The sequence below is a fragment of the Serinus canaria genome, chromosome 2 (assembly GCF_022539315.1).
Source record: "Serinus canaria isolate serCan28SL12 chromosome 2, serCan2020, whole genome shotgun sequence".
Classification (NCBI taxonomy): Eukaryota; Metazoa; Chordata; class Aves; order Passeriformes; family Fringillidae; genus Serinus; species Serinus canaria.
In genome coordinates, this window is record NC_066315.1 from 29,334,678 (window position 1) to 29,478,856 (window position 144,179).

Genomic DNA, 144,179 nt, shown 5'->3' on the forward strand with positions numbered 1-144,179 from the left:
CTGACTACATCAGAGGGCAGAGATTTTAGGTTGTCCTTTAGCTGGAAATCCACAACCTGAACCTTGGTCCATGCCAGGAGGCCACCCTTTCCCCTGCGCTCATACATCAACCTCATCACAGCATAAAGAGCTGAATAAGAGCTCATAAAGAGCTCATCCACCTTTATAATATCATAAAGTACTTTCCATTGGCTAAACCCACAGACCAACCTTTGTCACACAGCGCACCTAAATCCCACTGCCAGGGTTGAGCTGCCGAGGCGCTCGGAGGGCGCAGAGCCGCGCTCAGCGCGCCGGGCTCGGAGCGCCCGCGGGATCCCCGGGAGCCGCGGCCGCTCCGCCCGCTCCCATTCCCGGTGTTCGACTCCCCCTGCAGGGCGAGCTCCGCCGCTCCTCCGCTTCGGCCGGGCTGGCCCCGACCCCTGCACTCACCCAGCCCACACCGCCGCGGGGATCGTGGGGTTCCCGCTGAAAAGCTGTACTTTTGTCTCAGGAGCAACCTTGACCTCATCATCGCTTACTTTTTCTCCTCCTGCTCAGTATTTTAGGGTTTCAGCCCATTTCTTTGTGGCTCTCAGGTGCTTCCATAGAGGCTGTTTTCTCCGTCCCTCCCTATCTGGTACAGCCCCCTCCTCTTGCACTGCTGCCTCCAACACACCTCTCCATCATCTCTCTCACCACCACTCTATGGCAAATCTGAGGGGCACAGATGATTTTTTTTTTATCCCTCCATGAAGTCTGACATTTGTATATCTTCAACCTATATCAAAGCCAGGAAATGGCATTTTCTTTTTTATTTTGTTATGAGTAGTGAGAAAAAAAGGAAATTTTGAAACATCTATCTGAGTATTTTCAATCAAAGTAAACCAGTTTGGTATCCAAATGTAGCTTGTTCCAAATGCTTTTCTTTGTTTGGGTTTTTTTGTAGTAAACTTCACTTCCTTATAATAGTGTATTGCCCCATGGGAGGAATATTCTGCTATTTAATGCCACATCTTGCCAATGGAGTACTCTTCCTGTCTGAACATCTTTCACAAAGACTCCAGAGTTGTCCAACTTCCTCCCTGTGCCTGCAGCTTGCTTCAGTGAAGAAGAAGAAGAAGAAGAAGAAGAAGAAGAAGAAGAAGAAGAAGAAGAAGAAGAAGAAGAAGAAGAAGAAGAAGAAGAAGAAGAAGAAGACGAAGAAGAAAAGAAGAAGACGAAGAAGAAGACAGAAGACAGCACAGAAGAACAGAAGAAGACAGAAGAAGAAGACGAAGAAGAAGAAGAAGAAGAAGAAGATGGTTGTCAGAGGACAGCTGCAAGATCTTGATCTGCTCTCCTCTGAAGCCAGCACAGAAATACAGAAATGCTAGGCCATGGCTTTGGTGAATTGATTGAAACCTATGTGTTTTAAATGAGCTAAAACCCCTGACGTTCCAATTTGGTTCCAGAGATCACTTAAAATTAGTAGACAACATGTTTTCTTCCCAAAAATTCATTCAGGCGGAATATTCCCAAGACTTGTCTCCTCCTCCTCCTACGAAATGTCAGCCTCAGCCCTAAGCAGAGAGCAGCCAGCAGTGAGGAGGGATGTGGGGATGTGGGGATGTTTCCTGCTGACAGTCCCTGGGGGGAGCATGGTCCTGGGCTCAGGCACCATGCCCAGCCCTGTTAGCCTGGGGAGGGGCTGAGCTGGGAGCCGGATTGGGCTGAGGGTGCAGAGCACCTGCAGCAAAGTCTGCTCAAGGATCAAGAAGAAGGCTCTGCCTGGAAATGAATGGCAAAGAGCTGCTGTCCCCAGCCCTCTCCTCAGGTCCCCCAGCCAGCCCCACAGCTGTTTGTGGTGGCACAGCCTGGGCTGGCAGGGTTACGCACACCTGTGTGGCCAGTCCTGCTCCCCTAGTGTTGCACACACGAGTTCAAAGTCCAGTCCTCTATTAAATGTTTTCAAAAATTACCAGTTCTTAACAGCAGAGTGTCAAATGTCTGTCCAAGAAGGATTTCAGGTCAATTCATGTTGCTCATAAACAACATAAACAGAGATGAGCATTTGTAAATCTACTGCACAACATCAAATGAGTCAAATGAGAAACGTGGCTGACTAAATTCAATATACTGACAAATTCTGTAGTCCAAGGTCCTTCTCTATATTTCAGGTACATGAGTAATACCACCTATTACCTCTAGAGCCACTGAAAAATGAATGCAGGCGAAACAAGATTTCCATGGTTCAGCTGGTTTATCAAGGGCTCCCTAATACACAGAGTTGTTTTCGGCACTTGAGTATCATCTCAGCAGTAATAAATTCTACAAGACAGCACCTTCAAGCATTTATGGTTTTCAATTTACAAAATACTTCATAAATATGAATTCACTGTAAGAAATGCTGCTGTGAAGTAGCCATTATTCATATTGCATAGAGGGAGAGGCTGGAACATAGTGAAATGTACCCTCCTGCCAGCTCTCATTTTCCCTGAGCAGGACTAGAGCCCAGGAAACCAGATTCCTTGGTCTTTATTGAAACATGGGACCATGCGCATCATTCTCACTTTCCTCTTCAATGGGGAGAAAAGAGGGGAGCAAGACAGTGGGGGCCTAAGTGGTCTCTGTGATCTGGCATTGGCCTCACCATTGTGAGGCTTTCTCTTTCCTGAAGTAGTCCCTGGATTCTTGGTCTTCCCCAGCCTCCTTACAGCATCTGTGTCCAGCCTCACTCCTTGGATGGTTAATTTAGGCTGTGGAACTTCTTGGAGAGCAGTCACTGTTGTAAAAGTGGCTGGCACATTAATGTCTCAGTAAGATCAGGAACCCAAAGTAAAGCATTCAGTGTATAGCAATATGTTCATTTCTTCAGAGATGCTTTTGTTAGACAAGTGTCTGAGTTCAAATTTTGTTTCTACTAATGAGCACAGCAGTGACAGTGAGAGCCACAGCCCAGAGAGCTTGCAGGAGTTATCCTTTTTTCAATTACATATATAAAAGATACCTGTTTGAACCTGTTCTTGTATATAGTGGAAGCCCATTCCAGGATCAGTAACCAGCAGTCACTCTTGAAAATGTCATTTCTATGAAAAATAAGATATCTTAGATGTTTTAAATAGCAGATCACCTTGTCAGCTTTTCTGACTTTTGCATCTTTTAATTCCTTTTATTATTATTATTATTATTATTATTATTATTATTATTATTATTATTATTATTATTATTATTATTATTATTACTGTTACTGTTATTGATTCTTTCACCTAATTATATCATACTTATTCTTTCCTCCCCAAGAGTCCTGTTCCAGATACTTCAGGACTGACCTTTGGCACTGTAGAAACTGACCATTTCTTCTTTCACCCAATGAAATTTTTATGCACATTTCTCTTCAAGTATAAGTAGAAGAGCTATGGTGCACTATTTCACAATTTTGTATGTCGAAAAGTTTGAAATTAGTTGAATGTAATGGAGGTACAATCAATTGAAATAAGACACTTTTCCTCACCTGCTTTTATAACTGTTTTGGGCAGGATGAGTCACTTCAGATAATTCCATGCAAAAATATGATCAACACTTTCTGAAAGCGATGCTAAAGAAAGCCACATGTAATGATGAGACTCACAGTTGCTTTTAAGTAGTTTGTACAGTCATTTGTACATGACTTCTACCTGACAGCAAATATCCATGAAACTGCAGAGCTGAGTGGAGATGGATGCCTGCACGTAGAGAAACCAGCAAGGATCTCACATAGGAGGGCACCTCTGTTTACTTCTGTGCTCTCTGCTCTTGCTGCGTAAGAGGCACCACTGTGAAAGCACAGGATCATCTGCATTACTGTAACGCTTGTAAAATATGAGTGGATAATAAAAGTCACAACCTAGCCTACAGGCAACCCCGAAAAATTTCCAACAGTGTTTACAGTTTTACAGTTTTCTTAACCCTAGGTACTGAATTCTGCAACCAGGAAAAACAGACTTTGACTGCACAGACACAAAACAGTTTTAACTGCAGAGGGCATGAAAGAGCTACTGAAGAGAAGAGTGCTTTACTTCCAAGGCACTATTACCTGCAACAAAATTTTCTACAAGTTTATTTTTTTTCCACACTAAATATCTACAGTATGGCATTTTTGTTTCTAAAGATCCTCTGAGGATCCATCTGAATCCTTTCTTGCAGTAAGATACAAACCTAATAAAGAACATAAATTATTAGACTCATATCTCTTTATGATATTCATGGACTAGAAATAATTCTGTTATCCTCACTGAATCTAGTGGATGTCTCTTCTTACTGAGATTTCTTTCCCATTTTACTTCACACTCAAAACAGGGGGTTTTTAATTTGCATACAAGATTGGTAGTGTAGGCTGTGCTTACATTCATGTTTCCCACTTACTGCCATTATGCCCAGCCATTAATTAATGCTCATTTGAGTCATGGACCACATCTATCACAGTGCACTACAGATAATATTTTCTAGGTTTTTTCTGATGCTTCTAAGGTTTTTATCAAATTTGGCTTAAGATTCATAAATTAAAAAAAAAAAAAGGAAAATACCTGAGATTTTCACTAAAGTACAAAATAGAATAAAATTCTATTCAAATAAATTACCTGAATATTCGTAATTTGAACACAGAATTGTTCAAATGTCCATTCATTTGTAATTTAGGGTTTTCCAGAAAGCTGAAACAAATCTTTCTGAGTGTGTGTTTTGAGAAGAATGAAAAAGGTATGCAAAAACCACTACCAAAAATTCAGCCTGAGGCAGATACCTGTTGGCAGGAGCCATCCCAGACGATAACAAATGCTTTGCCATCCTCCACCCACACACCCTGATTAGCATAAATCCCCATTTTTCCATTAGCCCACATGCTAAGGGTGTTTTCCAGCCTCCTCTTGAAGGCAGTTGCATCTTTGTTTTTCACTTTGTAGCTGACACCATGCCCAGAGTTTTTTCATCCCATCTCAACACCTTAGATTATCGCTGCTGGGAGGGAATCTGAGAAGATGGACAGAAAAATATTGGCCCTTCCTCTGCCATCAGCAGTATTTGTTGATAGTTAACTTGGGGAAGATTTCAGATAAAATATTGATGGACACCAGCAGAGGGTGCATTGCTGCCACTGTAATGACCATTCTTATACTGTAAGTAACCATGGTGCAGCCAAGCTTTGGACAAATCCTGCACATTCCAGGGCTGTGGAGCTGCCTACACAAAGGTGCACAATCAGAAGCAGTATTAAAGACCAAAGTCAGTAAGCCAGTTGCTTTAAAGATTAAGTAAAAACCAGACAGCCAAGGAGAAGTAATGTGTATTTTCTGCTGTGTACTCAAGGCATTTTGCAGCTTTTCTTGAAATATCCATCATAAAAGTTTTTCTTTGATCTTCTGTAAGCAGCCCCTCCCAGAAGGGGTGAGAGACACCTCGTTTCCTTCCTTCCTTTTCTTATCCTGACCTACCAGTCTGGAATGCAGTTCACCTCTGAGCATTTTTAGATTTATCATTTTCAGAGAGGTTTGCATGTCACAACACACAACCAGGCTTACTTTCCTGCTCACAAAGAGTGCACTGACAGCCAAAGAGAGGAGCCACATCCAGCAGCGCCTGACCCTCCCGCACTTCACCCATGGATATATATACACCCTTGGCTGCTGAAGGGGCACGACAGTGGTCAAGTAACAAATTCTCATCTTGCCCTCAACATTGGCAGGAGCTGCAACTGCAAAGAAAACACTGCCCTGCAGTTGAGTTTAGGCAAATCTGTGATTCTACTTCTGCAGCCCTACATGCCTCCAGCACATCCCTTTGCAGCAGGAATCACAATGTGCCTTCTCCCCCAAAGGCATCCCACCTGGTGACTCTGGTGAGAGCTAGCCACTTTTTGCAGGGTTAGTTTTCAGCCAGTTATTCAGCTTCCTTGTCTGAATTTCTACACAGCAGCACAGCCCTAAATGCTAGCATACAGGAGAAAGGGACAGTGTCCAAAAGAGGCCAAGTCTTTTTCTAGTCCTGCACAAAATCATCCTCTTAGGCTCATTGTGCTGTCATTGGCTTCAGAGTGAGTACTCAAAGAGAGACTTTAAATTCTGAACTGCCCTTCAAAAATTTCCCTATAACCCCACGTACCACAGGCCTGTGGGTGCTTAAGCTGGAGTCACAACTAAATTCCAAAACATAGCGGGCATTAATGAAGACCATAATGTTCCTACCAAATGGCAAGGGAGTTGAGCACAGCATAAATACACACTTAGAACTGCAGCACAATAAAAATAATGATGATGATGATAATGATAAGCCCCTAGCATAACCAGCATGGTTATGTGTGAGTTAGCTGAAGATGGCTGGAGGGAGGAGATGCCGTGCATTCTTGAGTGCACTGCAAGGAAATTTCAGTCCCACTGACTTCGGTGGGGTTTCAGTGAGGCCACGTCTCTGCTGTGGAAAGGAGCTGCCTAACACAGCGTCGTGGGGTTCCTTGCTTTTTGTCTCTGAGCAACTCCTGGCAAAACCCCTGGTTACTAAGTGAAAACATACTTTTTCCAGTCACCAGGACCGAAAGCCATACCTGGATTTGGCTTTTTTTTTCTTTCTCTTCTTGTTGTTGCTGCCGTTCTGATAGATTTGTAAATCTGGCTCCTGGACTAGGTGCTGACTTTACAAACCCTAGTTTGGCTACTGAAGCAGGGGAAGGGGGGTCTGGCCTTAGAGTGGATTATCCCCCCTCCGTGGGATGGTGGCATGGCTCTGCTTACAGCTTGACTCCGGCTAATAGGCGGCTCTCAGTGTCAGCCCAGCAGCTGCCATGCAGGAGGTCTGGCCCCTGGGGCAGCTGCTGCTCATCTGCCGGCAGCTGGCAGCGGAAGTGACATCTGTTTTCAGTCCCAGCTGTGAGCAGCTCAGAGGTGCCAAAGCCCAAACGCCTCAGTTCTCGATCCAGGAGCGAGGAAGGGTTTCTGATGCCAGACCACGGCCTGGCTTGCAAGGGAAGGGAGGGGGGATCGTCCCTTTCGACGATGGTGGGCCGGGAGGAATGGAAAAACATTGACAAAAACTGAGAGAAAGAATAGGCAGTAGGGGAAAGAATGGGAAAAGAGCACAGGAGAAAACAGGAACGGCTGAAATGAAAAGGAAATATGAAAATTGAAGTGACCGGTCTGAGGCACAAAAACAAAAGGAAGGAGGCAGAATAATGAAAGAGATGTAGAAGTAACATCAAACAACGACCCAAGAGAGCCTGTTATCTAAAATGGCTGCTGAAGAGAGAAATGCCTTGTTGAGCTGCCATCTGAAGTGCTACTGAACCTGGAAAGCATTCCTGCCTGCAGCCCTTAGCCCACTGTGCCATTCAAGGGGTCGCCCCTGGAGGTTTTGCCATCTGGTGGAGCTCTGGCATATTCTCTCTTGCCTCCTTCTTCTCTATGCTATTTAAATTCACATTACTTTTTTCTTGTCCAAGTCTCTTGCTCTCTCATTTATCTTGGTAACTGTGTTATGTAATTCGGTGTTGTGGCATTTTAACTGAATTATAATTTTAGTTTCTGAGACAAGAATAGGTGCAGGATGAAGGACAAGATTCATTTAAATCTAAATATTGAAAGTATAATTTAATTAACCTTGGAATAAATATATTAAGCAATGCCACTTTGCTCCCCAGGTTGGTGTTTGCAAGAGAAGTGACTTTATCACAAAAAGTATCTTCACAGTTGGGACTGTTTCCTCAGCACAGGTGCTGAAATTTTGTTTTTTAGATCTCTAAACTAATTGAGTATTCCTGGAAGAAATAATGAAGGAAAATGAATATTTAACAAGTGCTTTACAGCCCTGTCAATCAAAATCAAAGTACACTGGGAAAAAATGCAGTGTCAGTGACTGCTTCTTTTTCTTGGTGCTTGCCAGAAGCACAAGAAAAACTGAATTCTGGTAAACAATTGGGCTGGGAAATGGGCTGATGGAGACAGATGTCATAAAAAATTACCAGTCTGAAGTTGAAAATGCAGGCACTGGGGCACAAAGATTTGAACCCATTTTTACCCTGCCTTTGGTATCTCAGCATAGGCACCCAGAGCAGGGCATTAGTCATCAAACTGTGTGCCTTTACAAATTATTCAGAATCAGGTGCAAAATTGGATTGAGTTGGGCAGGAATAATCTTGCTGCAAATTCTGGCCTACAGGAACACTGTTAACATCAGCTTATTCTTGAACTCCCAAACCTCTTTTGATAGCAATGAAGGGATTGTCTGCACATTGGTGGATGGTTGATAAGATAAACTAGAATTTTTCAGATCAAAGTTATGGATAAAGAGGAAGGAGCTACAAAATAAAAAAACTTTTGCAGGTCTCAAAGTGAATGTGCTCGTCTTCAGAAATAAAAGCCAAACAAAAAGCAGTGAGAAGTTCAAGTGTCTGAGGCAGGGAGAGCAGAGCAACTAAAGTATGACCCTTCTCTGGTGGAATGACCTACAGAAAGGAAAAGTTGCTGTATCTTCAGAAATAGCCAAGTAATTGGAAAAATTATGCCTTTATGGAGATGATGAGATTTTGGTGTCACATAGAAATACAAATTTGAATACACCAAAGGCTCCATGGGATCCAAAACAATTTTTTTTGGAAGCCTACATTAATTATTAAGATGAGCTCAATCAAAGTTGACTCTATTATGCCACTTATTACAAAAGTATCATCTCACTTTCTTTCTCTTTGCTTTTTGGTATAGTTTTGGGGTGTTCAGGCTTTTTGTTTATAATGCCACCATCTTCTATCCTTTTCATTTCTTTCTTCTTCAGAGGACCATCAAGCCTTTTTTTTTTTCAAGCTAGGTTGTCTGAAAAGCTAAACAAAAAAAAAAAGACTGAATAGAAATTCTTATACCTAACTGATTGAAGACAAAGTAATACAAATTTCAGATTTTGCATGAAGGGAGTTATTTTCAGTAAATAAATCTAATTCACTCAACTTTGCATTTTTGAAAAGCAAAAACTTTGCATTTTTGAAAAGCATTTCTTGGGCCACATTCTGCATTCTCTTTTCTGAGGAACACTACCCAAGGAATACTAATTAGAGTGCTTAAGGAGTAAGGTAAGCAAGGCTGGCAGGGTCTGAGCTTCTATTTACTTTCTGTTATCTCTGTCCAAATGTTCAAAGCAATATGGGTGGTGACTGATTCACTAGTTAAATTCAAAACAGCATGTGTGTACAAAAGGCTGCCAAGTTTCTCATGTATACTGCTATTTGTGAGAAGCTATGCACAGACAAATAACAATCAGCCAGTTTCTTAATTTCATTTTATATCTTTATTCCCATTGTAAGCACTAACAATCACCCAAAACGCATTTAAATTTGGTTTGGATACACAATAGCATTAATCACAGTCTAGTTTCTTTTCTTTTTTTTTTTTTTTACTGTTTCAGTATTTTGTGATCTGTTTTAGTACTTCTGTTGTTGGTGTATTTGCTTCCAGCAAAATGGACTTTTCAGTGTTTGTAGATTATTTTAAAAGATTGCTAAAGATTAAAAAGCCATAATGCAATGATTAACAGTACATTAATAAAGCTTATTATCTTCCATTTAGGATTAGTACTAAGTATATTGGATAACCCAAAACTTACTTTTTCTTGTGCATTGTCTGTTCTCTTTTCAAAATAAATCCATAAACAACCATAATTTTTTTTTTATTACAGCACTTCATTGCGGTATCATTTTTAATTGGATTGAAATTCTCCTAGGAGAATGAGGTAAGTAAAACAACCCTAAAAAATAAAAGCTCTGTTTAAGCAAACGATGTTGCACACAAACCAATGTTAATGCACTATCACAGTGTATAAATTAGAGTGGATAGAAAACATGAAGGGTTTTCTAAATTCACCTTATTTTTTGTGGAAAACATATCACAGATTGCATTTTTGTCTTCAAGCAAACAAGAATAACAAAATACAGTCAAAGAGACATCTTTCATCATGTCTTTTAAAAGCCTGTGGGACAAATTTCTTCATCAAATTTATTAATGCAAAAGCACATTCAGAAAACTTATTTGTGAGAGCTGTCCTGTTAAATTATGAATACCAGTAATAAATTCTTTAGTTCTTCATTTATTTGTGTGCTCTGCATATGAACAGACATGAATATATGTATGAATAAAATATGCCTATTGTATAGCCATGCACAGAGCTAATATGAATGCTTATGTTGTACAATGTCAGAAAAGGACAAATTATTAATCAAAGCAGAGAGAAGAAAGAAGCAAAGAAGAAAGCAGATGATGCACAAGAACTTTGTTAGTTATCTTTGCATGACTTGTGTGGGGAAGAAAATGTATGCCTTGGATATAGAACCATCAGCTGACAACTCTTTATTTTATTTTGCAATAAAGGAAGTTTGGGACCAAGATCAGCTTCTAGAAGGGATTTAAATCAAAGATATAAATAGTCATGTGAAGGGAAAGGGATCAAGCAGGGAGCTTGTTATCCTAAGTTTAGTCTGAGCACCAGAGGGAGTGGAACATGGTGGGAGTAAGGGGAGGGATGCTGTTTTTAAAGGGAAACTTGCTGAACTGACAGTGCTAGACTGAATCAGGGACTCTGGACACTTCTGGTGGGGATACTTCTCCAAGACTTTATTCCAGCCATATCAAATATGTAAGACACTAACCTAGCCCCTTCACAAATGCAGGAGTGATAAAATCCTGGGTCTGATGCATAGGGAAAGACACACATTTTCAGGGACGCTGCTTGTATTGCTCTTAGTGGTTGTGATACCTGGAGACACTCCACATAATAACCATTCACCATTTCATCTTCCTGTCCCAATGGTCTGCACTTGATCATCAATGCAGAGTATCTTTGAGTTCATAATGCTTGCCCTCCTTGCTGCTATTTACTACATATATCTGCTAACCAGCAAGAGATGAGATATTCTTATGCAGACTCTTCCTATTTCAGCGGAGCTACAGGAGCTCTGAATGATGGCACATGGGCACTGCAAGAAGTGTAGCACCATGGAGGCTACAGTCAGAGCACACTGCATCTGGAAAACCGGGGCTTAGCACCTCCTTGTACCCATGTGTATCTTTTCTTTGATTTGAGGTGTTACCTTCATTCCACAGAGAACAGGTCCCTGACCTTTCCAATACTTCCTGCAATATGCATTTCTCTTTATGGCAGGAAAGCTACACTCTGTAAGGAACTCTACATTCACTAACACGTATTACAGCAGCAATTTTAAAATAATTTCACATAAAGTTGAACTGTGCTTTAGGATTGATTTATCTGAAATAAAAATTAATTCATGCAGCCCTGGAGTACAACACACACACATAGGTAAAGACAATTCTGCATGAATGCTTTGGTGTCCTCTGTACACCTTTAAAATGATCAGTACCTTGAAAAAACATTTCAGTAGCATTCCTTACAGTATATACCCAGTGTATCTCAGAATTATTTGTATTTCCTTTTACACTTTATACATAATATTAGACTTGTATTTTAAATATCAAAAATATGCTTTTAAATGATCTTAATAATAAATGGCATAAATCCAGGGTTTTCAACAAAGAATAAAATGACTTAAGACCTTTGGTGAACAGATGATGAAAACTAACATTTCCAAAAGCTACACATGATTTATGGTCTTATGCTACCAACAGCTGGCCAATAAGCTCTGGGTTTCTGTCCTTTATCAATGCCATGATAAGAGCAGCAGCAGAATTTACTGTCTCCTGAAGCAGCAAAGGGTCCTGGAACAAAAAGAAAAGGAAAAATGAGGGAATAGGGAAAACAATGTATTTACGAAAGTGGAAAAAGGAAATATTTAAAATCAATTTTCAATTATGCCAAATTACCATATGATTGCTGAAGAAACAAAGCTCTTTATTAGAAGAAGAACTTTTAAAACTTTTATTTTAAGTAAACGCAACTTCATGGTAATAACCATTTTCTCCAATCTCCTTGAAGCAAAACTGCTTGAGTTCCATCTACTCAGAGACCACCAAAACACTTGATTCTGTCACTGCCTTCCTAATTGAATTTTAAAATCTAAAAGGCAGTAAAAATTTTGGGGTTGAAAGCATGGAACAAAATACAGGATTTAATCAACTTGCATAATTAAGCCCTGCAACTTTAAGCACCTACTGAGTCCCATCTGTAGTCTACCAACTACTTGAATTGACAAAGGCATTTAAGCACTGGGATTTCAATGGTTTAGGCTGATTTTTGTATCAAATAACTTCAAAAGTCTGGTTTTGATAGGCAAGTATAGAAACCAACACAGGAAGCAGCAATAAAATAAGACATTGATTCTATTTTGCTAATTGAGCACTCCAGCTCATATTTGAAAGATTCTTGTGTCTAACTACCAAGCTTTCTTAATTGTATGAACTACAAAAGGTTGGCCTCTTGCTACCAGTAAGACTTCCATTTGTGGACTGGGAAAATAGCAATAGGTGTAGTCAGGCATGGAGACATCCCTGGAGCAAGAAAAAGGAGAGAACAATTTCTGTGAAGCAACAGAGAAAAAGAAAGGTCTACAAAACTCTAGGGTAGAGGGAATCTACAAAGAGAAATCAAGAGCTGTTCTCCACAGCCATGATGGATAGAACAATAGGTTTTATCCATCCATTTATTCCATGATGGAAGCAATAGGTCAGAACTAGTATACAATGGAAGAGATTATTTGACACATCAAGGAGACTCATCATGAGGGTCCTATAACATAAGGCTCACATCCATGTAAAATGTGATACAATGTGATAGAGCTTCTGCCTAAGGTAGGAAGACGGAGCAGTTTGATTCCACATCTTTTCACTTCTTTTTCTAAGATGCTGCACAAAGAAAGAATTTGTATAGAACATTTAAGAAATCTGGACTAATGGACAAAGAAGAAACCATTTCCACAACTTATACAAAAACACAATATCAAAACTTGCTCTTCAATAAATAAGGCAACTGCTGAAGGGATCTGCCTATTCAGCTAGCACAGAGGGGAAATGGAGACTAAGAAGTTGCAGTTGAAGAAGAAAAAACTGAATGGGAAAAGGTGTCCCTGGAACAATCTCAGTCTGGAAAGAGGTCCAGAGGAGAGCCACAAAAAATGATGAGAGGGCTGGAGCACCTCTCCTATGAAGAAGGGCTAAAAGGGTTGGGGTTCTGCTTGGAAAAGGGAAGGCCCTGGGGTAACCTTATTTCAGCACTTAAAGGGGGCCTATAAGAAAGACAGGGTGAGACCTTTTAGTAGAGTCTGTAGTGACATGACAGGGGCATGGTTTAAACTGAAATAGAGTCAATTCAGACTAGATATAGAGAACAAAGTTTTTATGATGGGCAGGCAAAACAACAGAACAGCTTTCTTAGGGAGGTGGTGGATGCCCCATCCCTTGAGACATTCAAGGTCAGGTTGGTCAGGGCTCTGAGCCACCTGATCTAGTTGAAGATGTCCCTGCTTACTCCAGGGGGGTTTCAATAGGCAAATAACCTTTCAAGGACCCTTCCAAACCAAACTATTCTATGATTCTATGATAATGCTCTTATTATCGTTTTTACTTATGTAAATGAAATCAAACATGCCAGAGAGGTAAATGGAGCGAATTAGAAATTGCTAATAAAATTATAATTGATTTTATCATTCTTGAAAAAATTATTTTTGTATTTGCCCAGCATTTTGTCATAAATATCATAAAATAATTACAATTTGTAACCTCACAAAAGATTACGCTCCTCACAAATTCAGGTTATAAATTCCAGCATGCAGTAAAATTATTTATTAGAGTTCTAAAAGACTGTGGTAGAATAAAAACGTTCATGACGTGTGCCTTGCTGGAGTGACGCCTTTTCAGTTAAACAAGGAGTGCAGAAGTCTGCTGAGGTCCTGCTCCTTCAGAACCTTTTGTCATGGACCAAGGGTGCAAAGGCAAACTGGGAATTCACTGTTGTGGTTAGCAGGAAGCTCACTCCCTCATTCCCCATATGGCTGTAAAGTGCTGGACAAAGCACAAGGGGAGCGGAAGTCGCGCGCACACCCGCTCAGATGGCAAACGCTGCAGCTGCTTTCAAAATCGAGCAACGTAGCGCTTGCTATTCAGCAATGCCAAATCTCCTTGCGCCCTTCATCACTTTTTGTTCGGTTTATCTCAAGAAGCACTTCACAATTACAGGCACTGTCTTCCAAATGGGCTTCCAGCCATATCTGAAGTTGGCTGGAGGTGTATAGTATTTTTTTTTTTCATTTCACAAAAAGAAATAAAATACACCTGGCTCAAAATGCTCTTAATGTTTCTCCCAATAAATCTTTCCACATCCTCTGTTGGTTACTGGATTCAGTACACATTCCTTTGCAGTAATAAATTATTCAAGTTTCTGAACATAAAAGGAAGCAAGAGAAAGAAATTTAACTTTCACAGGAGAGATTGAAAGTGACACCATAAGATTCCTTTAGACTGAAAAAAGCCTTTCTTAAAAGCTATATCTAAGGCTTTAGTGCTAATTTCCATGTTCTGAAGGAAAGACATGCAAAGAATTATGAGTAATATTTGGAAGGCAGGCAATGTGGCAGAATAATGTGTACAGAAACCTGTATGCTGAAGTGGTCCAAAAACCACTGAAACTGACTGCTGAATTGAAATTGGTTCAAAACCAGAAACATAGTAAGCAAGCAGCACAAATTAGAACTACAAGCTTTACAGTTATTGCACTTCTAATAATCCGATTATTAATACCATCATTGTAACTCTTCAGGAAACCTACTGGCCCCTGTGTAGGATTGGTCACTCTAAGTCTGTTTTTTGAAAATAACCAGAAGTGGTTTTCTTTAAGGGAATGTATATCATCTCACTTAGGATAAAAAATGTAATAGAAAATATATTCCTATTCTAAATACAGTTCCAGTTCATGGTTTAACTACCTCATGAAGTACATACTGGGGATTTCAATAAGGCAGTCCTCTAAAGTATTTATCATCGGGGTTATTAATTTTAGATCTGTGCTAATGGTCCTTCCCAGTAACGTTATCCCATTCTGATCTCAGGGTCACCCATTCACTGAAGAGGGTCCAGCACCTGGCCCAGGAGCCAGCCTCTGAGTGCAGGAGAAATCAGTGCCACAGAAATCAAGTACGTGCTGACTTTAATCTGCTTTACTCTCACAGCCAGAGCCTCACTGGAAGCAGGTAGTAAATAACACGATGAACTGGACTTCCCCAGGAATTTCAATTTGTCTATCTTGTATCTTTCTAAGAATCAAGACTCACTCTTATGATAAGAATCATTATCATAGTATCTGATGGTCACTATCTGGGCATAACTTAAAATTTTTGTTGATCATTTCTAGTCATTATCACAACCACCTACCCCTAACCAAAAAAAAAATCCAGAAAAAATCTTTTTAGCAAAAATTTTAGGTACTGAAAGGTAACACCTTGTTCAATGACTGATGAAACAGCTAAACTATATTTTAGGTATTCTTTCCCATTTCAAAATCTTGCTAGGACTTTATTTTATTTTAGGCCCTCACTCTGCCTGTAAGCAGTTATTTTCAATATAATTTGAATGCCAGAAGCTGTTCTAAAGAAAGTTAAAAAGAAATAAAATGACAGGACTCAACAACAACCCAGGAAAGGAAAAAATCCTGTGGTTCTTTATTAATTTAAAGTTAAACAAACAAGTGAACATTTCAAGTCCCCTGACTATACCCTTAAAACACTTTGGTTTTGACACTGCAATGTTATTTCTGGCAACGATGCTGATTACAGCTGATAGTGCCTACAGGGGAGCTTCAATAAGGATGCCAGGACAAACTTAAACTACCACACCTAACTCCATTGCACATACAGGCCTCCAAACTTCTTTTATATTGAATGGCATAGCACTAAATCTTTCAAAAATCTCCTTATTAGTTGCAGGAAGTCAAATAATCAAGCAGAACCACGTCTTCACATGTTTAATTGCCTGACGTGTTTGCCTATATTGTAGCCAGGATAAAAGCCAGGATGTCAGAGCAGGAGGATCAATACAAATCCTCCTCTCCTGCAGCCCCAAGAGCTCTCGCCCATTCCTGCCCACCCACTGCTCAGCACTGCAAGTCCCAGGCACGGAACACCCTTTGGCACGCCAGGCAGCGAGTGCACAGCCCTGCACACACTGCACTGAGCAAACAGGAATAGCTCTTTCCCTCATTAAAGAAATCCCTAAAAAAGACTGTGACCTTTGAAGACTTGGAGGCAGTAATGACTTCAATGGATTAATAACTGAAGTTTCACATGATCAACTGGTGTGCCATGAACTCCCCTCAAACCATTGTGATATTCACTGTCTCTTCATTTCATCCAGTTGATTTAAATGATTCTCCTGTAAAAAGGAAAACCACCCCCCCAAACATTTCTTGGCCATTAAGAAATTTTTATTGTTTGAACAGATTATTAACTACATTCATAAACTAAAACCAAAACTTTTACCACTTTATATTTATGTACATTGGAAAAGAAAGTATTCAGAAACACTGCCAATGTTATAAACCATAAATCCACATAACAGCACTTTGATTCCAAAATAAAATATCTACTTTGTCTGTTAATAAATAGTAAAAATATGCCAATATAACCATATTGTGTGACGGCTGTAACTCATACTCAGAATTTTTTGATGTAGAGTTTCTAACTGTAGGGGTTCTCTGGTCTGCAGATTAAGACTGGGAATGGCTACAGGGACCGAGTTAAAGTTGTGTTTGGAATATGTAATCTGATATTTTACAAATGTGCATTTATTTAAGAAACTGTGAGGATATCTGAATACTTACTGACATTTCCCTTACAATTAATTTCCTTGCTTCAATCTGTTTAGCATTTACTTTTTTCCCCCAACTGAAACTTCACATAAAAATTTACATTACTTTGAAAAACACACCTATCCTTTTCAGCTCAAAAAAAGAAAGCCTCTGCAGGTATCACCTCTGTCTTGCACTGCTGAAAGAATAAAACTGCTGTGTTCCATTATTTGCACTCTGTCTCTAATATTATTTGACTTAATAAAGTTTTTTAAAATTAACAAAATTGTATAGTCCTGATTATATGGCAGGCAGAAAGCCTGAAAACAGGATTTAAAGACACTGCTAAACTTAGGCAATATCGTACCAGGAACAAAAAGAGGGCCGGAGCATGTGCTGGCATGCAGGCATGCTCCTGCCCTTGCTGTTCCATTGTAAGCCTGCTCCCTGGCACAGTTTTGGCTCCTGACAGCTAACATGTTTCCAGACAATGGCTGGGCACGGTTCAGGGGACAGTACAGGCCAAGGAATGCTCCCAAGGGACAGGCTGAATGAGGCCACCCTCTTTTGGGAAGCGAGAATGTAGCCATATGGAGATGAAGCATGCTGTGCCTTTTAGCCCTAGGACAAGAGAACCATCCCTGGCCTGTTTTACTTACCAGTATGGATACAGCCTACATACCACTGGGAAGTGACACTTGAGCCTTTCAGTCCCTACCAGATACATCAAGAATACATAGAGCCACAGTCAAATAGTGCCCCCCAGACTGAGGCACAAATTCCATGTTGCTACCACATAAGCACAGTAAAAAACTAACTACTCTGTAGACACCTTTCCCACTAAAACAGAGAAGGAGAGAAGGATGAACCTCAAGACAAGACAGTAACTGTGCTGTACTGCCCATTCTTGCTACCTTAGGGAAAAAGGCTGGAGCCAACAGAAGGAACTCGTGCCCCCTGCTCCTTTTCACAGTGTGGATATGGGTGTACACCAGGAAACATGGGCAGAAGAGAAAAGCGCTGAAACAGTCTCTGTTCTGGGAAGCATCTTGCAAAGGACTATGATGGCTGTACAAGAGGAGCTACTGCTAATTTAAAACTCCACAGAATGCTGCAATTTATACTTAAACTATACCAGATCCCTCCAAAACTCACCTATCACATACTCAGTGTCTCATTTGCTCTAAGAGAAACTGAGAGGAGAATCTAACCTCCAAAACCTCAACACTTGAAATTTTCTTCTTCAATTAATACTTTCAATTGAAACAGCTGTTCTGAAGAGGGACTGAGGTTCTTCCACTACCAGAAATCAATGATCTAACATGGTTTGCTGTTTAATCACACCATGAGGAATTCATCCATAGATTCACAAAGAAGCATTTTTTCCCCCTCAAGATATGTACTGGCATGCATCTACACATTAAAGCAACCTCCATTTCTGTAATAGTACAAATTAATCTGAGGTCTCCTTTCTTCTTAAAATGCTTCCACATCACATTTTTAATCCATGTGCCAAAGGATCTATTGATAAGTGTCTTCTCATACACAATATCAATGCAACAATTTATCTCAATAAAAAGATAGCTATGCAGATTGTTCTAAAAGATAAGGAAAGTATTTTTCTGAATATTTTTAGATTTTCTTTCAAGTAATACATAAGTAATTAAGGTAGCACATGAGTTCAGCTAGGTAGCTGGGTTCAAAATTATTAGAGCAGGTTCATAATTGAACCTCTGTACACACAGCCTTCCTTTCTGAACTAAGAAAATGAAATCAATTTTTCATTAGTGGATACTCCTCAAAATAGAAATAATTTTGAAATCTAGATACTGAGGATGCAATGAAGATTGAAAAAAAGTGAGTGGCACTGGAAGAACCAAGCTGTAACTGTGCTTATGTAGTTTAGCAGGCCACTTAATTAGTGAACTCCAACAGATCTGAGATAATTCCCTGCAGATAAATGGGCATACATTTATGATAATCAAGTCAAATCTGGATAAATTGTGCATAAATACATGAAATTGTACTGTAACTCTCTCTCATACTTTTGATCAGCCATGCTTCTTATAGTTTATACAAAAAAAATGGAGAGCCATCAAAATTTAAAATGACTGTGTGAATCTACTGAGAACAAACAACTATTTTTAAATCTTCTGGAGTCTGTAAGGATCAAGTCTCTAGTACTTTTTCTTATTTCTTTTAATGTAAGATTCACAGATTTAAACCTGAAGGTAAACTCTACTCTTTTGTTTAAAAAAGTCCAACAAACCAGCACAAACAAATAAACAAACAAACAAAAACTCAAATAGGATTCCTTTCTCTAGCATGATAAGAATAGACAGATTCACCCTAGATCAGCATGTTTAAAACAGCTCCATTATTTACATGTTCTACAGCATGTAGATGACCAGGGTTCAGTCCCCTCCTTCAGTTCTCCAAATCTTTTTTCCACCCTGTAAAAAACACTGTTTGCGTGATCAGGCCAAATGATCAATAAAAGTTCCTGGACCAAAAAAATTCTGTGAAGAGCTTGTTATGAAGAACACTTTCAGTACATTCAATCATTGCAGCTTAGGCAAGAGTTTTCATTCAGCACTTAGCCACTATCTGATTGAAGCTCTTTACAAGAGTGAGTGTGCCAGCAGTGACAGCACAATGCCTGTGAATCATCTTGCCCTCTAAGTTGCTCCAAAAGCTACCGAATGCTTGAGCTAGCAACAGGTCTGCCACCTGTGTGGGACTGGTACAAAAGTACTGGCAGAAATAGGCCATTAAACAGATGTGGTTGTCTGCAAAACTATATCAGGTGTTTGAGGTTTCCTAAAGGTGGTCTCTTAATACAGTATGTTACCAAATATGAAATATTAATATTAACATGAAATGTATTCATGGTAATATATGTTACTGTGCTACCTACAGGGTTTATGAGCTGTGTCTCTGGTAACCTTGCAAAAAACCAACACCATCAGGGTTCTTAAGGGAAAGAAAAAAGTTATTCTTTTCATCAGTACAGGAAAGCTGAAATGCTCCAGAGGCACAGGAACCTTGCTTTCTGCTTGACAAACCTGCACTCTGCAACCTGCTGAAAACCTAAGACTTGTCTGAAGTCGACTGAAGCTGTAACAAGTAATTCCTCCGTTTTCAGAAAGCTGTGGATGAATTTGATAGCACTAACAAATTCAAGTGGAAGTGGGATTTCAGCCTTCCATACAGCAGCAGCATATAGAATCACAGAATATCCTCAGCTGAAAGGGACCCAAAAGGATCACTGAAGTCCCAACTCCTGGGCCTGCATTGGACAGTCCCGAAAATCACTCCATGGGCCTGAGAACATTTTCCAAACACTTCTTGAACTCTGCCAGGCTTGATGCTGTGACCACTTCCCTGAGTAGCCTGTTCCAAGTTCCCAACCACCCTCCAGGTGAAGAATCTTCTCCTGATATCCAACCTAAACCTCCCCTGACAGAGGTTCATGCCATTACCTTGGGTCCTGTCACTGGTCACCAGAGAGAAGAGATCAGTGCCTGCCCCTGCACTTCTCCTTGTGCAGAAGTTATAACAGCATTCCCCTCAGAGTCTTTGTGTTGTGGGTTCTCTGCTGTCTCGTCCACTGTGAGAGGCCATCAATACTTCGATGGGCTGCAGCATTAAGTTTTGCAGCTAGCAGGAATACAGACCCACCACAGAAAAAATGAGCTAACAGGTGCTGGCCTCCTGCAAAACATAACACCCTGATCACACAAATCATTTACAGACCACTGCACTTCTCCAGGCACCAAGCAAAGATGGAGCAGCTAGGGGTCCGTATGACTGCATTTGACATGTGGGGCTAGCAGCAGAGCAAAAGCAGTTCAGCACAGTTTAGCTGGTTTTCTCCTATTTCAAAAAGAGAAATGCAGCTCTTTCAAGCTCTGTTTCACTTGGTGTCTGTTGTTTTAGCCCTAGCTGGCAATAAGAAGGAAGGCAAAAATGAGATTATAGAGAAGACAGAGAGAAGTGGTAGGGGAACAAGTCAGGAGGGGGAGAAAAGGAAAAATCATAGAGTTAAAAGTTTTAATAGACAACTATCTCAACCCTGAAAATATTTTAAAAAACCCACTGCTAAAGATCAGGTGAGATTATGTCAATGTCAGAGGCTCTAACAGGTAACTGTGTCATATACTGCAGGTGAAATCAATAATTTTTAAAAAATCTTCAAAGAAGCACAGAGGGCATTTCTACTCAATGAGATCTGGGGTCATCAGTGTAACTGTATTAAAAAGAAAAAAATAAATTACAAAAAAATTCCAAAACCTACCTAATGGGAACAGAGGAAACAATGCAGCACTTCTTCAATAAACTTATAGCACAAGTAAAAGTACATATTTAGGGTATATTCAACACAGTATAATTCACTATTAGAGGTTTTCCCCTTCTATACCATATTGCATTGACAACATAGATTGGTTTTGTCACTTTTCAAGAAAAAATGAACACAGTAGTTCACAAACATTGAAGTTGATAGCACTGTACAAGACATGAAATGCTTTTGCTATCACAGATTACAGAACTTGGCATACAAATGTGCTGCAAGAGTTTCATATACTTTGTGACATACAATTTGTGATTGTGACAAGCAGTATTATATAAAAAGACTGGAAAACTTTTAATTAGTGACTAACAAAATTGTAAGGTTTTTGGAAAGAATGAGTGATGCATTTGAATCTCCTGGGAGGATGCTAAAAATCGGTGCAGAGGAAATGTGAGCATTTTTTTTTCCTTTCTTCCAGTCTAAAGCACATTTTTCTTCCCTTCTATAAGTGCTAACTTTATATATAATATTAGCATAATGGACATCCAGATCTCCAAAATAAGAAGAGGCATGTGTCCATTCAGTCTTTAAAATCTTCATTATACAACTCCTAGATACTGTGAATAATTTGAAATACAAGCACACGGCTGCAGTGACTAATTGATTGGAAACATTCCTTTTGATTACAGATATTTTATTTGAGATGGCTCAGAGGAAAAACCATATGGCCTTCTAAAAAACAGCAACAACAAAAATTCTTCTTAGGGGAAAGAAGTAAACAAAACCCAAGAGATACTGAGGGACAAAGTATGCGTAGACATGTGCTGGGCTATTGTTCACATCCAGCCCTGTGGCTTCCAAACTTTTAGGACGATAAAATCAGTTCATTGGGGGAAGGCCACATTCCAATCTTGGTTACAGAAATACAAACCAAAAGTAATGACAGTATTACAAGCCTGGTTACTTTGCAGTTGAAGAGACTGAATTTCAACTTTAAACTCCGTATTTTGCTACAGGAGATCTAATATGCAATTGGTTTTAAACTGTTCTCTCAAAATTTCAAAAGCAGCTTCAAAATGACTCAGATGTCAGGGTTTTGGGCAGCAAGACACAGTGAGAGGGAGTGACTGCTCAGAAGCTCGTTGTCAATCGTTTGATATCACAGATTTCCCTAATTTGATTCTCTTAATTGAATCTAGCTAGTTGCAAACAAAGTGGCTCTCAAGTTGCATCATCTCATCATTCTGTGAGGAGGGATTAATTGCAGAACAAATCATAAAAACTTTATGTATAAGTTACACTGAAATATGAAAACATCTTTGAATCACACCTGAATATCCATCCTACAGCTTTCATCTTATCACTCAGATTCTACTTCTCTGACCAAATGTCTGTGATGTTAAGGCATAGTTTATGTCCATCTCTGTCTTTTCCTCTCAGTAACTGAGGCTCTACACCCTGCTGGAATGCAAAAATATAAATTCCTTGCAATTCAAGACTTTCATGTAAGGCCAAGCTAGTTTATGTTTAACAGAAGAACACAGAAGAAACTAAATGAAAAAACCTCTAACAAAAAAACCCCAACAACAACGGAAAAAAACCAACACAGGCTGATGAAAAAGCATCCAGAAAAGAGACAAAAGGTTACAGGGACATGAGGTGACATCTCTCCTTGGAGAGTAAAAGGAGAGGAGTCAGCAGGGGTAAAACAAGTTACAACAGAATTTAGTAATAAGATTTATTCCCTTTGTCTCTCACACCAATATTAGGTTTTAACACATCAATTTTGCAGTAATTCTGATTGTTCTCAACATTCTTTTGCACAAAACAGAAACTTGTTCCAGCTCCAAAGCAGTCTAAACACAGTGAATGCAATAAGCCGAAAAGGAACTTAAATTTCTTGCAAGCATGAATAATTCCATGAGTAAAGTCCCTCTAAGCACAGGTATGCTCAAACACACTCAAAACTCCTGTGAATGAAGAAAGTGCATTTGCACTCTATTGTTTTCCTTGAGGCATTTTACCTACACAATGTTTACCTACTCACTTAAGATAGGACAGTTTATCTGACCAGCACTCTAGGACATGAACTGAATGAATCCCTACTCAGAAGGCACAAGGAAATAATAATAACTTCTGAAAATGTTGATCCAAACTCTCAGTTTCTCTATTTATTTCTTTGTCGTCCTTCGTCCATATTCTAAAGTCAGTGCAAATACAGCATCTGTCCTTTAGGTAAAGTTTTCAGCTAAGCAATGGTGGGAGCATATGAATTTTGAATGATTAATCCTAGAGAAAGGATGGGTCTTAAAATCTGGTGTGAGCAGAGGTTCAGAAAGCAGCAGTAAATAGTCTGCACCTAACCCAACAGACAGGGCAGGAAAGTATAAAAACTCACTAGGAAACCACAGTGGTGAAGTGCTCTGTTTTCACCAGGAAGCCAAGAGGAATGGCAAACACCCAACACTGTCTCTTCCAATGGAAGTGTGGAGGGAAGTAAAGCCATTTGCTCTCTACAACTCCCTGAGAGGAGGATGTAGCCAAGTTGGGTCAGAATCTTTTCCCAGGCAACCAGTAATAGGAGAAAGAGAAAATGGTCTCAAGTTGCATGAGGGGAGATTCAGGTCAGAAATTACAAAAAAAATGTTAACAATAGTTGAGCATTGGAACAGGCTACCCAGGGAAGCGGTAGAGTCACCATCCTTGGAAGTGTTCAAAAAATTAGTAGACATGGCACTTTGCAATATGATTTAGTGGGCACTGTAGTATTCTTTCAAAGGTGGAACTTAATGATCTTGGAAGTCTTCTCCAACCTTAATGCTCCTGCTGTGATGGCTGCTCTGTGTCTCACCCCCACCTGATCATCCCTCCACTGTTAAATCAAATGGAGGACTCTCTCCTGCCACTAGCTACTGATTAAACCATGGCATAGCTGGAGGGTAAATAACCAGTTTCCATAAAAACCCCTTGAGTGAAGCCCAGTGATAGCAAGGAAGAAAAGGGCACATAACTTGCCTTTGCAGCAAAACCATGGCAAACATGGTTTTAGTAGCATTCCTCAGGGTTCACCAGTAAATCCTTATCCTTCAACTCACAATGTATAATCCTTAGAGCTGTAAGGGGACAGATGTGCTCACTTTTAGATTCTAGTTTTCTCATAGGCTATGAGGGTCCAGCTACACCACAAAGATAGAGCTCACAGATGTTCTTCTACATAAAAATCAGTTTGCCAAGACAGACTTCTCTCTCTTTCTGCCAACAAGTATCAGCCCAAATCACATAACACAATAGCCTGTCTATATCCAAACAAAAGCACTTGAAAATATATCCAAGTGATAAAACTCGTAAAATAACAAAAAAAAAAAAAAAGTGCTTTTAGAAGAAAGGCTACTTTAAAGTTTTAAAAAGAAACAGAAAGAAATAGAATTTGAAAAGGATAAAAAATGGATGAGTCCTGTTTTAGCAGATGGATTAATTTTACCCCATAATTAGGATATTCTATTAAAAATAAGGCATATTAAATATTATATTAGCTATGAACACATCTGTTTTTATGAGATTAGCACTCAGTGTTAATCCTGTTCTTCAGGTATGTTGTATCTTGAGTTGCATAACAGAAGAGACTAAGAGACCTTTAACACTTTCAATTAAACTGTTACCAAAGTTTCCTTTCAAAAATTCTAAACAATCTTGTGCCTACTTGCAACTTAAAATATGTCTGTGACTGGCTGCACAGGCAAGTACCTTCTGTACTAGGCATCTAAGAAACTACCTATAGAAGTTTCAAGGGCATGACTAAACATGATATGTAAGAGTTTATCATGTCACTCAGTCCTCACTTTAATATGTGGATCATCCAAAGCTAATTGAAATCCACAGCCTGAACAAGTGACCAATGTTATTTTCACAGTGATGGATGGCAGTAGTATTTTTCATAAGAACATGGACTGCCATTTTTCCAAAATAGTAAGGTAGAAGAGGTGATATTGTAGACTCTCTTGTAGACTGCCTGCATGTGAAATGGTTTTGATTTTTACCTTTCCCTATAAAAATTGAATATTCTGAATACTAAATTACTGCTGCCAGTATTTAGAAGTGATGCAAGAATCATGATAATCATGAGACTTGTATAATTAACTTGTAAAATGTCTTAAGTATTTTAAAATATGCTAATTTTGAACCATATTTAAAACAAACTTCAGAATAATTTAGAGAGTTTAACAAAATTGTTACATTATTCTCTGAATATAACAGTCAAAAAGGAAAGCAAACAGAACACTAAGTAGCCTCCACTCTCATAAAAAAAATCTTGATAGCATCTCACCATTACAAATCCTGGATGTAATACTGCTGAGGAATTTTAAACTGATTTTAAAAAGTCAATACTTTTTTTTTTTATGAGAAACTGTATAACAATAACAACATTTATGTTTAAGGGAAATGTAGTGGCTTAATTTTGTGGAGTTCTAGTCTTGGTACCCACAGTTACCAAGGAAATAATACTCATGAAAAGGTCAGTTAGTCAAGTGGGAACACTGGATGGCACAGATATGAATCCCAGCACTCACCATGTGACCTCAGTTATGAGAGCCTGCAGAGTTATTATGTCATAGATTTGTTTGGGGAAAAAAGGGAGTGCAGCTTTATTTAAGCCTTATCCAAATTAAAAACCAGTTCTGCTGTTCAAATAATTTAGGTGTTAGTTCCAACTAGGAAGCACAACTTTTACTTTTTCTCTTACTTTGACTCACTTTTTTTTTTTTTTCCTTCCTGCTTCAGTATTTGCTTCCAAATTCACAGCTGCATTTAGAAGTGCATGTATCCTTTTACATGGGCACTGATTTCACATTGTTCATCTCCTCAGCCTGTATTGATTAGATAAATGTGTGGTTTGGCTTTTCATGGACATGCTTTAAAAGTTTCCTCTGGACAAAAGAAGTAATCTCTGACTCCATTTCCACTAAATCCTCTCTTGATTCAATATCTCTTTTGTCTTCAACAAACTGTATTCCCTTGTGCCTGCTCTTGGCCTCAGCTTTTACCCTGAGTGTTCTGTTTCCATAAATCTGCTGCCTATTCAGTCAACAGAATTATGTCTGCAGCAGCACAGACATGCCACAGCCTCTTCTCTTGACACTCCAACTTGTCCTTAGTCACAATGTCCCCTTCACAATAACTGCTGAGATTATCTTTCCATTACTTACTTGAAGCTTACCTGGTAAGAACTTTGACTTTTGCTGCTTAACGCCTTTTATAGGCTCAAAATGAGATTTCATTCTCCCAGTCAAACAAATCTAACAGCAACATGTTCCCTTCAAGGTCCATTAGGAAAGCACAGGCTGCCTTTTGCTCGAGGTTGTTTGTGGACTTGTTCCAGTCCAAAGATGAGACTTCAAAATCCTTTCTAAGTAACTGCATTTTGATTATTTCCCACTGGTTTCTCTCTATTCTTTCCTATAACCAGATCAGACACTAGCAGAAAGGATTTCCTGAACTGTTTAGGCTGATCTTCACCTAAAAAATATTCTTGTGTCCATGCCTCGGTGATTTACTCTTCTTATAACATCGATGGTGCAGCACACACTTTTACAGTATATAAACCAGACAATATTATAGAAACATGTGGTAGAAAAAACTTCCTGTCTTCCACTTCCCTGCAATTTTTGATTTTTTTTTTCAAATATTTGTTCTCTTGTCCATCCTGGACAGTATGAGCAATGAGTTCCATAATCTACACTTTCAAGACATAGGTCTTGCTTTTATAGAGGGAATCATTAAGTCCAAACTCACTACTGAAATATTTTAAAGTTGCAATTCATATATATGCCAAAGGTATTATTCTTATTGAGAGTAAAGTATCTGACTTATTCTTCCTTTTATTTTTTCAGTGTACTTTTATAGGATTCTAATACTTGGATGGAAATTTGAAGTGTCAATTTTAATTTTTGTGTATTTCTTCATGATCAATCTCAAAGCTTTATGAATATACACTAGAATTAATTTGTTCAAACAAACTTAAAATTAAAAAATGGTGTTGTACAAAATGACAATAAATAGCAGTTAGGGGCATTATAATTTTGCAGTGACATTTAAAATGATTAATCAGGAAATCTCTAAACATCAACCTAAATATCAGAAAAAACCTATTTTAAAATTCAGAGCTATTTATAAATAGTAAATATGCCTAGATTCATTCCACCTCATTAGGATACATTTAGAGAAGTAATAAATTTTAAAAGCATTATATATGAATCCTTGTTTCTGCAACTTCCATCATATTAAGTAAATAAATCAGAGAATCATCAAGGTTGGAAGAGACCTTCAAGACCAGCAAGTCCAACCATCAGCCCAGCACCAGCAGAATCATCCCTAAGCCATATCCTCAAGTGACACATCCAGACACCTCTTGAACACTTCCAGAGAGTGTGACTCCACCATCTCCCTGGGCAACTTATTCCAATGTTTGACCACTCTTTCAGTGAAATATTTTCTTTTCTAATATTTAAATATGTGGCAATCAAATTCATATTCTGCAGGAGCTCTAAAGCCAAATCAGTAAGTAGAAGCAATCGTTTATTATGCTTAATTGATAATGTTCTGAGAAAGCTGCCATGGACCCCAGACAATTCTCTGTGTCCTTGTGTTGGCCACTGTGATGGTATATTCTGCTTTGACTTTGGTATGTGCTTAAAGGAACCAAAACTGTATTTACACAATAGATAATACATAAACTGTAATAAGTTATGACAAGCATTGTATTTCAAGACAATTATAATTTGCCTCTAGTAGATTTATAAGGCATGGAACTAAATACCTATTGAGTTCTACCACCCAAGAAGTACTGTTTTGGACTGAAATGCCTGGATTATATTACTGATATAAAATGGAAAATAAACATCAAAATAAGGAAAGAAGAAATAGACTGATTTGTGAATGATGTCATTGCACACCAGCTCCAGGATATTAATTTTATCAAGAAGACTGAAGCTATTTATAACAGCAATTGATATCAGTTACTTTTCAATTTCTTAAAAGTGTTAGGCAAAGAGAAATACAGTTCAGATGAAAAGAACTAGAAAACTCTGATAAGCAGCATTACAAAGCAGAAGTATTGCACGATTGTGAGATTCTGCCTGCACCCACTGTTTACAGTTCATGCACTAATATGATCTGATTTGATAACTTAGAATCTGAAAATATTAGTTTTTAAAGTTCAGATATACAGAATAGCACTCATTCATGACCAAACAATCAAAATTCAAGAAGCTTAATTGCATGCATTCATTAAAAAGACAGTCCATGAATTTAAGTCAGTGTATTTAAGTCCATGCATTTAAGTCAAGTAATTTAGACTGCTGTGTCACTTGCAACTGTACTTAAGGTTTGTAACTCGTGGAATCTTCTAAAGTTTATTTTGCAATCAGTTCCTTCTCTTGAAAGAACTGCAAAAACATAAAAAGCATCACAAATCACCAGAAAAGATTAGCCCAGGTTGCCAGTCCCACCTCATGTAGAGAGACACATCCAAGATTCAACATCAACAGATCACCAAGACTTGGTTTCATTTATTCACTGGATGAAACCAAGTCCCAGCAGAGGCTGTTGGCAGTAACAAACTCCCTCAGCCTTTAAGTGGGTAGATGTGCACTTTCTGATATCACACATAACAAACACCATGTACTTCAGGTGCAATAACTGAGGACGGCTTCTGGCCAGTGCATTGCAAGGTTCTGATGGCATCCCAAGAACAGCATCTTTCTTGGAAAGGTGTGAAAATTTCTGATATGAATTGCTCATTTGTCACAAATATACCTACAATATACTTAATCTGGGATTCTAAATCTTATTGGCTTTAAGACAAAGCATTATTGACAATTATCTGTACCTCAGATACAGTTTAAATTATTCTTGATTAAACATGTAAAATGCATACCTTTGTTTCTACTATAAAAATTTCAACTACATCTTCAAATGCCAGCCTTCAGAAGTAGAAATCAGCATGAACAATGCGTTCACCCAAAGTACATTTAGTTCACCACTTCTGCTACCTGTCTATTGTTTTCTCTCTTTGGTGAATTCTGCTTTTCAGCTGTGGCTTCAGACATCACATGAAAAGTAAAGAATGAAAACCCGAAGCTGAAGCTTATTGTGAAGCTTATTGTGAAGCTTAAATGAGCAAACTATAGAATTCCATTACATAAATAAAAGTAAAAGCAGGAATCAGATTCCAAAGGCAATGTAAAAAAGGTGAGAAATCTGGCTTGTATATGGGTCGGAGTGTTTTTAAAATGTCCTTCTGTATAACAAACAGTTCTGAATGCTTATAGGGATGAAAAAGGGATGTCGGTACAAAAACTTCTATTGAATTCGGACAACCAGATTGACACAATCCACAAGAAAGTCAGAATTACAAAACTAGGCAATGGGAGAACAGCTTCTAATAAAATTCACTGCTACATCTGATGAGAGAATCCAAAAATACACCAGAATTAGATGCAGATTCACAGAAAAACTACATGATTTTCAATAGATCTTGGAGAGAAAAAGGGTGTGTGTGATTTCAGAAGTATAACTTTCAAAATCCAAGGAGACCTGCAAGTCAAGTAGTTGACGTGTTTGACACTATGCTCCTCATAGACTGCTTTTGGAAGAACCAAACTGCTAAAACACGGAATCACTAAACCTAAAATCTACTAAAACTCTCTCTATTAACTTGTCTGACTTACTCTACTCTAACATTACCTGCAATAAATTCGATGGCTAAATCAGGAAGCTTCTTCCCCTCACGCCCCTTCAGAGATATAAATGAACCTCTCCTTTCCTACACAGTGATTCAGATCAGAAGCCTAACACCTACCATTTATTTAGATATCATAGCTGGAGGTACTAATCAAATAATCCATAATACAAAAAGAAATTACTTTCTCTTTTTAAGATTCCATAGAGAACTTCATATTTGTTAGAAAATCTCATCTAGCAGAGAAAAATTCTTGTGTGGAAGAGGGGCACTTAAAAAAATCTATTCTAAAGGCAAATATACCCTGATATATATAAGCAGCAAAACACCAACTAAGTCCCACAGATTCTTATTTTTCATAAATGCTGCATTTTGTCTTTTGTGATAACTTATGGAATTATTACTTGAATAGTGACTGAAAATAAAAGCTATATATTGTAAAAAGTGTTTATCATAGAAATATATGTAATTCTGTGCCTGCATTAGCTATCATTCATTAACTGAAAATTACATAGAACTTGATAGAATTAAATTCCTATAAATGATACCTAAGAGGAGGTTGGAGTTTGTTCAAATTTTACTTCAAAGCAGTTGCTAGAGCTGCTCATTCAAACAGCCTTGTATTTTCTGCCTGCCTTTCTCTTGCAGGTTTATTTTCAATTTCCCATTTACTGAGTGTCTGTGTAAAGGTTCTACAGATTAAGTAACAGATATGTTCTTAAAGACCTGTGATTGTCTGCCTTCAATTTAATTAATTTGCTCAGAATCTTTGTATATAATGTGAAAATAAGGAAATTCAATTCCAGGCATCTTGGTTCCATAGTTCAATGCAGCAAAGAAGGTTCTACAATGCAAAACATTAAGTTAAAATATACAGTGGTTTAGTTTACATTAAAAAATGAGAATTCTTAAAAGAATTTATTTTTACAATTATATTGTGTTGTGATTTTTTTTTTATAATGTACATAGAAGATTTTGAAACTGAAAACACTGATCTAGATACTTATATCTAGTAAGAACTAGGCAGAATTTGAAATATCCCAATATATGGATGGAGACAAAAAAGAATTAAAAATCTTTAAAATAGAAAAAGTTTCCATTCTTCCTTGTGGTCAGTAAAAAGAGCAGCTCTGCACATTAGAAGTCTCCATTTGCAGTATTTACTACAACTATTCCCCAAGGTAAGGCAAACCAATTAAACAAGAACATTTAAGAGTCCTAACACCAAACTGAGCATTGTCAAGTTGAGACATTCCACAAGCTTCAGTGACGGCCAACCTAATATTAATCTCATTTGCATTTGCTAAATGCCTAGATTTATTAAACAAATGACAGAGCATATCAGAAAAATGAAATATGCCTGCCAGATACTGTTGCTTAATTCATGGAAGGTATAGAGTGAAGCAACATATAAATGACACATTCTCACAGATGTATGTAACTCACAGATATTGCCAGTTCACCTAAAAGTTCATTTTAACAAATGAACAAAGGAGCTCTAAAAATGCACGCTGCATTATCTGTAACTGCATGAGTTTATTGAGTCTATTCCCAAGCCATACCTATCACACCCACTCAGTTAGGCAAAGACAATTGTTAATGAAAGAATATTTTCTAGTTCAATCTGCTCAACCCCTGCTACCAATCAGTATTCAACAGTGCACTTCCAAGTTGCCTGAAGTCAAGTTTTCAAATTGGAAGCAAACACACAGGAGGAAAGAAACTCAACTCTTCCTGTGCCACACTGTGTTTCCCCATGCTTCCAATTTTAAATCATTTCTCAGGAAGTATTTTTCACATCCCTGGTCAAGTACAGTTCAATCTGTGCCTTAGCTTTCCTGATCCCATCCTTACACATCCAAACTGCATTCCTCTACACTGCCAAGGTTACTTGTCCTTGCTTCCACTGGCTATGCATTTCTTTCCTACTCCTTAGTTTAAAATCCTTGCTCAGATCTCAAGACATCCCTTCCAACCTGAAAAACATTCCTGACAGTGCTGTAACAGGCATCAGCCTGTAGGTATAACTGTCAACATTTACCAGCATATGAAGCAAAAGTGGGGGAAAACACCAAAACAAAAGCACAATGTACCTAATTATCGTACTTCCTAAGCAGAGCTGATCTCAGCTATACAACACCAGTGAAATCACTGCACATGTATATCCTCACTGCTCTCTTAACATACCTCTTGGAATTACCTACTTCTCTTATAATGTCCAGAATGTTATTTTGCATAGAGGTGTTTACTCTTACATGTCACATCAAACACAGTCCTCCTGGCTTAAGCTGGAGCGTGTGTGTTTCAGCAAAACTTTAAATCAACAGCAACACAGTTTAAATGGCATTTATGTAGAAAGTGTTTAACAAACACCTGACAGAACACATTATCTGCTTGTTACAAGGTTGTTATTGATGCTGGCCTGTGTCAGCAAGAGAATGGCCAGCAGGACCAGGGCAGGATCAATCCACCTGTACTGGTGAGACACTGGTGAGGCCAGCGGTGAGGTTCTGGGCACCTCACTACAAGAAAGACATTGAGGTGCTGAATTGTGTCCAGAGAATGGAGCTGGTGAAGGGTCTGGAGCACAAATTCTATGAGGAGCAGCTGAGGCAGATGGGGATGCTCAGCCTGGAGAAAAAGAGGCTCAGGAGGGGCTTTATCACTCTCCACAACTTCCTGAAAGGAGGTTATAGCCAGGTGGAGGTCAGCCTCTTCTCTCAGACAACCAGTGACAGGATAAGAGGAAATGCTGTGCTGAGGGAGATTCAGGCTGGACATCAGAAAGAATTTCTTCACAGGAAGGGTTGTCAGGCATTGGAAAAGGTTGCCCAGGAAGGTGGTGGAGTCACTATCCCTGAAAGTCTTCAAAAAACTGCTGATTGAGGCACCTAGTCCCATGATCTAGTTGACAAGGTGGCGTTGGATCACAGGCTGGATTCAATGATCTTGGAGGTCTTTTAACAACCTGAATGATTCTGTGACTGTTCACAGACAAGCCCTACAATTGTTCATCAAACCAGCAAGTCACCAGCTGCCTTGTATACATTTGTAGCTAGATGTTTACACTTAAGAGAAACATGCATTCTGAACTCTGAGCATTAGAGTTGACAAGCAGACTGTGTAAAACTGTACAAAGTTGCTATGTTAATACCAGCTGGCTTTAAACGTCCCTGCACACTGTGACAAAATGCTTTTTTGGTAACTGCATTCCCACCACTTCACATTTTAAAACATTCTCTAGTTAATGACCAAAATACTACTGAGCAATAACAATGCTTATTGTTTTCACACTTTTTTCATCTTTGGTCTATCAAAATAAATTGCCATGAATAAAGCAGATGATCAAGACTGTTCCTACCAAGACAAGATCCTTATGTACATAATTTTTTTGTAAATTATGAATTGAACTTCATGAAGTATTTCCCATCGGTTTGCTTTGCACCCAATTTTAGGCACACAGTACCTTCACTATCTGCACTGTCTTCCTCATAACCAAGCACAATCCTGATTATCTATGAGGCCTGGGTAGTCTGCTCATCTCACTGTAAAAGCATATGAACAGCACTGAAAGGGAACCACCAGCTCCACTTAGGATGATGCTGCTCTTGCAGAATGATTCAGATACCGAGTGGAGAGTGTTTGAGATATGTCAGGAAGAATTTCTGATTATCAGTATTTGAGAAATGCTACCTGCTTGGGGCAGCCCACTCAGAATATTTTCATCTGATGAGGGACATGAACAAAATAACATCTGGAAGTCTTTTATATCACCCACCCCTGTTTAAAAAAAAAAAGCTATTGTCTGAGTTGATGATTCACAGTTATAACTTTCCTAGTAAATGTCAACTTTCTGATGCCAATTATTTAAATATCAAAATTATATATTTGCCTGAGGCAATAAAAAGCAATAAAATAAGAGTTGGCAGTTTTACTTACATTACAAAAATCTTGATTCAAAGAGTTCATCCAATTAGTAAAAGAATAAATTGCATCGTGTACCTTTTAGCTAAAGTGTTTAATGCTGTTTTCATTTAGATTGTATTTGTGCTTGAGTCCAATAACAGTGAGTGAGAGTGACAGGGATCCATTTTGTGGATCCTGCCGTCTGGCAGAGGATTCCCTGGAAGAGTCACAGAACATCTGTTTGAGCACCAGATGTTCTTGAGGCAGACAGACAACTTGTGTGAGGGGCACAGAGGGTAGAAGGTCAGTCAGATGGGTGTCTCACTGGGCTGGAGGAGGTCTCCTCCCAAACACAGCCTCTATACTAGCTGCATCCAGGCTTTTTTGGGTTTGACTTGAGTCAAACACCCAGTCCAGCCCACTTCTGCTCCATACTGGTAATCAAAAACATAGGAGCTGAGTGGAAACTTCTGGACAGGGCTGGGAAAGTAGGGGAAATGAAAATAATTTAGAGTAAATAATAAAAGTAACAGGTAATTCTGTTGCTGAAGGGAGTAAGGGACGGGGGCTATTTGATTATAAAAAGGATGCTGCTGCAGGTGAAAGGAGAGAGAATTTCCTGTACCAAAAAGATGAAAGAAGGGACTATTGCCTGGCAAGACAGAAAGGCAAGCAGCTGCTGTAGGGAGAGGAGAGTTGCTGCTACTTTCCAGAGCAGGAGGGACAGGAAACTGAATCTCAGGGCAATATTTTAACCCCAAGAACCCAGGAAAAGTTATCTTCTGGAGTTTCCTAAATTCAGCTGTCTTCACCAGGTAGACCAGCACAGTAAGAGCAGACCAATGCAATGATGCTGCTGAGGACCTTGTAATTAAGCAATACACATTTTGCAGATTTTTACTTCAGTCTAGTTCAAATCTGAGACCTAGATCTTGTGTTTTCACTCCAGCAATTCCAAGGAGAGTTATCCACAAATCTTTGGTTTCCAAAGAGCAGGTATATCAGGTGAACACTCAGTGAAGCACTTCATCATCCTTTTGTCTGTCAGACATGATAACACCAGGTGGCAGAAGCAATGACATGAATCTCCTTTATAAGCCTCATATATGACTCAAAGTCAGTCCTTTCTGTTCATCTTTGCTTCTACCTTGAGTCTTCCTGACAGGAAGCCACCATAAAGCCATCAGGAGTTCCCTCCCTCTCCTACTCTTCCATCTATAGTAGATACTCCATGACAATACCCCAGATGAACAGACTTCATGGAGCCACTCAAGTCTGAGGAGAGAATGTTTTCTAGGAGTCTTTAGCACCACTGCTGCTTTGACTCTAGTCTGGTACCAGCTGGAGGCACCAGAATCTCTGGATGAGACTGCATCATCCTGGGACATGGATAAAGCATACAGCACATGCAGAACTTCAAGATGCAGAGGCTTACAGTCAAAGCCTTCAGCTATGAATATTGTGATTTCACCATGCTCATAACAAATTTCAGGAGCCTATAATTTTTTCAGTTACAGTTGGCAAAGATATAATCAAGACTGCCGGGAGCGTTTTTCAAACCGTACTTTTTGAAAGTGTTTACATAACTCTGTATGCAGAACATCTTTCCTCACTTGAAGCAGCATGATATGATCAAGTCTTGAATCTAGAGATGGTCACATTACTCATGAAAACTCCAGTGGAACTGGTACTGGAGGGATAGTGACCACTGACAGTGATGTCAGCAGCAAAGACTATGAGGTTTTATTAGTCCATAACATGAGCAGGATATTTCAGTAGTATACTCCACATGGAGCAATACAATCTAGTATGACTCCATAGAGGTTCCCTTTGTTATACTAGTGTTAAAACTTAACAAAAAACAAACAAAAAAATGAGTCAAAACACTATAAACATACTTAATATTAGTCAGCTATGATAAGATAGTACAACACTAGTACCAGAGGGTTACTTTGGGAAGATCCACCTGGGGCTCTTCCTTCTACAGTGCTCAAGTATTGACACAGCCTGAAAACATTTCTCGTCTGACAACCTAAAGCAGCAATGAATAACTAAAAGGTTTCTCCAAAGCTTGTTCTGATGAATCACAGTATAAAACCAGAATTTTACAGTTAAAATGTCCAGAAAATATCTACAAGTTTTATGGGAGAAGTTTCTTATTTTTGCAAGTCATAGCAAATATGTGTATTTATTTTGTGGGTTAAATTTTGCAGTGCCAAAGAAATAAAGGACCCTACCATTGCTTTAAGTCACTTTTATAATCTTACTTTAAAATGCTATCATCACTAATAATAAACTTTCCATTGTCTTTCAAAGTGAAAGTTTTACTTTGCTAATGTTAATTTTTATACAATTATCAAACAGTCTTCAATAACAGTGGGGTTTTGTTTTTGTTTTTCAATATTATATACCAGCATCACTGCAGAACTCAGTTGATTGACACTGAAATTATTTTTCCCTCAGCATCTCAGACAATAATTGGGTCTCTACTGAACATCTTCATCAGTCATTAAGGAAAGCTTTTTAACATGCATATGCAGGGAAATATGATGAGTAGTCTGGCACAATTATTTTCATAACTGAGTAGCTGTTATGAATTCCATTTTTGTAAATAGAAGCATAAAATGAGGAAATCTCCACAACTTTCCTATCCAAACTCTTGCTCCTGAGCTACCCACAATCATGATATTGAAAAACTGAAATACCATTATTATGTCAACATGGACCATAACACTAACAAAATCCTGCTTCTCACAACCAGACATGCAGACAAACTCTCCATTCTCCTAGAACTCACAGGTTTCAGGCTTCTACCCAGCCTACTTTAAATTCAGCTTCCTTGAATATAATTAACCAAACCCCACATTGTTTATAAACATATAAAAATACTAGAATGAGGTATCAAAATAAATTCTGAAATACTGCATAATTAATTTGCATGCCACTTATTTTAAAATAAGTGTTTTTCCTAAACACCGTAATTGTGGAATTTCAAAGCAACGGAATAAATCAAAACCTTACAAGGTAAAAACTGGCAAAACAAAACAAAACAGAAACCAAAACCCCACTATTCAGCCTTAAAGCTCAGAGTGAGGTAGAATCCTTTCTCTGTTCCAAGCTTATGATGGAGAATTCCTCACCACTTTTTCTTTCTCTCAAATCTGATCCTGTATGTTCATTCCTCCCAGTTCTTCTTACAAAAGATGACAGAGAGACCAAGATCTGTATCTCCAGATCTGGCCAGACACAGCATTCCCTAGAATGTGTTCCCCCACACAGAGCATAGCATCCATGGTTGTGTCATCAATCACAGAAGCAGAGAAATGAATATAAATGTGCTTATTTCTAAACCTGATAGCTTGTTCATACTTGAAAAGAGATAAATCACTCCACAAGTATCTCATAAATAATGTTCACTCACAATGAAAGCATTAATAATTGCAATAGTATGTATGAAGATCTACACAGAAGGCTATTCACCTATCACAGGGTGTGGAAAGAAAAAACTAATAGTATGAACAGTTCAAAAACTCTGAGACACAATAGACTTAAAAGACATAAAATGCTGTGGGGAGGAAAATGTGGAGTCACACAAGAAACTTGTGAAGTAAAGCTGTGAATCCGTACGCATTCCACTCCTCCGCAGATACTGGCCTGGGGCTACTATACGTCTGGAAGAGGGTGTCTGTGTGGAGATTTACGAATTAACTGCACTTCATTTTCAAAAACTGCTATTCATCATCACATGGTGTTTTCAACAAGGGCAGTTGAGCTAAAATGCTTCAGCTGAAGCCACTAAGTATTTGCTAACTTGATACTGATGTCAATTCCAGGGTGGAGAAAAGCACAGAAATTAAGGATCGTGGTAGGCCACTTTCACAGGAATTTTGCAGAGAACCCTATTTTCTGACTTTTACAACTCCTTTCTGCTACTTGAATTTTTACTACAGCTCACTCTTCCTCTTAGCTTACACTAAAAACATTGCATCCAAGTTCCTTCTCTACTGGAAGATGCTGATAATCTCTGCCAAGTGAGAAAGATGGAATAGCAAGAACGTGATCTGCCTCACTGGTGCTTTTATTTATATCTGACTGATCGAGCAAAAAAGAACAGTTTTGTAGTTGCTCCCACTTTAGCACTTTAGGCTTCTCTATGCCATGATGAACAGATACTGTTCATCAATACAACAGCATGCCGTGATTCAATGTAGGGTGCATTTGTAACTCCTGGTAGGCCTTGAGTGTTCCTGCATGGATAAGCATGTTTAGGAATGTCTTGGTTTAAAATAAACATTAGAAACTTGAGTAATAAATATATAATCATCATCTGGATAAAGATGCCTAAAATCCTACTGCGACTGACTATAATTATAGTAATAAAAGTATTGCTGACTGATGAAGAAATGTACTATTTATGCTGCAGGGATTGCAAATCAACACTCTTTTATACTGAGTTAAAAATCCAGTCTACATTATAAAACTTCATTGGTATACAAAATAATTACTCATTGGTACATAAAATAACTCACCTCTGGACTGCAGTGATTAATCCTTCTGGCATTCTCCTCCTGTATTATCTTTTTACTATGATCTATATTATTGCTATGATAATAAACTCATCAATTCAAGACAATACTTGGTCTTTACTGGATAAAACATGTTTATGTAAAATGTATGCTCATTGTCCTAAATCACATCTTCAAGATATCTTTCATATGTAGTAAAATATTGTCTCAGTAGATTAGAGCAAATATTTCCAAACATGCCTACAAAGCACAACCCTCAGAAACCTCTTATCTTATTTTAATATCATATCTTTAATCTTATTTTGCTCACTATATCCCTGGAGTGAATATTAAAAAGAAGACCTATTTTACAGTTGCCAAGTGGGGATACATCATCTGAACTGCAAATTTAAATTTAAATGCTTTAGATCTTCTAGAAAGATTAAAAATGTGAGTGGTATTTTCATCTATATTTATGAAGTACGTATTGATAGAGTTTCCAAATTCTGTCAGTAGGGGTGGAAGAGTTTTCCCTCATTCAGAGATGATGTGGTTATTGCAGTGTTTTTCCTGTTCTCAATGGAAGAGTTGTAGACTGTCTACTTTCAACTGAGCCAGCTTATAATTAATTTTACATTAGATGCATTTTTGAGAAAATAGAGAGGAAATAAACTGTTCACTGTATCAGTTTTCAATTTTAAAATACAAAAGTCAACACAAGTGTCAAAACTCAAATAATTAAGGAGTTTCTGTGCAGACTATTTCAGGATATTTTTGCATAAAGCATTTTAATAGCATATGATTATTCACTTTTCAGTCCACAAGACCTATTGGGAACAGCACTAACAAGTGTGGCAAACTACCAAGACTGGTAAAATGATCATGGACTTCACTGTCTACTCCACTCATGCCACAAAAAGCCAAGTTCATTGCTGCTGCCCTGCTCCCAGTCTTATTTATTTCTCTCCTGCCATGTTCCTTCCGTCTTGCCTTTTTTCTCCCCCCTGCAAAAAGAGGGGGTCTCTTTACCCTTTATTCTCTCTTCTTGACACCAGGTGTCCAAGCTGAGGGTGGTTATGAACACATGAAAACCCTATTGCAACTAAAACACATAGTATACCACCATCAAATAGGAGCAATGAGCTGCAGTGTGTTCCCTGGGAAAAAAAAAATGGGGAAAAAATGCCAAAGCCTCTGTGGGGTCTGTTCAAAGTCTTTGTGGAAAGAGCAGCCATAAAGAATGCTGAAATCCATGGACAATAATCCATGATGAATACAGAGGAATGTCTGCAAATTTCACAGCTGTAGCTTTCACTAGCATCAACAGTGTATGCACAAGAGAGAAGGGTTATAGAGATGAATCACTTGGCTACATCTGGATTAATCATCAAATCATATAATATCCTCAGCTGGAAGAGTCCAGCAAGGTTCATTGAGTCCAAATCACAAGACAACCCCCAAAATTACATCATGTGCCTGAAAGCATTGTCTCACAAGAAAGCAGTAAAAATTGTTCCTAATATTATGTTGGTTCTCAGTACCAGGATGCAGCTTACCTTCCTAAGCAAAGTGAGAAATAAAAATTTAAAATTAAATTTAATTAATTTACTGTAGCTTCCAATCCCACCTTGGCTCATTGCTCAGGCTGGACATAGTCTCCAATTGCAGGAACTCTGTCAAGAATCCCAGTGAATGGACAGAAGCTGGGACACTATAGTGGCTGCACAGAAGGAGGAGTTCATCAGATACATAAGAAAGGATGCCTAATGCATATACAGCCAAGATATTGCTCACTTTTCACAAAGCACAGTGTTAGGACAGGCTACAAGTATTTTTAAGTAAACAAATCACATAGCTCAAAACACACGGCACAGAGAAATCCACCTTCATCTGCTAACAAAACTATACAAAAAAGAACATTTCTTTCTCAATTTGAGAACAACCTCTATGCACAGCCAAGTTTTTCCTAATGTTACCAAAAAAGCATTCTATTTTAAGTGGAAAGCCTTTCTCAAATTTTACATTCATCTTGTACTTACCTCGATTACCAAATCAAGTCAAATCCTACAGATAACATGAATTTAGAGTAAACACAATTTATAAGGATATCAAGTTACAGCGCTTACTAAAGCTTGCAGAAATAATAATCATGCTGCTACAAATGATAAAATCACAGGAACAAAAAGAGCCATTGGACTAGTACCATTGAAGTGTACTAGCTTAACCCAATACCAAAGTACACAATCATAGGATCACAGCATGGTTTGGGTGGGAGGCACCTCTTAAAGGTCATCTAATCCAACCCCCCTGCAATGAGTCAGGACATCTTCAACTAGATCAGATTGCTCAGAGCCCTGTCCAACCTGACTGTGAATGATTCTAGGTTCTGGGCAACCTGTGCCAGTGTTTTACCACCCTCAGTGAAAAAAACTTTTTAATTTAATCTAAAAAATTCTCCTTCAGTTAAAAACCATTAAAGTTTCTACTGCTTCTCTGCAGTAACATCACTTTTGCCTGTACAATGAATGTCTGTATTCTCTGGCTGAAAAACATCAACAAGGAGACACAGTTGCTATATTATCAGGATACAGAGGGCTTTTTCTGCAAAACACTTGCCCTAGGATTAAAATTAAACTTGTTGCTGCACTTCAGTATGGAAACAACGTCAAGAGCCATGTGCAAATGTTCCATTTCATACTAAACTCATGCTGCCTCAAATGATTTAGCAATGTTTTAGGGTGGACACTGAATATGATTCCCATTTTGGCACAATTTGGTGCAAGCTTATGCTGTAAATTAGCACTCAAAGGTCCTCTGACCAATGTTCCCATCCCAAGTGAATCTGATCCTTCACATCCTCAATTATACTGGCAAGTACTCTCTTAAACACAGCTGTACTGCTTCTAGCAAAATGGAATATTGATACAAAATATTTGGGGAAAAAAAAACAAAGCCAACGTTTGATAGTTTCCCCAAGTGCTTCACAGTTTTTAAGAAAAACTTTGACTTTTAAAAAAATTTCCCACTCTCTTTTTCTGTAAATAAAAAGTTATCTTAGCTCTGTCCCATTGTAGCACTTTAGTTCGTGGTGGTCTTTGATTTTGAGGCTAGAGTGAACATTATTTTCAAAAGGCAACATGAAGAAAGATCCTGACTTATTAACATCCTGAAGTATGTTACTCTGATTTGAGCAGTTGCTTTTCAATAATAACCCTGAACATTTCTATAAGTCTCTGTGTTCAAAAGGATGTTGCTCATGTACCCCTTAACCAAGAATATGGAGGTGGTAATTAGGCATGGAGCCAGTGAGTCTCCAAGCAGCTTGTCTTAATGCTGTAATATCAATTAGTACAAAATATGCCCTTTTCAAACAGAATGAGAGAATGGCCTAATTCATACCATAAAGAATTAGAAAAGGAAAAATATACAGAGTTAATTACATAACAATGTTTGCCAAGCAATGAATAGCTGAAATAGATGGGTATACAGGACAAACACACGTTTCAGATGAGCTTTATCAAGTCACAAAGGCAAGATTGATAAAGTTACTAAAACCAATACAGAAAGAAGGCAAAGAAAACAATGTGTAGTTAGAGGAATAATCTTGTATGTAGAATGAAGGAGTTGGATGATTATTTTTCTCTGTCACTTAATTCCTATTTTTTGATCCATGAAGAAAAAGCAATATTATTAGCCACTCATTTTGTTCAGCACTGACATTGAAATCCATCTCTTTTAGAAACATACCAGTTTCAAGCTCTTATAGTTGCTGGCACATGAAACCATGGTGGCCCTTCCACTAGAAATGCTTTTGAAAAAACAAAAGCAGCAGTACAGCTGACAGAACTGCCAACCTCCCTTTGCTACTGCTATGACTGACACACAACCTGTCTATGAAAACTTTCAGCGGCTGTTTTCTTACACCACTAAATTTCATCCCCAATCTCGCTCTTGGGATGAACTATTTCAGCAAAGAGAATATATTGTTTAGAATAGAAAGAGGTTTTTCCCAATTCATGCCTGAAAAAAGTGGAGTGGCAAGGCACCTTGTAGCAAAACTTTGATCAGTCAGATAAGGAATTAAGGAAAATGAGGAAATCATCTGAGTTCACTAGGCCAATCATTCAAAAGCTCTCAAAAGATCATAATTAGCATTTGTTGGATTATTCTAGGCAGGAAAATGCATTTTTCTCTATCATGAGGGAAAAAAACCTAAACAAACTGCAAACAAGCTTTAGTAGAATGTTAAAAAGCTAAGAGCCTGCACTTACAGATAACTGCTACCTTGTCCAAAATTTCTATTTATTGCAAAATTTATGTAAAATCTGAAAAAGTGACATGCCAGTAACAGTTACTAGTAAGCTCATCAACAAAATCTTACATCAACCGGATGTAGATGCATGGTTAGCCCTTATTTAGTAACATCTAACTACTTAAAATTGAGTTTGGAGTAAACTTCAGGAAGTGGAATTTTGACATACAAACAAACATGTTTAATGGAACTTCAGAATGCAGTAAATCACCTCAAAACATCTTGAAGCTCTATAAACAAAGCAGATTCATCTTCTCTCCAAAAGACTTAGAAACAGTACATGCAGAGAATATATACTTCCATAAAAAAAATAACTCTTCACTTCAGAGGAAAAGGCACATGCTCTCCCTTTTGGCAGCATCAATATTTTGGTTTATGAACTCCATGAGCTTGTAAACATAGTTATGCCATAATTCCACGGAAAAATCTCTGTGACTTGTACATGGCAAGTACAGAGCACACTTGGGACAAAAATCAAAAGCTGAACTATGGAACTGGTATCTGACCCAGCAGAAGGAAAGTTCTGACCCCATCTTACTTCATTTTGAATAAGGAAAGACCTTGCAGGAAAAACATCTAAAATGGCACAGTTCTGGGAGCAAGTGACCATAAAAGTTGGTGTGTAGGGTGCTTTACAAAGCATACTTCATTATACTGCTGCTGTTTAAGTAGAAATCACACATTATCTCCATCTTTCATATCATTTGCTACAATTTTGCCTACAAAATTCAACACCTGGTTGGCTCAATTTAAGCACAGAACACTGGAATTAAATAAACAAGGGAAAAACGCTTGAGCTCATGGCTCATAAGAATGGAAAGACTGAGTCAAGGAAAAAGTTGAAGGCAGAGGTTCTGCCAAAGATGTGCACTCATGCTGCTGCCAGTACCACACAGGTTGAATAAAACTCAAATGTAAACAATCCCCTTTTTTAAAAGATTCTGCTGGGTAGAAACTTCAAAGAGCGAAACAGTTATAAATCAAGACGATTTATATAAGTACATTGCAAAGTAATGGGCCATGATGTTCAATAGAAAACATGACCTCTGACCTGGTGAGAAAGTACACTGTAAGGCTTGGAATATGGTTAAAATATTAGTTAGCAGGATGAATAAAAATTGGCTTAGGAAAGCAGCTCCTAAAAGAATGCTTTAAAATCAAATTTAATGACTTTTGACTGAAAATGCTGGGAAATCTATAATAGTGACATTTTCCATTTTTATTCAATCCAAGTATTCGGTTGGAAAATAATTTCAAGGATGTACTTCACAACAAAATTCAGATGAAAATCACTACCCAGTGGAGGTTTTCTATGATCTTTTTCTGACTTCTGTTAAGCCTCAATCCATGCATTTCCACGTCTTAAGAGAACAGTTTAATCTAACTTCAAACGCTCTGCGTCTTATAGTCTTGAGATATGAACATATTTTCATATTCAGATGTTCCAAAACATATTTAGATGAAAGCCAGCTGAAATGTTTAGAAACTTAACATTGGTGAGATGAAGTTGCCACGAGATTTGCTCCTGTTATCTTTGAATGTTAAAGAATAAATAGCCCTCAGCAACCACAAGCCAGCACCAGAATGCACTGTGATTGTTCTGGCCTTTTCACTAATGAAGAGAAGCACCAGGTTGCTAGTGGTGTGCATCATCTCTAGTTTAAAAATCGCCTTAGCAGATACAACAGCCTAGTAATAATTTCCAATTTAAAACAAGTAAATTCTGAAAAGATACAGGACTACAGAATAGAAAGCTGTAACTCTGTACCAGAAAATTTAACAAACTATTAAATACTCAATAGTAATAGCAGGGAGCAAGTTAAGATGACGAGAAAGTCAACATGTCTTTGTTTTTAAGTTTGAATGCGCATTCTCACTGTATTTCTTCAAAGGAATGGGTGACAGCTGATTAAATTTACTGGGATTTCCAAAACTTTCAACAAAATTCCTCCCCAAAGGTTTTGAAGAAAACTAAGGTTCCAGGACATAAGATAGAAGACTTGCCAGGGATAAGTCCTCGCTCAAAAGATTGAGTAGAGTGGGTAGGAGAAAATGCTTAGTCCTCAGAACAGAACCTACATAGTTCAGGCGGGATTTGTTATAGGATCTATGTTGTTCAACACATTCATAAAATAATTGGAAAAAATATCAAGTAATAATATGAATTTGTTATGATATGAAGATCATTAGGGTAGTGGCTGACTGGCATGGAATGCCAGAAGTTCACTATCAACTGAGTAACTAGACAATAAAATGATAAATGAAGTTGAATGTAAGTGAATGTAAAACAATTAATCTGTAGTTCAAATTCTAAATGATGAGATCTCAGCATACCAGTAGCAAGCCCCTGTGCTTAGGACACTACTTTGCAAAGAACCACCTCTCTTTCTTTGTTTTCCAGTCTGTGTGGTTGCTCACTAGGGGACACACTGAAGGCTAAAAGTTTACACAGATCTCAGAAGACAAGAGCACGGAACAGTAACCCATCAGTGCCACTAGTTCCACAGGCTCAGGAAATACTTAAATTAACAATTCTAAGTGTAAGGAGAAAAAATGCCCCAGCATACACAGCCATCAGATCCCAGTGATACCCTGCCTATCTTAGTAGCTGCTTTGTGCCCTTGGACCTTTTCTAGATTTGTCACCCATCTCCTCTGAAGTATCTGTCCTGATACATTCCAGGTTTGAGTTTCACTGCAGTGTCATATATGCTTGTCCTGACCTGATTCTCTCCTAGGGATTTCCTTTACAGCTACTGTTGTACACAAGACAATGACTTAGACAGACTTCCGATCTGGTCCATTATGGCCATCTTTGAGGCTGACATACTGCAGCATAATAAATCCCACTGCAGCGAAACCCAAACCTGGGATGTATCAGGACAGATACTTCCAGAGGTTATGGGTGACAGATCTGAAAAAGGTCCAAGGGCACAAAGCAGCTACTAGGACAGGCAGGGTATCACTGGGATCTGATGGCTGTGCACGATGGGGCATTTTTCATTATTGACATTATTGGGCCTTTGCCATGTGAAATATCACATTTTTAAATACTTCAGCACTGGGTGTGATCCATAATGGATGATTTTCACTGAACAAACGGACACAAACAACAAATAAGACTTGGGGCTTAGTGTCTCAAATACATACAGAACCCCCAGCCACAGGTCTTCCAGCCCTTCTGAAGAAATATCCCAAAGTTAGCCTGAGGCTGGATTACTTGACTCCTGCTAATATATAGCAGGACAGGATGAAAGAGGAAATTAATTATCCCAATATAGATTTGATGGTTACTGTCTCTGCTGCACAAATTTTAGGAATTACCACACTCTAAGAGCCTGCAGAACTGTTACAGTCACTACAATGTACAGCCTAAAGGGAATTTTTGTGTTTAAATGGCTGAAGAACTTCCTAAGTTTTCCTGGTCCAATATAGTGATGAAAATTGCTACAACCTTTACATACTTTCACTATAAAACTAAACTTTTCTTTGAAACTGGAAAAATTTATCTGAAGAATTTCAGCCATATTTTTAATTGAAAAAATGCACTCAAAATACAAAACTCATTAGGAAACCAACACAACAGCAAGCTGTTAACTTTTTCAAAATGCCTCTTAAGCACACAGAACAATTTTAGAAAGCTTCTTTGTTACTGTTGTTTCATGTAATCAGAGCTAGAAAAAAACAGAAGTATTCTGTACTATAGGTATTTTAGTTGCCTGCTAAATGATGCCTCTGGGGGACAGCATGGAAGCCAAGTGAGAAGATTAATTTTTGATGTCCAACTGAGAAAGTAAAAGAGTACAAACATCACTTTAAGAGGAGAATTGCAGCTCTAACAACTCAAAAGTGCAACTGCCCTTAAACAGATGCAATGGACTTCAGAGGTTTCTCTCAGGCAGGCTAGCAATGGAAAGAAAAGTTAAAAGCCATTTGTTTGCAAACAAAATTTTGTGTCAAAGTGCTTTCATCTTAAATGTTTATGTTTCCATTAAGAGATAAGGGGTCAACATCAAAGCTTTAACAAGAAATAAGAATCAGAATAACTCATACTATCAGATTTGAAGATGAAACTCACATTTGATGCTCATAGTATTTGTTTTTGCAAATGGTTCCAATTCAATGTTTATTTCCTATTACAATAATGTATCCAGAATAATTAAAACTAACATACTTTTCTAAGTTCCTATATTGTATATCACATATTTTCCTTTTCACTTGAGAGTCTGGTAGTTCACCTCAGATCCACTTGTTCCCCAAAATTCCTCACACTATGAAACTATTTTTAGAGGAATATGTATTATACAATGAAAACATCCACAAAAGAAACAACTGGCAACCTTTATTGAATATCACTGTCAAAATGGCTGAACTGAGGCAAAAGAGCAAGGATGTTTAAAGGCCATTTTATGAAGTCATGACTTTTAGGATATGTCTACATGCCTTAATCACTTTGGCTGACAAGTTGATGGAAGAACTCTGATTTCTCCAATTATAAGTTCAATAGCTGAAACAAGTCTAAAAAGGTCATGTGTAAAAAGCATAAAATATAAACCTCATAGTTTTCTGTGCAGCTTGTTAAACTCACAGAACTTGTAATAGCAGAGACAAATTGAGCAACTTTCTGACCTTTTTGTGATAAAAACGTACAGTTATTTAATGAAAGCCCTAAAGGTTACCAATTATTTTTCTTAAAAGCCCATCTTCCTCAGACTGGGAATTTGGTACTGCACTGAGAAATTAGTTTGTGGGAATCTTCATTTGAGTGCTTTTAGAAGAGCTGCAAATCTGGAGAAAATCCACTGGTTTGTTACCTGTTTTGGCTAGCAGAGGAGGAGGACTTGAGGGGAAACAAAAGAACAACAGAGAAAGGTGTCAAGAGAAAAAAAAGTAAGAAAATAAAAGAGCATGAATGCATGCATTCAAGGTAGACACACCAAAACTTTGAAATAAAAGAATAGCAATCTCAATTTTTTGACCAATATTATCCAGTATCAAGCTTCAGGATATCTACTAAAATGAGCAAACAAGCAGCTGTTCTTCCCACAATGTCATGCACCAGAGTGTTGCAAGAAAAAGTGAGGTTGCAAAGTTCTATGTTTATGACCTTTCCTGACTCAAAGCCCAAAACTTCCCCAACATTTTGGTAAAATTTGAACTACTACATTTCTTAATTGACTAATGTTCCAGAGACATGTTCTTTTTTATTTTCTTGACATTCTCAAATGCAAAAGGTTAGTTTGATCAAATAGATTTCCATTCAAAATACAAAGCCATGTTTGTAAATCTTTCTCATCATGTCAGTTCTACTTACTGCAAAATATGCATTCATGACTGACTGCAGGTAGTACTAATAATTAAGAATAAAAATGTGTAAAGCCTCCATAAATATCAATTTCTGGATTTACTGGTGAATGACTGGCTATGGGTTGCATCAAGAAAGCTACAAATTCTGATTTTTATGAACCTATCCATATAGAAAGTTTCAGACAGTTTTGTTTTTCTTCTTTGTCCTAAACTCCATGTAAACAAGACTACTCTGGCTCATCACATAATTTGCACAACTTTCCTTGATGAAAGAGTGAACAGTCCATAGGATCATGAAATTTAAAAGTTCAACTTCTACCTCTTGAAAATACTAAGCAGTAATTACTTGGCGTTAAGGATTTCTAGGAATAAATGTAAGTAAATAATATGCACTACAATCTATTATGTCATTGCAGCTGAAACTTTAAAAAATGTCATTTTTGCTGTCCCCATGCAGCATGCCAATCATTTTAATCAGATTGCAATCATTTGATCGATTCTATGCTGATTATTAAGTGAATTGAGAAGCATGCAGGGGTCATGTAGAGCAGAACCTATTTGTTTTTAATGAGTTTCCAAAGTTTTATTTTGTAATTTTACTTCATTTGCCCTACAGGCTCATTATCTCACTACTGGTTGCCAAACCACCTTCTAGTTTGTGGATTATCCCATTGAGGGGTGTGTTCCCTCTTTTGAGAAACACTGCCTTAATGTTTACCCATAATACTATTTTAAGAGATCTTTGATGAAAAAGAAATCATAAATGTTTACCTTTGGGGTCTACCAAGACAGACATAAAACACTTCTAGCACACTAGGTATTTCTTGAGCCATCAACCTCACTGCAGACGAGCCTCTTGTCTTCAAAAAATCTTTAAGGCTACAGTAAGTGTTCAGTATGTTTGCCTAAGAAAACACCCCACAGTTCAGGTTCCTTTCAGTTTCAAGCAGCTCCATAACAATTATTCTATTGCATCATTTGTCTCTTTTTAGTATAGGTACTGTGATTTTTCTGGCTGTCAGTGAATAGTTCCTTTATCTTAACCAAATAGAAGTTTCAAAGGCAAAAGTATTTGGGCCCACTGTACCCTGGGCAAGGCTTAGCACATATATGCTGCTCTGACACAATATTCTGTCAGCCCTTCTCTGAAGTAGGATTATTTTAAATTAATGTAGTTCTATAGTCAATATATATTAATGTTAATTTCTGATTTTAAAGTTTTCTGTGGTTTACTATCTCCATCCAAATGTGCTTTATTTTGGATGATTACTGTTCCTTTTTAATCCCTCCAAACAGTAACAAAGTCTTTACTGAAACTTACAGACCAAGATTTTATTTCTGTAACCATTACAAGCTGTTGAATTTGAACTCCCATGCTAGAAAATGTTTTTTATTTTCTCTTTTTATTATTTTATTGATTATTTTTGTAATTCAGTCATAAGACTGTTATTATAATTATTATAATGAATACTTTTAAAGGGAGAAGAGCAATAAATAAAGAAAACAGGAGTTTTTTTCAACATTTCTGTCATATTCAAGCATGACCCCATCAACTACCTAGAACTTGTTTAAAGATAATAATAATTTGTGTGTGAGAGATCAAGGCCAAATTTCAGTATTATTCCATTGCTCAGAACATAGAACAACAACATGCAGCTGAGGGATCCTCCCAAACATTGTGCCTCCAATGGTATAAATCAATAGTTTTAATATATATCCATCCCTGCATGGATGCAATGGTTTGACATTAGCTTTAATATTCTTTGGATTTTTAGCAGTTCTTAAGTCTCCTTGTAAGTACAACTTTGTTCTTTTAAGAATAATTTGGCTTCTTTTTATAGGGTTTCCTCCTAATTTTAAGAATTTGCTTTCTCCATTACATCCTACATGACTTGATTATAAAAACAATGATTCTTATTCTAATATATAATACCATGCCAGTCATTGCTACTTTCAAGGTGAACTTCTGATTAAATTAAGGAGTTGGAATTTTACTAACATTTTCATCAACATTTGCCAGTAATATCATCCATTTAAAAAAATGGATCTTTCTCCCTATTTTTAATTCACATTGCTTATTGGCTGTTTCCTTCAAATTATCTGAAAAATGGTCAAAACCAAATTCCCTAAGTTCAGATTCAGTTACTGAATATTCTTTGGCCCTCTGCATTTTGAATGTGCAAACCACTTCTAACATTGCAGAAATGTTTTAGAAAAGAAAAAAAAATAATTCATAAGTGCCATTTAAATTTACTGTATTTTCAGGATGCAAACTAGAGATTTTATTAAGTGGATCTGTATATCAATATCAGTAATGCGATACCCTATGCATGATGTTTATAAGACAAATAACTATTTGTGTACCAGGCACTTGTTATAGGCAAATGAAAGGTAAAAAGCAGGTCATTTATACAGCACATTAAAGCCTTTTCCTTTAATTCTCCTTATTAGTTTCTTGGTCTATCAAATAATCATAAAAATACTTGACATCTTTTTCTAAATACCAAACAAACGCTGCTTTTAAAAAGTGAAAATAAAGGCTCATGCTTTTGCACAGCTCCTTCACTACCATCAAAACTGAACTCCATGGTTCTACAAGCATTTAATTTCTACTTCCAAAACACTTTAAAAAAGCTATATTTTTAAAATGTATTTATTTCAACAAACTTGCTTTTCTAATGCAAAATCCAAAAGACTGCCCCCATTTTCTTTTATATCCACACATCCTTACACCTACTTAATCATATAATCCTAGGAAACATAACATCATTTCACCTGAACACTACCGTGGCCTTGTCTCGATAAATTCCCTTTTTTTTTTTAATTAGGAGATGCACCTATCAACTGTGTATGTCTGGTAGTGATGATATAAACCTGTCAGCTAGAGGAAAGCTCCATGAAGTAACCTGTCATCACTCTTTCCTGAAATAAACTATAGCTTTCTGGGACTTCTAGAAAGCATCTAGTGACAGAAGTTATTGCAATAATAGGCTATCCTGCATTAGCACAGGTGCTTTTGTGTGTTTCTACTTCTTCTGGACTCCCCATCATGCCTATATGAAATTCCATCCTCAAGTATGGAACTCACCTACAGGTTCATCAACTAATGGCTTGTTCTAAAAGTAAAACACCTTGGTAACTCCGCTTTGGACTTAAGATTAAAAAAAAGAAACTCTTTTAAAGATGTTTTTTCATGTAAAAAATTGCTTTTGTTCACAGTCTCTCAGCTCCACCCAGACCAGCAATAAATCTGGAGCTATGTAATTTCTAGATTCATACATCAAGTTTTTCCATAGGTCTTTACCTAGAAACAATGATATTCTATATCCATCAGCAGCCAAAAGTGAACTTGATACATATATCACATATATACAAATGATGTATACAACCTATTCTTTTATTATTGAGCAATGTAGACAGCAGGAACTCAAGACTACATTTCTGTCTCTGTAAGCAGGGACATGTTTTAAAGCCATTTTAAAACAAGACAGCTAGAAATAGTTTTCTTACTGTGTGAAGTGTTTTACTCTATATAAGACTTTCTCCATGCTAATAAGATGATTCTCCCTGCAATGATCTTACATAATGATTCTAGCTTTTTATTTTCAAAGAATGGAGGCAGCAGTCTGCTGCAATCCTCTTATCACCACAGATCAAGAAATCCCACTCAGATCTCAACTTCTCTTATATGTGCCCATTAATATTAAAATGTCTTGTTGCCATGCACATCAAAATGCACTGAAGATTATAAAAGATTTTTCTTTCTTCCAGTCAGCTTTACTAACTGTTGCTATCCACATATGTCTATTTGATTCATTTGCATACAAAATAATGTACACACAATGAAGTCTAAAAGGCAAAAACTGCAGTTAGACCAAAGCAATTTGAAGTGTTACTTTTTACCATGATAAGGTGACTCTCAGAGCTATATTTCAAGAGTTATTCAATTTTTTTTTTACCAAAAGAAGCCAGATTCACCCTGAAAAAATGGGGTTTGATAACAGCAGAAAGAAAACTGAGCAGTTGTATGTCCACTGGTGTTCTACACACAAGATATGAGCTAATGTCATATAATAGCAACGTTCATATTGTGTTGGCATTAAAAGTCTATAAAAGCATAAACAGATAGGTATTGATACTCACAGCTCTTAATAAAGCAATAGAATTTGATGGGGAAAATCAAGTGCTTGGTATACTAGAAGATTTAAAACTAAAGCCACATTTAATCAATTATATATAAACTCAAACACATAATTATAAAAAAAAGCAGTTAAGATTAACTAAAAAAGCAGTTATGATTACATTTATTCTTCCTTATTAAAATTTTTAGCTTACTTCTTCCTTCCCTGTGTGCTGAGTTAAAAAGCTGAAAAACTCTTTCTGCACTGGAGGCAAGGCAGCCCACTCTTCTGGTTGACAGAACATGTTTCCCAGGCAAATGGTTTATTTTTAAATAGCTTTTGTGAGTACAAAGTATGTTGGAGTACTAACTCTTTTTGCCTCCAGCTGAGGCAATTTGCTGCTATTACAGACACTGTTTCAACACCTATATGCCATGCCCTTCCTGTCACCTGAGCACCAAACTCTGTTTTGAGGAGGGACATAAAATATTGCAGAACCACTGATTCAATGTACTTTCACTATTTTTCTCTTTTCCTAATGCTGAAAAAAGCAATTTCCCAAGCAGAAAAGCAAAAAGGGTCCTGACATTTTCATGCATTTCTAAAAAATGTTTACCATTTATTCCTCTCTAGTTAAAAAGCTGACATTTTTGTTCATAACTACAGGCTTGTCTGAATTTTGAACAAGAACAGGCAAGAATCTTCCCAAAAAATCCTCTTCATGTCATATTTATTTCCCTTTGATTTTGTTTTAAACGAAGATTCTATCATTAATCATATAAATTGCAAAAGAAGATAATTTGCACACAGAAAGATAATTACATACCTTACATTGGATAAGGAGACCATAAACTAAAATGTTCTTCTTTTTAGTTTCTCTTGCAAATTTCTTGATCGTAGTTAGGTCTTCCATCCCAATGCTGAAAGAATTATTTTCTGGAATATCCAAGTGCACCTGCAAAAGAACAGATTAAATAAAAACAAAGTCCACTTTTTCCATAGTGTCCCAGTTCAGACTGATGTTTTTTAGTATCTCATTTTTATGTGTTAAGTACACATAAAAATACAGACTAAAAAAGGCTTTTCTTAGACAGCTTCTATTTACTACTGAATTCCACTGCTTACACATTTAGGGACATGAAAACTAGTTTTTTCAAAGCAAAAGAAGCCAATATGCCAGAACATGTCATGCATCTTAAAACTATTCAATTAAATTAGAAAATAAACAACATTCTTTTACAAGCTCTAGACTAACTTTCAGAGGAGTTTTTTTTTTTTGTTTGTTTGTTTGGGTTTTTTACTATCAGAGGACTTTGGAATACACATGTCTTTTGTAAGCATCTTGAAGGTTTTCAAGACAGAACTAAATTCTTTAAAGTTTAATTGGAAATTTACTATCCTGTCAGTATAGCAAGTTAGTTGCCTTAATTAGGTTAATTTCAAGATAATACGTCAAGTTTAAAAAGCAGAAACTACCTCAAAAGAAGGAAGGGATATGACTATCCTGAGCCCTTGGGCAGGGAAAGGCAGGGCTCATTTCCATTAGGGATGCTGCACAAACATGGCAGGTCTTACAGGACCTGAAGTGAGTTTAAGAAGTGTTTGGACAATCATCTCAGGCACAAGGTGTTATTCTTGAAGTGTCCTGTGCAGGGCCAGGAATTGGACTTAATGATTCTGATGGGTGGTTTCCAACTTGGCACATGTTATGATTCTCTGAATTCTCTCTTGGGTATCCTGTGCAGGACCAAGAGTTGGACTCAATTACCATTGTGGGTCCCTTCCAACTCAGAATATTCTGTGCTTCTGTAACTGGTATTTCCAAGGAGGTATCAACTAGCTCAATCCTTTCCCAAGTCTTACATATACCACATTTTAATCAGTTTCCCTTATAAAACTTCTATTACCCATAGAAATCAAAATTAAGTATGATGATTTGTACATATAAGGTTTCAGTGTCTATTAATAGCAGAAATACGCTTATTCTTAAAAGGAAAATTATTTCAAGTTCTCTTTGTACTTTATGTTCCATTTATGCTGACAGAAAATAGGTTCTCACTCATTTTCTCTTGCAACACTTTTTTTAAAAAAAAGCTGTTTATTGCCTAAATGCATACTTACCAGAAGCAAAGCTATTGTCTTCTACTATACAAGTTGAGATTACTTTTCACACACACTCATTATTTTGTTATTTTCTACCCAAAACAAGGCTAAGTACTACTCATTTACAGCTGTTTACAAGAAATTATAAAACCTATTATTTTGAGAGAACTTAACCTAGCTCCTCTTTACCATTAACCTCTTTAACAGTTTTGAAAAGAGATTTTTCTCAGACTTCAGTACTGAAGTGCAAATAATTGCAACTAAAGGGCTGAAGTACTAGCATTCCTTTCTTTCTAAACCTAAGCAAAGCAACAACATAAGAATCAAATCCATTCATACCATTAACAAACATGTATTGCTCAAAAAAGCAGTGTCAGTTTAAGAATATGATTTGTCAGGTTACAGCATAATTGAAGATACTGCCTTGTTGCAAACAAATAATTGCCTCAAGTTTACCTCTGTGATGCCTATTTCTCCTGTAACATTAATCTTCCTTTTTGTCCAGCTACAGTAATCCAATTGCTGCTTCAGCTTACAGATGCCATGAAACAATCCAGTCAGGCACCAGGATAATGGACAGACTCTGAATCTGTGGCAACTGATAGGTGGGAATATGAAAAAAAGTCATCGTGTCCAGTGCAAGCTCATCCTTTTATTGGATCAATGCTCACTGGGCTGGTTAAACAGAGAGTCTGGCACAATAATAACACCTGTCATTTCTACAATTGAAGAAGATGACTATTGGAAGGGAAAAAAAACCTTTTTTTTTTCTTAATTACGATATTATTATGAAAAATTTGCTTTTTGCCATGAAATCAAAGAATAGACAAGAACTTCCCAATTACCCAAAAACAATTGCATTAGACTGTTTCTAGTTATGAGTTTGGAATAGAAGCAGTTAGCTGCTCTCCCCATTTATTCTTTCAAGAGTTTTACTTTTGAGAGTAGACAAATATGTTTCCCTTATAGCTGGTACCTAAGACCTATGCATTTAAATGTCAATATATTGCTTAAAATTCTCATTTACATTTGTCTGAGAAATATTAATATGTCCTTTTACATTAAAAGAAATTGTACTTTAGGATTTTTCATGAACAATTATTTCAGTTAATATGTTTAAAAGTGTATGTATAGGAAAGAATAAAGTTGAGGAAACTGCCACTCATGAGCCTTAGAGAAGAGGACACCCAAAACTGATTTAAATTAAAACTGCTGAAGGAAGTTTCTGTCCACCATAACATTTGTAATGAGTTTTAGAGATCAGAAGTTTAAAGGACTTCAATACTTCCCAGTGGTCAATACGAGACAATGATTTGTTAAGCTAATTCCTGTCACTCTACACATACCTTCCAGATCTCCTCTTCTGCCCTTCTGGTATCTCTAAAAGATAGTGTGGTACATCCACCAGATGCCCAAGTGCAATTAGGCAACATAATTTTAACAAATGTATTTCTATCAGTATTTTAAATATTAGCAACTGTTTCCACCTAGTTATGAGATTTTCTTCCAAAGTCTAGTTCTTAGAAATATCAAGTAGTTGTCAGAAACAACTGATGGATCTGGAGTTCAGTAAAGGGATTAAATGTACTATTTTCTCCTACAGCTATTTTAAAAGGAGCCTACCTAAATAATTTGTGCATGCTTCAGGCTGTTCAAGCAAATATACTTTCATTAAAAATGGTTCTGGGTTCTATAATGACTTCAACACCTAATATCTCAGGTGCAAAACCTGAGTTTCATGGGGATATAGTGTAAGAATTACTTGCACTCTTATTTCTTAGGAGATACCAAGACAAGAATATTTATAGCTACAAGTATTAAACCATTTTCACATTCCTAGCATCACACTCAAAAGTATTTAATTGAAAGTCCAGACTGGAAAGTACTATTAATTGGGCACAATAAGCATGCTTTTGACTCTAGCATTAGCTAGTTGATAAAAAATTCCAACTTTATCTTCACACTCAAAATTCAACACAGACAGAAATGGTCTTTTATATTCTTGCTAAAGACTAATGAAAAGTAATGAAGTCCAAACAAAGAGTATTTTGCACATCCAGTGGCCTTGTAAATGGCCAACAGAATTGGAGACATGTAATTGCTCTGATTATGAAAGGCAGAAGTAATTTATCTTTGAAAATTCAGTAAAATAAGGTTTTACCCTGAAGTTCCTCAGAAACAGGGTCAAGAAAATAAGATGGTCTAGAAACAAAGAGCTAAATACTGATGTTCATAGAATCACAGTAACTCACTCCAAGAGAACTGCATACAATAGGTGAGGCTACAATAGTTATGATAGGTCAGGCTCTACAGAAGGATCTGGTCAGGCTGGATACATGGGCTGAGGACAAGGGTGTGAGGTTTGAGAGGGCAAAGTGCCAGGCTCTGAACTTGGGTCACAACAGCCATACCCAGCACCACAGGCTGGGGCAGAGTGGCTGGAAAGGTGCCCGGTGGGTAGGACCTGGGGGTGCTTGTTGGCAGTGGCTGAGCAGGAGCCAGTGTGTGCTCAGGTGGCCAAGGCGGCCAATGGCATCCTGGCCTTCTTGACCACCACTTGGCAGGCATCAGGACCACACATGCATAGCAAAAAGTAAAGCCACTTAATTCTATTTCAGCTGAGCATCCAAGCACAGCACATGTTTTGCAGCATCCCCAGCAGAGACAGAGCACAACAGCAAGGCAGGAGTTCACAGTTCAGTACAACCAGCCAGGCACAATGAGCCTTTCACAGAAATATATAACTAATAAACTGCCATTTGCTAGTGCCAGTTTGTTTTCTGACAGCATGCAGTACATTTGTTGAAGTGAAAATGAGTTTCTTTGGAGACCAATTTACAGTTTGATTTTACAATTTTATTCTGAGTTAGCAGCGGTGTAAACCTAGTGTAACTTTAAAAATACTTATATTATATATTATTTATATTAAATAATAATTTTAAAAAATTAATAGGATGCTTTCTACAGTAGCTTACAGGAGTTACCTACCAAAATAAGGACAACTGGACATAAGAGAGGAATATTCGATTTTTCCAACATATCGACTAGTTCCTGGGTTTCTTGAATGGCCCACCTTCTATCCTAAATAAAAAAAAAATGTTTAGAATTCCTGAAAACAACATTTATTTCATAAAAATCAAATTTGAACAACTGTAATTTACCAAAAAAAGAAAATACATCACTTTTTTGCTTTGGGAGGGCAGGGTTTGGTTGATTATCTGATTGTTTTTAATATACTTTTAAGGTATTTTCTGGTAAAGTTATAGATGTTTAAAAAATAATTAGATTAATAATATTAATAACCTTTTATATACTTATATATATATATATATAAAACCAAACAAACAAGATTAAGGGTCTTGATTGGTCTCAGATATGGTTCATCTAAAACCAACCTGTTCCCATACATGGACCCAAATACAGATCACATGGCATGCACATGTCCAGAATGGGAAACACTAATTTAGACTACAGTAGCAATGAATGCACAGTTAGATGACTTCACATATCACAGCCTCTCCTTATAATAACTCACTTCAATACAACAGTTATGAAAGGAAATTTTAAACTACTTCAGATTTTATCCCTCTTGTTCAAGAATTCATGACGGTAACAACACAGTGACAGAAGTGTGGAACCAGAGGAGAATGGACAGACCAGTATCTCAAAGGTTGAATTTAGTGCACATTAGAAACACCAAACATCAGAATGAACACAGTACATAAGGACAAAAATAACAAGCAACTTATTACTCAAATATTTAATTATTATTTACCATTACTAGTAAGTTTAAGTGTAAAATAAAAGCATGCATCCTCGCTACTTACATTTACACAGACAAAATTGTAGCACTGTCCTGAAAAGATGTTTTGTAGACAGCTATCATTTTTGCTTAGAGATATTGAAATAGCTTCAACCTGATTAGACAGAAAAAGAAAAAAAGTCAAAAATTCTTATTTAGCCTCAACAGTTAAAGCTTCCATCTCTGTAGCAGAAGTTGTTCATTTAAATGATTAAAAACTCGCAATTATTACTTCCACTACAAAAACTGAAAATTGCTCAAAATTTTGGGGCACTCAACCGTGAAGCATGGAGCCCAACATATGATGAAGTGTGATGCTCAGGGTAGGCATTCCAGAAACGGCCCTGGAAGCACAAGACATGAGTGCTGTTGCCTGGGTTAGGATGTTCAACTGTTTTGAGAGACGAAAACACTGTCCATAAAATGATCTAATGATTTTAGACCTCTAATTCAGAGCAAACCTGTACAATACTCAGATACATACATTTTGTCTTCATGAAGTTAAAAATAAAATAAAATAAGTATGCAAGAAAGACCAGGTGCACTGGTATTCTGGGATTCTGCCCAGAACAAGAGCACAAGACCCATCTAGAGTTTCTCCTTGAAATAATTTCCTCAACAAATATTTTAAAATACTTTCTTAGGCACAGACATATGTATTTTGCAACCTTTAACATGAGCTGAATAACTATCTTATCTCAGTAAAAATAAAAAGTTGATTCTACTACATTATCAGCTTTGGTATTGCCTTAAGTAAAACTGTAAATCAGATAGCAGAGGGTGAATCTGTTCCTAAGAGAAGATAACACTTTGATGCAAATAATAAATCTTGAAATTTGGGAGAAAAAATATCTTCATGTTACTTCTATTAAATCCCACTGAGTGTTAAATCCCACTGTTTCACAGTACAACTGAGCTTTATTTCTCCCCAAAAGACATATTAAGTATCACAGCAAGCAACAGAAGTAATACACTGCTGTGCTCCCTTAAAATGCTACTTAATCCCCAATCCAACAGAAGTACCAAACACAACATTTAAAAAGGCTTTGCAGTGTTATGTAAAGCTGTATTTGTTAATTTTTTTAAAATAATCAGGAGTTAACTGGTTTGCAAAGAAAGGTGGTTTGAAACCAAGAAGTTGATAATGATAGTCTAAACATTTTAGAAATATTTTGGGCTCAACATTTGATAGCATAGACACAAATAGCTGACATTTAATATTTTAAGATTTTAAAAAAGAAAGTCACAGAAGGTATTAATTACTTTGAATTTCCAAAAATACTTGGAAAATGCAACACTCCAGGGCTCACCTGGCTTGAACCTCTGAAGATGTAAAAGCAGAAATCCCTGGTACCTTTACAACCTTGCACATACTTTGATGAACACGAGCCTACTGCAAGCCATGGTCTTTTCAGAAGGTATTTGGAACATGATCCAAGGCAGAAGGCCCACTTTTATTTTTTGCTTTGAGGTAGTACAATACATGATGCTCAATCATTGCTGAACATTTAAAAATTCCTTTAGTGTATCATTTCATTTAACTTCAACAACTTTATTAAGTAACACACTAGAATTTTTTGATCACCATATTATCCAGCAAAAATGAAATTGAAATTTTCTGTTGGAAAAGTAAGCACAACTGCCTAGGTAGAATCTTTCATAAATCATCAATTAACTAAAATTAATTCTTATTCTAGTTGCCATTTAATATCCTATGCAATAGTACTTTTTCAAACTATAATTAATATTAATCAATGTTATCAGTCACATTAGAGAGCAAAAATTACCTAAAAATACCACCCTGGTAAAAAGTGCTTCTCACGTTATGAATGTTTCAGTGTTTAAATAGAAAGGAGTATATGGATTTGCTTAATTACTTCTGGTCCTAATAAAAACTGATATTCTTTAATTTTTTTAGTCACCAGATGCCCTTTATTGAATTTTCAACTTTATTCAACATCCACTTCCACAAAATCAAAAACTAATGCCAGAATATTTGGAACCTGCAAATTTATTTAAATTATATCAGAATTTAAAATCACAATTAACACCACTGCAGATGGACAATACAGTCATTAAGAAATTGGTGAATTTCTGCTAGTGAAATGCTAGTTCTTTTTCTATTTAAGAACAACCAAATATTTTTATATCTACTCATGGATTATTATCCAGTCACAAAAATGGCACAAAACTTTATCCAGTTGATTCCATTTCATGTGACAGCAGCACTTTGTCACTAAAGAAAGAGCAGTACATGATTCCCAGTCTCAGAAGAAAGTACCTTCAGCTCCCATTTAGGTTTGTTTGCTTCAAACGAAAGGGCTAAACAACAGATTTAAGAAAAAACACAAGTTATGTCTTTCACAGTATGATATCTTTAACAAAACATTCATTCATTAGTCATACTGTTTAAAGTAGCACTGACAAAAGTACTGTTAAAGTACTCCACAGGAAACAGCTGTAGCCTTAAAAATTTTTGGAAATTATTTTCTTTATCTTTTTAGTTAAATTTTAGGTCTTTTTTCCCCCTGCTATTGATATTATCATGTTATTAGAGCCTCTCTCAGAAATCCTTCTAAGAAAATTTCTTTTTAATTCTTCAAGGACATACGTAGAAGTCAACAAATATCCCACAAATAAATACGGTTGCTACAGAGAACTGGAGTGTAAAAAGTATCTAAAATGTTAAAATAGTGGTCCCAGATAATATGTACTCAACAGAATGATTCCCAGTTGGTCTTTTATTTAGATCAATTACCTTCCAATTATCCCTTTGAAAAGCTTTCAGTGCAGTACACCCACGTTGCTTAAAATAATTATTTTGCACAAAATCAAATCTCCCTCACACAAGGTACTGTACTTCATTGGAGAACAAATAGGCTTGTGCATATTTTCTCTCTAAGGTTTCTAAGGTTGGAAATTCTGTATATTGGTTAAACTAAACATTAACTCAGAGATTTTATTGTTTAAAAGCACAGGGATAAGTGATGTCTTCCTACTAACAGCAGAATAGTTTTCATAGAGACAAAAAAAGAGATATAGCAATGCATCTGGTGTCAGTGAAATGAGACATACTACTGCCCCATCATACAGCTATTCAGACTTAGTCAAGTCTGCTAACTTTTTTCACTTCTAGATGTAGACAATTAATAGATATAAAGCAAGATTCCATGCTAAATACAGTTCTTCCTGAATGAAAACTTTCAGTGCAATGTCAAATGACATTTCCAGATATAAGACAGCAATACAGGTTAATAGAGAAACATATCCTTCTAGTAATTAACATTAATGCAGAAGATAGACAGACATGAATTACCACTGCAGAAGTAACATTATGCAAATCAGAAAACCTGAATTTTTTAACAGTTATTCCCTGTGTGCTTCTCTGGGTAACAGGAACATGTAATATCATCACACAAGATATAATTAAGAATCACCCCAACACCAGTCTAAGCAATTACCAAATGTTAATCACTTTTGGAAAATAGAAATATGATAGCTCTATTAGAAAGAATAATGAAAAAGGAAAAGATAGTTAAATGCCAGTAGAACATTCCATCAATATCCTAAAGCAAAGACTCCTATGAGGGAAATGTACCCCTATTGCTCTACAAAAAAGGCTGATTTATTCAATTTTGTATTCACAGCTCTGCAGGAAAACAACCTACTCTAACTGGTTCATACTCCAAGTCAGACTTCAAAGTAACAAAAGCATTTCCTCTGCAACATATTTGTAACAATTTGGGCTTACTGAATTCATAAAATCTAAAAAAAATTGCCTCTCTGTTGTCTGCATTCAATTTCTCCTCTAATCTAATATGGACATTTTAAGTGGATCTCTAAGATCCCCCCCTACAGCACAACTGGGAAGAAGATGCTTCTTTCTTGGTAACTTCCACACCGGATGTTAATCCCTTGTGATAAATACTACAGTGACACAGGAAGTCTCAGTTTCTGTTTTCACATTATTAAGACCATTTCTTAGGAGTAGTGACAACCAGAAACACTAAATTAATCAGACAGTTGAGAGCCATAGATTTATACTTACTTTTATTTGGCTTTTCAGAGATTCGGGAAGGAGAAAACCTACTTGTGCAAGAGTTTCCTTCACATTGGTGATAACACAAACTTGTTGTGATAGGTTGTCTGCGAGCAAGAAAAAAACCTTAGATTTCATGCAATAATAAATTAATCCATAATACTAATCTGCTAAACATTACCTTCAATCCACATATTGTTGTTTCTTGACAGAATATTTTCAACAGCTAGAAATTTAAAGGTTACAAGGTACTAATGTACCTATGTAATTTATATAATATACATCTCAAAATTCAAATTATGTTTTATATTATTTTGCACAACATTAAACCATTACATTAGGCCTGCCCCCAAAGCCCATTTAAATTTATTAAAAGATATTTGTTCAGGTCCACATCGACACTAAAAGACAACCAAGAAAGCTTTTTGAAAATTTCATCCCTCTTATCATTTCAACAGATAACTAAATGAAGTGTCAGTAATATTGAGTAAATAAGGGGGGGGAGGGGGAGAAAAAAAAACCTAGGCCATAACATAAATCCTATGCTCAACAATATATACTAAAAAGTTGCCAAAAAATGTATTAATGATACTGTTTAGGGAGACAGCAGATATAACTGTTACCCTCAATAGCAAAGAAGTTGCAAAGTTGTGACAAAGATGTTGGCTTGGGCAACTTCCTAGATCTTTTACTGGTGGGGCAAAATACAGTATTTTGTTGCTACCAGGAACAACAGTTTCAAGTTATTGCCTGATTTGTTCCACTGAGCCACTATTTCAGAAAAATTAGCACTTTCTCTTATCGTTGATTTCAGGTTTTAGATTCAGAGAACATTTTCCTTTCTTTAAGCCAACAAATCAAAATTCAAGTCTGAAACTCTCAAGTCTATTTCAGGCCTTTATCCTTCAGATGCTGAATTAACACACAGAACAAAACACAACATTCCCAATGCTTTTGGGATAGCCATTCCATGAGTAACTAGAAATTTCATACATGTAAAATCTAATTATTTTTAAAGCAGACTTCAATGAAACTCCAGAGGCAGAAATATACCAAACACCACCGCAAAATAAATTAGGAGTGAAAGACAAGAAAAATTATAAAAATATGGGCTAACTGGTCTTCAAACAAGTCTGGTTATAAACAATATGTATTTGTTACATGTGGAAAGTTATTTCTATAATTACATACCACACAATAAGTTCAATCAGATGCATAACCTCAGAAGTGCAGAAACACTTCTCACTTTCTATTGTAAACTCACAGACTTCCATATAAAAATAGACATAAAGACCTGAAATTTAATTTTAAATCTGCTGTAGAGTTAACATTATTGAAAAGTTACTTGTGATTTTTAAGCAATTCTCTGTGATCAGGAAAAGTGATTTAGCCACTGAGAATACCAAAAGATAATTAGAATGATTTTTTGAATAATGAATATTTATTACGTCCAATATTTATAATGTGACAACAAAAATACTGGTAGCAACTGAGTTTGTATTAGGTTAGCAAGAAGAGGAGGGAGGAAGAAAAGGAGAGAGCAATAAACATCTGCTTATAAACCATCACAACCAGATGGAAGTGACAATTAAAAAAATGCATGGCCAGTTCTCACAGGATTGGAAATCAGAGGATACCACAACTGTGGGAGAAATTATCTTCCCACAGATTCACTGGGCAAAAAAAAATACACTGAACATGCATCACAGTTGGCTTCTACTTAATAGAGAATAACTTTACAGTCTGAAAAATGGGAAACCATATTGAATTAATTTCTTATCAGCAGAAAGAAACTAATGGGTAGATTGAAATCAGAGCAAGAGCCACTTGAATTTAGTACTGTACACAAAATGCAGATACAAAATAGATATACATAATAAACCAGACTAGCATATCAGATTTCAAGAACTCAGACTCTATTGAACTAAGTAATTTAATGAAGAAGGTCAGATTGGAGCTATTACAAAAATCCACATGTGGAAGAAGGCTGTGGAATCCAAAAAGGCACCATAACTTAGGCTCAAACAGTTCTTTTTAAAAAGAAGTCTGTAATCAACAGCAAGTGCCAGAAGTATTCACACAAAAGACTGCTCAAAGGCTGCAGCTATAAATACCCATCTCACTACTCTTTCCAGCCCTCTTAGATCTCTAATTTCCTGTAATATAAATGAGAAAGGAGAGGAAAATACAAAAAAGCAATGAAGATTTGCAGGCTGAGTTTAATAAAGAAGAGAGAAAAAAACAATGGAGTGTGGAAAACTGGATTTTTTATCCAGAGAAGAAACAAAACATTACAAGGGGAAAGTATGTTAATAAAGTAGGAGAATCTTAAAGTAATGATAATACACACATTGAAAAGATGCTGCATGTTTTTAAATGATCAAAGAAATGAGTAAAGGAAGTCTGGGAAATCATCTTTTATAAAATCATCATAGTAAAGCAACAGTTCCGTTCTAGTTGAGGTTTGAAACTCAACTGTCATTTGAATCCAAACTATTTCAAGCGGTCAAAAAAAAAAAAGAAAAATGTTAATTTAGCCTGCACCTTTGCTGCTTTGTGGAAGGAAGACTGAGTGGAGCTTTCCTCCCCAGAACTTCCTGTGTCCCACTTCTGCTAAGCTGATGGAGCTCTGTCACTCAGCATAGTCACGCTGAGCCCAGAGAGCATAGCTGGAGTGCTGGCTCGTAACTCCAGGGATTCCATGAGCTTTGCTGCCGGCCAGTAAAACTGACTGTGTGCAGCATTTCATTTCTGGTTTTCAGAATTCTGTTTGGGTGAATGAAATAGCCATTCTGGAAAGCCATGACATGGCTATGTCACAAAGACTTAACACTCAGCTAAAAACATTTTGTTTCCCATGAGACCCCTGGATAACTGAGGCTGGAAGGGACTTCAGGAGGTCCCTCATTTAAACTCCTTCTCAAAGCAGGATCACCCATGAGGTCAGGCCTGGTCACTCAGCCCCTTACTGCTCTGCCATGCAACCTCTCCAGGCAACCTGTTCACTGCTTGATTGTCTGTCAAGGGTGAAAGAGCTTATTCCTTTAATCAAGATGGAACTTCCCTTGGTTGAGTTTATGTGTTTCCTTCTGTCCTCCCACAATCAACCACGGTTCTACTTAACTACTTTCTGCCATAATTTCTTTTTCTCCATCTGCCCAACACTTTTTTAGTTGTTTTCTCACTATTACATTACATATCAAACTCTCTACCTTGCTTTGGCTTCCTCTACTTATTTAAGCTTACTGTTTCCCTGGAAATTTCCTCCTGCCAACACACATCACACATTTACTGCCAGCTTCATTCCAGCTGTACCTGATAATGGAATAGTGTTTCCTATTCACATGGATCACATTTGATCCCTCCCAGCACTTTTAACATACACTCAGAGAATATTTTTTGCATTAAATCAAAAATACAACTTTAAACTTAGCACTTTAAATTTGTCAAATTTAAACATTAAATTTCCCTATCAGGATTTTTCTTCATTAAAGCTAAATTAGATACAAGATTTCAGAATTTATTCCATCCAACCTATTTTTTTCTATATCAGAAAACCTAATTTTCAATTTCTTCACACCCTCCTTTGATATGCTGAAAGCTTTAGATCACATTATCATGCAGCAACACCTGCCACAGTCTTTATCCTAGGATCATACCCAATTATAAATTAAAATGTGTTCATGTTTATGGAACTACTGTAGTTAGATGATGTATTAAGTGTACTCTAATGGAAGACTTAGAAGTTTACCTTGAAGAGCATGCCACAAACAAGCAGCAATTAAAATAATACTTTGTTTGAATAAAGATAATAAATATCATATCCTAGAGAATTAATACCATAAGAAAAAAAATGCATCTGAATGGAAAATAGGTTATAGCCTACAGACATAAATTTTTTCTCTTAATTGCACAAATATATGTGCGTACATACACTTGTTTTTGGAAACATGCTTGTACCACACCACTCTTAGTCTGCTATTACAATTCTGATTATTTTGGAAGCACATCCTAATCATTGAAATGCTTTTGAAGTTTGCAGTGAATTCCAAGTAGTAGATTAATTTATCAGAATCCCATTTGAACTTTCTACATAGCTTGAATGGTCTGGAAATTCAGTAGGGTTTCCTCTGGCATCTTTACAAACATCTTTGTACTAGATGCCACTACTGTAAACATAAAAAAAATCAAATAAATACTGCCAAGCATTCATTCACTCTCAACAGAATGTTGAAATTGTTATTTGAATAATATAGGTAACCAAAAATATCTAACAATTTTTTGTTGTTGTTTACCCATTTCCCATGTCTCTGTAGCCACAAAAACTAAAAATCAAACTTGACACTGATCCTACCAATATTGAAAGGAACATTTTGTGGTGGAAGGCAAGAAAAGTGGGTTATTTTCACCTGACAGTAGCAATTCCAAGGAGTATTCCTCACCTGCCAGTCTGTTTCTTTGGCTCAGAGCTGAGAACAGCCATTTGTTCATGAGCATGCTCATTAAAATGCAGATAAGATCTCTGTCCTTTGCTAAACAAGGCTTATCTCCATTTTTATTTTTATAAACAGTCACATGGTTTCTTCACAGAACACAAGTCATAATATGTAGCTCCCAACAGCTATAAACAGTTTGAAGGCATTACAATATCTTTCTCGGCACTTGCAAAAAATCATCATTTTATCTGCATCAACAGATACTTCTTCAGCCACATGTGAGGGCAAATTATCCAATCTGCAAATGCATGCTCTTGTGAAAAAGTAATTTATAAAGTAAGGCCCTTGAGAAAAGAAAAACAAGAAGGAGGAGGACAGAGAGTCAAACTGTAAGTAACAAACTTCTGAGAAGCACCATTTAAAGTTTACATGTTGGAACTAGAGTTCAAAGTTATCTACCTCGAGGGCAGTAATCCTAATGGAATTTTTTTAGGATGTTTTGTATTAACCTGATCTTAAATACATTTCTAGATGAGTCACCCTTATTGTAAGACAATGTTTTCTTACTTCAAGACTATTAAAAATAGGCGTGTACTACCTTGTCTGCATACTCTACAAGTTAATACCTGCTAAACTAAAGAAAAGCATTAAATTTGCTTCTTACAAAAGTTATAAAAGAGAATTGAGGAAGTTGGGAAACTAAAAAAAAATGTTTTAAGAAAACAGTCTCAAAAGAAAAATAACTCATTAGTCTATTTACATCAGTAAAATGTTTCTTTGTGTTGCCTTGAATGAGAATGATATGCATGCATATACCATCTAAGGTAAAACAAATCCATGTAGGGATGTATGTTTTTCTTACTTCCACCTGAGCCAAGTTTAGCAAGGGAGAATTTGTTGAATTCCTGAAGAAAACCAAAAGTTTTGATCACTAATAAACTGCAGATGACATAAAATTTGGAATTGTAGTCACAAAATTAAATGTGTACACTCAGAAGTTCTTCATCACTACTGAACTCATCCAGAGATAAAATGTGTATCCAGCACAGTAAACAGCTAACTTAATAATAGACAAATCAGCTGTGAAGACTGAAACAGCAGTGAGGAGCAGTGTGAGGTCAGAGCCCTTAGTACCCAGCACCCTCCCAGCCCATGCATTCAGCTTCTGGGACATCTCTAGAGGACCTTGACAGCATGGAAGGCAGCATTTAGAGAGCTGGTATCTTGCAACTTGATGGTCATGTAGGACTTCCCCCTGAGGCACTCTACATGACACAAGAAGTGATAAGCAAGAGCACATCACTTACACAAGAGCATGTAGTGATAGGGCAGGTGGGAATGGCTTCAAACTAGATTAGATTCAGATTGGATATTAGGAAGAAATTCTTTACTGTGAGGCTAGTCAGGCACTGGAACAGATTGACCAGAGATATTGTGGATGCCCCCTTCCTAGAAGAGTTCAATGCCAGGTTGGATGGGGTTCTGAGCAGCCCAGTCTAGTGAAAGGTGCCCCGTTGATGGCCATGGGCTTGAAACTAGATAGTCTTTAAGGTCTTTTCCAACCCAGCCCATTCTATGATTCCATGATTCTACAATATAGCACCATATAGTGGGTTCTGAACTCTCAAGAAAAGCAGACACTGTGATATAGCCAATTACCCAGCTTCTGGGAAAGGTCTAACTGAGCATGCTAGGCTTGTGGGATGGTTGTCATTCTCTAAGGTGACCTGTCCTGGAAGGTTTCCCATAGATGCAGCACAACACAGCAGAACACAGCTAATAAGATTTCTTCTGTAAAACTAACAACCATAAGACAAAATGATGCCATAGAGGGGTACATCAGGATGATGCTCCAAAGGACAAAAGTATATTCTCCCCTTAAATATGCTTTAAGTGTGGAATGAACTGTGCATAAATCATCTGCCAAATATTCATTTACATGGTTCAACTGTCCACTACCAAAATAATTCATGCTATAGTCACCTGAAGGTCTAAGATCTTAAGCCTTTTGAAGGGCACAGAATAGATAAAGCACACCTTTCAAACTGCTGTCTTGGAGGACTAACAGTGCCAATTCAAAACCCCATTAAAGATAATTAATGATGTAAGATAACTCTGTTATGCAGTGTGCTAATTTGCTATGAAGGATTCATTATACTACTTGCATAACGAACAAAGAACACGTACAGCTTCTGCTTCCTGAACTCAGGCAATGCAGCAAGAAGCAAATCTAAACTTCAACAATCTTAAAGTACAGATTGTCATAGAGACCACCAGAATAAGACTGCTGTGGTAACTGAAGCAGATATATTACATGCTGCCACAGCAAAGGGACATTAGATAAGTAAAGGGATTAGCCTGATTGACTACCATGAAGGTCTTCATTTTTACTTTAAGCTACACAAGCTTTTTACTATAAGCATTGGCTGAAAAAGACTGTACTGGCTTTAAGGGAAAAAAAAGGTGGTAACATGACATATGTGTGTATATATATATATAAAAAACTAATGTAACAATTAATCTCCTTTAAAGAACTATAAGATTATTGAAGCCCTTGTAAACACAGGAGCATGGAAATTCATTTGGATAAAGGTTAGTTTTGTTCCAAGTTTGTAATTTTTTGACCACTGAGGAAGAGTCTGGCTCCATCTTCACTGGAATCCATTGCTTATCAGAACCAGAAATTTCCAGGCTTGCCAGTTCTTTTTGATTTGTGCCTGAAAAATTCAGTTAAGCAGTTATAACAATGCATCTAATATGAAATATTCGCCCACTGTAATAATGAGACTGAACAACTAGACAGTCACTCTCTGTGCCTCAATAGCACACAGGTTTTCCTCTGATTTCCTTAAATAGGAACTGCATTATTTTCTCTGAAAAGGAATTTTTAATCCAAAGGGAAGTTCATTTCTCTTTATCAGTTTCTGGGGTTTTATCCCTCAGTTCTCAACAAGGAGTCAGGCAAGGGTCCCCTGAATCACTGCCTATCAGTTTACAGTAACAAGTTCATTATACACTATTTGAGAATTCTTCCTTCCTACATTGTTTTTAGAGAGAGTCCACCTGCATAAAGGCTAAATCCAGTCTTAATGTTAAACTGGTATGGAACCACTGCCCCAGGAAAAAAAAAAAAACGGTTAACAAATTGTTCAACAAAATATTCATAAATTAATGAAATATTTCAATATCACATAACTGCTATATCCATGTAGGCAAAAACTGCCTGTATGTAAAACAGTGAAGAGCCCTAAAGAATTAATATTTCATTTTCACTCTACTATGAAGAATAGAAAGACAAAACATATTCAGAATTGACCTGCAAATGAAAGAAAAAAAATTTTTTATTCCTTACAAGGCCCTTCAAAATTAATCTCTATTTGACTGTAATATATATAGCTTTTTATAAGGTTCTGTATTCTGAGAGAAGTAAATAAAGATAAATACGCCTAATAGAAAGATTCCAGTAAACAAGCTAAAACAACTTGCCTAAGCACATTTTATCCATCATATAACTTTTCTTAAAGACATTTCAAACTAGCACACACAAAGTTCTTAATTAGAATCAGGAATATGCAAACTGACAGTCACAAGGACAAACACGTACCCTTAATGATTGATTCAGCTGCATACAGATCCCGCTTGTAGGTCACCTAAAGGACAGACAAGCCTTGTTAGATATAACACAGGAATGTAAAACCAATAAAACAATGCCCTGAAGGCAATTCTTTACATTTTAAACACCATAAACAAGTGATAGTGTCAATTTCTTAATTTTGGTAAAATATCACTGGCAATTTATGAGAACAGAAGTTGCAGAAACTGCTTGAGAAACCCCCTTTTGCAAACACTTAGATCTGCTTAGAACTCATTTGAAATCTAAAAGTATTTTCAATCCTTTGAAAAATCATGGAAACATGATAATGCAACTATATTTTTACACATCCATTCTACTCTAATTTTACTGCAAATAGATTAATTTCTAACAGGACTTGGGAACATAAAATTGACAGCCATGGAGAAACCTAGTTATTGCTTTTACTAATATAGGTGCAATCCTTCAGTAGTGCAATACCATTACTGTTAATGAGAGTCCAATTAACCAGTGGGAGTCAGTTAGACTACAAGTAAACAGTGGGAGCTTTCAGAGGATTAATAAACATCAAATTCTTCTTGAAGACATTAATCAGATCAAGTTAGATGGACAATAAGATGCTGACTATTTACTTGGTACTTGCAAAAACACCCTTCATAACTGTCTTTATAACCTCATGATGGCTGACAGTTGCAATAATAGGCTTTGCAAATAAAATAACAGAGAATTAAAGTCAGCATCTACCCAGGACATTAACAGTCTTTGCTAGCAATGTCTTCACAATGACAAGCAGTGACTTGGACTGACATGAGTATTAAATATTTGTATTTGTTTTTACTGTAAATTCATTTTATGCTAGATAAAATTTTAGTGGACTTTCCGAATACTTTTGAATCTGAATACATTTTTTCTTTCTTTTTGAAATGAACTGAACAGGATTCCAAAAGCTTTAGTCCTGCAAGAAAAATCTTTCAGTGGGACACCACTAACAGTACCAGCATCTTAGTCTCCAAGTAAGTGATTACTTGATTTTAACTTAAGGATTCTTGTAAACACTTTCCTTTCAATCTCATAAATTAAGCTCTGTATTATAGTCAGACACAGATGAATAACATCTCATGATTTCCCCAATACATTCTATTCTTTTAAAATGAAAAACTAACTTACTTCCCTACAGTTTGTCCTGCAAGAGGAGCAGCCAGAGAATTAATCCACCCTGATATATCTTAGGAGTCTGACTTCACATACAGACATTTACATTTCAGCTTAGTGTTGGGACATTTACATTTCAACGACATTTACATTTCAACTTAGTGTTGGGAAGAATCAATGTCTTGAAATTAGATTTAAGGATAGAGTGAGCAACTGTGTGACTGATTTTGCTGCAAAGTTTCTATTCACCAGATTCTAGAGGGCCTTTATGCTGAACTTTCAGTAAAGTGAAACAGATTATAATCTCAAAATCTATCGACAAACAAGACTAAAGTCTGTTAGAAATGGTCTCACACCCTAACATTTATGGTCTGAGGTGCAAAAATATTTGTAAACAATCTGATCTAAAAAAAATGGTAGATGCAGTATTCAAGAAAACAATACAGGAGAATAAAAACTAAAGAATAAACCTTTTAAAATTCTCTTCTGAAATTCTGAGACAGACATCAGTAAATGGATTGTTTTCTAGAGAAATAAATCAACAAAGGCCATATTACATGCTTCACTTGTAATTCTTTCAAAATCTTTGATCCTATAAGATAATTTCAGATGCAAGCTCCTGTAAGTTTCATGAAAATTGCAGAGTTCACAGAAAAACCCTTCCAGATACCATCTGCAACCATCCCTTACCAGTCAAGAAGGGAGAGTTTCTCTACACCTCTTTCAATTTGACTAAGATATTAAATTCAATTCCATGAATGTTCCCTATTTATAACAGTTGCACAGAGCTTGAGCCCAGATTTCTCCATAGCATTCTAGATGCACTTGTAATACTAGAACATCTCTTTTCTAATTTCATATTTTTCTTTCTCTGACATACAGTATTTTGCCCACACAAAGTGTAAGCCTCCTATCCTCTGGGATGCCTACACCACATTTCTTAAAAGTCACTGCCTTTTAAGAACAATCCACTAAATATGACCTATACTTCATTTGTTTTTAAAATCAGTTCTTTATATGTAGCTGCAATGAAATGCATACTCTTTGTTGAAAAGGTTTTCTAAGTAATCCTTATAAATAAGTTACTGCTCATCAATTATATTTTTATTTACAGATCCTTAAATCTTTGTCTGTAAACTTTATCAGACAACTGGTAAACACCTTAGAGACAATAACAGTTTCTGCAGAAACTGGTGAGAATTATCTTTTGAAATATATCAATTATCTAATTCTTCATCTATTTAATAAGAACTAGTACAATTACAGTCATCCTACTTTTAATTAAGACGTCATGTAGCAACAAGTCAAACTTCTGCCAGTCGTATGTTGTATCAGCACTACCATCTTTATCAGCCAATATTACAGTCTTGTAATAAAGTCTTGAAGTCAATTTCACAAAATAAATAAATTCCATGTTGGCTGACATTAATTACTTTAATCCCATGACTCTTTATTGATCAAGTTTTGCCTGTAGCAGAGCACCCTTTTATTTTTTTGATCAATATCAAACTCATGGGCTCCAAATTACTCAAATTCTCATTTTTCATGTGAAAACATTAATTTTCATTTTTTCCTCTTGAACATCCAGTGATCCAAGATTTTCAGAATGTTATTTGCTGCAATCTAGAATATCACTAGGCCAAATATTAAAACTCAACACAAATACCTTACATTAACAAAACATGAAAACATAACCTGCTTATAGCAAAGGCAGAACAGTCTTACTTATTAAATATCTCTACTTAACAATCTATTATACCTTAATAAAGCCTCAAAAATCAGCAGATGAGTTTGTTTTCTTGTTTGCTTTTTTTTGGTAATTCTCAGACTACTAGTTTTCACTATCTAAGAAGATGTTGTTTTAGAAGTTATTCCCCAAAATTACTTCCCTGTGATGTTTAAAAGTCTTCTTCAAACTGATTTAGTTGGATGGATGGTTCAGACTTTAAAAAAAAATGTACATTAAATGCAAAAATATAACTCTTTACACAATAAATACAAGGTTATGATCACACACACACACAAATGTACTGCATTTCACTTTAATGAAGTTTTTCCCCTCTTGAACTACATCGTACAGAGCTCCTTTGTATGGGGTATTTTTGTAGGATTAGAAAATAATCTGTTGTTTTTTAAAAATAGTGAGGAATTTTCACTCTGTCAACATTGTCTATAAATCTGTCTCAATTTTTAAAAAGTGCTATTATACTGAATTTTTTATCTACAATACACACACACACACACACACACACACACATTAGAGTACAACAAACACATTCTGTTAGTTAGTTTTTAGACTATTTAGTATAGTCAAAGTAATTTTTACTTCCAAGGTATCAAACACAGAGAAACTGAAAATGTGTTCTTGATAGAGACTTTATGTTTCTTTTTTTTTTTTTGCCATCCTGATACCAAATATCTTATAATTAGCTATATAATAACTATCTTTAAAATAGAACTTATTTACAACACTGAAGTAATTTGAATAACTTGGTTGCTTTCACTACAAATAATGATTTTAATTTTGTAATCTGTTCCCAGAAAATGAAAAAAAAACTATCTCCTGATTTAGCTCCAACAATGACTTTGAAATGTTACTTTTCCTAATGTACAAGTGCTCAGGTAGAATAATTAGTGTTAATACAGGAAGATAATATATAAACACACACAACATTCTCCCACAGCTTTGAGTCATTTAATGTTATGTAGGTTGCACACCTCATGCATAAACTGAATTCTTACAAAATCTGATTTGCTCTTTAAAGATTCAAGGTCCACATAGGACAAAATCGGTTTTTACTACTCAAACTGTTAATTGACTCAGTCCTTCTGCTAGGCATCCTCTGAAACCTCAACTGAACTGATTATTTATTTCAGTTCTTGTTTATCTGGATGGAACATTTCTTTGCCTTGTGTTGAAAATATAAGACTGGAGCCATTGAGAGAATATCAGTCCTTGGCATGTGAAATTTCATTTAGCTAAGCATTAAAAAACCTAGCAGAAAATAACAACAATATATTACAAATTATAGTATTATGACAGTTAAGGAAAGAAAATTGTGTTTCTGAGAGCTGATTAGTAACAACAATAGTTCCAAAGCATTTTGTAAGGAAGGACCCTTGAGAAAATTGTATTCTTCTGCATTTCATGAAACTGCAGACTGAGCATGACTGTTCTTTAATGGTACTGCTCTAGGTCACCTGCCAAACACCTTGGTACAGAGTGACCAACACCAGGTGATATTCAAGAAGGAGCTGTATTGCTCTGTAGGCTCTAAACTGAAGTGAGTATTTCCTGCAGAAACAATGTAATATTTTACAGACCTTGTCATTTTTATGCCTTCCACTTTTAAAGTCTTTACAAGCCACAGAAGACATCAACAACTTTTAGCTACAAAATTTGACAGGGCACAGGCTGTGAGAAGGTATTTCAATAGCCTGGCACCAGCATCTTTGTGTTCATGTGAAATATTCACTGCTCTGCACTGCCTGCAGCACAGTGCCTGCACATAAATGGGTGCTCTTGCTACTGTCACACTCTGCACAACACTGTCAACACTGAGATTGTGCTGGGGTGACCTTGGATGAATACCAAGTGCCCACCAAAACTGTTCAGTCATTCCCCTCTTCAAGTGGATAGGGGAGAGAAAATATAACAAAAGGCTCATGGGACAAGATACTGGCAGGGAGAGATCATACAAATCAGACTCAACTCAGGGAAATTATTTTAATTTAGTTTGATTTATTACCAATCAAATCAGAATAGGATAATGAGAAATAAAACTAGATATTAAAACTTCTTCACACCACCCTTCCCTTTTTCCCAGGCTCAACTTTAGTCCCAATTTTCCCCATCTCCTCCCCTCCAGTGGCACATGGAAATGGGAAATGGGGGTTGCAGTCAGTTTATCACACAATGTCTCTGTTGCCCTTTCCTGCATAGGGAGAGGACTTCCCTACCCACATGTTATCATTTTCCAAATGTTTACAGGCCTCTTTAAAGTCCAGTGCTACTGCAATGGATCCCACATGCTATAAAGTTTACAGCATGTTTAGGATGTTTAACTTTTTCATAAACAGTGTTGGAGGTGATACTGACACTTCAACAAGCCCCTTTTATAACAGAGATGTGCACAAGTTCAAGTCCAAATGAAACTAGGGACTATACCTTGTGGGCCTGATACTGGGCACAATACTAATATCTTTATTTACAACCTGAGAAAGGAGAAACACCCTCAGAAAACTAGTAAATGATAACAAATGAACAAGTATCCATTCGATATGCTCAAGGGTCCAACAGTAACTTAGAAGGATCCTGAAAGCCTGGATAAAAGAGCTGAGAGAAACTTTGTGGTCTATAACAAACATACACACAGAATCCTGCATCTGGGACAGAACTACCCTGGGCAGCAGCAGTCCATGCTGATGCTGAAATACAGAAAACAGCTTTAGAGACAATGAGTTTCTAGACAAGCTGAGCATGAGTCAGCAGTGGGGAGCAGTGGAGAAAAGGAATCCAACAGGACTGTATCAGTACAGAAGCAGTACTTATTACAGGTAATATAGGGATTATTCCCCTGTATTTGGCCCTTCAAAGAACACCCCAGAGTACTGCTTTTAGCTTTGGGTTCCCCAGTAGAGCACAAGGAGGAACAGGAGGAAGCCTGCTAAGATGGTGTGAGAGAACCCGGCTCGTTCAGCCCAAATTACAGAAGATGGGAGGTGGGGAAGGGTTAATTAATGGCCATGGTAAAGAATAAATTTTACTTTTCTTGCAGAGCTTTCTGTTAGCCTTTCTTCCTTTCCCAGTGCAAGAGGGATTAAGGAAAATGTTGATGAAATATTATGAAAAAAGTGCCCATACAAGATGATTCTCATTAGAATTGTCTTCCCCAGAGAGCCTGTGAAATCTCCCTTTTATGAGATACTAAAAACTTAACAGGACAAGGCCCTGCACTGCCTAACATAACTAACCTGGCCCCACTTTCAGCAAGGTGTAGAACCAGATGACATCTATCTATTTCATTCAGACTTTAAATTATTCTGTCATTCTAAGCTACATTTATCTGCTGGACACCAGTGGTATCTACAGATAACAAAGAACCAGATGAACACTCCAAAGAGCTAAATGAGCATTAGTGGTGTATTTTGCTACCCTTCACATAAGTACCATTCTTTGCAATGCATATAATGAAACCATCCCAAAAATTGTGTAATGTAAATATGCATGACATAATCTGTCCCTCAGAAGACTAAATAGGAAAACAGACCATATGCTGTTTCAGAAAGACTATATATCCCCAACAAGATATCAAAAGAAGTTCTGTATGCAACCAATGCACAAGTAAATTTTGCTGCTAAACTGCACAGGAAACTTGCAGTGCAGATTCAGGAAATTGCCTTTCTTTTTTATGAAAGATTTGAAGATTTATGGTTATACTTTTAGAAATAATGTCTCATTGGAAGAAATTTACTGTCAAAGACAGATGCAGTGATTTGAGCTGCTTCCAGCTCCTTCAATGTGGTAATGAATAAAATAAAATAAATAAAATAAAATATAAAAAAGTTTAAAACTGCTTGATGCAACAGCTACTAAAAATGAATAATGTCCCACCATCCAAATCAATGATATGCAATACTCTGAAGTAGAAGGGACATATGCTTTGGCATCATGTACACACAGCTGCATTGTCATTCATCAGGAACCTATCAGATTACCAGACAAGGTAAATTATGTTGAAAAAAATTTAAAAGATTTTTTTTAAGAGGTCTTAAATATTACAGTGTTACTGAATGTAATGTAATTTTTTTTGTAATGAGAAAAAAAATGTGATGTCTTCCAGGAAAAGTAGAGGAAAATAGACAAAATATACAGACATAGCATGAGAAAGCTCCTTTCATAAAAGAAAATTCTTAGTCTTGGAGATTACAGATTTACAGATTCTCAGGTCATTCAAATACCTAGATGTTTTTCCTATTTACAGGAAAAAGCTATCTTCATTGATTATCCCAAGTAGCACCTGCCAAAGTCTCTCTACAATAATGAGCTCTAAAAAGAGCCCAGACAAAACCAATTCTGAAAAATGAAATAGAAAAGCCTAAATTACAATTGAAAACACATCAGAATTAACTTTATTAATTTTAAATTATATATATACACACACAGTATTTATATAGTTATTGTCTTTACCTTCCAGAGGTCAGCTGTTCCTTCAACAAGTTTGGCATTTGTTTTGCAGTATTTCAGAGCCAGATGCAAACATTCAGTTCCATAATCCAGGTCATAGTCTGTACACTGTAGTAATTTAAAAAGAAAAAGAAAAAATATACTAAATTAGTCTTAGATACTTCTAAGCAATAACACATTTTCTTTTATTAATGAAACCTTACATCTCAACATCCTATCCACAGTAATACATCTGTATTAGGCACATAGGTTCAGCATGGATCAGAAATAAAACCATTCCAAGAAGCTTATGCCAAATTGTGGCTATTCAGCAAAGTCCTATAGAAGCAAATAAACACTTTATAAGCCCAGATTAATTCAGTTAGGTGCTGCAAGTACCCTGCTAAACCTTTACATGGTTAAATAAATGAATGAGAAGCTACATGTATAAAAAAATTCTTGATGGAGTTGAGAGAGGCCTCTAAAAGACACCACTGACCTTCCAGTGACAAACCTTTAGAATATGGGTACAACTTCATGGATGTAGAAACACGACTCTTCAAGTGCTGTCTTGGTTATTGCAGCATCAAAAAAGGGATGGTAACTTAGTAACTAAGAACCTCCATATTCCTTATGTGACTCCCTCTATCTTTTTCTCCAGTTATCTGCACAGAAAATAGCAGTCCCATGCTGCTACATGAGCCTTACTGATTTAAAAAAAAAAAAAAAAAACCAAACTAAAAAAGCAAAAAAAAAACCCACACCAGAAAAAGGTTTATCTACCTTTTAGTCATCTAGATAATTCTCTTGACACACCCTTCCCAAGCAGTTTGGCTTCCTATTGATACTGATTATAAGGACCTCATTAAGGAAAAACTGAGAAGGGAGAAGAATATTCTGAGCCAAAACATGGGTAGAAAAGCAGGAACTGAGACCGTATCAGTCAGGACTACCTCAAGATGAATTAGCCCAGGATAAGAAAGTTCTACTCTATTTTCATATTGCTAAATTACAGTCCATCCAGAAACACAAATTCCATGTAATAAGGATAACTTAAGATAACATCTTTTATTTAAAAAAGGAGGCATTTGAGAAGATCACAGGCTGGCTAGCCCACTATCCAGCCTCTATTTCAGAGTTGTCAACAATAAGTAAGAAAGAACAAGGCAATAATATGTTCTTACTTTCCCAGAATGCTCCCTTTTCCTCATATAAAGCTATTATTCTGGCTTCAGAAATCCCTGTAATAAAAAGTCCCTGAGGGACACACTGAACCAGAAGCAACTGCCTTAACAGCACTCAGTGAATTACAGGAAAACTAAATTTACCCAATTATTTTTTGAATAGCAGTATTTTTTAGCAATTGCAGCAGGGAGTATCTCATTCATCACTCTTTTCATCACATGCTCTGTTATTCTGACAGAAAAACCACCTTCTCAACTCTTCAAAATATTCCACCACATCTCTTCTTTCTCACATCTTTCCACAGATAAAGAGATCAATATCTATTCAGTCATTTAATGTGTGGAAACTACTTTAAAACTTTGATCAACCCTTTTGCCCTCCATTTATCTACTCTTACCTATGAGTTTTACCATAATATACTTCTACAAACCTTCTCAGTTAGCCCTCATCACTACTATGCAGAAAAAAAGGCACACCTCCACTTCCTGTTTCAAATTGGTTATGAACAAAATAACTGCAGAGTTCTCAGTACAGACCATCATGAAACTCCAGTGGTGATTTACTGCAATGAAAACTGGTCATGCATTTGACCTTGTTTCTTATCTTCCGACAAATAATCTACTCTAGTAAGTTCTTTCTCTTATCCCAAATCTTTAAATTTCCTTCAAGAGTTTTCAGTAAAAGCTTCTGTGAAGTATCTTATTAATGCACTTAGGTTGCTATCACCTCAATCAACCTCAAACAAGATGCCAGTGAGGTCCCTATAGAATGAGAATTAGCTCTGCAATACATAAGCTTTCCTATACAAACAATTCCACTGTGTCAAATTTAACCACATATCTACAAATTCATGTTTCAATAATACTTTGCTCAGTAATTTCAGGATTCGAGAAACCAAAATTGTCAAGCACATAAAAATTTCAGTGGATTAAAGAACCAAAAGAGAGCACTGCAATACAACCTGTCATTCTTTTTATTATCTTCCTGAAGATGTTTATTAAAACAGATGAAGAAAATTTTTAGCTTCTATTCTTGTTTTATAATGTATCAGTGAAATTCAAAGAATTCATTGGCATTAAACATCTGAATTGCAATACTCATACACACAAACATCCTAGAAAAAAACATAGCTATCACTTTTATATTATTTAAATCAGTGAATTCTGACATTTTAGTTTGCCAGCCAAGTTAGAAAGGTACTTTAAATGTTATTGTTCTTTACAGTTTTTAGCTTGAGTTACAAACAAAATGGACAAAAGAACATAGAGAAACTTAAAAAGGAAAGGATTTCAAAAAAACCCTTTGGAACATTTTTATATTAAGAAGAAATTTAAATAAACAGGATACAAAAAAGGTCAATAAAGAAGACAAAGGAATAGGGAATTCTGTCTCCAAACTACATAAAAATGCAGTGATTCCTGAAGTAAAGAAGTACAGAGATAAAGCGCCAGTAAAACCAGAAATGACCTAGTAACTTTCAATTCCAAATATTTATTAACAAAATGTTTCCTTCTTTCATTTTGTTTTAAAGTAAAATTTTCTGGTAGAACACAAAAAATTTTCCACTAATGTGAACCACATACAGATTAAAAAAACCCATGTATTTTTATTTTTTCTTCAGAATGGAAGAGAAAATCTCAGAAATAAATTCAGCTGTGAAAGACTTTACTTGAAATACAACATTTTAAAATATATGGGTAATTAATGCAACTGGGACAAAACTAAGCAATTCCAACTTTTTAGCAAAGTATTAATCACAGATGATTAGTAGGGAGTGGAGAACTTCCATAAATGGGCTAAGGCATCTTGAGAGTATTTCTTGCTTCGAGGGATGAAATATGACACAAAGCAAAGTAATAATTAAAAACATATTTCACTAACACTTGTATATAATGACATTTACCACTCTAATTATCTGTAATTGTTTCAACCTAAACATATTGTCAGAGTGTACTGTTCTCCAAGTCTGATACACTGATGTCAGAGGAGAACAATGAAATGAAGTAGCAGCACAAGGCCAGCTGTTTATACACCATCTCATGCTAAACATCTTCACATGTGAAATTTTAAATCCGTATTTAAAGTGCAGAACTCAAAAGCTTCTATACTGCCCTAAGAAATTCAGTTAACAAATTAAGCATTATTAGAGAGCCCCTATAAAATAAGTCCTGAATCAGGCACAGCATCACCAGCCCGCCAAGGGCAGGGATTGTTCTGCTCTGCTCTGCACCTGGGCAGCCTCACCTCGAGTGCTGGGGGCAGTGTTAGGGCACCTCAATATCAAAAAGACACCAAACTATGAACAAGTGTCCAAAGGAGGGCAACAAAGATGCTGAAGGGCCTTGAGGGAAAGCTGTATGAGGAGGGGCTGAGGTCACTTGGTCTGTTCAGCCTGGAGAAGAGGAGACTGAAAGGAGATTTCACTGCAGTTTCAACTTCCTTATATGAGGAAGCAGAGGGGCAGGCACTGTTCTCTTCTCAGTGGTGATCAGTGACAAGACCCAAGGGAAGCGCCTGAAGCTGTATCAGTGCAGGTTTAGCTTGGATAGTAGGAAGTGGTTCTTCATCCAGAGGGAGGGAGCACCAAGCCTGGCAGAGTTCAAGAAACATTTCGATAATCCTCTTAGGTGGTGGGACTACTGGGGATGCCCTCTGCAGGGCCAGGAGTTAGATTCAGTTATCCTTATGGTCCCTTCCAACTCAGAATATTCTATGATTCTACAAGAAATATTGCATATTTATGAAGAAAATTCTTACTGACCCAGGTATACAACCATTCTCATTCTAAGTCTTCTGTATGTAATTCAGTGTACATCTAGATTCAATTAACAATACAAAAATCTGTTTAAAACTCTTACTCTTTCTAAAGTCTCTTTCTTATTGAAAGCCTTTTTAACATAAGTTTGACAGTGTACAGTTAACTGAACTTGACATGTACACATAGCTTTGTGAAACAATAGACATAGTTTAAGTTTCAGACCACAGATTTGAAATTATGGAAACAGCTAGAAATATTGGCCCAAAACATTTCCACAGAAGAAAGAAAACATAATAGTTTAGCTCTTTAAATGACACAGAAGGAAATATGTTACTTAAAAATGCTTTTGTACTGTTGAATATTCAAAGGCATTCTAATAGGTAGTTTTGGAGACACTTTTTTGTGGGTAGTTTTTTTTTGTTTGTTTTCCAAGAGTGGATGTTTGAATAAAGTGCTATGAGTGGAACGAGATACAGATTTTAGCATTAAACAAATTCTTCCTCTTCCCCTCAAATTTGTTTGAAAACATTTTGAAAAATACTACTACTTCCTAAAATGCAAGGTGTAAACATAGAATAAGAGGTTAGAGAAAAGAGCAGCTATGCAGTCAGTGTCTCCCTGGTATTTACTAATAGTCCATATGCTTACTTGTTCCAATACAATACTTTGAACACTAATTTACTGTATCTTTATATGGGAACTGGCAACCATACAACAGAACCAGCACAGATATAAAAATGGTTCAATACAGGACTGTTATTTTCTTATATTTTTGTAATTCTTTTGTTTATAATGATAAAAAACAATATTCTTTTATGCACAAACTGAAAGAAGAATTTCAGATATGCTCCTTTACATAGGTATCTTTAAAGCCTGTGTAGAGCCAGTGTTTTCACTTCCCTAACCCTTGACTGTGTAATTTTTAGCACTTTTTCCATTTTCAACAGCATCTCCATTTTATTCTCCCATATAAATCCAATCAGTAACAATATCAGAACACTTGCCCTTAAAATGCATAACTAATCAACAATAGCAGAGCTTTAGGATTTTTCCAGATCCTGGAAAACCAAGTTTCCACTGCTGAAATGCCAAAATACATCATGAACATTCATCATCAGGAACATTTTAGTGAGTTAAGAAAAGAAGTAGACACAAGCTCTCACTGAACCTGAAATGGCCTATTTTTATAACATTTTATAAGGGTTTTTTTTTGCCATGCTCATTACCATTGAAACCAAAAATTGCTGAATCCAACAGTGGATTTGCAGCAAACACTCAGCCTACATCAATATGCCACAGCTAAATGAGAGACAGCAGAAGCAGCATACAGAAGGAGGAAACGTGAATGAGGAAACACTGAGACCAACGTAAACCAGATTATCTCATCTCTGAAACTATTTTTACTGCAGTTAATTATTAAAACTGTTGTGACAAACATCCAGATGCAGTAGTAGTGAGGAGAACAAAGATACAGCAATTTACTCCCTAACAGAATTAAGCAAGCCTTTTTTTGTAAGATCTGTATCTATATCCCAAAATCTTTCAGTGCAGTAACTGCAAGTGCCTTTTCCATACATGCCATGACTTCCTGTCAATCTGCCATTAAACCCCTGAATACTTCCTGACTGCTCATTGCAATATTTTGGTATTTATGCTGCTTCCAAGTACACTAAATATATACACCCATGTTTTAGTTACAACATGAAGAAATAAGAAAATGGCAATAATCTATGTGACAAGAGTAGTAGTCAAAACACTGTATTAGGACTCATTGTTTACTTTTTAAATTATCTTGTAAATTTGAAAAATACTTGGGAAATAATTATTTGGACAAGACAAAGACAAGAAAAATCTTGCCCTCATGTAGAAAATAGAGATTATTTAGGTTATTCTAAGAATATTTGAAGACGTAACTGTTCACATTCTCCCAGTAAAGAGATTTCTAAATACATCACATTATAAAATTAAGAAACCAACAGATAATTTAATTGAGGTTGGAATCAAAGGTGAGCCAAATTTAGGCCAAGATAAAATGCATTTTTAAATTTTAAATTTTTAACAGATAAGATTGTTCTTGGAACAATTTACACCAGAAAAATCACCTCTTGAATTATGCAGGATCGTAAATAGTCCTTTTCCTTGCCTTTCAATACACCAAAATCGTCAATAACAAGAGATTAAAACCTCTAGCTCCACTACCTTGTCCTCTTTGTTACTCTCAGAACAAGCAGGAGATGACAATTTAGGTGGGTGATCTCCCATACATGGGGTACCAGGATCCTCACTCAGTATTCAGCATTTTCTGAGCCTGTGCCAAACTGGTGATTCTCATGGATACAGGACACTTACCAAGGTAAAGCCAGAAACACAACAGTATTCTCATAATCCAATCTAACTTCCAACTTGAATATTTGCATTGTGTCTTCTTTACATACACCTTCCAAAGACAAAATGTCTTTTCACTGCCATAGAGATGCCAAATTTCACCCATGGAGTGGAAGCTTTGCACCCCTGCAGCAAACAGTTCCAAGAGCTAATATGTGAATTTGCAAAGTTCTTTGAGATCCTACAGGATGAGGAGTGACATAAAATGGAAGTAATTATCCCATTAGCAAAAACCCTTTTTTTTTTCCTTGTTCAAGGCATTAGAATCTCTCCAAACATTCTTGTGGCAGAATTTAATTAGGTCAAGGTGGGGATTCAGACAATATCCTGGCTCTACCATTGTGCCAAAGAACTAATCAAGTACAGAACTATCTAAACTAGCATAGTTTTCTCCAGACCACCAATCTAGCTTCACTTTTTGAATAAAAGAAAGCATTGCTAACAAAATTTCTTTTAGCATATTTAACCTGAAAAGTATTCTTTAGAATTGGTAGGCTTTAAGGACAGGAAAAATTATTTATTCCTCCCTGCTCCTCAAGGTAAAGTTGTCAGGTAAAAAAGATGCTAAATGGAATAGCATATCTCTTTGGAAAATATCTCAGAGCTACAACCTGCAGACTATACAAATGAGGATATTCATTTAGGTGAGGCTGACAGCACTGTAGTTGAACAACAGTCTGCATGCATCAGCCTGGCAACGAATGGCAAAAGGCAGAACCCCTGCAAAGCTGACTTATTAAAAAATTAGCACCATAGCAATTTTGCATCAAAATAAGAAAAAAAATTACCAGCTTTCAGTGTGCATTAAATGGAACAGAACTCAGGTTCTATTGAAGTTCCAAATAAACAATTTTTTTTTAAATGTGACTAAAACAAGTCATAAAATCAAAGCTGAAATGGACCACAACAATGAAAGGGTGCTGTTGATAATGTGAAATTTCTCATGTAAGAAGAAATAGATTACCTAACATTTAGAACTACACAGATTTCCTTGTCAAACCAATATATCTAAAATTCTAATGACCTATGAAAAACCAGAAATGCTTCTTTTTTGTGAGATTATTTCCTATGCTTAGATTGTACATTGGAAATTTCACAGACATTTGCCATCTTCATACAAGTAGTACACCAATAATTAAAACTAGGGCTTGGAATTTCAAAAAACTATTCAGCTGAGTATCCAGCTTATTTGGACCAAAGAAGTAAGTAGTTACACTAAAACTAATTACCTGTTATATAGGCAGATGGAAGTATGCCGCCTTTAAGACTCCATACAAAGAACATTGGTTTGTAGTACTGTCTTCATACAAATCATACTACAAGATTACTATTAGCCTAGTGAGCTCTTGCCTAATTCACAAATCACTTCTTGATCCAGTATTTCAGAATACCTTTAATGAGAAGGAAGAATACCTATAGACACAAACTGGAATGCAGAATTAGGACAAATACAATAACGGTGTTACATGGCATATATTTATAAGACCTGAACATATAACTATAAACTATAAAAGTAAAGTGGGTAACCAGAGCCTGGGGATGTGGAAAAGGAAGTGAACCTACACACACACACACACACACACACCACTACACACAAAAAGCATACAGAAACTGCAAAATCCATTTGAATAAGAATGAATTTTGAATATAAATGATCATCCTTACAACACAATACACTTAGTAAAAGATTCCTGATGCTTGTTTTAAAAAGACAAAGGCCAAGAAAGAACACAGTACAACTTACGATAAAACATATAAAAACATATATATTCTATGAAAACATATATATTCTATGCACTATTTGCAATATGTTTCAAAAAATGGTGATCTCTTTTTCAGAGCTTTAACACTACAAAAATGAACAGCTCTGACCCATACCACTAACTCAGGATGGAAGAGAATCAGACAAAAAAATGAACCCCAACTGAATGCTTACAGGAGATAAAATATTAAGTTGGTAAACCTTTGTGACAACTTATATGCCTTGATATACACAAAGTTTCGTGTTTGGTGAATGTTAAAAATAAAGGTTGAGGTGCCTTGAAGATTCAGATATCTTTAGTCATGGCAAGCGGATGAGCAGTGGTTTTTTCAGGATTCCAGCACTAGAATTAAATGCCCAAATTTTGTCTCACTTATATCTTGATCCTTCAGTCCTTTTTCTGAATCTGACCCTTTCTCCCAAAGTTGCCAATGTTTTAGTCAACAATTTGTCTACTACCGTTCATCTAATCGCTTCTTGCTCCTGGCAATAATAATTTGACAGATATTGATGTTTTTAACAAAGAATGAAGCCACAGAAAAATCCCCAAATCAGTCTAGACATTTTGCCTCGAAGGACTTTGCCTGACCTATGCCAAAATATTGCTAAACTGCTACAGCTGACTCCACTTCCCTGCTACAGAGGATAGCAGAATGCTTCACACATGTTTGAAAAAGAATGCCAGTAATGTTGTGCCCTTTCAAAAAGTACTTTAGAAGTTTACAAAATCCACATGGAATACACTCCCTATTATTTACATACAGAAAAGACAATACTTGAGCAAATACTTTTACAATGGCCCTAACAATAGCCAACTTCCTTTCTTAGTCTGGCAAGATTGTTCTTCCCTGAACATATCTAGGGGTTTGTTAGAGGAGAACCATTTTAGGATTTCTTTTTCTTCCGCTAATGACCAGGTTGGACAGTTTGAAGACTATCTCTTTTCTCCATCTCCACCCAATCCATGGACATCTTGCAAAGATTTTTTTGGGGAGTGGAAGAACATCTGCCTCCCAGAATTCAGCATGAAAGTATGTGAATGATTCTCTCTGACACACTATTGTTTTGTATCTTGTCATTGCTATGTTTATATATAGCTGTTCTCTCCTATGCAGGCAGATGTTGTAATGGCTCATAAGAAAATGTAATTGCTTACTATTCAAAGAGTGGTTAATGTTGGCTATGATACACTAATTTTGTGTAGTCCCAAAAAGTACTAATCTCTACATATTTTCTACAGATTAGATAGAATTCCTAAGATCACACTGATCTGTAAGGAAATATCAGAAATCAGAGAAATGTCTCAAATGTCTCTAAACATGTTGAAGCTCATTCTCTTTCAATTAGTAGTTCTGCTTCCTGTTCCTTTTTTTTTTTTAGTTCAGCTTCATTGTTCTGATTAGCTAAATATAAACTTTCATTCTCTGCAAAAGGTCTACTATCAACAGATGATTAAACTAAATATATATGTAATACAAACACCCTACCCTCCCCAGAAATGTGTAATTCTTGCAATAAATTTCCACAGGTATAGCAGATCTTGAGGAAAATTGTAAGATAATGTAAAAATGATCAGCAGAAAAAAATGTGTATTTTTAAATAAGATTCTTAAAAAGCTATCCCTTAATTTTGAATTAGTGATCAGACTTTGCCATACCACTCACATATGAAGGATTCCTGCACAATAGCATTCTAATAGCAACCTGCTCTTTTTTCAGCTGTTGCTAGCTATTCCCTCTCACAAGGTTCTTGGCTTCTCTGGAGTGGTGTCATTGGTGAGCAACTCTCTGCTATTCCCCACATCCATGCTGACAACTCCTTAACCATTGTATCATCCTTGCAGGGCTGTTTGTTTGCATATCTGACATAGAAGCTGGTCAGAATCTCCCACCTACCCCACTCCTCTTCTGCTTCTATTTTTGGTCATTTCTCTTCCAGACCATGAAAGGGTAAAGCTTTTTAAATGTTCCTGTTACCTTTCTTGCTTTAGCAGATATATTTCAAGTGTTCAATGCTTTGAGTATTTCAGCCTTTATGTACAATGGGTGCATTATTTTGAACAGAACACATGACATGACACAACAAGATGCTTTGTGTTAAAGACCAAAAAGATCTTTGTGCATTTCACAATATGTCAAAAACAAGTATTACAAAAATCAGTCTCAGCCTACTCTGATTAAAGGAAAATGGTAGTCTACCTGACTTCCTGATACTCTAATTCTTTTAAAAGGTACTGCTCCAGGGAACACTTGACTTCTGGTAAGTGAAGTCTTTCCCCCACCCACCTCCTCCCAGGCTTGCAGGATCATACTCCACATTTGTTCCTATTTAAATTAGGAAGTGGAACAGAAACATGAAACTACCTTAAGCAAAAATGAACAAGTCTAGTCAAAGGAATCTATCCCTTATTTGCTATCTTTGGAAAGGATGGATTTTCAATTAACACTTAAACTTTCCTGATTTTCCTTGGGATTGATAAAAATAGAAAAGAAACAGGTATTTTTAAAGATTAGGAATTTGTTATTAACATAATAAAATAAAAATAATTTTTAAATAGGTAAATTGGCTTGTTTTGCTCCAGATAGTTCAGAATTTAAGCAAATCATAGATTCTGCTATTTTTTACAACTTTTCCAGAGATTTTACTAGTTATTAGATATTTGCATTTTTGGTTTTAAATTTTTTAATTTGTCCATTTACTGGGCTTCATTACATTGTGCAGGAAAAGAGAACTCAAAAATTAGGACATAGCAGACCTAAGAGTAGTGATGCAACACCACATTTATTCCCTTAACAAATTTATACATCATTTTACCTAAAATTACAAGGAAAATCCTTGGCTAACATAAAGCCTCCCACCTGCAAGACCCACACACACTAAAAATACACTTCTTTCTCCCCTTGCAGTTGTTTGCATTGGTCACTTTTCCACCTTGAGCCAGATACACATTGTACAAATAAAAGTTGTAACTTTTATAAATTTTATAAAGCTTATAAATTGTATAGATTTGAAAGTTAATAGTTATGAAGTCTGAAGTCTTGACATCATAACAGTTTAACCAGAAAGTAGTATATATCTGAACAAAGATCTGTTTGGAATACTTGTTTTAGGCAACAGGGAAGATGTAAGACCGAAAACTAAATTAAAAGCATCACAATGAAATGCAGGTGAGCAACCTGGCTGAATTCCTCAAAATCTGTCCTGGATTTTTGGTGACAAATGTAAAGGGGATTCCCTGTAGTACACATATATTTTAAGATACTATTGTAAATCAATCTTTGATATTTGTACATAAAACTAATTAGAGGAGATTCAACAGGGCATGCATTTTTCCCCAAGTCATTACTATCCTTTTTTTATTTGAGCTAGAAATGGAAAATGTTTTCTAAGGAAATTACTTAATTTGGTAAAGATCATACAAATATATTTTTCCATATATTAATAGTGTTAATACATTACTCCATTCTAGTTCTAGATAAATTTAAAACAGCTATAAAAGGAGAAGCACCTCTAGTCTGCTCTGCCCAGATTGCTATCAGAAAAGAAAAGCCAAAAAACTGCAGATAGCAAACCTGTAAGGGTCAGGTAACTGACCTTTAACTGAATTTCACAACTTTGCAGTAAATATGTTCAGAGATCTTACATTCACAAGCACATCTGGAAGTCAACACTCTAAACCTACCTACTCTCATCTGATGGTGCATTTAAATAGAGTTGGAGTTTGAAAGCAGTATTCCACATTACCACTGTGTAACTGAAAACCTGTGTTACTCAAAGCACTAATTCAAATGGACGGCTTCTTTCCAAGGAATGCATGTATGACTGTTGTTTTTCCCCACTCTGTTGTTGCATAAAGGTCACAACTGTATAAAATTCACAGGCATGGGATCATGATCCCAGGCAGAGTCAGCCAAAACGAATTCCATTCCCAGCTTTGTGAATGACTTGCAACATGAGTAACAAAATTATTTTCTCTTCTTTGTTCATCTGTACAATGGTACTTACCTTCACCAGGCTACAGGAATTAAATATGGATATGTTAATATTTAGAAAGTATCATAAGCTGCATCCATTCCTACAAAAATCTGTCCTACAGTAGCTTGACTAGGTTTTTCAGGACAACGATTATCTGTCTTTTTTTATTTGTTTGTACAGTTCCCAGAACAATGGGGTCTTAATCCTTGACTTGGACAGCTAGACACCATTGAAACATAAATTATGAGGAAACAATATGAGTTGAGAGATTTTAGCAAAGTGTTATACTTCCCAAGGGTCCAGGCACAGAGCATTAAAATGACCAGAATTTAGCCAAAGCAAAGGAAACTGGGGACAAGAAACCATAGCCTTGGTTGCTTCTAACAACTTTGGTGGTTTGTTCTTGAAAGAGCAGGGACACAAAAAAGAAGACTGATGGAATGCATATGTGAGAAAAAAACTCTATTCAGAGGAGCATAGGAACTGCAAATATAGTTGTCTTTTGAGTGAGGCATTTAGGACAAGAGTTTTTTATGTATTTGCCAGCTCTACCATATTTTCAAATTATAAGCCAACACGGTAGAAAAAGTACCGGGTTGTTTGGGGGGTGGGTGGGGAAGGTGGTTGCAATAAACAGCACATAAACATGAAATTTGCCAAAAGATACACACATCAAAAAGGGCTGGATAACCAACAGTTATCTCTTGAGATGTGTTCTTACACAAATAGAGGATACATTGCTTATGACTATACCCCTGCATTCAAGGTAGACTCTCAGAAGTATCAGCTGTGTGTCATATACTAAGAACAACCCCTGCCTCCTATCAGAAGCAAAAAGGTTGAAGCCAGTCCAATCACTTGAGTAGCTCTTCATTTTGGATAGTCCTTCATCTTCAGCATTTAGTATCTTCAAGTGTCAAGCATAAAGGGTATGACATAGAATTTGTGCCAACATTTCTAAGGAAAACAATTACTGAACAATTAAGTAACAGCTTCTTCATTGCCTGTCCTCACATTTTTCTGTTGGTAGTGACTTCTAAGCTTTGTACTCCCTGAAAGTGAGTATCAGAAACTTGGGCTTGTTTAGAATTGAAAGACTGATGGGAAGCATGACTGTCAGCATGAACATGAAAAATAATTCCTTCAAAGAGACAAATGAAGAAATGCTCTGCTTCCAGTCAGTCTGGAAGATACCTGGACAGGCAATTTCCACGAGGTGATGAATGAAAAGGAAGCAGTGCTGAGACGAAAGGCTGGAATGTTTCCAGTAAACTGTAAATGCAGGGTGGGGCAAATGAAAGCAGTCTTCAGGGCAAATTAAGGCAAAAGAGTCAGGGTTTAATACATTACCCACAACTTTAATTTTCCTGAATAAAGTTAATTTCAAAGCAATATATTAGGAAAAAATGAAAAATTACAACAGAGACAAGTAAACATTATTTTCAGCCACTAATCAAACTATGTATAATACACGTGCAACAAAAAACAGAATAAACATTTACCTAGATGTAGCAAGTTATATTATCTCAGTATTTTAGAACAGCCTGTATCCCACTAAATTACTATAAAATGTCATTATTACACTGTGTATCCAAAACCCTTTGATACTCTCTGTCAACAATACTTTATACAGACACCTAACTTGAAACATATAAACCCACTCATTTAAGTAATTTATTTAATGCACAATAATGTCTTCCCAGCCATTTAGACCTATCAGCCACTCTTGTATTTAAAGCTAACTAATCAAAAATTTGAATAAATTAGAATGGTAAGGCTTTTTTGAAAGACTCAGAAGTAATAAGCATACAGCTTGATGTAATCTGAAATAGGTTCTGAAGTTCTATTCTCAAAAGAAGAGAAATAAAGTTGTCTTTTTCTTTTTTTAACAGAAGTAAATAGAAAAGAGGTCTTAGAAAGCCTTAATATCTTACCTGTTGGTATGCTTCATAGATTATATCAAACAAGAAAGCCTGAGGCATTTCACTTGCTCTGTACCTGGCACGTTCCAGTGAGTGGTCCAAGCAGCCATCAGCAGCAGAGGCAATAACAGTAGAAACTAAAGGACGAATTGCTCCTGCTGCCTGTGGAACAAAACACAATGAGAGACCCAAATGTTATCAATATTAATTTATATCAGAAAGCTTTTGTCAAAAGAGCTTGAAAATTATTTTTTTCTTCTTTTTTGTCTTTTCTATTTCTCATAATCTGTCAACTACTAAGTCATACTACTTAGTCTGTATGAGACTTTCAAGATTAATGTAGTAATGGAAGACTGCATAAGAAGACTTCAAGGGACAATTTACCAAAAAAAGAAAGAAATCTTAAGCCCTTCATAAACATCTACTGCAAATACATGTACAGATCTAAGATGTTCATTCTTCAGACTTTCTTCTCTATACACATTATAGGCAGTTTCCATGAGGACAGGTCTAGGCCTATTCAGATAGCAAACAGAAGGACACAGCTGAGAAGTCTTGACAATCCACAATACCTATTGCTTTCACAGACCTCAACTTGATCTAAACACATCTAAATTGATCAGAACTAAGCTGCAAGAAAAGTTTCAGAAAATTGAGCTTGTTCCTCTGTGTTGAATTCACCCTGTGAAATACTGAGTAACCACACTTCCCAGTGAAATCAGAAGGAACACAGCAGATCCATCTGAAAGTACTCAATATCCAGCAGCACAGTGCTGCAGAACAGATATTTAAATACTTATATTTAGGTTTTAGTTTGCTTAGGTTTGAAACCAATTAAACATATACCTTTAATTTTTTCATCAATATATAGTATTAAAGATTGTGGCATCTCTGAAACAGAACTCTCCTACATGGCTTTAGGCATTTTGACAGCAGAAAGTTACCCACACTTCATCAGTAACTTATCAAATGCTCACGTGCTTTGGATGTAGCTTAAGACACTTGGGACAAGAGTGGTCCATACAATAATGAAGAAAAGAATGCAATGGCAGAACACAGCTTACCAACTCACAGGGCAAAAAAGCATGCTCTCCATCAATGCTAACCACTGAGAACAGCATCTTCACACTATACTGCTTATTATGAGTTTTTAAGATTAATAAAAAAAGAATAATTGATGCTCTTTCAAGATATGTGGAATTATCCAACATCTTAAAACAGCATACCTGGAGAATCATTCCCAGTGGTGAATTCTGACACTTTTTACTGCAGACACATATTTTCTGAGGTTTAGTGAATTTTGACACAGAAAAAAAAATAGGTCCCTTATTACATATGAGCAATTTTACTTATCACTGTTGGCAAATCCTGCCCTAATACATGAGTCCCGTGCATTCCTAGAAGATTTCTGACCTCAAATAATCACAAAATGGCAGAAAAAGACAAAAAAGGTTTTGCCATCTCAGAAGAGAAAGAACAAGTTCTCTTCCCTCCCCCTTTTACACTACTAAACAATAAAACAAAGGCAAATGCAGTTAGCATGTTGAGCACTTTATGAGCTCCAAACTACAGTTTCTCAGTTCATTTTTTTACAGAATGAATACAGAGATGTGAACCAATTTCTCATGCCCAAAGAGTTCTGATATGAATAACCAACCAAGGCAGGGTGAAGGAAGAGTCAAGATTCAAAACATACATGTGAGAAGAGAAATATCTGAACTACCTTCTCAAAATCTGAAAAGCACTTTTCCTTTCAAGTACATAGGATACCTATACAAAAGCTACATGGAGCAAAACACTGTCATCCAAAGATAAAATGTGGTACAGGAAAGTCAGTAAAAAGCAGTCAATCACATAAGAACTGTCTGTAAAGAATCTCAGGAAGTCATCTAGGCCACCTTTCTGTCCTAGCCGGGATGAATTTTATTTCTCTAATAGAAAAGACAAACTGAGAAAACTAAACACCACTATAATTTTAGTAATATGTCAGTGTATTAAATGAGGTGTAAATTTAACAGATGTACTTAGAGCAAAAGCTGCGCATAGCAGAAGTAGAGAGACTAAATTATCTGCAACTTGTCCCCTCTCTATTTCCTATGATTCAAGGACATGGATTATTACATCTATATCCCAGCTGCTGGGCATTTGGACTATGTTATTTTGCTCTGCCGCCATATTTTAATTGGTCACACACACACATACACATAAAATTATAAAATTAGAAGGTCATGGGAAAAGAGAGAGAGCAGCATGCTACCCACAGCTTTTCTGTAATTAGCTATATATTTGAAATTTTTTTTTCTGGAACAGTTACCATTTGAGAAAGCCCTTTAGCAAAAGAGGGATCCTTAGGCTGATCCAATATTTTATTGCAGTTTTTAACAATCCTGTCATGTTACATTTTCAGCATAAAACAGGCTGGAAGAATACAATGTGACTTGCGTAACCAAATCTCACAAGTGAAACACGCACTCTGAGGAACAAAAAACCAAACTGCAATTCTAAATAAAATTGAATACTCAGAATTATGTTCTTAAAAGAACTCTGAAACACATTGTTTTCTTGCCATCTGGTTTATTGCACAATAAAAAATTATGAATATCTGTATTGGTATCTTTGTGACAATGCTGAACCACAACTCCTGCTCTGCTGAGGTCTAGCTCTTCCAAACAATTCAGAATGACCTAATTTCTACTAAATCCAAATGCAACATTTTTTTTAAACTCTGCAATTAACTTCTCAAGTAATTGAAAGCTTCATGGCACTTAACATTTAACAAGTGCATTTTTCAAACAACTACAATTTTCTTTTACAATACCCCATAACTGAGTCCGGTGAGGCAGGGTGAGTTTTTCCCCCTCCCTTCCTGCCACTTCAATAGGAAATCACAAGTTGGGCACAATAAGATTTTTTTTCTGCAGCAGGTCCACTCAAACTATACATGACACCGATTGAAAACATGAAATTTAATACAAAGAATAAGATTCGTGGTTGACTTTTGATCACGCAAGGGAGAGAAATTCTGTGTATGCAGAAACAGGATAATAAGCAGTCATTTGATTTAAAAAGATAGTCCCAACTTTTACTCCTGTAAAAGATGTCCTTTTCAGGACATCTCAGTCCGTGACTAAAAGCAGAATGGGGAGCTCTGGTACTTAGTAAAGCCATGAAGTTTCAACTGCTCAAAAAGCCTTCATATGATAAAGAGCTGCAGTTCAAAACCCCAAAAGCTGAGCTTGAGCATGCTTGCTAAGGTGCAGCACTGAGTCAAAACCTTAAAATCCTGAGACAAGATACAGAAACTGATTCTGTTTTGTTCACTGCTGGCTCACTTTCTACAGGACCACTTTCAGACTGAGTGAAATTGGGACCAAGCAAGGGAAAACACTGGCCTGTGGCCCTGCACTGTCTTCATAAGGCACAAGACAGCTGAGTCCCAAACACAGGAAACTTTGCATATGCAGTACTGCTGGCAACATCCCTGAGCTGGTATAAGCCAACAGAGATGCTAAACCCATGCTGGCTTACACAGACCTCACCACCCATGCTTCTGCTTCCAAAACTGGCTCATTGCATCTTCATTCATGGTCTAGGCATAACATTTGCCATGGGAAATCAGAAGAATTGAGTTGTGAGTTTTGTCTTATTCACAGGCTAAAGAGGGGCACAATTTTAAGATGCATGGCTCATTCTGCAGTATTTCTTTCTGGTTAGCACAAACTTTCCCCCTACTCTGAAAAGCACAAAGCCTTTCTGAATTCCACCAACCACCTTTGCAATGAACTGAATAGGGAATTTAGAAATTGAAGACAGGGCTACAGACTACATTTTTTCATTCAGAAACTTAAATATTAGAGCACAGTAGGGACAATATTACAATAAGGCAGTATTGTAGCTAAAGGGACTTTTGTCCCTGATAACTGTGAGGTGTAAGTGAAGAACACAATCATTCAGCCAGTCCACATCTATTCAGTTACAACAGCAAGCATTTTAATCTTTGCAAGGGATTCCCATGTTGGTTTTTGCAGTTATAAATCAGTAACAAAATATTATTTTCATATTAGTAAAAGAGAGTATAACTAAGTTTTAGGTATTTGAATTTTATTTGTTCTAATTTGAGAAGTATTGACTTGCTCTTTATGTCAGGAATGCACAAGTTTGGCCTGGCTCTCAGGCGAGGACTTGATTTCAGGCATGAACTTAAAAATTACTAAAACAAAGAAAATCTATCCAATTAAAATTATAAGTACTTGCTAATGTTACTGTAGTTCTAAAAATCCTTTTTGCACTTTGAATTGCCATAGCACAAAATACAAATTCTGTGAGACTAAAGCAAGTGCCTGGGTCTTATACTGACATTTCCCAACTCAAGAGTACTTGTCTTCCAATTTCTAATAATTTTAAGCCAGACCTCAAGTAGGTTTGCTCTCAAAATCATACAGAAAATGCATCACACACCCTTCCTGAATGTGAAGTGGATACTCAACAGACAGTTAAATTGAATTTCTTTAAATGTCCACTTTACAGCCTTCAAGCCCCCCTACTTCAAACACATTCAAGCACAAACCTTGGCATGTCCAGGAAATGCATTTCTTTTCCCTATTTCTGCTCATTTTGTTAAATAAATCAGTTAAAGTATGCAAATATGAGTGACCAAGCTCTTAAAAACCACCGTCTAATCTATAACTTCCTTAAAGCAATGCTAAAATGTCCTAAGAATGCAGAATTCTATCAAATTCAGGGGAAAGGACAGATTCCTGTCCCTCAGAGGCAACCTCATCCATTGATCTAGTGAAACTGAACCTACTTCCAGATGCTTTAAGAAACAACAGGTGTCTTTTATGACCCATTTTAAACTGCACAAATCAAAAACATTTACAAAAAGGTTCTGAGTCTTGTGTTAATTTTTTTGCATAATTGCCCAGACCACATGCATTCAAGAATTAAAGATTCAATGGTGACTGAAAAAAAGGTATAGAATGAAGTGTATGAGGAAGGTCAGTATAACAAGGTATCACAAGCGTTCCAAGGTGTACTAACCCATATTTTCACTAAACAGTAATGCCGCGCTGCTGCGTCGAGTGCACTCTACTCCCCTGAGAGCAGGGAGGAGGCGGCGCCGGCTAGCTGGGAGCACAGCAGCAGCTAGCAGCGGGGGGGCACTGCCTTAATGCGCCGGGGCGTCAGGCAGCGCCTTCGACAGAGCAGCAATATCGAGAGGAGCGGCAAAAGTGGAGAAGCTCAAGAGAAAAGAGGACCTAGACTCGGCTGGTGCAGTCCAGAGATTTTATTGTCTCCAGGGGATCCAGGTGAGAAAAGGTGGAGAGCAACAAATAACAGCAGTATATAAAGGGGGTGGAACATAGGTATTGATACAGTACAAGAACCAATGGGGGAAAACTGAGGAGGGGAATTGAATATAACTGACATGGACAAGAACTAATGGTACATGAGTCAGGGAGGGGCTCGGAGCTCTTGCCCAATCACCCTCGGGAAAAAGGGGAAGTTTCTGGAAGGATGGGCGGGGTTTCAGGAGATGGACAGGGCTCTGGAGGAGGGGAAAATGTAACAAGTGGGGTGGTTGCTAAGGGAACGGGGGTGGAGACAAGGGCTTGGCAGCCTTCCCAGAACAGGAGGGAACCAACTCAGGGAGAGGGGGAAACCAGGGCTGAACCATCAACATAGGCTTAGGGATACAAAATGGGGAGAACATTATAAGATGGGGAGAACAACACCAACGGGGAAAACAATACAAATGGAAACTGAACCCACACCACAACACAATAACATATTGTTCTCAGTTTATCATACTTCCAGTCTAACAAGATGTTGTTTAGATGTGTGTATTCAGTGAATCCATAACCAGGGTGAGCTTTAAGATCACCCAGCAAAATCAGTTCAAGGACTGCTGAATCCAAAAAGTATTAATGACATCTTTTATTACAAAATGAAATAGGAATTTTTAGATCACAGAAGCTGATACACAACAAAACAACTTGGCTAACATAACGCAGTACAGCTTACTTTTACTGAAAATTCATAAATCATTAAAATCCTCATTTTATGTATAATAAGGTAATATTAGGTAGTAAAATCCAAACAGAACCCAATAAAATTTTCATAAGGATTAGGGAGGGAGATGGAGCTTTTATTATAAGCAACAAATTATCTAGCTTACAGCTCTCCAAAACACAGTGCAGTATTCACCAGAGACCAACATTCTCCACCTACAGCACAACACACCAAAAACAAGTTATCATAGAACCAAAAGCTCCAAAAGAGCATGAAAACCAACACACATAGCTGATTTGGTCATTTTGGGTAGCCAGTGCTGAAACAGAACAATGGTAAATAGCTGCAAATCTCAACAAGTTGAATGACATGGACTAGGAATAAAAAAAAGTTGTAGTGGCACAAAATCCTTACAAAAAATGTCAGAACTACAATTCCTTTTGTTTTAGAACAGTGTGGTAACAAGTTCAGACAACCACAGATCCTTCATGCTGGCCTACTAAAACAAAAGTATGCAATGTCTTTGGCATACTTACCTTGTCCCCAGTAAGCCCCAAGTACTAATGCAGACCCACAAAGTCCAGCCACACAGCCAGTCTGGAACCCTCAACTTCAAGAGAGTGGGAGTGACAGCTTACAACTTTACAGAGTTTAGCCAGAAATGAGCACAGCCTTCCATCTCTCTAACACGACTTCTTTTCACTTTTTAATTACACCAACAACACTTTTCTTCTCCATTCATAGCCTCTGCCTCCCCTGAAATTAATTTTCCCTATGCTATCTTCTCAGCAGTCTAGCAGCATTAAGTAAGTGTATATTTTATGCTTTATTTCTTTAATATTTTAATCATTCCAACTAACAATTCAATGTTTTAATATTACTTAGGAATAGGCTGGATATGAGACATAGAAAACAAGCCTTTGAGTGCTAAGTTTAAAAGAATGTTCCTATTCTTGAGCTTTTACATGTTTTCTCAATATTCATAATTATAAATTTTAATTCTTTATTCAGACTTGTTTTCAACTCTGACAAGCAAAATAGAACTGAAGCAAGACTAACAAATAATTTAGCCACCCTGCCTTAGAAAAAATAAATTTGGCTTGCATATACACTGAAAATAGAAGTATATTAGAAATACATTTTCATCATTTCAAAGCAGCAAACTTCTTTGAAACTGTATGCTGGAGATGGTGGGGCTTGTCACACTTAGTAGGACAACTATATCCATCTTGGAACACCATTAAAGTCAGTTTTATAACTGTGAACTTGGTAAACATACAAGCAATTTTATCTTGCTTTGCCATGAAGACAAGGATTGCATTAGGACACTGGTGAACTACGTAACAATAACAATCAATGTTAATTTAGACAAGCTAGGTATCTAACAGTTTACAAATATGTCCTGGAATGGTTTTTGTTGGGTGAAAGACTGTTTATATGTTTCCAAACACTACCATCTCATAAGGATTTCAGTCTAAATTAGGTCTGGCTATGAACCAGCAAAAGAAGCTCAGGATAACTATGACTAATTTCTTCTCATTTTTTTCCATCAAACTGCTTCCACATGTTACTACAGGGAGAGTATCCTTTTACACTGATCAAACTACTTTCCAGGAAGGGCATTCACAGCCACATACAGTATGAAAAAAAATACAGAAATAAACACAGGATCTCTGATACATGAAACAGGTAGAAACCTGCAGTTCTATTCAGACATTTGCATTCAAACTAATTGAATCTACAGTAATCAACATACTTCAGACACATTCAGTAATTACCATTTAGGTTAGAAGAAATGTCTCTTCTGAAAGATTTCCTATTTCAAATTTATCAAATAGAACCTTCAAAGCAAAATTCAAAAAGTTAATTATAAGATTAAAATATTTCACATATTTAAGAGGATATTCTTTTCAAATTCCTTCTATATCTAATAAAACAAATGCATACAACCTTTTTTGTAAAATAAAGCAATTAGAGAATTACTTCTAATAAACATTTTAGGTATAGCATTAAAATACCATATTTTAATCTTCTTACATTTCTTCTTTTCACTTTTCATTTTCTGTGTTTTGTATCCAGCTCTTATCTAGGACTACATTTTTTTTTCTATAACCAAAATTCTAAATCTATGAGAAGTTTTATGATTCCAGTGCAGAGATGGAAGATTTAGGCCATTTCCTCTTCCAATCTAAAAAAATCCTAGCAAAACAACTCTATTTCAAGGGACAAGATGGAGGCAGGAACAAAGTCATGACACAAGTCGTAAGCCACCACGCCTATACAGAACTGCAGTTGAAAACAACTGCTCAACCACGCGAGCAAAGTTTTCTAAACTTAGATGTGAACACTTGTTCAAGCCCAAACTAGCCAAGCTTCCAAACTGATCTAATGCAAGCCTGCACATAGTCCTCAGAGTTCATAACCTCATTCTGCACCCAGAACCCACCTACTTTCTGGATAGCAAGGCAAGGCAGCAGCTTGGTTGCATGGTTTCAACTCAAGCCTGTCACCATCTGCCCCCATAACTCATTCTGTAAGTGTCGTGTCCAAAAGACCCCCCAAGCCAGCTGCACTCTTCTCTTGAAGGACCAGATACAGCATGGAGTCAGCCAGGACTACAGGACAAGCAAGATGACTCAGTAAAGAACAGTGCACCACAAAAAAGGTAGAGGTGCTCTCATTAGCATGCAGAAACGTAAATTTGGGGCAGAGCATACTTTCACCCACACTCACAGCCAGACTCTCCCATGTAGCATAGACATAACTTATGTGACTCTGCTGTGGTGGGGCCAGGATTCCTTCTGTCTATTCCTTCTACTGACAAACAAGCACAGTCTGCTACCTGGGCTGTGTATCCATTAGAAATTAAGTCAGAAGAAAAAGGACCACCTTCTTTCTGCAAACGTATTTTCTTTAACAAAAAGAATAATTCTTAAATTGCCTTATTTTGAATTTTGCTGGGGAAAAGAAAAAAACAAAAGACAAAATTCATAATCCTTATGGCTACGGCATGTTTGACTCTCATTAGTGAGCACTAGAACTTCTTTTATATAGGCAGTATCACCAGCCAGTGCAATTGCAGCTATCTTGACACATTTGCACTGGCAGCTTTTAATTGCCCAAGGACAGAACTGGTTGAAATGTTAAACATGCCTAGTCTTACACAGATATTAAACCTAATCATCAGTCAGACAAAAAGAAGGTTAATTAGAACACATGTAAGGAGTTTTGAACACTAGGGAAAAAAAGCTTGTATGCTAAACTTCATCTAATTTCCTTAAAATATGTTTACCCAGCTGGCTAGAAGCAACAGTCAAACTCACTAAAATTGGGCACATGTTAATCTTAAACCAACACCAGGAAGGAAGAAGTTATAATTGTGTTTATTCCTAGCTGAAAGAGAGGGGATGTTTAATCAGAAATTTAATATACACTTTGATCCAATGTTAATGAGCTGACACTATGTTGTACATTGAAACGACTTCAAAGACATAGGATGCCTTAAACAAATGTAATGTATATTTATGACACTGTTTAAGAAAAAGAAAACATTTCTTCTAATGAGGTCACCTTTATCAGAATATACTATCTGAGTTACTGGGGATAGCACATGTACATCCAGACATGTCAGAGCCTCAATTAGCTGGAGCAAACTAAGGGAGATAACAGCAACTGTTGCTCAAAAATTAAGACCGAGTATGTTTTTTTTTACTTTGCATCATTTCTGTTCTTTTGTATTTAAAACATTTACTTCTAAGCATCAGTAAATATTGTTTTGGCCTGATCAACCACATACTAAATTCTAAATATTATTCTGTGGAACAAATAAGATTTCTCAGAGAAAACAGAAGATTCCCTTCAAAAGGACAGAATAATAGGAATATATAAATGAAAAAAATATATATAGATGTTTAAAATAGAGGAAAGAAGCAGAACTAAATGTATCACAGGCTACAGTTTTTCAACACACAGCACTGAAAACAAGCCCAAAAATGTACCATAAGTAGAAAAAAAGCAAAACCAAGTACATATGCACCAAGGAAAAGGGAAGACTGATACTGCAAACAATGACACAAAAGTTATGTGAACATTTGATTTCATATCAAAATTGGATTTTTTGTAAAAAACAGACTGAAAGTAAGTCATTAGAATGTCATTTATATTGTTTTTGTATCATGAATTACTGACATAAATTTTTAAAATAATAAAGCATAAAATACAGAAGTTCACGGGATTAAACCAATATATACATTTTTAATGTGTCATATAAATTATATAGCATTTCTTCTAGTGAATTGTTTATTTGTGCATTCCTTGTGAGAACCCAAGAAGAGTCAAGGAAGTTAGTGTTTTCCATAGATACAATAGCACAGTACATTACATAGAATATTTTTTGTCATTTTATTAGCCAAAAAAGGTCTTACTACCCTAGTCAACATATTTAACTTTTTCTTTTAGCCACAGTGCATTAACTGGAAATGTTTAACAACATACTCTCATTTAATCAGTTTTTATTCTTCTAGATACATTTTTTAAAAATATTTTAAAGTTTGGCATAGAGTCTGTATAACGTTATTAACAATTTATATTAAGTATATGATACACACCACACATGGCATCCCTCACCTAAAGAGCAGCACATGCTGGTGCAGAGTTTCAAGACTTTCTTATGACCTATTTATCCTTTGCAGTTGTCAGCAATAGTTGTACATTAAACACAATTACAATGGATTCCATAAGATGTATAATTCAGTCTAAGCAATTCAACTATTTCAAAGGAAATCACGTGGCCAGTAACCCACCATCAGTTTTCAATATTTTTTGAAGCATTTTAAATCATGCTTACAACTTTACATTTTGGCATTCATTCAACATAACTGACAATAAGATGAGCTACCAGCACTTTCTTGTTCTAACTAGTGCTATACTGCAAATCTAGGTGGCAAAATTTAAACAAAACATCTGCTCTAAAAATTAATGAAACACTAATCTAATAATTTTTGCCACTAAAATTAACAAGACTGTTTATTTTATTTTGACTGCATAGTATTACCTTGCACTAACAAGTAATGAAGCACAACTTACAGTCAGCAAGACCTCTTTCATACCCCAAATACTGATTTACATTGTAAAAAGCAATCAGTGAGCACGCACTCTGCCACCAAGGATTTTGCATATTTTAGTAAATTAATATAAGAATGAGTTAGCACTTGTATCCAGTGGAGCAGAAATATTGATGCAACTGCCACAGGAATTAAAATTGTTTTTAGGGGGTTTATACTTTAAGAAGGATATTTTACCTCCAGACAGCATGCATCATTACAAAATCAACACCATGATGTGAAGGATACTGATCCACTGCATATCATTTAACACATGATTTGCATCATTTTACGAAGAAGAAAAAAATCTCAGCATCTTGTAGGAAGACTTGCACAATTTAATCAACCAAATGCAAAACTGCAATGTTTAATTAACAACTCTTTTCCCACGCATACAGTCCTCAGCAACCAAACCCCACAGGCACTAGAGTTTGTGGTCACACAGTGCCCTAAGCAATTCTGCACATGCTTATCAAATGTCTTTGCTTTATGAACTTGTTCAGCTGCTTCTCTCAGAACTCCTTGTGCTCCTCCTTGCAGCAAACATTGGATTCAGGTTTCTTTCCCTTACAATCCATTAAATTCAAAATTTCAAATCACCTCTTTATACAGGCTTCATCTAACACTTTCTGTTACCAAGGGCCTTATAATATGGATCACTACACCTTGCCATGTCAGTTTGGCTCAAATAGTGACTTTAATATACATATGCATGGATTTGATACCTCACGAAATCTCTCCTACATGCTCCAGGGCTCCTCAAGGCAGTTTTAGTTCTTTCTGGACTACAGCCCACCTACTTCTTGGAAACAGGAGGATAAGCACAGAACCAGTCCAGCAAACTATTACAGCATATGAAACAGGCCAAGTTGGCTTTCAGAAGCTCCACCTAACCTGCAGGGCTGGTGTTGTCCTTGCCACAATCACCTAGATTACAAACTCAGCCAAAATGTAGCTGAGAACATATCTGCTTCAAAACTCAGATAATCTTTCTTTTCAATGCAGTATTTGGTGAAAAGGAGTAAAATTTACATGCCTAATATTTGGTCAGAGAAGTATGGCTAAGAACCTCTTCCACATCTTGGAATGTAGGAGTTGCTAAAATGATCCAGGGCCTTTATTCAGCTTCTCACAGATGCTGGACAAGATAAGATTTCCCTTATTTTAAGGAACTATTCTTTAAACCTTTTATCTGCTGCACGAAGGAGAAATCTGAGTGCTAAATAGACTTATCTTTGCTAAAGGCTGCTTCATTTCCCAAATGTAATATTGTTTTCTCAGATAAAGCATACAGATTTTAACTAGCCTCAAAAAACCAGCAGTACCATATATGTTGTTTCTCTAAATTTAAAGGGGGTACATTTTGCAGACATTACAAAAAAATGACCCCAACAACCACTTAAGTACAGGAAACTATGCTCAGAATTTATTTTCAGAATAAACTAACCCTATCTAAAAAAAAAAAAAAAAAAAAAAAAAAAAAAAAAAAAGGTAAAAAATGTGTGTAGACTTGCAGAAACTAAAAAGTGGTGGATTAAGCCACCTTTTAGAAATACTGATTGTGTTAGTACTCGGCTGGTTCTATTAGTACAACACCCAAATGATGCCAAGAAAAAAGGGAGACTGTAATTTGAGTTTATGTATGTCTATGATTTATGTATTTCAGTTGGGTGAGTTGCATCCTTCATAATAAATGCGATTAATTATCCAAAGCACTTAAACTGAGACTGGGAAATGACAGAGCTGTTTTTCCCCTTACCAATGCCCTCCCACCATCAAACATTACATCTAGTTAGGACTAAGACTACAAGTATTTACTAACAATGCATTAGTTCTCCATTCAACAAGGAAAACAATTAACAACTTGGCTGAGAAGCTTTTAATTTCTATGGGACCAAAAATGCCATAAGCTATGGAAACATCACTATGCTTTCAATAGTTATCCATTAAAAAGGAAAAATGCATTGTATACCTGGTTTTTGCACAACAGAAAAACCACACTTCATCTCTTCATACATTCAGGGCTGCTAAGGAGCTCCTGATCTTTACAATAATGTAGAATCAAAAATGTAAAATAGTTTGGGTTGCAAGGAACCTTTAAGGGTCATGTAGTCCAACCCTGCTGCAATGAGCACAGATGTCTTAAACTCTGAGAGATCAGGTTGCTCAGCCTTGTTCAACACGACCTTGACTGTTTCAAGGGGCGAGGCATCCATCATCTCTTTAGGAAAACTCTTCCTGTGTTTCACCACCTCCCTGTAAAAAAACCTATTTGTCTCTATGTAGTCAGAATCTACTCTTTTTTAGTTTAAAATCATTACCACTTGTCCTATTTCAACAGATCCCACTACAAAGGTTGTCGCCATCTTTCATGTAAGCCCCCTTCAAGTACTCAGAGGCCACAATAAGGTCTCTCTGGAGCTCTCTTGTCCAGGCTAATTGACCCTAACTCTCTCAGCCTTCCATCATAGGAGATGTCCAATCCATCTGATCATTTCTGTGGCCCTCTGCTGGACCTGCTCCAATAGGTCCACCTCTTTCTTGTGCTGAGGGCCTCAGTGCCAGAAGCAGTACCCCAGGTGGGTTCCCATGAAAGTTGAGTAGAGGAACATAAACACCTCCCTGGACCTGCTGGCCACAACTCTCCCGGCCCAGAACACAGCTGGCTTTCTGGCTTTAAGTGCATACTGTCAGCTCATGACCAGCTTTTCATCCACAAGTACCCACTTTTCTGAAGTGTCCCCTCAATCCTTTCATTCCCCAGCCTTTACTGATCAGGAGCTTGCACTTGGCCATGCTGAACCTCAGTGTTCACACAGGACTACTGCTTGAACTTGTCCAGGTCCCTGTGCATGGCATCCACGCCTCAGGCACACACCACTCAACTTGGTGTCATCTATGTATTTGCTCAGGGTGCATCTGATCCCAATGTCTGCATCAGTGATGAAGGTATTAAAGAGTACTGGTCCCAGTATGAAGCCCTGAGGGACACCATTTGTCACTGATCTAGAGCTTGACATTGAGGTGTTAACCATCACACTCTGAACACAGCCATCCAACCAATTCCTCCTCCACTGAACAGTACACCCATCAAATCTTTCTCCAGTTTTAAGAGAAGGAGATTGTGGATGACTGTGTCAAAGGCCTTAGGGAAGACCAGAGAGGCAACATCCATAGCTCTTCCTTGTGCCACTGATATAGTCATTATAGAAGGCTACTAGGCTGGTGGAGCAGGACCTGCCCTTGGTAAAGCCATAATGGCACTTTCTAATCCCCTTCCTGGCCTCCATGTGCTTTAGTAGGCTAAGAGCATGTAGAACTTTAAATGCTGTTTTATTCTTAAATTGATGAGTAACACCCCTACAATTCATTAATAATTATTTTTACATTGACATTAGTCACTCTCCTAAAGTACAAAACTTATTCCATTCATGTCAAGATGCTAACAGTAGTATGTCATCAGTTCTTGATTCTGTTTTTGCACAGGGGTCTGACAGGACAGTGAGAGCACTGCAAAGCACCAAGCATACAATAAAAGCATAGCTTCTGAGAACACAGGCAGAGGATAACTTCAGATGACCCAGTGTATAAATATGAATCAAAAACAATTTTGTCACTGACGCAGCCTTTGCAGCTGACTAAAATCAGTCTTTGAATATAACAAAGAGGACAAATACCATGTGTAAAATATTCTATATATGGCAAAACCATAGGAGATAAGAAAACAAAAAGATCCAAGAGCAAAAGTGCAAAGAAAGGTCAGAGGGGGTAAAATCACTCCAGCATTCTGTCCCCATTCAAGATAATCTTATTTATCCACCAGATCATCTTATTTATCCACCCAAATCTTCCTTTACTGTCAGTGAAGAAAAAGAGGTGGGTTTTGGTTTGCCACCCACCAAGTTTTGCTAACGTAACTCAGCAACCATAGATAGCAAAATCAGTGGGTGAAAGAACAGGATCCACATGGGTCCATGTTTTCTGCTCCAGCCTTCTGCTACAGTAAGAGTGATAATGGCAGCACGAGAGGAACGGACTGAGCGCAACACATAGTGTTTTCTGTCTGGGGGTATTACTTTCACCAACTGCTTCTGAGTAGGAGTCCACGAGACTGAGTAGCACTGTACAGCTGTATTGGCATGTAAGCTTTGTTCAAGTCCTTGCTAAAGCTCAGAATAAAGTAATGATGTTAGACAGCTTCCAGAAACCAGCTTTTAAGAATGCCATTTTGACTTAGTCCTTTTAACATAACATACTGTACTTTCAAATCTAGTTTATGTTAACCAGAGGGGAAAAAAAATCTTTGGATGTGCCTACTTTTTGTAAATTCTCAATAGCAGAACTGACAAGTTCCCCCCCACCTTCCTGATTTCTTTTTCATGTAAGCATTTTTCATTTTAGTTATGTTGGTTAAAATGCAATGTTGGCAATGAGATATTGCTACAGGCTTTGGACTGATGCCGTCTGAAGCTTCCACTTTTCCCAACTTTTACTGGCTGCAAAGAATTTGTTTCTAGAAACATATAATTTTAATTGCAAAATTACCCCAAAAACATAAATGGAATTTAATTGGTTACAAAGTAGTATTTTGACATAATCAAGGAGTTGTTTGGGGGGTTTAAAGCATAATTTATTAGTTCTGGTTAAGGTACACATTTTTATTCCCACAGGCAAATAACAAACTGATTAGTAAGTGTAATAAAGCAGTTTATTTGTCTGAAAATTGGCAGCTAGAAGTGAATAGCTTACTTGATCAATTGCCATTTTAAAAAACATTAAAGCTTCTCATAATTATGTTATCTATATGGTATGCAGACATATAACAATACAGCATTACCCCTATTAACATAAGTCATTTAATATGATGTTTCTGCCAGGTTTTGTACATTTCTACATAATGCAAGAGGAAGTAATTTCTTTTTGTACTGAAAGATTGAAGAACTGACATCCTTTTAGATATGCAAAGAATTTGACCATAGGAAGAACTGAACATGATAGCTGCTCTCGATCAAGTTTTTTCCGATATTCAAAACCACGCATACCAGTTTTGAGAAAGTCACAGCTTTCAATTTAGCTCTTCAGAATTCTGCAGTTTTCAAGTGGAAATAGCCACCTGTCTCTGGGAAGGTGATTTTCCAATTTGTTACATAAAATGAAATTCTTCTCATGTTCCTTAATTCAATTACTTTGTCACATAATATCAACAGCAGCCAGCTTTTAGAGACTTTGAGCACACATCTCTCTGATGGCCCAGCCTTGCTGAAGCCAGTGAATCTCAGCCAACACAGAAAACCACCACACACATTTCAGACAAATGTTATACAATGAAATAGACTATAATACATGTACACAATCACCTTTTTGAGATTAAATGATACTTCAGTGATCCAGGTTAGGAAATATTTACAAGTCAGAAGTTCAGATAAACTAGAATACACTGACTTGAGAAGATCCATGGAGACTGCCTTGGTTCCCCCTATTTTTTTACTTTAAATACCTTACATTCAATTAAAAAGAAAACCGGGAGAAAATATTATACTAAAATCACAAAACTTTCAAGAAAATTTGAACAAGTTAAATTCAAATGAGATATGATATACCTTAACATGCAAAGACAACACAAACACATTCAGAAAGGTTATTCTCATTGGAACCCAAAACCAGTACAATTAACTGCATTCTTCTACCATTCTCAAACAATCACATTTAAAACTGATTTACAAAGAGGATTTATTTTAAAGTCTTTGATTGAGAATCAATTCTGAAATGCTATTTTGTGCTATATGAGAAAGAATTTTAAAAAGATTTTTCACGTAACAGAATTTAGGTTTTAATAACTGGAAATCTATGTTCTAGATCACTGAAAACTGTAGTGCAGAGTCTCTCTTTGATTGCCGTTTCTTATGAAGTCTATCTAAAAAACTACAGGCCTACTAAGAAGAGGCTCAATATATTAGATTTGCAACATAATATTCTGAGAGACTTAATGTAGTTTGATTTGTATAATGATGCTTAAGACATCAATAATCATTATTGATGTCTTATATATACCAATATATATTCCCCTTCTATACTATGAAGGTGTAGGAGCACTAAGGAAACACCACAGTTCATTCTTTGGACTCATTATTCCACTGTCCAAGTTGTGAATCATCTGTCAATTACCTTTTACCACATTTTCTGGAGAAGACAAGCAGTGGTACATTTTCCTAGTTTTCTAGTACCCAAACAATCTGCTGTCAACTAATGACTTCTACCTCAAACCATGCCCTTGAAGCAGAGAAGCATTATGCATATCATTAATGGAGAATTCAAAAACAAATTAAAGATAGCAAATTTTTCAAACAGCCTGTGGCTAAATCATGATTTCTTACATCTCTGACTTGGGCAGTACATCTAACAGTTCCTCTTGTTGCTAGTGCATACCTCTCCTATCTCCCTGCATAACACAACTTCTTACCAACTCTTCCCCTTCATATATCACTTACTTTCTCAGCAATCTTTTTGGTTTCTGTGAGGAATCCCAGTCCTCAGATGCAGTATTAAACAGGAGAATATCCAATTTACAGCTGGGGCTTCCCACATACCCTGTTTTCCAGCAGTCTGCAATGCTTAGAGGTTCTAGAACAATTTAGCATTAATACAGAGTCAACTCTTTTGCTACTTATTCATGATTTGCATACAAGATTGAGATGAAAGCACAAAGTCTGCACAAAGTACTGCAGGTCAATCAATGCAGTACACACATTCTTTGCCTATTATTAGTAATCACTAACAGAACTGCTGTAGCATTAGGTGATAATTCTGCATGGAAAAAGAGGTAAACTATCATTACATAACCTACCTTTCAACTAACAAATTGCTGATTGATTCAACTGCTTACTGACAGTCTCCATGGCAACAATTATTCCCTGTACCAAAAATTGCCTGCAGAACCTAAAAATGTCAACCTCCCCCACCTGACCTCTCTGTATAATAGGGAATCTAGATCTGTTCTACTTAAAAAAACTTATCACACATTAATAAAATCGCTAGAAAATTCCTGATTTATCAATCATGATTTTAAGCTGTACAGTATAAAGCACATTACAGAGTTCCATTGCTGTATAGTACATACCCCATGTTCTTTAGCAGCCATAACCACTTTTGAAACAATATCTTCTTCAACAAAAGGCCTCACAGCATCATGGATAATCACTACTTCTGGCTTCTGGAGCAAATGGCTGGAAAATTCATTCTCTGCAAACACTTTCAGTCCATTGAATATTGACCGGTGACGAGTTATTCCACCTTCCACCACTGTAACTCTTTTGTGGCCATATTTCTCAATGATAGTCTTCATTGTTTCAATATTTTCAGGAGAGACCACCACAATTATGTCAGATATCCAACTTATCCTAGAAAATCAGTACAAAACCAGAGAAAGTAGACATGAATGACTAAATAAAAATGGAGATATGTGAAACAAAGAAATTCATAACAATAAAAAAATCAAGATGGCTAAATAAAGCACTTCTCAATATACCCAAGTCCAGGTTTTTGTACTCCACCCCTTAAGGGAGAGCTATAACAGAAGATTTATTCCAATGACACTGGAGTTCTGGGAAGGGACTTCCAGCAAACACTTTGCAGAGGGTCACATTCTGATAACTCTTCAAAAGCCTTGAAAACATTTCTTATTCCAGCATCACTCCTAACTTCAAACAGAACTTCTAAATCAAACACGGACAGTTTGCTAATCAGTTTCTAACTGATTAAACTGGTAAACCCTGTGGCCTGGAATACTCAATGTTCCAGTGAAGTACACATTGTATAAGGGAATTAGACAATGAAGAAAAAGTCAGAAACAAAGATCACTATCAAGACAGGCATGAGCAGTAATTGATAGAACGGCAATGAACGAAAACTGTAACACTTTAATACTGACAGGAAACATTATACTAGTAGTTTGAAAAAACATACATATTTATAAACACAAAGGTTTCTGCTGTAGGAAGCTATAAAAATGTAAAAACGTAGCTGTGTTAGTTAAAAAATGTTAAAAATACATTTTCAGAGATCTCCAAGATTTTATTGTTGATATCAGTCTTGCTTTAGAACTGAGGGGCTGTGTGGGGGGAAGTGAATGACTCACAGACCATTAAAGAAACTAGGCTGAAATCATGCTTCTGTCGAAGTATCAAGGAATACAAATTCTAGTCATATGGGGCATACTATACTTCAGAACAACTGAAATACCATAATTCAAACCCATTGTAGTGTCCTATTTTCTAAATACCTATGTAGAGAACATTGAAAAAAGTAATAGTGTTCCCTTTTTGTGTCTCCACAGATGGCAGAAGAATGTTTTAGGATGTCAGACAAGAAATTCACAGATAAGCCATGATTAAAAAATAATTACTATGTTAAAATTACCCATGTGTAGCTTATACACCCAGGGAGAACTTTCTCCAACTAGGGAGAAAGACAGACAATACACTGTCTCCACTAAAACTAGTGAAGCTACTGAAACTAATATTGCAGACACAAGAAGAATGAAAGTGTTAAGAACTAAATATTTACAGTTATAAAAATAGAGTAAGACATTCACAGTTCAGAAATACACAGGCTCAAGATACTGATTTCTGCAATGACACATGAGAAGACATTGCCTGGGAACCATTCTTACTTCAAAAGCAAAATTAATCTGTGTTACAAACCAGTTGCCTAGATCTACGTGAAACAACAGAGCATCTTCCACCTTATTAATGGGGGATGGGGGTTATAATTAATAATACTCCATGGAAAACTATTTTAATGAATTGTAAAATAACTACTTAAAGTTCTATTAGCATTCTTCAAAAGAAAAATACTTGTCCTTATGTTTATTTTACTATTAGCAAAGGCAGAAAATACAGAAAAACCAACATATTCTGAGCATTCTTTAAGTATTGAAGTTGCCCAAATGTAAAATCTGAAATCATGTGGTTTCAAGTTTCATTTCAACTTGTCACTCACCACAGGTCCATCAAAAGGTTTCAAAATCTCTCATACAATTTCTGGCATGCTCTTATGCTTAACTACAAAACGTAGCACTTCTGCATGACTTCAGTTTGGAACTCGGGCAAACTAACTGGATTCATCTCAGTTCTTCTTTTAAATACCAAGAGTCAGTCATTTAAGAAAGCAAAATTCAGAAAGAGCTATTTCACACTAATTGAGAACAAGAGCTCTGCATTTCAATTTGCAGAAAGACTGTAGCCTTACACAGCACCCAGAAACTGGACAGTCAGTACAGTCACTGTGTCTGTGTCAGAAGAGCACTGACATTGCCCTTTCTGGAGTCAAAGGAAACAGATTTTGAGGCAACTGGGTAGTACACAGCATCTTCTGAGAAGCAGGGAGGAGAACAGAAGTACTGGCCAGCCCGTGATAAATCTCTGCACAGAGGGGGTGGAATGGCTCAAGGCCTCCAGTGGTACAATACACCAAAAAGTGACAGGATGCGGTCACAGCTCCACCCTGTGTCTGCATAAACACATTTGTAAACTTGAGTATGTCCTCCTTAAACTCATTCTGGACCCACATTCTATAATTAGAGCTGGGATTTAGGAATGTAATATATTCATATAAGAGCATAAAGGTATCCTCCAGATTGATTACATACAGAGTGGCTTGGGGTTTGTCCCACTAGAAGTCATGAAAAGTACTAATCCAGTGAAGTGCACTACAAATGCTAATGAATGAGAGCTGTGCACCACACAGGTTGCTAGCACTTCTGAAGATCTGCTTATGGAACTGTTGCAAAATGTTTTAAAGAAGTAGAAAGAAGTAGTATATACTCAATCTGGCAATAAATTAATCCTTTTTCCCTCCCTTAATTTGTCACATCCTTTCCTTCAGAAACATTTCACACTAAAATAATAATCTACTCAGGACTGCGTAGATTCCAGTTTACTGGATTTTCCAGTTTACTGCTCCAATCCAGTTTAAAAACACCATTTCAATTTCATAACTGTAATACTGGATCAAGCTTCAGAAAGAATCAGCATGACCCATGAAAAAGATCACAATGCTGTACACTCAAACATGCTTCAACAACACACAAGTCTAATGCTTTCATACAAGACAGGCTGTGGTTCCAAAGTGGAAAATCAAGTCTGACCAAATGCCCAGTTACAATCCCTTTACCTCTGCCTTGGGAGGACCCCAATACTAGCAGAAAGCAAACAATGAGGCAGAAAGGACTATATGTTTCTTTCTTGCAGCTATCCTCCTCATCATCACCTACATATAGACTTACTGCCTAGTATAGTATTGTACCAGTAAATTTCAAACAGAAGTGCAAACACAGTAGCTGAGCTAGAACTGAAACTAGGGGAGCTCATTAACTCTACAACAGATTAAGCTATTCCTTCAAAACACAGGCTGCAGAGGAAATGAAACAAGCCCACTTTGAAACTGTATCACCTAAATGGCATGCTGAGGAACAAATGTGACCTAGATTTAACCCTCTACCACTTGACTCACATAGAAACCAGTGCTGAAATCTGATATAAGACTCAAATACCCACACTCAATCTCTTGCAACTCTTACACTGCCACTAAAAAACTCTTCAATATAACCTACTGAGACCAGCAAAACAGGCCCAGAACCAGACAGTCACTGATGAAATGGCTTTAGCAGTGTTAGACAGGATCTTTCACTGTCACAGAAATTTTCAGAGGTGCAAGATAAATCATTATATTACTTTTGCTAACCTTATTAAAAACCAAATGAGAAAAAGAAGCATCAAGAAGAAAATCCATTTCCTGAATGCAAGTGTAACTTCCTTTTGCTCCATAAAAGCTTTGTTACAAATTTATTGATATATGAAACAACATATTCATACAAATGTATCTCTTACAGTACAAAAATGGAAGCAGGAAGCTTTTACAGTAGATTAAGAAAGTTTGGAGGATCTCATGCACAGAAACCACTCAATTTTTTCCAAAAATAAAATGCTCCTTAAGAGTCAGACATGATAAAAAAGATACCTCCATAAAATTTGCTGTACTTCTTTTTTGCTTATAAGACATTTCAAAAAAAAAAAAAAAAAAAAAAAAAAGCTAATGATAACCTGACAAAAAGAAGTATCAGAGTAGATCCATTTAGCAAAACTGTAATTGTGTGACCTATAGAGGCAGTGAATATGCATCAGTCAATGGAGAAAAACACTTGGCAAATCACTGTGCAAGACACTTCCAAAGAGGGAAGCTTCTTTGGGAGCTTCCCCAGGGGATTTTACAAGACCTCCCCCTGTTTTAAGATACTACAATAAAGAAAACAAAGCTGACTGAAGCCTTTTTGGAAAATTTTAATTCTGACAGTGAAGATATCAGCTCTGCTTTTCTCTTTTATAACCACTTATTGTACTTGCAACAACTAGTGAAATATGAGCACAGAAGAATAGCTGCAGCATATTTTTCCAAAACTACTTTAAAATCAATCTTTACCTTAGTTTATTTTCCTCTCTACAGATCAGTAAGATATGCATGTATGTGTGCATACAGAGCTAAGATTCCTCCCTGCCTCAGAAAAAGAATTGAAAAGGTTCTATTCTAACAAACATACACCAAAAAGAAATCAAATGAAGGAAAAACTCTGCTAGTTGTTACAGAAGCAAAAACAAGGAATGCCATTCTAAATCAGTGGAACTTGTTGCAAAAGCCTTGCTTAACTCAACAAAAGCAGGAACTAATTCAATGGGAAAAAGAGACATTTAAGTTTTCTAACACACTTTAATTTTAGCCTGAAGGTAGGGCCTGACCTTCCTATCAGTGCCACTGCAGTGGCAATTAAAACCAACAATTTCTTCTTACCCTAGTTTTGTTCACCTCCTCTTCCTCAGGGGATCATCTGTGATTATTATTGGCAGGCCAACGTTCCACATGTTGTTATCCTATACAACAGGATGCAGTGCTTATTCATTCATGTATGCTCTTGTCTCAGCTGCCCATTTTTCCCGCATTGATATTTAAGAGTCTCACTACTTTCATCTGAATAGCATAAAAATATTCCTCTACTGATCTTCAAAAAGCACATGCAAAGATAGCTGCACATCCTTGAACTGCTCGTGTATTTTTGTCTATACACTACCACTTTTGTAGATTTAAAAAAGCTCCAAAACAGTCACACCAGCCGAGATGTCCAGTTCACCAGAAGTTATTACAAGCTAATGAGTCAATGACCCATTCAGTTACATCATGTAAACAACAAACACAAGACATAGTATCAAGCTGAACATAAAATCTGACATTTCTGGGTAGATTATGTGATAAACTGCAGTTCCCCAATATTACATGCTTGTGCTTACACATGCACAATGTGAGAACAAGGTACATCCTTCACAGTTTCAAAGCCAGAAGGAAAAGTGTTGAGATGAAAATGAAAGCCATCCCAAGCTTTGGAGTACATCTGTTCCCAGCTCCTCATACACATCTATACCAATCAACACTCCAATTCAGCAGAAGTGGCAGGAAGCTATGCCTGACAGAGCACTGGCAGGGGTTATTGAGCTTCTAAGCAAAAGCACCAAGTTGTTACTGTCACAATCAACTTGGCTGAACGGCACAACAAGAAATCAACCTAATTTTTTGCATCTTTAGGACAAATATAATACTGCTGCTCTAAAGTACAGCTATTTTCTCAGAGCCTACTGGCAGTAAATATAAAGATTATTTGTTTTTAGATGCGTAACATTTCCTTCCCAAACCTCACTCTGTTCTCTTTTCCAGGTCTCCAATACACTGAGTGAGGATATAATTCTTCTCTGTAGATTCCCATGACATTTTGGCAGAAATTACAGCTGTAGCAAGCTTTGGATTGGACGCTTTACTTACTGATGTGCTTAGCTTTGCAACTGGCTGCGGTTGAAAACTAAATTAAGAAAACAAGCAGTATTTCTTTCATAAAGTAACAAGTGACCTGAGGGAAGCCTCCCTGGGTGGCAATGGAAAAAGAGTCCCAATCTTGAAGTTGTACAAGTTTCCATGTGTTAAGAACTTTGGGAGATGCTGGCAATTTTACTTCTTTCACCAATCTCCAGTCCTCCCCACTTATTCTCTCTAAAAATCTAAAGGTTTGTTTTCCTGCAGGTTACTGCAACACATCCAGAATTCCCCTTGACACTCTCTGCTCCAACCTGCAGCGTTTCAAGTGACACTAGATACAAGACTTACATTATGTTAACATTTGACAATAATATATTGACTGTCAGCCACATGCCTAGAACTCAACAGCCTTATGGAAAGGAAAAGCCTGGCTGCTAAGAAATCCCATTACTTTAATCCTTTGCTACAACACAGAATGTTAAGGGTTGGAAGGCACTTTAAAGATCATTGAGCCCCAATCTCCCTGCCATGGGCAGAGATACTTCCCAGTAGACCAGATTGTTCAAGGCCTTATCCAGCCTAGCCTTGAATGCTACCTGGGTTGGGGCATCCACAACCTCCTGCGGAAATCTGTTCTGGCTCCTCACCACCCTAACAGCAAAGAATTTCTTCCTAACACCTAGCCTAAATTTGTACCCATGAATCCTTGAGGTATCACTACAACATAAACATGGAAAAGTTATACTTGCACCTTCATACTACATAAGCCTCAAGCTCCTAGTCCAGCGACTATAACTTAAACATTTTTCTTTCAAACTTCCTGCTGATGCAAGGTGTTTTACCATGGGCAATAGTGTAGCATAATGCAGTGCTGCACATCAGTGAGTTCATTGATCCCATCATGAGGAGTGGATAATTTTCCGAAGCCTTTGGACATTATAAAGACCATCTCCAATGGCAGAACAGATCTTTCAGGGCTGATGGATAGTCCTAGGACTGTCTCCAACAGCTGCGGTGGGCTCATAGCTCACCAAACCACCACTGCAGCTACACAAACCTTCGAGCTTCGAGGCTGAGTAGGCTCAAACAGATGATCTCCAAGAGCCAAGGAATGCGGCACAGCCTCGAAGCACGGACAAGGCTGGGGAAGGAGGGCGGAAAGCCACCCAGGTTGGCGGCGCTAGAGCCAGGCTGGGGTGGGGGAAGCGCCAGCTCCCGTCCGGGACTGGGTCCCAGGTGAGGGGTCCCAGGCACACCTCGTTCCCTTCCCGTGTGACCGGGCGGGGAGGGACGGAGTCACAGCAAGGCAAACTAGACCTGCTCTTAGTGCCCAGAGCCGGAGGCGAGGGCAGCGGGGCTTGCCCGCGGCTCTCGGGGGCCCGGGGACCGGCACGGGCAGGCAGGAGCCCGCAGGGTGCGGTCGGAAGCAGAGCGGCGCCGGGCTCGTTACCTCTCCATGGCCCGCACCGCGTAGCTGACGAGCGGCCTCCCCTGCACGGCGCAGAACTGCTTGGGGGTAGCACCGCCCAGGCGCTCCCCGCTCCCGCCCGCCGGCAGCACGGCCGACACCGACACACCGCCGGGCGCGGCGCCGCGGCTGCGGGGCTCCATCTACGCTGGGCCCGGCGGCTCCGCTCCGCGCCCCCCGCGGCAGGAACAGCGCAACCGCCCGCCCGCCTGTTTTATTCGCCCACGACGTCCGCGATCCAAAGAATCCAGCGCCCGCCCGCTCGCCTGCCCTCGCCGCACACCGGGCCCTACAGCTCGCCCCCCCCGCGCTACGCGAGCCCCCGCAGAAGCTCCCGCGGGCCCCGGCAGCCCCGGGGGAATGCCCGGACAGGGATGAGGGAGCGGCCGGGGTAGCACGGCAGGGCGGTCGCGGCACACACAGGCACTGCCCGGGCACAGCCGCCATGGGTCCTTTAAATGCCCGGCCCGCGGGTGGCTCGGGGCGGGGCCGGGCTGAGGGGCGGGGGAGGCGCGTCCCGCCCGGTCCGGCCGGGAGCGGGGGAGCTGCGGGACGTGGCCGGGCAGTCTGTGTCAGTGAGGGTATAAACACAGCGGCAGTGGCGCCGAGGGAAAAGCAGACGGACCCCTGAGCCCTGCGTCCTCGCGAGAGCCCAAGAGGCTGGTTGGGAACATTGCTGAAATGTGATGATTGTTTCCCTACATCCTAGGAGGGAGGGATTAGAATAGGATCATATTGGAATTGTTAAGGCTGGAAGACCTCTCATCGAGACAAGTCGTTAACCCAGCCTGGCCGTATTCACTGTTTAACTACACTTCCCAAGTGTTAAATCCACACATCTTTGGAACGCTTCCAGGGATTGGGACTCTGCTGCTTCCCTGGGCATCCCGATTTAATGTCAGCCATTTCAGTGAAGAATTTTTTCTTAATATCCAACATAAACCTCCCCTGTTGCAACTTGAGACAGTTTCCTTTTCTGTCCCTTGCTACCCTGGAGAAGAGGCCGATTCCCACCTGAGCCCAGCCTCCTTTCAGGCAGTGTAGAGAGTGATGCGGTCTCCCCGAGCCTTCTCTTCTCCAGGCTAAGCAGCTTTCCCCAGCTCTTTCAGCCACTCATCACAGGACTTCTGCTCCAGACCCTTCCCCAGCCTCTTTGTCCTTCTCTGGACTCACTTCACACCTCAATGTCTTTTTTTATGTGAAGGGTCCAAAACTGGACACAGCACTCTAAGTGTGGCCTCACCGGTGCCAAGAATAGCAAGACTACCACACGTTATTTCTGATACAAGCCAACATGGCTTGGCTGCCTGGCTCATGTTCAACCACTATCAACCAGCACCCACAGGTAAAACTCAGTGGTAGTCAATTCACTGCAAGGATCTGAGATGTTCCAGCTCGTCTCATGGTGTTACTGTAAGCAGTGATGGCTGAGACATGTTTGGAAAATTCCCAGGGCTGATACGCATTAAATGGCAGAGGAGGCACAGCCTGGTGATCGCCTTAGTGAGGTGCCAGGGCACGCCAGGAAGCTAAGCCAGTGGGTGTGGGTCAAGGTCAGGGAGGCATCAGACCAGGTGCAGACATAGGAGGCCAACAGTAAAAACTGCTTAAAGGTACTCCCAAAGCAAAGCAAGGGAAGGAGGGTTGAGAAGAGGGTTGCTTCTAGCTTTTTCACTACAGCTCTTACTAGTGGAAGGACTATGTTTGTATTTGACAAGTTGGACTCCTTAACTCAGTCATCCAGGCTTGAAGGTGGGGGTACTCAGGGCACTGGCCCTTGCCTCTTTGACGTTATTTTTAGGAAAAAATATATATTTAGGAAAAAATCTTATATGCAGGCTATTCTAAAATGATCAAAGTTTTAGAGTCTGCAAAATGTCTTTATATCTTTGAGAAGATAGCTTATTTACAGCTTTTTAGGGTTCTCTTAGTTGTGTTCAGAGGAACCTAAGAAAAACACATACAGAGACCTTTCTGAGGAGGAAGCATGAAAGTTTATGTGCCAGCTGGGCTGCTTTGCCAGTGCCAGCTGTGGACTGGAGTAAAATGATCATATGGGCCTGCAGAGGCATCATAAGTAGGAGTCATACAATAGGAGTGAAGTGATCCCTCCTAGCAAAGGCAAGACTCCACAGGTGTTCTTGATACCTGCAGTAGCAGCAAAGTCATGCACAGCACATGCACTTTACATGCTGAGGTGTCAAGCTTTTAGAATGGAGACTTTTCACCAGAGAAAGAATTAGCTAGAAATTGAACTGCCTTCCTCCCAACGAGTGCTGGTCTCATTCTCTTCAGGACAGTTCAGCATGTGGGATTTTTTTTTAAAAAATCCATTGGCTCAGCAACCATATTAAACTGTTTATGTTCTTTTTTAGCAGGTCTTTTATTTTCTTTTCTTGGAAAGCATTTCATTACCTAATTCCTGACTGATGACATATCAGTCTGTTGTCTCTTGATGACATATTTTTGTCTGTTGTCTCTTTCAAGACTTCCAAGTTTGTACTGTGAGTCAGCATAATTTCATTTTTATTAGATGCCCAAAATTAATTTTTCTTCTTAAGCTAGGCACCTCTAATATCCATGATCATCTTAGATTCTGATTTTTTCTTGCAGCAGTTCTATATAAATGTGCTCATGGAAGCTTATTCTGCAGCATTCCCATTTTTCCCTTTTTTTTGGTGTAACATATTCTGAATTCCTGCCTCAGATCTTCATGCATTCATTCGTAAAAAACACACCTCTGGTTTGCCTTCCTATAAGGAACAAAATAAGTTCTTTCTAGTTCCATGGCTTCTCACACTGTACATGAGTTCTGAGGAGTAGGTAAGTAAGACATTCCCAATACCAAAACAGCCTTCAGAACTACTTTCCCCTTCCATCTTGACATTGTGGTTTTGTATGTCATCACCTACACACACAATCTGTTGTGCCCAGTACCACCTTCTTTCTTGTCCAGCCAGTGTTTCTCCACTTCATCTCATTCATTAGTATTAATTTCTGTGAAGGAACATGTACCAGTTTGGTTGTGTTATTGCTCTGAAGTCCATTTCCCATACTATGCTAGGGATATTACACTTGATCAATCCAGAGTAAATTATATTTGATGGATGGACTTTGGTGGATGCAAACTTCAGTGTCATCAAATCTGTTGTATATCATGGTGAGATTTTACAATCCAGCCAAAAAGCACTTTGAAGCTGCTTTTGGCTGCACTTGAACATGAAATGTTTCTGAAGTTCTCATGCTTTGCACAGTCCCTATGGAGTCAACAGATTCTTTACTTGTGTTTATAGCCCCTGGTAATTTTTCCAGAAGCCCATCAGATTCTTGGCATCTTGGTAATACTGAACTTGCTACTGCTATTTCTCCTTTTGTTTTTTCCTGTTTTCTTAGACAATTATATGGAAGGAAGAGCATATTTAACATTCTTATAGATTTATATTCTGTTTTACCATGAATTAAAAAAAACCCCAGGATTTGGGGGTTTACATTTTTAATATTCATTTGTTATTAACATGCAGTAAAGCACTTTGTGAATGCAGCAACACTTTGTGAATACATAATTTATCTTCAGTTCCATTCCATTATATATTTTGTATTTAATCAATATAATATTTTAGTTGCTGTGCCTATATGTGCATGCTCATGCATAAACATTGGAAGTGGGTAAAATGTAAATTCACACATATTGGAAGAACAATTTTGCACAGTTTTTTTCTGGATAAAAACGGACAGAGGCAGCATTTACCTCAAGCAAGTAAAGAGCAGGCTAATCTATCATTTCTCTGCAGGGGTATAACATCTGAAACCACAGCTGTAGTTTGCAATTATGCAGTAAATATGCCAATCATATGTTTGAAAAGAAAAGTGGGTTTTTTTTTCCTTTTTTTTAGTGGAGAAAGAAGATATGTACAAATTGGAATCAAATTACAGTAGTGAAATACACCTGTCAATTTGATTGCTGGGGGAAAAAAATCATCTGTTTCTAGGACTAAAACTCATAATAGCATTTTTAGAGAACATTACGTTATAGGAGTGATAGATATCATTCTGAAAGGCTTTTGTGGAAAAAAATGGTGAAAGAATAAAATTTCTTAATTTAAAATTGCAGTTGAGTCTTCTGTAGATGGGGTATAGCTGAGAAATTGTCCTTTTTCAAAACTCTTGAAGCGTTTTATTTTTAATGCAGGCAAAATAAGATGAATTTGCCTTTTCCTGACAAGCAGCAAGGTTCACTAGTGTTCTGAAAGGAAATGCATGCAATTGAAAAATATTTTACAAGTTAAAGTCAATTGCAAAAGCAAAATTACAAAAACCCCACAATAGGCTGTGAAGGTGTAAGATCTCTAGAAGACAGCATAATGATAAAAATATTACAAATCTGAGAGCCCTTCTTGAAGCTAGCATGGTATCTGTACCATGCTGAGCAGTTGTGCAGGCTTTTAACCAGAACCTTGTGTTTGCAGGATTGTATTTCACTAATTTTTTCCAGATATATAAATTTTTACTTCAGTGGTGGCAAGCCATGAAATGAACATCCAGAGCTGTAAGGAAGGAAGTGGAATGCCAGTTCTTTTTAGACAGTTTTTGCGTTCAAGTAGGATAGCAGTCTTTGCTCTCCTGAAGTCACCAATAAATGTCCCAAATTATAGAAGTCACTGTTTACAGAAACTGACACGGGTTCCTTGCCTATCTAAAGAGATTAGGAAGCCCCCCAAAGGATAGAATTTCAGTTTTTATCTTGCATGTCTGTTGCTATTTGTAGCACTTTGCACAAGATCTCCAAGTCTTAGGTTTCATGGAAAGCATGTTTTTTTTTTCCAGATATTTTATTTCAGTTCTGATTGATCACTAGAAAAAATAAATGTGTACCAATTTTATTTTATACTCTTCACAATTTTCTAGTTGTTGCCTGAGTCTGAGGGCTGATCAGCCCTCCACATGGTCCTTTTAGACTGACTTGCATCTTCACTATTTCAATCTTTGTTGCACAGCAGCTGCCTTGAAGTATTTGCTCTGTGGTGACAGTGGTTTCCAAATTAATATAGTGTCATAGGGAACATAGAGCTTGAGGCAGTATAATAGATGGGGCAATGTTGAAAATGACAAAAATACTTTCTTTCCAAAGCATATTTAGTACCTTTAGGGAAACCTTATCTTATTTCACATTAGCGTATATTTATAGTTATATTTTTGCAAATATGACTGATAAGGGTTATTTCTTGGTCTGAGATTCTTTGATGAAAGGTGCTATAGATGTGTGGAATACTTAGATAAAGTGTTGTGCTATTGATTTGCTCCTATTGGTATGTGGAACTGAGATAAAACCAGTATGTACAGCATGGGAGTAACACACATGCATAACTTAAATTATGTGAATGCTGACTATCAAATATCAAAGGCTGCTTACATGCCTTATATACAGTGTATGTAGAGCCACCTATAGATCAGATCCCTAAGGGTAATTCTGAGTGCTATTTCCTTCATAGACAATTCTGCAAAATATATTTTTTTAATAGTTGAAGTGCAAATAGAGAATATTAATGCTAGAAATGTAAAGGAAATGTGGTCCCCGAACACAAAGGAGTGTTTTCATGCTTGCATGTCATTGTAGGTATGTTGAAAAACATGCATTGCACTTCACCTGTTGTGTCCTGTGTGCTTTACATGTGTGAACCCATTTGACATTGTTTTACATGGTTTTGATAATTAAATTTTTTCTATGAATACTTGATACATAGAGGAGGCATTTTGCTTGTGTGCTGTGCAAGTGCTAGAAAAAATTTGACACACATTGATTTTGATGTTTGGCATACATTTTAAAGCTTCACCTTAAAATGTTATATTTCCCCTGAAGTGTTTATCCATTCTCTATCTGATAATCATCTAGGCCTGTGGGATGAGGAAGGTTATTTCAGGAGCTGATTAGTATTTTGTGTACACAAAGTAAAAGAATTTAAAGATAAGAGAATTACCCTATAGTATGTAATCCAGTAATTCATGAGAGTGAAATTCCTTGACTTCAGGAGAATTTTTGAAATTCAGAAATGTTAAACACTTGAAAAAAGACTGCTACTGCTTTGGGGAATGCTTTGGCAAGAAGCAATGAGATGGAGACCTCATATTTTTTTATTAGAAATGGCTGACTAGTCTTAGACACTTGGCTCTGGAAGGGTCTTTGTAGATTCTAGGTGTGTTTGTCACATGCTCAGTAATGCCAGGCTTGGGTAGGCCTATCTCAGCTTTAGCATCACCATGTAGTGTGCTCTGTATAGGAGCTGTGGTTTAGAGTCTTTGGCTGTCAGAGTGCCCTGGATGGTGACACTAATGAAGACATGCAAGTTGAGGGATGGAAATCACTGTGGCTGTTCTTCTCTGTCACTGTGACATAAGAGACACACCAGCCATTAGGATAGTGCCCTATCACGTCAGTAAAAAATGAAATATTTATTTCTGACAGATGTCCAGTCATGACTGAAGTAATAGTTACCTCTGAGAAAAGACTGTAGTTTCCTTTCCCCAAGATGATTCAAAGCAAACATAGTCTATGGTTAAGTGGTGTTGAGCCACAGATGTCAAGATGCCAGTGATATAGAATGATGTAATGAAACATTAGAAAATATATGAGTTGAAGTTAGATTTGGAACAAAGTTGGGATTTTCATGGCTCTGAATCTTTGTTTTAATTTTGATGTGTGTATATTATCATGCTGTGTTTTATTCTTTACCATCTTCTGTGTTATTTCCATGGAACATTTGTGAAGGAATATTAAACAGTTCACCAAATTTCAAGTGATTGAGACAAATAACACAAATTAAAATTTGCAGATTTGGTATGTATAGGTATACAAGTTTTACTGTTAATTTCTGTGCTCAAAGCATTGTTTCTGCATTCCTTGTCATGTTAATAATGGGCCTTACTTTAAGAATACCAGTAATGTTATTCATTGGCCCTACGTCTAAGAAATATAGGTGAAGTCAGTTTGCCAGGGTTCATATAGGATTCTGTCCATGTCAGTTTTTACTCAGTAAATGAAGACTGGTTCTAACTGTTCCATTGGGAACTGAACTTGCAGCAGACGAGGCAAGGTGCAATCCAACATGAAAACTGGACTTAGTCTTTATTGTGTCTTTATATGGTATACATTAGAGAAAACAATCATGAGCAAGTAGTTCTTTTTCTACTCTTCTTTTGATTTTTTAGTGCTACTTTCTAACCCTTTTGGTAAAGGAATGTGCCTTAAAATGCAGTCTCCCTTGTGGTAAGGTTTGTGAATCTTTTTTCTCTTTCTAAACTGTTCCTTTATAGTGAGCAGAACATGCAGGATGGTAGTCCCTAAAAACAGTAGTCTTGTCCTAATCCTTTGCCTTACCTTTTGCTGACTTTTGCAGGTCTAGCATGAAAATGTCAGATTGGAAAGGGTCAATCCTTTGATCCCGTTCAATTTTTAGAAAGATCAAAGTTACAGATTTTTCCCAACTGCAGCAATGTGGCTACCTGTCATCCAACAATTTATACAGAGACTCAGCTTGTTTAGCATACACTGCTTAGCAACCATCAAAGGTTAACCATTTTCCAACATACCAGTCTAGCTGGATGCAAACCAACTACTTGATGAAAAATGCTCTTTATCATGCTACTGTTTTTCTGAGTATTGCAGTCCAACTCATTTTATTTCAAAAATTCTTCCTGGAACTTACCTGAGCCAATACTATTGTGTTTTTTCATAATTTTTTTTCTTTGGTACTGAATGCTACAGAAAATGGATTAAGTAATGCATCCTTCTGTGTGTGTGTATGTGTGTGTGTGTGCGTGTGTGTGTGTGGTATGTGTATGAAAAGGAATTGTGGGATAGGTAACGTAAATATTGTAAAGAAACGAGCCTGGTCATTGAAACACCATGAGAAAGAGGATTTGATTTTGTTAGAGCTAGAAGTTTCAAAAGGAAGGGCAGAAATTAACAGATTTGCAAGGGACTGCAGTATTTGAATTAAGACTACCACAAAGTACTCTGTTCTTAAGAATCAGCCAGTGGCTTGAACAGTGTTTCAAATGTGGGCTTTTATGGAAGATGTATGCCAAGAAGTATTAAATTAAGCAAATAAAAATGGAAGTCCTTCATATTTACTTTATTCTTGGCAAAAGATGTTGCAAACATTTCCTTCAGGGAGAGATGTCAAGATTCATAAAAATTATAAAAAGATGAAAACAAAATATAGGGACAGTAGTTGCATAACACCTAGAAGAGGTTTTGTGTATAACTCACTAGCGTATTCTTGATGGTCTTGTTTACAAAATCAGTTTACTGTAATTTTATACATGTGTATGATATTTGATATATTTTATGTGCGTGGTAAGCAAGATTTTGAGCCAAATGCTTCAACAAGGAAGTCCAGGTGGGTCGCAGAATGTTAGCTTTCTTAGAAACCTGTGCATGAATCTTGTCAGCTTAGGCAGTATTCATTCTCTTCAGAAATAGGAGGCTGTGGTCACTTACCAGAAGACATGAACAGTGCAGTGGAATGTGCATTTCTGTGAAGATGGCAGATTTGAAAGTCTCCCTGGTTCAGTGTGGAACAGGACAGACACACTGTGCTGTGCATTCTTCCCTTTGCATGGGAAGTAAAAGCACAGAGACAGTCAGACACGGTTTTCTGCCATGTGTATTTAGACTTGACAGTCTGCTACATCCCAGGGGTAGCAATGTTCATGGGCTAGTGGGCTTGGCAATCTGCAGATGGAGCAAGTCTTTTGAAGTCTCATGAAAAGTTGTGAGGATAGAAGAAAATGAAGAACACACAGCATATGCTGTCTTTCACGTTCCATTTTGTTCCTAAATTTTGATCCACCTTCTCTTCTTTCTCCTCTTCTAGACATACCTAGGTTCAGGCATCTCAATATCTGAAAACAGATGCAGTGCAGTGATACAACCAGTTCCCAGGTGCTATAATCTGTTCTGGCTAGTGTCCTAAAAATTGCAATAAAGATGTACAAAAGCAAAAGTTTCAGCAGGCTTTTTCAATGAAGACAACAAAAATACACCAAAAACAAATGTTCCTTGCTAAAACCAAAATTTTTGCAGCTTTGCATTTTAGAAACACTCAGACCTCTGTTCTCTATCCCAACTTAATGGCCATAGGGAATCCAAAAAGGCTTTCTCCAACCCACCCCAAAGTAAATGAGTAAATAAATAAGCAAATAAATAAAATAATAATCTAACAAGCCACAGATGCTTAAACTTGCTTCAGCTGCAATTCAAACAAAGTCTTAGTGCTGCAGAATGTTTTTGCATAGTCACTCCATTTCTCAGTGGCTATTCTTGCGGTAGGGCTAGGCAAGTACTTTTCTCCTTAGGCCCTCTCTCAATTCTCTACTGTATTATATAAAAGAGCTTTAATGACTGTGCCTGGATAGCTCTTCATTATCCAACCAAACATCAGGCTTCACAGAATAGTTTATGCTTTTATTAAGTTGCTTTACAGCTTCTCCACTAAGTCACTTCTCACTGGGCCTAACAAAACAAATCAAATGTGGAACTCCTAAGCCAAGTCAGCATTGCTTTTCCTCTCAGTAGTCAAAATTAAAAAATAATGCATCCAGACATTCTAAAAATATATTTTAAATATTTATGTATCAAAAAGTGTGCTGTAGTAATGTAATTCAGAACAGCTAAGAGTTTAAACAATGAGACAATTATGTACTATTGTACTATACTAAAATAGAGCAGGGGACAAGAAATAAACAAAGTGTTCAAAACATTGTTCAAAGTATTTTTTACTTAAGGAGAGGTAGTAAAAATCACTTTTTGACAGAATTTACCATTACAGTTTAGTAAACAGAGCTATATTATCATTTCAGAGGATTTTGATTTAGGCCTTTTTTCTGATAGATGAATTATTTTATTTTATTTTATTTTATTTTATTTTATTTTATTTTATTTTATTTTATTTTATTTTATTTTATTTTATTTTATTTTATTTTATTTTATTTTATTTTATTTTATGTTACATTCAAGAAGTACCATATTCCACAAACATCCCTATTAAAGAAGTTGTCCAGATTTTCATTTCTATTGAGACATCCTCTATATTTCTCTGTGGCTGTAAAGAAGCATTAAGAAGGCCTGAACTTCAGGTAATGTAGCATCACCTCTTTTCACTTTTCATGTCAAACCAATGGGAGGTAAGAAAATACAAACTCCCAAAATGGAGTTGCAGTCCAGTGTTTCTAAAGATTTCTCTCAGCAATTCATAGAGACTACTTATTTTCGTGGCATATTTTTCAATTAAAAATTAAGAATATTTTCTTGCCATGGAAATACTGAGTGAGGTAGATGTTTGAATAGTAACTCAGTGGTAGGCAATATCTCTTGTAAATCACACTTTCCTAGTGTGTCAGTCCACCTAACTCACAGAAGGAGTGAGCTGAAAGGCTGGATGTCTTTCAGAAAGATGCATGGGCAGGCTTTTTGTTGTGGGGGGGGACGTTCAGGCAAAATTAGCAAATCCAGTGACAGAATGTCTGCTTAGCTCATAAATCTCTAGAGAATTTTCAGGTTTAGCCTGGAGTGATGTTTATATGTATGTCAATGAACTTAAAATCAAAGCCCCTTGCCTGGCCTCCGGGAAAGGAAATGCATCATGAGAATAGGATACCTTCCAACTCTAAGGACTCCTTATAATTTTCAACTGAGCACCTCCAGGTTAATACTGTAGCAACAAGACTCTCACAGTGGAATGTATTGAACAGTCCTTTCTTGATTAATGTTGTACTTCTTCAGGAAGGATATAAAGGTCAAGGTTGGAAGGACTAAAGTGATTTACTAGCAGAAATCTGTTAGGTATTTTGAAGGCTGTTATTCAAATGTCTGCTTTATTTCCAAACAAATGAATGAGCTTGGATTGGGCGATTTTGATTCCAAGGCTGGTGGAAAGGCGAGAGCAGCAGATTTGTTACCATTATTAAATAACTGAATAAATAAACTCATTAAGGGCCTTTCTAGTCTAGATTGCAAATGTCAGGGCCTTATGACTTCCACAGTTGATAAATGTTTTAATGACACATACTATCTACCACTGCCTCTAAGAAGTGTGCCTCTGAGTGCCTCCATGCTATCAAAACAATCAGCATCTGGCTAAGGTTGTTTCTAGTAATGTCTAAGGAAAATTGATTTCCACTCATTATAAAACAATTTACCCCTTAGCTGGGAGCAGATTTCATCAACTCAAAAGCAATGAAATAGTGATGGCCAATTAACAGATTATTTCTAATTTATTCACCTTTAGTTTTCTAAAGAAGCAAGTATGAGAAATTTTAAAATTATTAGGTTCTTTTTTAGATATTTGAAATGCTTTTTAAGAAAGCATTTGGAATTCTGATCTGCTTATATGATGGAACATCACTGAGAAAGTCAACTTCTATATAATTTTAGTGTAATAAATCTAGACTATTTATAGTCTAATGCATGAAAAAAATATTTAATCTGTCTCCACATTGTACTTTTTCAAAACATTTACATACTTCTAGTATCTATTTGACTTAATACTTTAGATGAAAATTTTAACATGCTTGTCTTTCCTTCTTAACTAGGAAGCAAACTTGATCATGTATCATGTCTAAAATTATTTCAATTTAAGCACTGCTCTTAAGCAAAGACTCTCTGAGTCTTTGAGAAACTTTGGCCACTGACCTCCACAAAAGCAATGGCCCATATCCTGCCCACTGAAACTTTACATATTAGAGATTCTCCACAAGAAACTAGTTAGATGTACTTGTGTAATGCCTTTTGTCTGGATCCGTGGGTAGACCCCTGTGAGTTCACATTTAACAGGATGAAACAGAAGGGAGGCTGTATAGGCCACATTGAAGCATTCAGAGCTATAAGCTGCATCACAGAGTAGCATTATTCCTTCAGAAAAATCTACATTAACATATTTCTAGAGCTGCTTTCCTGCAGATCTCTCCCACAAAAGGCCAGTTGTGGCCAAAGAAGAGACCTTAGCTAACTCAAGTGGCATGTCAGAATTAAATTGCTTCTGATGGACACAGCTCCTGCTGGCTTCCCTCACATTCTCTCAAATATGCCAGACTTAGAAATGGGCCCCATGGTCTTTCTATAGCCTGTCTAGCAAAATTTCACAAAGTCATTTTAGCAGAAATGTGTCAGATGATTCCCCTTTGGGTAGTTCTGCATAAAAGGACAATCTAGAAGTTATTATCCCTATTTCTTAATGTAAACTAATATTAAACATGTATTTTGCTCCTACAGTCCAGCTTCACTGGCTGAAGAAAAGTTATGAGAAAGATGTGCAGTTTTTTCATCCTTCTTATTTCTGGAAGTTAAACACAGAACAGGTAGAGTAGCTTTACTGATTTTTAGTGACTGTTGGCATTGTAATTGGTTATATTTTGGTCCATTATCTCAATATTTTGTGTTTTATTATCTTGAATAAGTAGCTGGATAGCAATTTAAAAATAGATGTTTGGCATTTGGAAAAAAATTTCTGTCATGAAATGATTGAACGAGACTATAATGTCTGTTAAAATAATAAAAAAAACCTCTAAGTCTGCTGAACTGATATGCCTAGCAGCAATGTCATTTCAGTTCTCTCCCTGCTAACTCCTTTATTCATCATCTCTCCTTTTATGCTTAAAAGAAGCACCTTTAAGATCAGAGAATTTAAGTATAAATGGTCTCTGGTCTCATCATTTTGATATTTTCACAGTCAAAATTGAATTTGAAACAACTAGGTCATTAATGCCATGGGGGTTTTTAACTGTACTACCATGTGGATCACTTAAAATTGAATAAAAAAGTGTATCTCTCTTTTACATATGGCAAATTTTAAAGTGAATTCTTGAAAGTAACTTTGAGGAAAAATCATTATATTTTGTCAATAAAAATTAGGATTCAGTTAGTCAAGTCAGGCAGCAGCAGTGATTTTCAAACAGTTCTATACTAATGACCAAGATCTCTGCCAAGAACTTAATGATGAATCTTTTGGAATTAAAATGCAAAACAGGATGAGATGAAAAGAAGGTCAAAGAGAACTTGGGTGAGACCTTATCAAGTAAGATTTTTCATTACTCTTCTCTTGTGTAATTTTTACTTTGGGTGCAAATGGATTGTAAAAGTTAATGATTTAAGAACAGCAGAATCCCATGATGAAATCTTGCCCACAGTATTTAAATACATCTTGAAAGATTAAGAACAGGTGATTCATGCACTGTGTGTTGAAAAGTAGATTAATTACTAATTTTCTGATACATTCCATAAGAATTTGTGAATAAAAGTGCAGCACTCTATTGGTTCTACAGAAAAAAATGAAACCATATGTAATTTATACCATTTTACTGGCTTGATCATTACTAATGAAAAGAAAAAAATGGTGGTGGGTCACTAGCTTTTAAAATTTCTCAAATACACACTTCTTCTGAAATCTAGAGCTTGAGAATTGTTAAATAAGAACCTGACTTGGACCATTAATAAGCACCATCTGTTAAATAGTCATATAAGATTTTTACATTGAGAAAGATTGTTTCAATGTTCAATTTTATGGATAGACTTTTTAAACCAAAAAATATTCTCCCTCTTTTTTTAAGTTTAAGTGTTGTGGCTGGTTGAAATGTGTGCGTTTTCATACAGAGAGCCAGACAATATCATTTTTAGCAGTGTTTATTTTTGTAAAAAAACAGAAACCAATTTATTTGAAAGGAAGTCATAGCTGTCTTTTGATTGCACACTTTTTAAACAAAAATAATACAAGATGAAAAATCAAAAATACAGTTTTTATGTTGGTATGTCAAAATGACACCTAAGTCTATGAATGTTCAAAATTAAAATATATATATACCTAAATGCTAAAATGTCTATTTTACATTATCTACAAAATGTATGTTCTAATCCAGCCCCAAATCATAGGAAAATACTTTGATACATATGAAAAGCTATAAACATAAGGAAATTTTAAAGGGAAATACACATAAAAGCTCATTAAATAATTACAACAACAAATAAATAGTTTGTTCAGCTTTACTTTTTGATTGCTGCCATGCATATTTTAATTTTTGGTATACTGAGATAAGAGAAAGGTGAGCATGCAAAGCACTTTTTTTTAGAATTAATCTGAAAGCAGATACAAGGTGTTGTATTTTAAGCTGTTGTCAGAAGATCATAAAACATGATATAAAAGGCAATAGATGTGATAAATGTTCTCAGGAAAACACACAACAAAGCATCATTTTACAAAATTGACTTCAGTGAATACTCTTGGCAAATTTTCTTTGCTTCCATGGCTGGAGAAATTGTAAAAGTTTATGGTGTGGTTTTGGAAGGCTTGTATTATTCCCCATTTTGAGCATTTGGAAAATCACCCAAAGAGTCCATATGCTGAGAATGCCCCTTTTGATTTTGGTCAAAGCAATAAGCATGTAGCATCAACTGAGAACACAGCAATGGCAGACTTGTCTTTAAGCAGTCAGAATGGTAAAGCAAATGGTTACAGGTGAGTTCAATTTTGGCACAAGGAGAGGGAGATGAGAGAGCAGAAGATGTTTGACTTCTAACTTGTACTATGCTTGCTGGATTTACTGGCTCTTTTCCTTTCTTTGTGGTGCTGGATGGGTTTTGCTTGAGAGGTTCCCTCGAAGTTGTGGCTGGACTCGTTGTGCTGCCTGGTGTATCGCTTGCACTTGCAGGCTGTGACCACAGTTATTTTGTAGGTTCTTATACTTCCATCCTGGCACTGAAGCTGGATCCTCTGAGTGCGAGTTTTGTCATTGACACATCTCCACTCCTGCGAGCTCCGCCTGCTCCAGTACTTGGTTCCGTAACCTCCTCCAATCCAGTTGGGCAGCAGTGGCAAAGGGAGGCATTCTCCAGCACACACCAGTTCTTTCAGGGGGTTAATGCTGGTGCACTGGCCATCTGAGATGTACTTGGTGGATCTCAGCTCTCGACAACCAACTTGAACGCGATCTGCAGAATGCACAGAACAAGAAACGCTGAGATTCAGAATGCAGAGATTTCTTTAATCAGTCATTTTCACATTAACCAGGTATGTTTTGCAGAAGTTAAAGCAGGCTGTAATCTTTACAGGACATCTCTTTACTGTTGTGTCCCCCAACACAAGGGCCTCAAGTGCTGATGGTATCTCTGGATAATCCCACAGCATAAAGACATCCTAATGACATGCACTCCAGCAGTTGTGGTGGAAGAGGCAATTTTATTCTCTAAACTTCTTCTCAGGGACATACCTTTTAGAAGGGAAAAAATGCCCCAAGGGAAGAAATGTTTCCTGCTCGTTCTCAGTCTAGGGAATCTGCTCTGTGATGTTTACAACAATTATGTTGGATCATTAGCAAGGGGGAAACACTGCTTTGGAAACAGTTGAAATGCTTTTAAATTAATTTCAAACAGTGTGTTTCTTCTCATTCCATTGTTACAGTGGACTGAACTCTCCCATGAACTCTGCGGCTCCGAGCAGACACTGAAGAAGTGGTAACAGCTGAAGTTACCACAGAATGGGGTTCTGCCTATGAAGTCTGAATGATTAGCAGTAACAATTTCAGAGGGGTCCTTTCACCCTGAAGAGAACACCATCTTTGTAACTGTAGTAGTCTGTATATTATATGTAACATAGAGGATTCTGCAAATTCTCTCAGGCAGCTGACAGAGCCAACATGCAGAGCTTCTCACACAGGCATGTTTGTACCCGTCTCTATGTGCGGCTCTGCACCCTGCAATAAACACAACTGTTTATTTCAGTAATTATACTTTGAAATAAACGCCCACAGTGTGCTTAATTTTAATAGGCAATCTTTACTGTCTGTGCTCTCCCTCTTTCCAAAGGACAATTACGGCACAGATTCTACACACAATGCAATTAACTAACGCTTTTAAAATAGAAGTAATTACTAGAAACATTTCAGAATGAATCATAAAAGGCTTTGAAGGTACATCTACATATCACAGCTACAGGCTGCTTCTGTTTCTACTTGGATTTTTGGAAGCAAGTTCTGAACTGAGGCACTGTGTTAAGATTGCTTCACCCTGTCCTCTGTGTCTCAGGGTGGGCAGGAAGAGGGGACTGTAAATCTGCAGGCTGATCCCAGAGAATATTGACAGGGCTGCTCTACTGCCTGCTTTGCAGAAAAGATTCAAGCTTGCTTTCCTGCAGCTGCACTCAGGAATGTACCTGGAAGAATCTGGTCACAGATCTGAGTTTGTCTTTCCTTCTGTTTTTCTGTCATCCCCAGCTCAGCTTTTCACCAGTGACAGCTCAGTGACAATGAATACCTACTGGGCTGTCCCAGTAATCTCATAATGATGAGATGTTTCCTGTGCATTAAAACCCTTTAGCATTCATAAAAGCTGACACACCTGGCTTAGCTGAAAGGTATCGGTGTCACTTGTTGCCTTCACTTTCCAGGGATGACTCTATTTTTATCAAGTTGCTGCGGGCGGGTTGGTGTGTGTGTGTGTATGTTTCTCTATCTGGATTTCTTTCATTTTAAGGAGGTGTGCAGGGCAGGGAACAGATAAAGTCAGCAGGTTTCCACTTATATACATAAAACTCAGAAGGAAAAGACTGGATATAAAAAAGGCAAGTTAGAGCAGAGATCATAGGTAAATTACGAGCTGATTTGTTTACTTTTGCTGGAGGTGTTAAGCGGGTAAGTGCTACGGCAGGAAGTAAAACTAAACAGCGGGAACAAAATTCAGAGTTTTTTATTGCACTTGAAAAGTAGCCCAGACACCTCCCCTGCCCGCAGTGGGAGGTGAGTCAAAAAAGCGAGCGCTCTGGAAATGCCTCCCTCTCTTTTTTCTTTATCTCGCTTCCCCGCCGGATAGATGCCATAGAACCCGGCATTCCTGGATGAACCTCCCTCAGGAAGTAACCTGCCCGAGAGAGCCGGTCCTACAGGACTTCCCAGCACGGGGGTGGGAGGGCGGCTGGCTCGGAGGCCGCCTGGCGAGGCAGATCCCTGCCCGGAACCAGCAGCATCTCCCGTGGCCCGGCTTCCCTCAGGCGCCCGTTCCCTGGAGCGCCGCGCTCGGGCTGGGGGTGCCGGGGCTCTGCCACGGGATGCGCGGCTCCGGCCGGGGCTCTGCTCCCGCTCCCGGGGCCGGGCCGGGCGGGGCTGCCGCCCACGGCTGCGGTGGAAGTGCCGCCGGTGGGATACTCACTGTTACGGTCGGATCCAGTGCTGGTGTAGTGCCTGCCTCCGTTTCTAGCTTGATTCAACGTGCTGTTGCTACTCGGGCTCGCCGCAGCGGGTTTAACAACGTGAGAATAAAGTATCTCTGTGGCATCGTTCTTGAAAGCCAAGTAGCTTCTCGTGAAGATGCAAGCCAGGAGAAAGCCGTAGAAGTGAATGGCAGGGAGAAGCATGGCTGGTTCAGGCTGTCTAACAAAGCTGGATGAAATCTTTTCCTTCTGCTTCTTCTGTGTAACTGAAATTGCTCTTGCAGGTTTCCTTTATATATTCAGAGAGGTTTGGCATTCATTCAGGTGTAAAGTTGTGGATAGCTTCAGAATGAAAACCCACAAAAGGGGTGGGGTCCCTACATGAGCTGCGAAGACCTTTCACCAATAGGAGAGAGGACTGCAGTAAAGGAGGAGTTAGATGCACTAATTGCAGGATTCCTATTTGGGGCTTCTGAGGGTATCAGAAAACTCTTAGGAACCAGCACACAGCAGCATTCAGGCTGAGACCTAGAGACTGCCGGCTCTGCCCTGCCATTCCCTATGGTCCTGCATGCCGGGCACTGTGGTGTGACGTGACTAACACGGTGTCAGAATGAGTTTTTCCTGCCCAACTTATGTTATGTACCCTCTTCTCAAACTGAGATGAGCTCTATACAGATGCAAAATTTATAGAACTTACAGAAGACTGCTAGTTACACAAATACTGTCTGCAATATACCAAAATTATTTTTTAAAAAATATTGTGAATAATTTAAACCTGCCTCTAGATGCTTTAAATTATGCAGCTTTGATCAACAGGGAGTTCTGTAAGGGAAATTACTTGGTTTAGGGGAATATTCTCTCCCTGGTGTGCAGAGTTATAAGTCTGTATTTCTGCATCACCACACATAAAAAGTGTCTCCTCTAGGCTCCCTCTTATAAATGTATTCATATTCATAGCCTCTCACTATGTTCATTCACCAAACTAGTCTTTTTTAGTTTTTTACATTGCCTAGAGCTTTCTTATATTTTAATGTATTATTTCATGTAATAAAGGAAACAAAGAGAAAACATGGAATTTTTTTTCAAAATTTTGGAAGACTAATCCATACTTTGGCATACTTTTTTGTTGTGGCATGCACTTACTTGATTTTACATAAAATTGCATGGCCCAGATACAAGCTCCAGTGTAAACTGAAATATTGCCAGTAGGCCAATCTTGTCTGCATCCTGGTGAATGCTCTATAGATTTTCAAAATAAATAAAACAACAGTGATCAACACTGAAAACTCTAGTGTTCTAACTAGAAAGGAAACCCTTTTCTTGGGAAAAAGCAGAGCCTTGCAGAAGGCCATATTATGTAAAGATTAGACTGTAATCTCACACTCTCTGTTACTGAGTTGGTATCTAAAGTCATGCTGGATTTTATTGCTGTAATAAAATCATAAGTGGAACACAGGTTAGTTACATCTATTACCAGGATCAAAATCTGTCATTCAGAGAAGACAGCTTTGTTTCCCCCTTGTCACAAGCAGACATTTGTTTGTATCAGCAACACTTTCATCTTGCATCACTAAGAAAGTTATCCTGGGTTTCAGCAGGAGTAAAGACACATCCACAGTGAGTGCCAAACTGATCGCTTTCACTTAAAGGACACAGGAAAAACAGGAGTGTTGCAAGGTGAAGTGTGTTTTACTGGCAGAGCCGTGTGTGGGGAAGTTGAGTTGATTGCCTGCATCTATTATGACTAGCCCAACCCAGTTCTGGAATAACAAGAATGTTGCAAGGCAGAGTGAGATCTTTCAGCAGGGTAATGTATGGAGGAGTGGGATCACTGCTAACCCCTTACAAAATGCCATGTTCCACTCTCATGGATATCTAATCTAATCCCAAAAGCAAAGATGTACATTTTACCTTCATTTAAAAAAACAAGTTTTCTTAAGCAAATAATCAAAAAAGATATGCACATTGCAGATCATTAATATTTGAGCTTTTTTTTCAACAGCAGTGAACCTTGTAGATGTTGAAGTCCTACTTAATATTTTTTCATATTCACAGATCATACAGATCTTTACACATCTCACCTACCCTGCAGGATAGTCTCTGTGCTGAACTGAGCCACTGTAATTAAAAGCATGGAACCAATTTTTCAGTTATCCACAGTACCTGTGTATACCAGTCAGGAGATCTCTTCCTGGAGGTAGAGAGATTTTCCCACATTAGACAAGTCTTTAAAAAGTCAGAGGTTACCTTGAGAGCTGTTTTCTCTGAATTAAGGCATATAATCTTCTCACAGAGAAAATGAATGGGGCTTAGGAGTCGGTATAGGGCTGGGTCTACAAGGAGTTTGCTAGACCTCAACCTTTTCAGCTTTCAATGAAAGCATCCTTTCAGATTTATTCTAGATTAAACCATTAGGTTTGTCACGTACATCTCTTGGTCTTGTCACTTAGAGAAGGAAGACCTCAAGAAAAGCCTCTTACTGCCTTTGTAAAGGAAAAGTTTGGCCCTGAACTTGCCACAGGAAAGATAATGCAGATTACCTCATTTTTCTGTGCACTAGACACAGAGTAGACATTGTTTTAATTTTATTTATGTTTTCCACTTGTTATATATATTGTATGAAAATATAGTGATTTCAGTTTCTTGGTCAGTAATGTCAGCCTCTCTGCTTTGAAAGGTAAGCAGGCTTCTGAGGAGTTTGTCAGTTAGTTTGAGTCATACTTTCTTCATCAAACCTAGAGTTTGCAGTCTTTCACTTTTTCTGAGTCTCCCTGAGCGAGATTAGAAGTTGCTTGAAGGAATCCTGATCAGATAAATTTGGTTATTCTTCCTCAGTGAACTTCAGAATAAAAAGGTGTTTCTTGTTGCTTAAGTCAGAATGAGTTTCCAGACTTAAAATATATTTTGCTATCATTAGTTAAATGTTGTGATAAGTTCCCAAAGGTGAAGGCTCTCCAAAGTAGACTTACACAGGATATAGTCTATTCCCATCCCAGTCAGATTTGATGGCTTGTGTCGAACATTGCTCTGCTTAATCTGTAATATTGGCCATAAGGAATATATTACACAAGGTCTTTGAAGTCTGTACTGGCTTCCTTTTTGCCCCTGGGCATAACTCAGGATGTTCTTATTGATCTATAAAACTCTATGAGCTTTGAGTCCTAGGCAGTAAATTCTCTCTCCTTTATCTTCCATTATGATGCTTAAGATTAGCTGGGACATAGTGACTGTACCTGAGTGTCTGGAGAGGCTGAGAGCTCAGTTTGAAGGATCCAGGAGTCTGGATTTCACTGCTCCCAAGGCTACAAGAGAGCTTCATTCTGCTGCTTGGCATAGTGCAAAAGGCCCTTGTTTATTCAGGTACTTGAAAAGTGACTGTGGGGAAGACACAGGGCAGAAACCCATTAACCTGATTAATTTAAATGTTTGTACATGTAGCCAGGGATAAAGTGCTGCATTTAACTACACGCTTTTTTTCAACTTAACTGCTCCTCATATATTAACAGCCTTGCTTCTGAGTGAACCTAAAAAGAGTGGTAAAGCCATCCATCACTCTTCAGAGAGAATGGTATCCAGAGTTATCTGCACCTTAAATCTTGCTTTTTGCATTTTCTGTGATAGAAAAACCACGCTCTCTCAATGGTTGTGGAATAATATAAGGCATACGTTCCATAATGATCCCAAAAGAGAATTTCCTTCTTCATGGTCATTTATAAGTCTGTCAGGATCCCATTCTCTGTTTCTTAGACACTCTAATGATGTCCAAAGGGCAAAGTTTTGTGCAGAGTGCGCACACCTGTCTAGCAGCACAAAACAGCCACAGGGAATAGAAGAGTATGCACTGACAAGTACAAATGACTGCCAGAGAGCCTTGCAAACCACATGATCACTGTATGTGCACCAAAAAAAAGAAGGAATCTTCAATTTTTCATAAAACTTAGGCCTGCCCAGTTTTAATAATGACAGAAAAGGGTGAGAGTTAGAATGAAGGTGTAATGGAAAGAAAAGTTCAAAATTTATGTTTATATTTTTATTGTTAGTTCCAAGAGGAAGACCACTGCACTTTTGACTTGTTTTGAAGCCAGATACTTTGAGAGTAAGCACGGGCTCAGATAAATGATTGCAAAAAATAAGCTGACAGTTATTACTTTGCACCTTAAAACAGAAAGGACTGTCAGGATATTTTCTGTTAAGCAATAAGTATATTAGTAATGTACTTCAAAGCTGCCTAAAATGTGATTTGGAGCTTGATAAGAGAACTTGTCTGAAAGTGAGGTAAAATTGTAATAAAATGCAACTGTTGAGAACTTGTAAGCTGTTGTGCAACATTAGCATAGTTTTAAAGCTCATACAGAAAACATGTTAGAGAACCAAGATACCTTCCCGTGCTGCAAATTCTAAACTCAAAGATTTTTTGAATACTGAGGTTTTTCTATACTGACACTTTTTAATTTTCTCAGTGAATTGCATTTGAGAGATTCAATGGAAAACATAACACATATTCTCATTAATAAGAATTACTAATTAGTTCTGATTTATGTCTTCTTCATCTCCCTGAATGCCATATTACTTTTTTTTTTTTCCGGCTTGCTCTTATACATAATGTAGACAAAATAATTTAGGTCAGGCTGTGGCTTCAAAGGAGGTAAATTATACTCTTATCAAAAAAGACATTAAATAGACTGAAAAGGAGGGTTTTGGTTGGTTTTTTTTACTAGGAAAATTTACAATAGAGTTAAGAACACTTCTTGAACATTTGCAGTAAGATTTTAAGACAAGTTTGAAGAAAATGTGGCTTATCATCCAAAACACATTTTATGATTTCTGCATGTGTTGAAGAAGAAAAATTACCAAAACATTTTTACAAATTAAAAAATAATGAGAATAACAGGTTGTCCATTGGTGATAACATTTTCAGAAACTCTTAGATGACACTGAAATGTAACACTTCTCTTTTAAAGAAATTTAGGACAGGAAAGGTGGAATTTTTTTTTACTACACATAGACACTGAAGTGAACTGGACTTTGGTATCTACATATTTTGTAAAGTGTTGCCCTAAGGAGTGAAAGTCCTACTGATTTTCAGTGAGCCAGTCACTTAAATGCTTTTGAAAATTTTACCCTCAGGTTAAAATTCTGAAACTCCTACTCAGTGTTAAACAGGCAAAGTCCCATCAGCATGCCCCAGTTGCAAATAAAACAGAAACTGAGTAAAGGTTTTGAAGTCTGACTTGTTTCTTTATGTGTAATTTACTGAACTCTTAATATATCACTATGTTTCAGTAAACTGCTTTGTGTTTCTAATTATGTGGTCTGAAATGATTACAGTGTATTTAAAAAATGCACACTCTACTACAAACCAGCAAAAAAATCTGGCACGGTGTCAGGATTTCCAAGGCAAACACTTGCCAAACCTGTTGTTAGATCCAAAGTCATAATTTAAAAACAAGCCTACAAGGTATCTGGAAGAAGATCCCTCTTTCCTTCCTTCTGCTCCATCTCCCACTCCCTTTACAAGGAAATCACTTTATGTTATCAAAACAGAACACTTACTGACATTTGTCTCCTGGTGGGAAACTTGTCCCTGCTACGTTCAGATTTTAGTTTCAACTAGTGCACATTCTTGTTAAAGAAAAAAAGTTACCTCCACCAAGAATGATAGTGTCCAAATTCTTCAATCAGATAAACATGCACAACTCCCTGCTGAAATTAAGGAAGCTCCCGAGGGCAAAACCTGGCCCCAAATTAGAATTTTAATAATTGTAATACTGTATAATCCTTTGTCTGCCAACAGACAAAAATGGCCCATCCTGCACAAAAAATTCACAGGTTTACCACACACTCAGTATCACCATGAACTGCAATATAGTTGATAAAAGTCTACAGAGCTTATTTTATTAAAATTAATCTGTCCGATATGATGGTGCATCTGTACAGTACTGAGAATTTCTTATTTGCAGATGTGGGATCTGCTACAATCCAGCAAATGTTTTCATATTATCACCCCAGACACAGTTTTAAACACTGGGAAGAAACATTAATTAAAATGGAAATCTGTCTCTTTCTTAAAATATCTATCTTGATGTATTGGTTTTAACTCCTGGCTACTGAGAGCATTTCCTTCCTAACAGAAATTAGTTTTACCTAATTTTTTTTAGTTTCACCTCATTTTTTTTTTTTTCAGTCCCAAACTGTTTCATGCAATAAATGAATTAATCAGTCTGAATGAAATTAAGACACAGGGCTAAGTCTCATCTGACTACACAGACACTACTACCCATTCCAAACTTCTTTTCTGGCAATTTTCATTACCTTGAATTCACATGTAAACAGAAAACATAACAGGAAGAGTTGATTGAGATATCAGTGGAATGCTCTAGAATCTCTTTTAAAATTACATTTTTACTGAACTAAAGCTTAATTAAACTAACTTTGACTACAAAACCTTAACTAATATAGTAGAAAAATGCATGCTGAGAGTTAGGTTTCCAAAATTCTAGGGCTAAATGCCTAATAGTTTTTAGGCATTTTTACAGCGAAAAGATTTTGTTGTTGCAGTTGAGTCGTGCCACTCCCAAATATAACACATAGAAACACGTGCGGAGTCTGTTTGGTGAAGAGTGTGAAAAATGTTATTGACATGAAGTTGAGAGGTGGGAATGAATATTCAGTACATTCCACCCATTCTCCAGGTTCTGTGTAAAATTTAATATCAAAACACTTCAGGGAAGAACAAGAATGGCAATTCTTTGCAGCCATAAATGTCAAGATTTCAAAATCTTTTCTTCAATCCAAGTCAGAAAAAAAATCTTCACATTCTGAGTCTCCTTACAGAAGAAAATTCATAGAAAGAAGGAAATCTAGCCAGATGTTACTATTTTTATTTTTTCTTTGATTAATCTTGACTTTTAATAGGGGCAGTTCACCAGCAATAGGATAATCCCTGCCTTGGGTTTTAAAGGATTATCTATCTCATCTTATCTAAGCTTAGGAGTCACTTAGTATGCCTTCATGGTAATAAATAATTATTAGCAGTACTTGCTTCACAGAGTTTTAAGCAAAACAATCCTCTGGCCTGAAGTGCAGTGGGATTTCAGTTTTCATCTAATGCTCTATATATCTATATGGTCACAACAGATCAGCACTTTGAATTAAAATGTAGTTAAAGTTATATGGTTACACAACAACTTAACAATGAAACCACTGTCAGCAGAGATAATCAGCAATGATTATTTTAAAATTACTACTTCTTCAAAGATTAAACTTTGTCCATACTGCTCAAAACTGGCCATAACATTAGCTCTCATCACTGTTGCGGTTCACATCACTGTCCAGGAGCTAAACAGGCCCAACAACAAATGCGTGTTACACAATATTCAAAACCTTGAAAACCTTGACTCTATTTATGCCTGTAACCTTCAGGCATTAAGACATTCTTTTTCCAATGCAAAGCATGGTTGTTGTGACCAACATTTATTTTGGGACTTCAGTCTTTGGGACTTTAGTCTTTGGAATGGCAAACTGGTTTAGACGACTTATAAACAGTATTCAAGAAAGGAAATGTCTGAACATTCTGTTTGTTCACTTGGTCCTTCTGCAATTCTTCAGAGCTTTTCAAAGGGTTTCTTTTCTAAAATGTATCCTAGCATGGAAAAGTTAGACAAATAAAGCTTTCATAACTGTAAACATCTGAGTTTGTTTTTCAGGAGGAATATCTCCAGTAAATTTCCCTCTGAAGAAAACCAGAGTAGTGGCCTTCCTTCTTAAAGTTTTCATCTAAAATGTAGCTCTCATCTCACATATTCATGCCTGCCTGATTAGAATAACAAAACACTTTTTACTGTAAATGGAAAATCTTGCAGGTGGAAATTCCTGGCCTGATTCTTCCCTGATGGTGACCACACTGGCTTCCTGTAAGTCTTGGAGATGCCCATTTACTTTGTAGGGCTGGATGTATCAAGCTGCCTTGGTATAAACAGCCACTAAGAGATGGTATTTTGTTTAATTTTTGTTTTTTCTCATTACATGCTACCTTTGCTACCTCTTAGGAGGGTAGGATCATGAAGTCTTGTCTTCCAGCCTCCCTTCAGAGTTTTGTCTCACAGATGCTCATTCCCATCCACCTCTTGCACAGCTGAATGGAATTAGCACCCCATGCCGACTCCCTCCTTTTCTTTTTCCATTCCAAACTCTGACAAGCTGTTGGAGCGTGAGAGGTGTGATAACAACTGCCTGGCATTCCTGTGTCTGTCCACCTGTGCTTCCTGTGGGAAGCATATTTAGCAACCAAAAGAGGAGACAGATACACTCTGGGAGTGTATCTCTCCAGAGATTTTGTTTTTCACAATTGAATTTTCAAGGAAGGAAAAGCATTTGAAGTACCTATATAAGCTGCATACTTGCACAATGTTGGAAAGAGCCAGTAGATTAGGCAGGTCCCAGGAGCCAATTTGGGGACATATTCTGTAAATTTGATATTTTGAGATTTTACGAGTTCCTATGATTCCATGAAAGTACCTGTTGCTGTAGAGTTCCTTACAACAGTGAGGAAACATATTTATGATGGCTTTCTTACTTTATGCAAATCACATAAAGGAAAACTAGTTAAAAATTACTTCTATATGTAAAGAAATTATAGCATAAGTTTCATATTTTATAGGTGTAGAGGATACCAGTAAATGTTATAGCTCAAATGCCTACCTGAACTTTGAGGTTTTGCCCTCTCCAGCTGATATAAAGTTTCATGACTGCTTCTTACTTGAACTTTACCCCAATGACATATGTAGCTTCTTACAAACTGTGCATAGAATAGATATCTTTTGCTCTTTCTAACTAATATAGAGAACTGAAAAGAGGATCTCTTATGCAGAATAAACTCTTTTGTTCTGGCCAAACCAATCCATAATTCTTGTAGACATAGTATCAGTATAATGTCTGTTAAGAAAAGAACTAAAACTGAAGTGCTGGAGTGAATTTATTCATTAATCACTTTCTCTGTTGTAAAGTGAGGAAAGTTATTATTTTATTACAATTCATTCAATCAACAAGTATAAACAAAACCAGAATGATATGATGGTTATGAAGGACAGAGGAATGTATGGCCATGAAATTTTATTGTACATTCTAGAAAACACTTTCCAAAAAAACTGTTTAAGTTAGGTAATTTGTTTTCTAACCTGTCACAAGGAAGAGCCATCCATGCTTTTTTCTTCAGCATTAGGGATCCTTGCTGAAGTCAATGGAAATCCTTCAATCATCTCACAGGGAGTTGTGTTTAGAGCCTCCATGCAGTAAAACACTCACCAAGGGAGTAACTGGTCAAGTTCTGATGATCTGTGTTCCGAGTGTGCAGTTTAAAATAACCCAAAACATCTTTCCAATAGGTGGCACATGAGATTTCATAATCTAAAATGTAAATACAGCAATGATCCATCACCATCAGCCCAGAAAGCTCTTAGGTAACAAGTCTGGATTTACAGGCCAATATGAACTTTAACTGTCTATATGCAGTCATCAGACTGGTCTTTTTACTAGCTTTGGCTCAATTAGCGTTAGATTCACATTTCCATGTTAAAAAGAAACATTCATCATATTTATGAATAGCATGGTTATAAAAATTTTGATTTATCCAACTTGTTTAAATAGTTTACATCTTTTCATTGTTTCCATTACTTTATGTTTATTACTAGTGTCAGCACACTTGTGCTAATTATGTGATGGCAGTCCTTCCCAAGTACTCATTCCAAACATCTGAGGGAGGGCTTTATTCATTCTTCCTGTTAGAAGTGTAGTCTGTTTTGAGGTCATTAGTGAATGTATCATATCCTTCCCCCCAATATGCATTGCTTCCTATAGGAATTCAACACTGAGGCTCCCATTTCAACCTCATGCCACCTGCAGTAAGGTCACTATAAAAAAAAATCTGGGACTGTCCTTGAAAAAGAAGTTTTGGAATCCTCCCATTCCCATTTGGTCCTTTTTGTATCACTAACAGTTCTTTATTTTGATACAATAGGTAATGTAGCAGTGACTTAATACCACATCACCACATCAGACTTATCACACTTTGTGAAGCTACAATACCTGAAAGAACTTGAAAATATCTTAATTATCCCACACAGAAAGATTAAAGGAAGGAAGAAAGTCCCAGGAATACAGAGGGTGCTTAATGTAATCATTCTTCAGGATTACTCTTGGCTAGGGGTGTTGCAGGGGATTGAAGTCAGTCATTGTTTGCCTTATTACCTTATTACCGTGTGAGGAGCACGGTAATAAGTGCACTCTCCAAATCTAGCCTTCAGCTTTGTAGCACACATAATCTTTGCATGGTAAAAGTTCAGACTGTATCCTGAACCTTAACTGGTTTGGGCTCCAGCATCAAAAGATGG

The 144,179-nt window shown here is 37.2% G+C and overlaps 2 protein-coding genes across 3 annotated transcripts; both read right to left on the reverse strand.

Annotated features, from left to right (window-relative positions):
* Nucleotides 1-9,345: 9,345 nt before the first annotated feature.
* CRPPA (CDP-L-ribitol pyrophosphorylase A) lies at nt 9,346-116,980 on the reverse strand. 2 transcript variants are annotated; one of them, XM_030237962.2, is made up of 11 exons: nt 116,582-116,705; nt 114,121-114,200; nt 109,397-109,676; nt 91,178-91,327; nt 77,203-77,307; nt 69,873-69,918; nt 61,842-61,939; nt 57,819-57,908; nt 56,980-57,072; nt 52,715-52,843; nt 9,346-11,696 (listed from the first exon to the last, which is right to left on the reverse strand). In XM_030237962.2, exons 3-11 carry the CDS (start codon nt 109,619-109,621, stop codon nt 11,592-11,594), a joined length of 1,041 nt encoding a protein of 346 aa, XP_030093822.2. In that variant the 5' UTR covers nt 109,622-109,676; nt 114,121-114,200; nt 116,582-116,705; the 3' UTR covers nt 9,346-11,591. The 2 variants fall into 2 exon arrangements, with proteins under 2 accessions (XP_030093822.2, XP_030093809.2); XM_030237949.2 differs by lacking the exon at nt 114,121-114,200 and having other exon boundaries at nt 116,582-116,980.
* Nucleotides 116,981-130,258: 13,278 nt separating this feature from the next.
* Nucleotides 130,259-134,135, reverse strand: SOSTDC1 (sclerostin domain containing 1). The gene is made up of 2 exons (XM_009086016.3): nt 133,788-134,135; nt 130,259-131,576 (listed from the first exon to the last, which is right to left on the reverse strand). Exons 1-2 carry the CDS (start codon nt 133,990-133,992, stop codon nt 131,161-131,163), a joined length of 621 nt encoding a protein of 206 aa, XP_009084264.1. The 5' UTR covers nt 133,993-134,135; the 3' UTR covers nt 130,259-131,160.
* Nucleotides 134,136-144,179: the final 10,044 nt, after the last annotated feature.

Coding starts and splice junctions, on each gene's coding strand:
- CRPPA (XM_030237949.2), bottom strand. CDS start 116,742: ATGGAGCCCCGCAGCCGCGGCGCCGCGCCCGGCGGTGTGTCGGTGTCG. Junction 69,919..77,202: donor GAACAGCTGACCTCTGGAAG/GTAAAGACAATA, acceptor TCTGTCCTTTAG/GTGACCTACAAGCGGGATCT. Junction 57,073..57,818: donor ACAATTTTGTCTGTGTAAAT/GTAAGTAGCGAG, acceptor TTTTTTATTTAG/GATAGAAGGTGGGCCATTCA.
- SOSTDC1 (XM_009086016.3), bottom strand. CDS start 133,992: ATGCTTCTCCCTGCCATTCACTTCTACGGCTTTCTCCTGGCTTGCATC. Junction 131,577..133,787: donor CACTGGATCCGACCGTAACA/GTGAGTATCCCA, acceptor TGCATTCTGCAG/ATCGCGTTCAAGTTGGTTGT.